Source organism: Lygodium microphyllum, chromosome 24, assembly GCF_053477565.2.
Source record: "Lygodium microphyllum isolate KBCC chromosome 24, Lygodium_microphyllum_v1.1.10, whole genome shotgun sequence".
Classification (NCBI taxonomy): domain Eukaryota; kingdom Viridiplantae; phylum Streptophyta; class Polypodiopsida; order Schizaeales; family Lygodiaceae; genus Lygodium; species Lygodium microphyllum.
Genome location: NC_141158.1, coordinates 51659042 through 51803220, shown reverse-complemented (window position 1 = coordinate 51803220; position 144179 = coordinate 51659042). Strand labels below are relative to the sequence as shown.

The 144179-nt window shown below is 41.4% G+C and overlaps 1 protein-coding gene and 2 pseudogenes across 5 annotated transcripts; 2 read left to right on the top strand and 1 right to left on the bottom strand.

The window, feature by feature from the left end:
• Window positions 1-26090: 26090 nt before the first annotated feature.
• On the bottom strand, window positions 26091-123643 carry LOC148015087 (ARM repeat superfamily protein). Of its 5 annotated transcripts, none has more exons than XM_087665967.1 (30): window positions 123486-123643; window positions 123276-123398; window positions 122638-122795; window positions 107521-107565; window positions 107322-107400; window positions 76870-76943; window positions 75233-75339; window positions 74945-75127; window positions 74441-74821; window positions 73432-73687; window positions 73272-73346; window positions 72853-73181; window positions 72528-72738; window positions 71731-71965; window positions 71318-71645; window positions 70697-70886; window positions 70391-70528; window positions 70059-70320; window positions 68854-69977; window positions 68613-68755; window positions 68347-68531; window positions 67806-68255; window positions 67537-67662; window positions 31134-31199; window positions 29075-30969; window positions 28555-28834; window positions 28244-28471; window positions 26924-27472; window positions 26580-26712; window positions 26091-26416 (listed from the first exon to the last, which is right to left on the bottom strand). In XM_087665967.1, the coding sequence occupies exons 1-30, from the start codon at window positions 123546-123548 to the stop codon at window positions 26166-26168; spliced, it is 8667 nt and encodes a 2888-aa protein (XP_087522093.1). In that variant the 5' UTR covers window positions 123549-123643; the 3' UTR covers window positions 26091-26165. The 5 variants fall into 5 exon arrangements, with proteins under 5 accessions (XP_087522093.1, XP_087522095.1, XP_087522094.1 ...); XM_087665969.1 differs by having other exon boundaries at window positions 68613-68749; XM_087665968.1 differs by having other exon boundaries at window positions 72528-72735.
• LOC148015089 (uncharacterized) lies at window positions 33268-33990 on the top strand (annotated as a pseudogene).
• Window positions 34963-36217, top strand: LOC148015088 (uncharacterized; annotated as a pseudogene).
• Window positions 123644-144179: the final 20536 nt, after the last annotated feature.

Here is a 144179-nt window from a genome sequence, read left to right as displayed (position 1 = left end):
AATATATGATATTTTCATTAGTAATATTTAGAGATCCAAATAGAAGTTCCCATCTTCTAATATAAGAGAATATAAGAATTGGGTGATTAATGAATCAATTGAATTTTTTATTTGATGTTTTGATTTAACATACATACACAAAGATAGACCAACTTATATCATCCTCATTGATGACAACTAGTAACCAAAATGGGAATGACAAACTGAAGCAAGTCAAAGGCAAACAAACACAAAGTCAAAGAAGGTTCAGTATACAAGTGCAATAACACCAAAGAAGACATGTTCAATAATTCAAATATGTCTTTCTAAAAAAATTGACATAACTGCCTCCAAATCAAGAAGTTGACTATGAAATAAAACTAACTCTTAGAGCTGAACCCAAAAAATTGTATAAGATGTTTGCACCACAATCTCTTAAGGTTAAGGAACAACTAAGGTTATTAATTGATTGATTCATTTCCCAAGTAATTTGCGTTGGGGTGCACTATTTGTTTTTAAGATGAAGAAAGATAGATCCCTTAGACATTTTACTAACTTTAGAGGACTAAACCAAGTAATTTTAGTACCACTCATCATCCACAAACTAGTGGCAAAATTGAGAAAGTGAATCAAAGCATTGAGGATATACTAATTCTTTCTGTGGGTAGAGAACCAAGGTGGTGGATCAAACATCTACCTCTTGAAAGGACAATACAAACCTTTAAGGAAGGGGACAAGGTTTTCCTAAAGGTGAAACCCAAAATGAATATAGAGGTTTAGTCCAAGGTACTATGGATCTTATGAAGTAATTAAGGGATAGGAAAGTAGGCTTAAAAACTCAAATTGTTGCCCCATCTCAAAGTTTTATGGATCTTATGAAGTAATCATGGTGATAGGGAAGCAATCCTAGAAACTCAAATTGCCACACCATCTCAAAATACATAATGTATGTCATGAAAGCCCACTCAAGCCCTAGTGTGGGAGCTTTTGCTCAACCGCCAAGACCCACGGACCACTTATTGCTTCAAACATTCCAAACCAAGCACTAATGGCTACCTCTCACATAGCCGATGCGCCATCCATATCTACCGGTGTAGTGAGCTTACCTCCATGCCAATCGAGTTACCTCCTCTCCCACGCACACCGGTAGCTCCACAATCCAAGTGCAAGCTTCAAGCAAGCTCCATCCTCAAGCTACAAGCTCCACTGCCGCGAGCAAGACAAGAGAAGAGAAGAGAAGAGAAGAAGAGAGAAGAATATGGAGAGCTTCTCCTCCCCGGTCCCTCACCCTCACAAACTCACTCTCTCACACTCTCACACTCCCTCTCTCAAGCACAAGCTCAAGCAAGCAAGAACAAGAAGAAGAAGAAGAGCAGGAGGAGAGCCACTTTTGGCCACACACAAGAATGAGCTTCTCATTCACTTTTCAACATTATATACAAAACCCTAAATCCCTTTTGGGCGATCATCCCCTTATCCCCTTTTTTACATGGCAAGCTGTGGCCTCGGCCCTTTTTTCCATTGTCCTCCTATCTTCCTAGCTTCCTTCCTACCGCCCATCTACCTTTACAAATTGCACGTGTGAGAGCTCGGTGCTCTTTAAATTAAATCATGATGCACTTGTGCTCTGCACCTTTTTCCTTTATTTAGGACTTTTTTGCACTTCTTGTGTTTCCATATTTTTCTTGGCGCGCCTTCGTCTTCCATTTCACTTTTGCCTTGGCCTTTGCCTTGTGCTTTAGATTTTCCAAATTTTCCACCTTGTTCATCTAAGGGTTAACACCTATGTACCGAATCCTAAACATGCACTTGATTATGCACAAATAATTATGTTTTCTTAAGGAATTTTGAAAATGCAACTAGAGAGGATTCTTGAGATGAGAAAAAAGACACTAAGGAGTCAAATCCTAAGAGAACACATTGTATAATAGAAAGATATCCTAAAAAGGATGAAAGAATATCCCCAATTTCTCTTTAGATGAGGATATCTAGATTTCTCTAAGTGGAGCGAGGGGAGGGGGGATGGAATGTCCCCATTATATAACTCATATCAATTAAAAAATATGAGTTTCAAAATAAATAAAGTAGTGTACAAAAGATACTGAATAAATGTTTTTGATGATGAAATGTGAGTCCTTGATATATTTGCACATTTTTGTATTATTTAACACAAGTGTACTTAAAAAATTATATTATACTATCTTTTAAATAAAAATCACACAATTTAAAATGGGCTATTTAACATTGAAATTGAAAAAAATAACTATGTAGATGCATTTGTCTCAAAAAAGTATTTACTCTATACTTTAACAACATCTTAATTCGATACAAAAGAGTATACTAGGTCTAACCCACAAGAAATAGGAAAGAAAAGTGCTTTTGGTGCAACAAGATAGTGGAAGAAGGGAAAAGAAATTAAGAATGAAAAAGAAAATTTGAATTTGGATTTTTAAATGAAAATAGAGGGGCCAAAAACTTTTGACTTTCTTGAGAGAAGGCACGCTCAACCAGCTAAAATCAATTCAGAATAATAATAAAAATAGGAAAAATGATAAAAGCATGGCATGCTATCTCTTTCCCTCTCTCTCTCCCAAATATCTATACAAGCCTTCTGCTTTAGGATAAAAACCATAGATCTCAAGCTTTATAAGAGACATCAAATCCCTAGAGGTGCTTAAGCTTGAGATTCTTCATGACAAAACAATATGTGCTCCTCACAATCTTCTCTAACATCTAAGTATCAGAGCAACCTCATTGCCGATGTTTGAGTTTCATATTAGTAGACATCTTATGTTCGACATTCTCTAAAGTTTGTTTACACCAAACCCCTAACTACTTACTCTACCCTTTATTTCTATGAATTGAACCCGAAAGATGAATTGAAGGCAAAAATGACTTTGAATTATTTGTGAGTGTTGCATACTTACTCTACCTTGAGCAACATTAGACTTGATTTTGGAGATTGTTCACATGTATTTGTGAAATTCACCTCTCACAGAGACTATTTCCAATGTCCTTGAAGAGGCATAAGGAGGGTGCTCGTGCTCCCACCATCAATGACCCATCGCAGTAAAGCAGCTAAGGTACATTTCAAAGTTGAGTTGAAGTATAATCCAACAACACCATGGAATCCATAAAACTTTAAATAGTCGTGATTGCATAAGCATGGGATGATGAATGGCTTAAGAAGATTATCAAGTTTGGATAGATTATAGTTCATTAATTTTTCTCAAAAATATTCTTTAATATTCTCACTATTTTAAATTAAATTGTACATATGGTTGTACACATAATAACAAAATAGATTCAAGATAAAAGAAAAAGGCATATAGAAACGATTATTTTGGCTTGTTAAAGGCTGTGATACTTAGTAGCCTCTAAAGCTAGGAGCCACAAGTGGTACATTAATGAGTCGACAGGTGCAAGAGCAATGAATATTATCTTCCATGACACATGGGTAGAGACAATGTGACAGCATGTAGTGGGCTATATAAGGAAGGGAGCAAAAGTGATCAAGGGTTGTGAATGAATGCATAGTCCAAGAGTTCAAGGGTCTAAGGGTTCTCATGCTTCATTGTTTGAGTCCATTTGGCCAGTCTCTCTTGATTGCCATCTTGAGTTCTCTCTATTAGTAAACCAGTCTTGTATTATTCATAGTCCCTACATCTTGCAGTAGTACTACTTTTGTCTTGTATCTTGCAATTGTCTTATATTCATGATGATTTTGTGATCAAGCACTAGTCGTTCCCAAATTATTGTGTTGCTACCACTTTCTATATTTGATAGATATATTGTTCTTATTTAAGCAATATATTTTGGGTTGATCTTTTGAGTACACGGTATTTGAACTCATTGTTGTGACTATGCATAGCTTTGCACCTCGGACATTAATTGTTGAGTGTGATATTAGTGTCCACCTATGTTAGTTCTAAGTATATATGCCCTCTATTCTATGGTAGTAGTGCTCAAACCCAAATACACATGATGGTGCCCACAATTATCGTTTCTTTACACATTAAGCTAAATCCATATGTGTTCACATGGTCCGCCTAATGCATTTCTGGCTCTAGGCCATGCACACTAGTCCAAGTCTAGAAGGCACCAAATGATACCACTTCTTGAGGCTTTTTTGATCCTCAATGAGACTATATCTACAGTGCAACTATCTTCTCTAGAATTTTGAAAACATGGTTTGCATTCCACTCCTCTGATTGGTAACATATCTGACCTTTCCATAATTTCTCCCACTATCCCACTAAACCTAACAAGTTGTTTATTGGCTTTACTAAACCTGGTTGGTGTCCCCTCAATAGCCCCAACCCCACCCTCTCTTCCAATCTCAATGGCTCACCCACCCAATATCTCCTTTTCAAAGTTCTTGGATATTCCAATGCGTATTTGAATGCCCTTATCTGCCAATTCGATCTACCAATGAAATATTTGGGCCAAAGGTCTAATTCACAGGCTAAACCCAAAAATCAAATCAATAGCTTGAAACAACCACAATGTAATCAACATATCGCACCCAATTAGGGAATGCAACATAGTGTGAAGGCACAATCACACCCAACATGGAGTCACTTAAACCCCAACTTGGTCCTTAAGCCAAGATTCTGCAAAGTTGAAATCGTAGCAAGAATCTACATGGGGAGCAACAAACCCGACACAAGAGTAAAACAAGCAAGTTGTGTGAGAAGATTCACAACCAAAAGGAGTAAATAATTTGGTAGGCTACCTTGGAATTGAAAAAGGGAAGTAGCCAAAAGCTCATCCTGGCAAGTAGAAGAGACAATTCTTGGATGAGAATTATAGAAAAGGTTCCAAGAGGAATCCAGAAGATCATCCAAGATGAAGCTAGAGTAGAATCCCATATGTTAATCTCAGAGGAAGTAGAATCCAACAAAGTGATGCTAAGACTACAACAATGAAAGGGAGCATGCTAAGCACTTTGATTGTTCCAAACTCATGACGGGAATCCATAAATACTATCGTACCACTAGGTGACCTCTTAAAGCTTGTCTTGGCTTTCAAGGATCACCTTTTGAAGATGATTCAACTAGAGTGCCCTTTCTTTCTAGAACCACAAGAAGCGGCCATGATGACCCATGCTCTAAAGGAAACAAGTAGAAAAATCTAGCAATAGCCCGAGCTAGCACAACACATTTCCCTATTTGATCCGACCATTCTAGTTATTCATGTTCGGTGGAAGGCATCCAAAATGTCCTACTTGAAAATGGATCATGTGTCAATATCATCACATTGGCTACTTGCCAAGAATTGCAATTGATGGATTGGAAACTAGTCCCCCTTCCTAATAACGATGGCCAATCAACAATGGGTAAGATATTTGGGTATCATCCGCTTTGTACTTCTAGAAATTACCATAATTTAATTTTTGGTTTTCTTAGTTGTGTTGAATATGGACCATGTTGGCGAAGATTACTACCTATTATTGGGTAGATCTTGGCTACACCAAGCAAGAATCAACCATTACTGGGATAAGAACAAGCTTACAATCTGCATGAAGCAACACAAAGTAATTGTCTTCTTGACTAATGTTGCCCCACGTGCCCTGCACACTATCGACCATAAAATAGTCAATATGGTCGAGAGCTTAAGTGATGATGAAGAAGAGTGGTTGAAGGCTAATATCGATTTACAACTGTGGTATCTCATTAGTATTCTACATATCACTGAACAGTACATGCAATCACATAGTCTACAACCTTAAGTCTTGGAAGAGCTAGAAAAGAACAATAGTCCAAATAGTTCCAAAACTCAAAATCTAGAGAGATTGCACAAAAGATAACACTAATGCTAATTAGATTGCTATTTGCTGACATTAGAGAAATGCTCAATCAAGAGCACGATTTTTAAGCCTAAATGCAAAAAGTCATAAGGATAAAGGAACATGAATTAGACACGGTCTATCTTGGCCCTGGAAATGACCAAACCACTCAAGATGAGTGCCAAGTTAGACTTTTGTTAGCAACTCATCACTTTATTGACTGAATTCAAATATGTTTTTACCTAGAAATACTCAGAGATGAAAGGGCTAGATCCTCACTTCTACCAGCATTGAATTCCTCTAAAATTGGATGTTATCCTAGTCCAAATGTAGAGTTATAGGATGAACCCTCACATGGCCAAACAGATTAAAGAGGAGTTAGATTGACTATTATGAGTTGGAAGATCGGGCAGATTGGATTTCCCTAATTGTCATAGTTCCAAAAAAGAATAAAAAGTTGCAACTATGTGTGGACTATCGAAAGCTTAATGCAACCACAATTTTGAATCCCTTCCCTATTCCTTATCTCTATACTATATTGGATAAAGTAATTGGCCATGAGATGTAGTCCTTCCTTGATGGTTTTAGCGAATACAACCAAGTTCACCTTACTCTAGAAGATCACTCTAAAATAGCCTTAATCACAACATGGGGGGGTGTATACCTGTACAGTGATGTGGTTCAATCTCAAGAATGCTCTGGCCTCTTTTCAAAGAGACATGCATGAGATTTTTGGACCTTGTCTAACTAAATTTATGAGATTTTTCTTGGATAATTTTAGTGTCTTTGGAAAGGCCACACTCCATCTGATGCACCTCTGGATTTTCCTCACATGTTCCTAAGAGGTAAATGTACATTTAAATCCTCTAAAATGTGTATTTGCTATTTGTGGCGGCATTTTACTAGGCCATATCATTTCTCAAAAAGGCATTATTGTCGACCCACCAAGGTGGCAGCAATCATGCAAGCCATAGTATTAGATTCATCATATACACTACTTAGATTCTTAGGCCAAATCGAGTGGCATGATCACTATTGGCAACTTTTGGCACACTTAGTTGTTCCCTTGAATAAATTGGTACATGTGGCCAAATATGTCTACCAATGGAATGAAGAAGCCAACTTGGTATTCCGTCACCTTTGGCTATTACTCTCAAGGACCCCCATCATGATCCCACCAAATTGGGCAAAAAATTTCCATGTACCTATTGATGCCTCTAACATTGCTATTGGAAGTGTGCTTATGTAGCAGGATGCCATTGGATGGTTTTGATCAATGTTTTATGCAAGTAGAAGATGTCCAATACAGAAAAACAATTCAATGGACTGAACAAGAATGTCTTGGTATGATCTACTCAATTAAGAAGATCTAACATTATTTGCTCAGGTACGCTTTTGTTTTTCATGTGGATTATGAAGCTACAAGAATGCATAGTAATACATTGCCTCAAAATAGAGCATGTCATTGCAGACTTTTTATCCCACCTTGATTTTAGAGAACTACCAACCAACATCGAAGATGACTTCTAGGATGCACAATTTTTTGCCTGCAAAAGTGGATGCACCAAAACATGAGCCACCAAACCCTCTGTGGTCATAGTATAACAAAATGATAGCTTTCTTAGAAATCGACATACCTCTACCCCCATCTCCAAAAGGACCAATGAAAATGATTGGCTCTTCAGAGCTCGACGTTTTAAGATTATCATGGGCCTTCCAAACCTCCTTCAAGGTCTCCTACTAGTATGACTCTATACAAATTGGCATTCAATCTGGAAGCCATTACACCCTTGGAGTTTGTAGTCCCAATTTTCCAACTCATGGTACACAATTGACTCATCCTGGAAGAATCACTTCCATTCTAGATGGAAGCCATCACCTAGTAGAAGAAGACCAGATTGGTAGCACTTACATCCTATCCTAAGTCCAAGCATGACAAAAACACCAACTCGACTGCCTGTCCAAGAAACCATTATTCCAAAAGGGCCAACTTGTCCTAGTCTTTAGAACACAAATGGGGAAACTTATGTGCAAGCTCGAGTTCTAGTGGAGCAGTCCTTTCTAGATATTTCATGATTTTGGCACTAACTCATTCTATTTGATTGATTTATAGGGTAAGATGTTGCCAAAGCTTGTTAATGGATTTCGGCTATGTCACTATCATATTGATAGCTTCTAGTGCCCATTTCTCGACAAACCAAATTCCCTTACTTTTCCTTTGCCATTGAATTCTAACAATCCTTCCCCACTAGTTGCCTACCTCTCAAGATTGAATGGTTGAAGTTACCACTCTTGATGATGTGGCATTCATTTATGAAACCCACTCATTAGCTTATACATCGGGCTGCACCATGGTATCTCAAAAAATCCATTACAATCATGTATGGTCGTGGCCTATTTTGCTAACATGGCATGCATGCATTTGAATTGTCCTTTCACATTAATCACACCATCTTTTTAGAAAGAGTCTCCTCATCAACACCCTTTTTTCTCACCCAACACTTGTGTGAAAACCTATTTTAAGGCTCTTGTAGATGCCAATCAACTCCCTAGAACAACTCATAAACAACCGAAATCCCATGGAGCACTACCTCAATCCACCCCCACATCCAAACCATCTTGGAGCAGCTCCTCTCAACCTCCACTATTTATATCCACAGCCACAAATTTAAGCTCTCTACAAAGAGAGTCCAAGAGAAGCTATGCTTTCCCACCCATGGTGAAGTCAACCCGCCAACACTCCCCACTACCAACATTAAAGACATCTTTGGCCCCATTCTCAACAAGGAGTACCGATTGAGCAACCTTGTCGATGACCATAAACAAAAACTTGACACCCTAAGGTTTTTGCTCGAGGCCCTCTACCTATAATCTAAGTGTTCAACATCTCTAAGAATGTAGCCTCTATTTTCTTCTCTCCTTCTAATACCCCTATCACTAGGATCCATGTACTTCTAGGACCACCTCTTTATCAAGGCAAAGTGCTATCCCACAAGCTATCCTCCATCAAAACCATCAAGGTGATGTGTGGACAGTGCTTCACCCTGCTCTTTCCCCCCACCTGCCCTTGTCGATGCTTCATGCCAAGCTTCATTGGCACTAAATGTTCCCTAGTCTCACCTTGAGATAAGATCGTCCACCTGTAACACCATTGAGGACACCATGGGCAAAAATAAGGATCCCCACCGCTAGCATCAATGCCCACTAGCAACCCCGCCTAACAAGACCCGCCACTCCAAGAGCCCTAATCTCCATGGTTCCCCAAGAAATCCACCTATGCCACTAGTCTCTCCACCAAAATTACTCTCCTCAAGTCAAAGGACCAAAAAATATCAAAGGAGGAGGAGATTGCCGATGACAACAAGGCCTCCACTCTCACTTCTACTATTATAAGATCCGAGATACATGCTCCGACCTTTTTATAAACTTAAAAGATATATTGTGAATATTATGCTGGCACAAAGAGAGAATATATGAGAGAAAAGAAAGATGTAGAGAGAAAGAGAGAGAGATAGAGAGATTGACAACACACTAGGGACTAAAAGATGGGCCAGTCCCCCCCTTGTGGAGTTATATTATTGACAAGGAGCAAGCTCCTCTGTTACATATAAACTAGTTCTTAACTTGAAGATCTTGAGAACAAGATCACGATTCCTTGCATAGTATACAAGTGGCTAACACTTGCACAACTTCGAAGTTGGCACCTTTTGATCCTTCTTGAGTCTCTCCTTCTCTCCTACACAATATGTGTAGGGATCTCCTCTTAGAGCTTGATTTCAGCACAGCTTTCGCAACACTTGCACCTTCTCTCCTACACAATATATGTAGGGATCTCCTCTTGGAACTTGATTTCAACAGAGCTTCCGCAGCACTTGCACCTTTCTCCTCCTCTTGGATGCAAGCAAAGTGATGCTTTATTTACCTCTTCCACACCCAAGGAGAGCCTCCCTTTTATAGGCTCCAAGAGCTTCTCTTCTTGGAGAGAGACTTGAGTGCAAGGATTGGAATGATTGATCTTCATGCAAGATGTGGTTGTTCCATGACCTACTTTGTAGCACCAATTTTGGAACATCTCTTTGTGCATTGCTTGGATGGAAAAACGTCCAACACAAATGTTGTAGATCTCGCCTTTTTTTATCACGTGTGAGGGCCATTTTTAGATATTGACTTTCTATCGCAAGATATTTTAAAAATGGATTCACCATGTCTATCTTAAGAAAATCAGCTTTTTAAACTCTATTCTTAACTTATGGTCCATGCAACCACCTTGAGCCATAGATAAGGAGAGTTCATTAGATTGCCTTGGGCCTCAACCTTAATATTGACTTTCACACAAAATCTTGTGTTATCTTAGACCTTAGAAAGAGAAAATTGCTTCTCTCCTCACTTCCAGAGGATCATGTCTCTCATATTTCTTAGTGAGAGAATTACTACTCTCGTCTTTCTTAGTGAAAGAACTACTTCTCTCCTTAATTCATTAAGAGAGAAAAGACCTTAAACCTTGAATTGTAAGGGAGAGGATGACCCCAAATGAATGCAATGTTCATTACACACAAGTAAACGTTCCCAGGCATCCTCGGATGCACACATAAATACATATATACAATGCTAATGCACTTCCTCTTATTAGAACTCAATCCATCTTCATTCATGTGTAACTCATTGGTTCTTGTGTACACTCTTACACTTGGCAAACACTTCCTTTCCCCTTCATAACTTGTACTACCTGTACCATATATCCTCATCACAGTGCTCTAATCACCCCATTAAGTGATGCACTAGGAATACTGGTCTCTAAATGGTCTCATGGCCATGCTAGATCATCATCAACACTTTAAAAAAAGTGAGTCGTTAATTTATTGATATAAATTTACTAAATAGAGAATGTTTAATAAGCAATCAATTTAGTGACATCCCTCTACCTTCTAAACAGTTGACCTCAACTGTAGAGAGGATACATAGTCCTTAAGAATATCTGGAAAGTCTTGTAGTTCTCTCTCAGGTAAGCATCCAATGGTGGATAATTCTTAAATTTAACCAGATACTTCTCTAATACCTTACCTGGCCTTAGAGTATTGTCATGATGGTGTAAAATTCTTTCAGGCACAAGGAACTCTTCTATTTCTTCTATGTCAGGTAAGCATTCCTTGATTGGTTCCATTGGAGGTTCTCCAATATAGGGACGTAGCAAACTTATATGGAAAGCATCATGAATATTCCAATGACTTGGTAGATCCAAACAAAAAGTCACTTCCTTTATCTTATTTGTGATCCTCAAAGGGCCATAATAGCGATTAGAAAGCTTAACCACTTTACCCTTTTGATCTTTCTGCTTCTTCAAGCAAGCCTTCTCAAACTTAAGAAGAACATATTGTCCCAACTTGAGATCTAACTTACATCGATGCTTATCAGCTTCACGTTTATGCTTCTCTTGTGTCCTTTGGATAACAGCTTTTACTTGAGTGAAAGTTGTATCAATGTCTCTAACAAACTCATCTGCTACAAAGATCTTATCCTTCGTAAGAATAATGGGTGGTAAATGAGGCTTACCATAGATGATCTCAAAGGGTGCCTTACCCCAGTACTAGAGTGCACCATGTTATTGTATGCAAAATCTACCAAAGGCAAATACTTTTCCCATTCTCTTTGATTATCAGATGTCAAGATTGTGGGAGAGAAGGAAGGAGTCTCACTTGTAGCTTTCTCACTTGCACAATGGGGGAATACACACAAAGGTGGAGGCTGAAAACAGTTTTCCTCTTCTTAGTTTTGTAAGCCAAAAAGAACTCTTGTACATAGAAATAGAAGAACCCTATATATGGGTCTCAAACCAAACTCAACTAACTAAGGTAGCATACTAACTGAGCCACGAACTAGAGTAGATAAGGATAGCTGTCATCTAGCTATTATTCATGGGCGGTGTACCAACCCTATCTGCAGCTAACAAGTCGGTGACATAAATGCACAACGGTCACCCTGGCATATCACGAGTGGAGCTCGATATCTCAATATCAGAGACATAGGATTTCAAAAGGTTCAAAACAATGGAATTAGCACTTTCACTCTGCCCATCCGTTTGAGGATGATAAGAGGATGAAAACTTTAACCGAGTCCCGAGGTTCTCGAAGAGAGCTTGCCAAAAGAGGCTGGTCATGCAAGGATCTCGATCACTTATAATGGACTTAGGCATGCCATGATGCTTGAAAATATGAGCAATGAATAGCTTAGCCATATGATTGGCTTTGATTGTCTTTCACACAGGTATCAAGTGTGCTTGCTTACTGAATCTATCAATGATAGTCCAAATTGCATTGTTACATGCTTGTGTGTGATGAAGATCCATGATAAAGTCCATGGCTATACTTTCCCGAGGCTCATTGGGAATAGGTAATGGCTTCAATAAACCAAGTGATTTATGTCTATCATACTTTACTTTTTGGCGTATCTTGCACTCGCAGACATATCTTTCAATGTCAGCTCTAAGATGGGCCCAAAAAAAATATTTCCAATGCTTGAGTAGTGAGTAGAATAACCCTATGTCTAGCATATGGAGATGCATACGCTTCATCCATTACCTTGTGTTGCAATGGTAATGCTACAAAAATTACTTGATGATGATACAAATAATCATCTCGAATAGAGTAAGGTGTAATCGACCGACGTGAGTTAAGTTGATCCCATATGGTTGAGAAGTCGAAATCGGTTGCATACATTTTGGGTAAATCCATGAACTCGTTATGGTAAATAGTTGTGATTGCATTCACTCGAGGTCACCGTGATAGAGCATCTGCTACCACATTCTTAGTTCCAAATGTGTGAAGGATTTGAAAATGAAACATAGATAAGAAATTTGCCCAATGTATCTGTTTCTCTAAGAGCTTCTTCTGAGTGAGGAAGTATCTTAGACTTTGGTGATTTGTTTTAATAACAAAATCTGCACCAATAAGTAAATAGTGTTTTCATACTTGAAGAGCATGTAGTACCGCCATAAGCTCTTTCTCATATACTGGAGCATGTAGCTCATGATCCTTGAGGCGTCGGCTCTCAAATGCTACTACATTATGCTCTTGGTTAAGCACAGCTCCAATGCAATCCCTAGAAGAATTGCAGTGAACTTCAAAAGGTTTTTGAAGATTCGGAACTATGAGAACTGGTTCTTGAGTCACAAGAAACTTAATACTTTCAAAGTCTTATAGTTGCCTTGATCCCCAGCGAAAAGGCATTCGCTTCTTAGTAAGGTCATGTAGAGGAGATGCAACATACGCAAAACCTCATATGAACCTCCTACCGTATGACAATAGGCCCAAGAAACTTCTAACTTCATGTACAGAAGTAGGTGTAGGTCATTCAACAATAGCTTAAATCTTCTCACGATCCATTCTCACCAAATTGTGAGAAACATTATGGCGCAAGTAATGAATTTTCAAAAGGAAAAATTCACTCTTCTTAGCATTGACCTGTAGTCTATGCTTGCAAAGCTCTTGAAAAAAAAATAGATAGATGTTTTCTATGCTCTTCTTCAGACCATGAAAATATTAGAATGTCATCAAAGAAGACACACGTGAGCTTTGAGTGAAGTTTGAAAATTCTCTCCATCATTTGATTAAATGTGGCAGGTACATTAGTCAAACCAAATTGCATGACTAAGAACTCATATAGTCCAAATGTTGTACGAAAAGCTATCTTATGAACATCTTCAGGTGCTATCTGTATCTGGTGATAGCCACTCTTGAGATCAATACAACTAAATATACTAGCCCCTTGCAACTTATCCAAGATATCATCTATCCTTGGGATAGGAAAATGATTCTTGATTGTGATCTTGTTCAAAGATCTGTAGTCTATGCACATACGAAAAAAACCGTCTCTCTTTTGAACAAGTAAGACTAGAGAGTAGTATGGAGAAGAGCTAGGTTGAACTAACCCTTTTTTCAACAGTTCATTTACTTTTTTTTTAAGATCTCCTATTGCTAACTTGCATTTACATGGTAATGAAGTTGGTTAGCTGGTGAACTGCTTGGGATAAGATCAATTGTGTGATCTTCTAGGTGCTTATGAGGTAACTCTCTTCAGAGTGAATCACCAAAACAATCTTCATATTATTTAACAAAATCAAGTCTGGCTTGATCAATTAAAGAGAGAGGTTCTTTTAAATTCTGAGACTTCGAAGCATTAGTTGGTATTGTGTGTTCATTAGAGGCATCAAGTACCCTTGAATTATTAGCTCCTTTTGACTCTCTCACACAAAAATCATATATGCAGAAATAGCTTTCTTCATTTCTTTAGAAATGCTAACATGACTAACCATTGGCATGGGCCAATCTCTAGCATCAGCAATGCATACTATGTTCTGACCCTTGAATTGAAATGCAAGGGTCTTCCTAACAAAATTGGGAAGAGGTCTAATCTTGTAATGCCAAGGGATACCTAAGATAACATCACAGTTACCAATGGGTGTAAGTAGAAAAGATTATTGGTCGCGGTAATCCCCAATTCTAAGATTCAACTTCCCTTGGATAGGAGTGGAATTGGTTGTAAGTCCTTCAAATGCTGAACCTGATCCAATTGGTGTTCCCAATCGATATGGTGGAATCTTTAGCCTTTCAATAGTATCCTTTCAACAGTATCTGCTGCTGACACAAAATTATCTGTGGGCCCTGGATCAAAGAGTATCAAAACTCATTGATTGTTGAGTGTCCCCCAACCCTTTAAGAGTTGTCTCTTTTTCCCATTTGAATGAGTGTTATCTTGCACATCCGGAATAGAATTCGAGGATGGTAGAGAAGGATATTTAATTACATTTGCTTCCTTCCTTTTAAGAGGAAAATCGGGCTTCATATGCCCTAACTCACCACAAAGAAAGCACCTTCCTTCCTCTTTGTACTTTTGTATCTCAGAGGGTGAGAGATACTTGCGCTTCTTCTTGTTGCCCTCTGGCTTTGAATATTGTTCATGGGTAGAAGTAGGTCTTGTTCGATTAGTCTTGTCTCTTGGTTGATCATAGAGGTACTCTTGACTAGCTCTATAAGAACTCATCTCCAACTTTCGAGATGTACCAAGTGTATGCAAACTTTCAACTATAATGGCAGACTCCATCATGCAAGATAAGGTTTCATGTGGATACACCTTCATGGTTCTGTGTAAATGAGGACGTAGGCCAGCTTCAAACTTCCTTTTCTTCTCTTCATCGCTGATCTCCATGAAAGGAGTAACCTTGAGAAGAGTAGACCAAAACTTGTCAACATAACTAGTGACCTTCTCATGCTCCTTTTGGCCTAGCCAATCCCACTCTTTCTTGATATCATTCTAAAAATGAAGAGGCAAGAACTGAGCATAAAACCTCTTCTTGAACTTCTCCCAAGTCATAGGTTTCCTTCCCTCCAGAATGAGAGTCAACCACCAATTGCTAGCGGTGTCTTTCAAGTGCATGCCTACATGTCTGAGCCTGTACTTTTCTAAGAAATTGCCATCAAAAAAAGAAACTTCAAATTTCCTAACCAAGGCTAATGTCTTAGCAAGATCTCTCTTACCGAAGTAAGAGTCAAAATTTATGTCCTTATCCCTAGACTTGAAAGTCTTAGTCTTCTTAAGATTGCTCCTCTTATGGTCCCTCTTTGCCCATTTGCGGATTACACGAGTCTTAGAACCAAGAGAGTAGGAACTAGAAGATGAGGAGGAGGAGAAACTTGAGTAATCAAGGGAGTAGCTGGTTGCTAAGGGAGATAACTTCCTTCTTATCCGCCTCACTCGAGGTGACATCTTTTTACTCTTCTTAACTCGAAATTCCTTCTTCCTTCTAGGAAGCTTCTTAGCAATTGGATGCTTTGCACCTTCACCATCAATTGATGCAATGGTGTTTCCTCCAATATCACCATTTTTTGGAGGATCCGATCCTTCACAAGTAGCTTCTTCCCTTGCCCTTAATCTGTCAATCAATTGACGTACTTTGGGAATCTCCAACAAGCTACAATACTCTGTCAATTGAGCTTGTAATTGCTCACTTGTAGGCACTTCATCAATTGCCATCTTTACCTTCTTCTTGCAAGGATCGCCTTTACTTTGAGAAAAGCAAAGAGACCTGCTCTGATACCACTATTATAAGATCCAAGATGCACGCTTGACCTTCTTATATACTTAAAAGATATATAAGAAAGAGAACATATGAGAGAAAAGAAACATGTAGAGAGAAAGAGAGAGAGAGATTGAGAGATTGACAACACACTAGGGACTGGAAGATGGGCCAGTCCCCCCCTTGTGGAGTTATATTATTGACAAGGAGCAAGCTCCTCCGTTACACATAAACCAGTTCTTAACTTGAAGATCTTGGGAGCAAGATCACAGTTCCTTGCATGGTATACAACCGGCTAAAACTTGCACAACTTGGAAGTTGGCACCTTTTGATCCTTCTTGAGTCTCTCCTACACAATATGTGTAGGGAGCTTGATTTCAGCAGAGCTTTTGCAGCACTTGCACCCTCTCTCCTACACAATATGTGTAGGGATCTCCTCTTGGAACTTGATTTCAACAAAGCTTCCGCAGCACTTGCACCTTATGTGTAAGGATCTCCTCTTGGAACTTGATTTCAGCACAGCTTCCACAGCACTTGCACCTTCTCTCCCCCTCTTGGAACTTGATTTCAGGAGAGCTTCTGCAACACTTGCACCTTTTCTCCTCCTCTTGGATGCATGCAAAGTGATGCTTCCTTTACCTCCTCCACACCCAAGGAGAGCCTCTCTTTTATAGGCTCCAAGAGCTTCTCTTCTTGGAGAGAGACTTGAGTGCCAAGATTGGAATACTGGTCTCTAAATGGTCTCATGGCCATGCTAGATCATCATCAACACTTAAAGAAAAGTGAGTCATTAATTTATTGACATAAATTTACTAAATCGAGAATGTGTAATAAGCAATCAATTTAGTGACATCTACCCTCATTCATCTAGACGACACCTCCTCTACAACCACACCCCGTCTTGCCAACTTGTCCTAGAAACTCATGCTGATTCCACCCAAGTTGAACTAGGAGAGGGATTACCAATCATTGAACTTCATCAATGAGTTCTTGACCAGGTAGCAACATCAACACCAGCTGCAGGACCTCACATCCCAAGTGGATCACCTCAAGTAGGCCAATAACTCCCTCTCCGAGCAATCTAAAGAAAAAGGATGCCACTCTCCAGGAGCATCGCCAAAGGCTTGAGGCATGCCAACATGCAAAACTAACCTTTTCCAATGATGTCAAGAGCAGAGCACACTCGCTAGAGCGGGAGGATGTTTTTCTCCAAACATGTGTGGCTAGAGTAGAGTTCTTAGATGGCCCGATCCCGCTCTCCCTAGAGGTCATTGAAGAACTCAAGCATAACTATGGAGCGGAGTGGCTTGATAGATGGCTCTGATGAGAACTCCAAGCGGCTATGACCAACTCCTACTCATAGCATCCGCCTCTCCTCCCCAACAAATCAAATGAGCCAAACTCCAACACCTAGACCACTCCCTGTGTTGCCCCACCCCCAGCCCATTGTGACTTCGTCCCATCCACCATAGCACGTTGACAATGCACCTTCTAGCTCTATTCCCTCCCACTCCCACTTGGCATTAGGCTCCCTAACCAAGTTCAAACATGTCACCCTGCCTTGGACCAAACTACCCACACTCTAGATCCTTGTAGACCGACCACCCAAGGAACAAGAAAACAAGTCCAAGTTTCCCCTACCAATAGTAAAGGAAAATAGGTTGGCATAGAGGAGCTCGAAAGACCCCCAAGTGACAATGACAAATCACCCCAACCCCTACTTGCTCTATACTTCTTTGACTTCTCAGTTGGCACCAATTTCACTGATCCAAAGTGACAACTCATAGTGGAGCACTACCAAGCATTGGATCCAGGTCTATCAACAAGTGATGTTATACTTAATCTAGGACTGGAAGGCATAATTCTACCTTCTTTGGCAATACATCCCAAAGGAATAGCGGGTTAGAGTAGCCCAAGAAATGAAGAAGGTTGGCATTTCCTATCCAACGGACCCATGCCCTGCATGAAAGTGTTGTTGGAGTGCTCAACTCCAGATCAACGAATCTAGATCAAGAGGAGGAATCCTCAAATCCTGATTATCTAGGCAAGGATCAAGGAGACAGTGATTCCAACCCTAATGATCCACTCTCTAAAGACCCCTCTGCTCCCATCTCCAACATCCTGAAGTTAGCCAGTATCACCCAACTCCAAGCCTACCTGACCTAGTTTGAAGCCCTCTCCCTCCAGCAAAATGGCATTGGATTCATGCCCTCCCAAGTGCCAAGTCCAGGCATAAACAGAAAGTGAAAGGAGTTCATGTCCGCATCGCCTAGATTACCTACCAATGGGACCAGTTACAGCAACAAATTCAGCTTGGAGCCATGTACCTAGAGAAGCTGGTTGTGGAGCTCATCTACCACAATGTCCTTTAGCCTTCCCTCTAGACTTGCGTGGATCTTTGGATATAGAAGCACCACCTCTAGTAGTATACCACCCCTTTGACACCCATCTCTTGGCCTTGTAGCACCCCACTGCTAGCCACCACTAAACCCCAACCCACCTCACCCCTCCTCCCTCTCCCATTCCACTCCCGGCTCTTATCGACCCACCTCTACCCCCTCGGACCAGATTGAGGATCACAATGCACTTGACACAGAGGATGACAGTAACATCAACAATTAAATTTTAAGGGTCTGAGTCCACTATCTATGCCAGTGTTAAAGGTGGCAGCAATTAGCCTTTAAAGCTAGGAGCTACCAACAGTGCATTAATGGGCCAATGGGTGCACGAGGAGTGCAGACTATTTGGCATGGCACATGGACAGAGAGAATGTCACAAGAAATAGTAGACTATATAAGGAAGGGAGTGAAAGTGATCAAGGGTTGCGAGCTCATGCATAGTCCAAGAGTTCAAGGGTCAAAGGGCTCTCATGCTTCATTGTTAGACCCATCGCGAGTCCCTTCAAATAGTCCCTCTTGACTGGCATCTTGAGTGCTCTCTATCAGCAAAACCATTCTCGTATTGTTCACAGTCCCCATATTTGGAAATAGTACTACCATTGTATTGTACCTTGCACTTATTTTATATTTATGATGATTCTATGATCCAACACTAGTCGTTCCCATAATCCTGTATTGCTACCACTTTCTATATCTGATAGATGTATTGTTTTTATTTTAGCAATATATTTTGGGTTGATATTTTGAGTGCACTTGGTATTTGATCTAATTGGTGTGACTATGCCTAGCTTTGCACCCCGAATGCTGACTGTCGAGTATGATAGATGTATTGTTTTTATTTTAGCAATATATTTTGGGTTGATCTTTTGAGTGCACTTGGTATTTGATCTCATTGGTGTGACTATGCCTAGCTTTGCACCCCGAATGCTGACTGTCGAGTGTGATGTCAATGTCCACTTGTGTCAGTTCTGAGTATGTCAATCCTCTAGTCTATGGCAGTAGTGCTCAGACCTAATTACATGGCTTTATAAATTGTATTGGCTAAGACTTGATTAAACAAAACTGTAAGAAACCTCAAGATATTTCTTTCTAGAAATGTGATAGGGGAGACAAAAGGATAGCTTCTATGCATAATATGATTAAAAACTATTTAAAAGCATTATTTTATCTATTTTTTATTTATATTTTGGATATGATGGTTAGCTTACCCTAAAAAGCTATGCTTGTGATAGCTAGAAGGAAAATAGATTATGGTGGTTTGGCATTGGGGTCCCCACACCAATGCACTTTTTTAATCTTGTAGGATGTTGAAAAACTTACCTTGTGGGGTGAGGGTCCTATAGTCTTGTGGGAGCTAAGTGTTTTTCTTTTTATTTATTAGTTGAGTGTCTAATAGGCTAAAGTATTGAGTGGCAAGTGCCCCCATTATGTAGGATGGGTTGGAGGCTCAGGAAATCTTAGTGAGGCTATCTTCTAAGTATAAGTATATGTAAGTGCACACATACACATATTAATCACACAATAACTTATGTATGGATTAGATACTCAAGTGTGGAACAACACTCTTGGCTTGGAGTTTGACACATCTCCTAATCTAACATATGTTTTGTATATGAAAATGGAAAACTAGTACTACCTTTAGGGACTAAATGTAGACAAGGTTTTCATCGCAAGCATAGATGTTCACAAAGAATCCTAAGCCATCACCTCTACTACACCAACAGATCTCCCATGTTCTACGTTGAGAAATAAAACATAGGGTAAGTTTGTATCCTATGTATGCACTAAATAAATAAGAGGCTATGTGTAAAATGACTTTTAAAGAGACAAAATGTATTTATCACTTTGAGAGATACTTTTTGTGTGTAGGCTATTGATAATGGAAGATAGAGAAGCATGAAGAAGAAGATGGACTGAGCCTCCATATCTTGTGCCATGTCCCTTTTGTTGCACATTTAAATCGAATCCTTTCAATTGGTATCAAAGCAAGAGTGTGAGAGAAAAAGTTTAGATTGAGGAGCTGACAAATTGAGGTCTATATCAAATTCAAAGCATGTGGCCCACCATTAAATTAGGTACAAATCCTTGTCTAATCCACCTAAAGCAAGTACAAGAATTCAAAGAGCTATTGTAGCATAGATTTGAGAGCTATTGAGCTCACTTTGGATGTTTTTCGAAAGCCAAAGGAGGCTGGAAATGATGTATGGCAACAAACCTTCAGTTTCTTATTTTTCAAAAACCGATTCATGGTTGAATGTCAAAAGCTCCAAGCTGCTTAAGCTCATGCCTAGCTTGAGCTAGGGCCGACTTGTAAGAAAGAAGCACATGTTCTTCCTTTGCCTAAAGTAGAGGGCTTTCTTCAACAATGAGATAGAGAAGAGAGGAACAATAATTAATGGGTTTGTTGGATGGAGCTTTGAGCTCCAAGCTAGATTTTAGAGAAGAGGAGGACGGCATAATTAGAATTGACTCTATTATCGCACATAGAAGACTCAGCTTGAATCTGTGCTATCATGGACAATACAAGCTAGCATGATTAGTCTTCCTTTATTCCAAAGTCCAATCCTTAATCCTAAGGCTAAAGTAGTCCCCCCCCCCCAAAAAACTAATCTCTTTTCACACTGGACATAGCTTTGAACTTGTTTACCTTGGGTGCTCACACTTGGAATTGAAGAAATGGATATTTGCGAAATTGCTTTCACAATGGGGATCCACTAAACTAGTTATTTTGCTAAATTGGTTCGCACCTTCTGTGTTCACACTTACGTGAGATTGACCTAGTTATTTCAAGGTTAAAAGGTCGTGTCTATGGAACTTTTAGGTGTTGATTTGAAGGGCAAAAGATATTGTAAACATTTCAAAAAAATACTATGGATTGAGCTTTTTTGGGAATTCATTCTTGGGATAAAAGATTTCAAAAAAAGTAGGAAAAATGGTCAACTTTAGATCCATATTTTAATGCTTTTTTGTGTCGTACGGGCATTGTTTGAGCTCCATTTTCAGTGTTTTTTGCTGGACAACTAATGTATGACATATGGCTTGATGTATGGATGTATGTGACAGTAGTTGGACACATGTATAATAGTCGTATCATTGGATATCAATTTATGTGTATTTTCTTGGGTATATTTAATGTTGTCTCGAATTTGAGCAATTGATGCTTGAATTTGTTCACATGCTTGAATAGTGGTTTGACACACTGCATAGTTTTGGTTTTTAACAAATTGCATCTATCATAATGCTAGAAATGACATAGATTACTCAAATTGTGGGTAACAAGTTAACTAAGAAAAACTACAGTATATGGTTCTATTGCATGGTAATTTTTATGATGGGGAAGGTCTATGGGACCTCATTACAAGTGAAGATGCATACCCTAAACTTCGTAAAGAGCCCATGGAGGAACAAAAGAAGGCCTACAAAGACTAGACATGTAAAAATAGAAAGGTTTTACATTGGATATCTATATGCATTTTAGAGACATTGATCCTGCACATAAAAAGGCTAGTACATGTAGAGATGCTTGGAAGATCATTGAGAAAATGCATGGCACTTGCAAAGAGGCAAGACAGTTACAATTAAAGTAGAGACTACATGGTGCATGGCATGGGAATCAAGGCATTAGTGGTTATGTTGCAAAGATAAAAGTAAATTGCGAAGGACCTTACTTCAGTAAAATATCAAAAAATCCACGTTTCAAGTGGGTGACACCGTGGCACATCATCAAATAAGAGAATAATCATGCGACCTTGGAGTTTGGAGATGTATAAGATAAAATTGAAGCACTACAATAATCAAAATGTTTCAAAGGAACCAAATTGTGGATTACAAATGAGCTCACGCCAGCACAACGAAAAACACAACCAGGTGAGTTCTCCAAAATGAAGGCAACTAGAAAAAAGGGAAAGTGGGCAATTTATCAATGTAGCAAAGCCATCATAAAAGAGGTTAAAAACCCTGAGCATTAAGCTACTTCATTATCATTAACTTATATACTAACTCTTTTAGCCTTGGTAGTTTTTGTTCATTCGTGCCAATGACAGCCTGAAGTGGATTGTGTATGAATCTTGAGTTTGTCGTTCTATCCTATGCACCTTTGAGGCATCTTAGAGGACGCGCGTGTGTGTGTGTGTGTTGGGGGGGGGGGGGGGGGGGGGGGAAAGGGAAGGGAGTGTGAGGCTTGGACAAACCCATGTCTCCCCCCCTCTTGCATGGTGGTCGTGCCACATGGAGCAACCATCATTTTTGCCTCTCAAAGTGCAAGATTCTCTATTTGATTGAGGCAGTCGAGCCCCTTGCTCCAAGTTCAAGTCGACACAATTCATTGGAGCTAAGACTCATGAGAGGTGGGATTGACCCGTGGCACCATGGTCCATTTGAGCCCAGAAATCTTCCATGGCACAATTTGGCAACTCCAAGCACCAAGTGTGAGTTAGACCAACGTGACATGCATGTTGTGAGCGAGCCACAACATGGGAGGGATATCTAAGTGATGGCCTTGTGATGCGACAGGACCTGGACGTTACATGATGTGACATAATGGGATCTTCTTGGCATACTTTTTGAGTTGGCTTCTGTTGTATGTTCTAGATGTGACGCGGTGCTATGTGCCCACAGACCATGTTACTTGTGCAAATTGCAACACTACGAACCCATGGGACCATGTAGGCACCATCAAAGTCTCTCTCTCTCTCTCTCTCTCTCTCTCTCTCTCTCTCTCTCTCTCTCTCTCTCTCTCTCTCTCTCTCTCTCTCTCTCTCTCTCTATATATATATATATATATATATATATATATATATATATATATATATATATATATATATATATATATATATATATATATATATATATATATGCACATGCATGTGCGTGTGCAATTGTGCATGTGGCACACGTGTTCATCATTTTCCATCTTATTAAACTATTTATTTGCGTACACGTATACATCATTCATCACATATATCTATTGCATTACATCAATGGCTTTTAAGCTTTTGCAACTAATAATTGTAATGTTTTGTTTTCTCTAGCATAGGTTTAGTGTAATAGAAAAAACTTCTTCGAAGTATCAAATAAGGAGGTTTAAATTTGATGGACATGGTTATTTACATTTTCTAAATGGACAACACACAAATTTAGAATAACATTTTATTGTATTTGTTGTATCCATTTGAGACATGTATTCCATCAATGATGAAGATAAGTCCTTATTTTGCTACATGAATGTTTGGGTGGCTTAGTAAAACCTATAAACGTTATCTTCCATAGCACAATGCCATGATGTGAGGAACAACTGAGATGGGTGTCTCAATTCTGGTGAAGAATGTGTAACACGTCATTGGTGTTTTTGGGTTTAAGGTAGTCAAAGGATGTGTTTGGGTTTGCCATGCAACCACCTACCACAATGGCATTTAACTAGCTTGGTTGAACTTCAATTTTGGATGATGACTAGTGGTGGTTGTAATATTGTAGCTAAAACTTGTGGGAGCTAGTTTCAAAGAAAAAATGAGATTCAACAATTAGGAGCTACAACACACTTACATGAAATGAAGACAAGCACTTTCAAGCCAATGTGCATATATTAAGCCCAATTACTTCTACACTATTTAGATTGTGATTTACAAATTGGATTTTTGTGCAACATATTTCATCGAAACATCTTATTAAATAGTCGTCCCAAGGCTTGATTTGCATTTTGAAACCATATGTACATATTATCTCAAAAATGCGAGTTTTTGGTAATCCTCCAAAAGCATTGATGGCCATCAAATCAAGTCATTCATAGAGCAAATAAACCCATATCCAATACACAACCTAGTTGGGCACATTGTCGAAGAGAAATCACAATTCAACATTAGTCTAATATATTATCATATTTTCTATGTTATAATACTTTTGTCAACCAATTTTACAAGCATAGCCAATTCAAGCACCTTGGGCATGGAATGATGTGCAATAAACTTAAGGCTTAAACTCACACCCACAATCCTCAAACCATTAGGCTTGGCCCCATTGGCAAGTAATCCTCAGGCAAGTGATGCCATGTCTATATAGATGTAACAATATTACAACCTAACTAGTTGCTACAACATATTGATTTCTATAACTACAATTCCATCCTTAACTTGTTGAATTAAAGAATACATGCCCTTTTTTGCCTTTAAATCTTCTGTATAAATCTTTGCAACCCACACTTCTAACGGCACTTAAAAGCTTCAAGGGAGATTCAAGATTTTATGATACACATTACTAACTTTGATCTTAACAGTTAAGGCTGACAAGAAAGTTGCCCACCCTAGACAAATCATTTGATAAGTGCATGCTTGTAGGGAACGATGCAGAAGCTACTCAAAAGAAAATTGGTGAGTGCATATGAATGAAGGAGACACATTTACAAATTGGTGCTGCAACAAATTTCATCCAAATTTATTATCAAAAATTTCTCCCAAGGCCTCATTGTATTTTGAAATGATATGTGCACGCCCACTCCAAAATGTAAGATGTGTACCCTAATCCTCCACTAACATCGACAACCATCAAATTAGAACATTCATGCAATACAGAGGTTAGCATGATGTTTAAGCCATATCAAGTATATGGCCTATTTGGGCAAGCCAACAAAAATTAATCACATTTCAATTATGTCGCCCTATATTCACACACTTCTGTATGCCAAAATACTTTTGCTAGCTGAAGTTTACAACAAATATAGCCCATTGGAGCAGTTAACAAAGCAATCTCATGTAATTGTTGCCTTGTTTATACCATGTGTTTATTTGTCAACGTTCTCATTAGCTGAGTTTAGCAGCTTTTTCTTTGAGTGATTCCATCCTCGCCTTGTTGAATCGACACATACCACCTCTCTCTACCTCTGGATAAATATAGATTTACAACCTTTGGCCTAACAAAGGTTGACGGAAGACTTGAGATTTTATAATTAATATCACGAACATTGATTTTAAACGAAATCTTTACGCAACCTTTGAAGGAAGACTTGAGATTTTATAATTAATATCACGAACATTGATTTTAAACGAAATCTTTACACAACCTTTGAAGGCTAAGTTGCATGCTTGCAAGGGAACAATTGAGATACTACCCAGAGAATTACTGACTGCATATGAATGAAGGTCTTTCTTCGCTGCTGCAAGCTTTGCACATCTTTAGTACTTTGTATTTCTTGATGTGAGAGCTGTCCTAGTAAAATATAGTGATAGCAGAAATGATGATTTGCTGATTTTACTATTCAGAGTTTTGAAAGCATCCTTGAATTCACGAAATTCCTCTATGATTTGATTTATATAAAACTAACATCATCCACCTATTAGAGACACACCTCAGAAAGCTGAACCCTCCTAATGCTTCAAGGATGCCAGTGGCATTCTGCTAAAATCTTTGGGAATTATGTGGATGCCCTACAGAGTAGTATAAACTGTTCCCTTAAATTCTGCTTCTAACCACCAGTACACTTATTAGCACCTGTAACACACATGGAAAGTCCTGTGACATTGGTCGTCTCCATGACATCCCATTTGTTGCAACCTAAACAGTACTTGCACCTGTGACACCCATGGAGAATCATATGTAGCATTCATCCTCTCCATGATATCTCATTTATTGCCACCTAAACAAAACTTACACATCTAAATCAGGTGCTCTACTAGTCAAGATTGATCCAAACCACCTAACCTGAAGGACTCCATTTACCACGCTAGGCCATGTAATGCAAGCCTCATCATTCCTTCTATTTGAGAAACCATAAAAAGTTATCGCGAAGAATCAAATGGCCATGCAATTGGAACACAATATGGAACCATCACACTCAAATGCCTTGTACATGACCATATTTGCGAGGTGGCATGAAGAAAATTACATTACTCAACACAGATTTACAAAATTGGCCGTGCAATTGCACCGGATAAGACAGCCATCATATCTCAAATTTCCTGGCCTTCATTCTTTTTTTCTTCTTTTGTAATTGACGCTTGGCGGTAAGCCTCAATTTTCTTTTAGCATTACCCTCAGGATCAACAAGAACTCTTATCTTTTTGGCATGTTTCCGTTCATCCCTAATACTTCTGGTGTTCTGCCTTACTTGATTGAAAACCTCTACAAATACAGTAGTTCCAGCTACTTCTCTGAGATGGTTTAACACATTTTCTGCACAAGTTTTCAGCTCACCTGTCATATTTCAACATGGTCACCATATTCAGTTTCTTTAAGGGGGGGTTTTGTTCGATGGTGATCAATGTCTACCCTAGATAATAGACAAAAAAATCAAGACAAACATGATACAGTGGTGTTACTCAGCAAATATGCATCGACAGATCTTGTATCTATATACCTGAGACATTTTTCGATGCAAACCCATCTGCGATCTTATGAAGCGGCAGCAACATGCTTGTTAAATAAGGTTGGACACCCTCTTTACCAAGAAAAGTGGAGATAGTCTCATACCAGTCGAAGATCACCTTCGTCTGTTTAATGGAAAGCTGTAATGTCAACTACTGAAACATAGGCAGCAATAATTGGTTTCTTACAAGTCAAACCTGTTTAATGTGAAACCTATGATTCCTACTGGATATTTTTTGAAAACTTACCAGCTAGAAAGACAGTCTCAAAGAAAAAAACCAATGAAAAATCCCAACTAATTTTGAAAATGCTAACACGAAAGGGTATGCTGCCCACCTGCACAAAATCTGCTCTCAATGATATTTTTTCCAAACGTTTGAAAACAGGACTAAGAAGGTGGTATTCGGCTTGATGGACAACTCTTTTGTTTTGCTTCAATGCTCCATTCATCCTCTTGGCTTGATTTTCAGCAGCATCTACCAAGATCCCAGAATCGACCTTGAGAATGCACGACGCTCTCAAGACTCTAGCATGGGCCACAACATCAACTTGACTGACCAAATCTACCCATTTAACTTTTTGCCTAGAATTGGGAAAATGGGAATACAAAGTGCATGTGACAACAAGTAGGACTCTCCGTATCTGTTCATTTAAGCTCTGGTCTACCAGATTTGAGTCTAGTTGTTGGCATAAAAATGCTGCCAGAAGCATAAGCCTACTCGGTTCAATAAGAAAGGCTTGTTGTTTGATCTCCAAAGGACAACTAATGGCATTGCTGTAGTTGAAGCCGCATGAAGTGAAGTTAATATCCAACAAACGACAACATGCCTTCTGAATCCAAACGTGCTGATGTGATAAAAAAGCACACATTATATCCCATAACTCCTGCCAAATACAACAGCACCGAGGCTATCAGACAAATTATTCATGATTTCTGAAAAGGCTTCTCATGAAAACACATGCTGGAGAAAAAGATTTGAGTTTACAGTGCAGACCTTGGTTTCACAAATGCAACAATATACCTACATGCTTAAACAGCAGAAGATTATTGATCATAAACACTCATCACCTTCATGTTTGAAAGAGAGAAGAAGCACACTCTGCTACAGATACAGGTGTATCTATTTCACTTTGCATTACAAAGGTTCCAGAAAGAAAAGTCCGGAACTTAAGCACAGTAGACACTAAGAGGACAACTATCTAGTGTAGAGTCAAGCATTTGAAGGTCTTACCCCTGCCTACTAATCCAAAGCACAAAGATGTGGCAACATACACTCAACAGTACATCACTTCCGTGATCCACCACATTATTGTAAAGATTATCAAAAAATACCACACTAAGCACCATGAAGATCCTAAAATCCCGGAAATAATTGGAATACCTCATGGGCTTGTTAAGGGTGAATAGGGGAAACTGCTCAGCTTTGCATATTTTTATTTTTTCTTCCTTAAGCATACTACACACTAAGAGGGCAGCTATGTAGGTGTAAAGCCAGGTATTCGAAGGTCTTACTGATCTAAAGCACAAAGATGTAGCAACATACTTGCAGTAATAGCAACTTTCACAATCCATGATGTTACAAAGGACTATTGATAGAAAACCACATGTTTGAAATAGCATGAAAATAATTAAATCTAGACAAATAAGTAGAGTACCTCATGGGCTCTTTGCATGCAAAGTTCTGGGAATTGGGTTAGTAGCTTTTCAAGCATGGTAAGCATGTAATATGCTTCTTGCCATAGAGCAGATCCTATACGATCATCTGAGCCTACTAAAACATTAGCATCCTTCACATGCCTGAGTACCTCTAGGCAGGCCAACAGTGTCTCCTGAATATAAGATGAATACTTTTCTTTCATGACCTCAATTAAGAACCCCAACACCTGCAAAGACAGACATAGTCATTGCTCAAGAGAGTAGCCACATAAACCCTCAGAGGAATCAGGGTGCATTACGGTAGACGTACTTGAGCCGCAGATCGCCAAAGCTGATGTTTGACCCCTCTCAGCCAAGCAAAACAAAAGTCCACCATCCTTTGGAGTGATCGCTGGCTGACTCTGGTCATTAAAACCTTCAAGACAGCACCTATCATCGCTCGAATCTGACTTGAATCATCATTGACTAACCTTGTCACAAGTGGTAAAAACAAACTTTCTGACTGCTCATCAACAGTTTGAGCAGGAAACTTGACAATGATAGAATGCAACATTTCAAGGGCAGCTTCTCTTCCACTTGCATGCTCGTAACTATCAGGTCAATAAAAAGTGTATCAAAATGGTAACATGAAACATAGCTATCAGGACCACCAAACTGTGTCAAAATGGTAAGAGAAGGCAGAACTAACAAATGTCACAAATACTTAGAAACACATCTAAACATTTGAAGAAACTTAAAAGTAGCGTCAGACATGTCTCATAGCTTATGCAAGATTGTTCAAGGTCAAAAAAATAAAAAGGTTTTTAACACCACTTGCAGACTTAAGCCACCTGAGATTTGTAACGAAGAAGTCTAGATGCTGTTGTAGCCTTTTGGGTCCAAGAGGATAGTCAAGTAAAAACTGCAGCATAATTTGGCTGCAAGAATGTTGGACTGAAACAGCCTGACTTGTGACCATGAGATTGGAAACTCTGTTGATCATATCATAGAGCTCAGGAATCAGGAGTTTCCGGGCAATGATTGCTTTAAGCAGAGCAAGCCCAGTGTTCTTTTCTGCCATTCCTAAATCAACAAAAACAGGAAGCTGCAGGATCAAACGAAGTTGCTCCTCAGTAACATGTGCACCCTTTGCATGTTTAAGAAGAGCAACAAGAACATTGAAGCATGACTGGGCAACTTGACTTTCACCCCTTCCAAAACCTTCCGCCATCAGGAGCACTGCGCTGATAAGATCTGCAGTTATCAAACCAACAGAAGGCAATGGTAGCCTTAACAGGTATGACAAACATCTGAGCGCTAAGCCAAGAACACCTGCATGCTTGGAATCAAGACAGGTTTGTAGTAGAGGCACAAAAGGATCCAACATTGACAGAACAGCATGATGTGACTTCTTCAACTTAGCTCGCTTCAAATGGAACTCCAGAAGATAAAGTGCAAACTCTACAATAAGATGGTGGTTTGCATTAGCTGAGAAACCCTTAGAATTTATTTTTTCTGTGGTGCCAGAGTCACTGGATCTAGACAATATTGCATTTTTAAAGCTAGGCATGGGCATCTTTCCACTTGTTGCAGCCTTCATGGCAGCTTTCTCCTCCAATATCCCATTTTCAACTAGCCCGTGCACAAATATTAAAAGCTCTTCCTGCTTCATCGATAAATTTGATTGAATACCCAAAGCAAGCTGCCTCAGCACACGCTCTATCTTACTCTTTATTTTTGGAATCACTGCATCTTTTAGCCTCATTCTCACTGGTTTGAGCAATGTAGCACCATGCACATGGAAAGTAACTGCTTGAGCCACCAGTCTAACACTTTCAAATGAGCCAGTTTTCTTTGTCTCTTTCATTTTGAAAGCTATTTTTTCAACTTCTCTTTCTTCTGCAACATCTTCAAAAATATCATTTCCTAGCAAATCCAGGATTTTCTCAGCACAATAGTCAATTTCGCCTACATTGAATGTAGGAAAAACTTTACTGATTATTGAGTTCAAAGTAAAGCCCAAAACATGCAACTCATAACCTCTTTTCAGTGTTTGTTGCAATTTTTCCATTATAAAACCAACATAGCCAGCCCCAAGTACACCCATGACCGCTAAAAGTCCTGTCCTTGCTTCATCCCTCACAGCTTGACTACGATTTCTTAACAGGTTGACAATGTTTTGCACAATGCGAGGCAATTCAACTTCCATAACTTCCTTTGGCATCAGCTGCAGTACTTTTACAATTGCAAGTGCAACGGATACATTAATGATGTTTGATTTGGACACCATAAATTTGCTGAACTCAGGAAGGACCCGTTTCTGTAACTGCCTTTGAATTTCTTCTGCAGTGTTAGAGTCCTCAGGTACAGTATCATCATCAGGATTGCCCTTCAAGCCAAATTCCTGATCAACCTCAATATAGGACTCTTTGATGGCCAACTTCTTCTCTACTCCATCGTCTTCCAGGACGTCTTTAATACTGTTGCTAGAATCTGGCAACATAGGAAAATGAAATTTGTCTAACACAGAACATAATAGCTTTATCCACAATTTCTCAGCTTCAGGATTTGACGAGATCCTATGTATGATCTGCATTAAAAGACTGTAGTATGGATCCCAGGATAGCTGGGAAGCAATGGAAGCTACTGTCTCTACAGCAGACTGTATAAGATTCCCATCCTTATCTCCTTTGCCTTCCAAAAGGGAGCTCATGAACAAAGGCACAAATACTCTGACAAGAGTTCCCTGCAATAAATATTCCATAGATATCAGTATCTGTGGAAATGCTACCTTTTTTTATTTTTTTGGACTTTCATTGGACGGGCACCTTGGGATGAAGTCACATAGCTCATCAAGTCGGGCATTTGAGGAAGTATAAAACAATAGCAAAATGGTATCAGCCATATTACCTGAGAGAATTTTTTGAGATTGCATGTCTCTTTGAACTTTGCCATAGCCCTGATCCTTCGGTGTGTCTACAAGAGGATTGCTATAATTAGCACACTATCACACTAAGTCACGAGACAGAACACAAGTTGTAAATAGATAATTGCAGAACACATATTGGAAGCATAAGATCAAAACAGCACAGTTTTAAAATTGTAAGTTTGAAGGTCCTACTTGAAATATTCCTCTGTATAAAAACATGGTAATACGTATGCAGGTACATGCACATGTGTACTTAAATATACAACGTATATTGATATCTATTTATACAAAACAAGACTTAGCATACATACATGTATCTATATTTATAAATGTGGCATCCTCACCTCCTCCGATGCTGACAATAGGGGGAGATTATGCCCAACTCTTTCTGAATTTTGATACCACACACATACTGCTACAGATAAAGTGAAGACTTCTTAATGAATCCAAACACATTGAATTTAATAATAAAGTCATAATCTAGACTCTGAGAAGTCCCTCAGAAGCCTTGAGACCTGCATGCAGTAGAAATCAAAATTTTCATTCTTTACCCAAACTTTGCTCTGTAGCAGCCACCTTCTGTGTGCATACTCGTGTGTGAATGTGTGTACACTCTTTTTTTTCTTTTCATTCCGTTCTTTTTGTCATTTATTATTTATAGAAAATTGGATATGCATGCATGGCAAATGAGGTCTTCTAGAAAAATAAATCAAGCAAGAGAAGCTTTAGACTATTGACTGTTATAAGTTGTGCTCCCCAAAAATGCATGGTGGGCTTGAAGTTTTGGATGTTCATTACCATACGTTGGCTAGAAAAGCTTCACCATTGGTTGAATTTGTCCAGCAAGGGAAACCTTAGTCTGCAATGTTAGCTACAATGTCACCTAATACGTTGTTGGGTCACCATGCCTTTTATAGGTGCATGGGTGTGAATGCACCCTTAGCACTTGTACTTATATATATATATATATATATATATATATATATATATATATATATATATATATATATATATATATATCAAAAACCTAAAATAGGTACACTCAATTGTACCCGCACATCATGCATCTCTCTTTTTTTTTTTTTCGTAAACATGCATCTCTCTCTCTCTCTCTCTCTCTCTCTCTCTCTCTCTCTCTCTCTCTCTCTCTCGTGACGGATGCTGGCGTGACGGATCTTTGACAGCTGCTGGCGTGACGGCTCTCTCCGACTGCTGGTATTACATTCATTGGTCGTGGTGAGCAGTCGTGGCGTGAGGGACCTAGCGTAAGGTGATGTACCTGGCGTGATGGAATGCAATCGTGAGCAGGTCTCTCTGACTCAGTCGTGATCAAAGAATGCAGTCGTTCTCTCTTGCATGCTGGTCTCAATGAATGAATGCAGTTGAGAGCAGGGTCCCTCGCATGCTGGTTAGCAGGGTCTCTCGCATGCTGGCCTGAATGAATGAATGCAGTCGTGAGGAGGGTCCCTCGCATGCTGGTTAGCAGGGAATGCAGTCGTGTGAGCAGTCTCTCACACACTGGTTTGAATGAATGTAGTCGTGAGCAGGAAATGCAGACGTGAGCAGTTGTGACCAGAGAATGCAGTCGTGAGCAGTAACTGAAAACAGTGTGAACGCATTTGGGCTCGTAAAAGATTACTGGGCTTGCAAAAATTTAGTGAGGGGTTGGGGAAACCCTGGAAATTTGCAGGAATTTGCAGGAAATCGCAGAAATTGCTCTGATCTGACAATACAAAGTGCAAGTTGAGTGGCTTTGCACACAGTGTATGAGAGATGGATAATGTAGACAAATGCAAGCATCAAACCGTGGAAAATGAATATCTGGGAGACGAATCTGATCAAGAACTAACACAACCGTCCATGGAAGCAACGTTCAACACCCCTTCTAAGAACACACGGTACAAGACGTATGGCCGTAGGGTCCGTGATTGGACCGTCTCCCCAGCATCTGACAGGCATGGAAAGACTTCACGCACCATGAATGAAAAGAAATACGAAGAAATTCATCTCATAATTCGCTCTGAACTACAAATTATGAGACAAGAATTAGAGAAAGAAATACGAGAGCACGTCAAAGCCGAACTGATAGTAAATCAGAGGGCATAAATGCAAGACATGCAGATAAAGATTAAGAATAACCTACAAGCACAAATGCTGTCCGAAATGCACACGCTGAAAACTGAAATGCTGAAAGTTGTAGATGCCTACAAAGCTGAAATCTTAGAATTGGGGGAAGAATTGAACACATTTAAGAAAAAAGAAATGAACGCGCAAGAAGAACTACAAAAAGAGAAAGAGGCTTTGAAGGCATGTGAAAGGGGGGTTCACTCATGGGCAGAAGTGGCAAAGACAACACAGAAGCAAATAGAAGAAGCCAACCCATGGATTGAGGCAATAAAAAAGAATAAGGGAACATCAGTGAACAAGACTGAAGTAATGAATGCTACCTTGGAAGAAGAGGCTAGGAGACAGACTAGGGTTTTACATGTACGGGTAGTAGGATGGGAGGAGAAGAGCAGCCCACAGGAAGATGCTAAGACACTTGCTGACAAAATTGGGGCTTTAGACGTACCTATCGTTAGTGCTTGGAGAGTGGGGAAAGACGACTCTAAGTCCAAGGCTCTAATTCTTCGCTTTGGAGACAAAGAGAAAAAAAAGGCCTTCCTCCCCAAGAGAGCCCTCATGGGTGAGAAGATTTATTTGGATGAGGACCTTACCCCAGCACAGATAGCGCATCGCAAAGAACACATGCCCAAGGTATTGGAGGCTCGCAAAGAGGAAAAGTGAGCTGTTTATAGGGATGGACGAGTCATCATCACTAACAAAAGGACTTCATGAAGGTACGAGGTCTATGAGACACTTCGGATGTCAATATGGAATTGTAATGGAGCGAGACAGCCCCCCATATAGATTACATCACCAGATGCTTGGCTTGACTATGGGAGACAATTGTATGACCTACCAGGACAGCCACCTATACAGCCCCCACAAGCTTGTAGGCCAACACAGTGGTCTTTCTTCACATGGAAAATGGTTAGGGATGCAATCTATAGATTACAAAATGGGAGGGCACAAGATGAAAATGGACTAGTAGCAGAACATTTCTCACATGCTGGTGACATATTATCACCCATATTAGCACATATGTTCAATAGAGCAATATGTGAAGGTTCCCCTACGAGCTGGTCAGACAATACTATAATTCCGCTATTTAAAAGTGGTGATCCCCTGATTCCTAGCAACTACATGACTCGTGATTGGTCATTCTTTGGCCAAGATATATGGATCTATATTGGAGCATGAACTCAGTGAGTGGGCTGAAATGCAAGGCAAGAGAGCACAAGGACAAGCAGGTTTCAAACGAGGACATACCACGTTGGACCATATTCTCACACTTAGAGCCATTATTGAGGAGGGTTGAGCCCGAGACAAGAGGATCTATTGTTGCTTTGTAGACTTTCATAAAGCTTTAGATACAGTGCCTTGTACACGCATCATGCAGAGATTGCAGGACATTGGAGTACCAGAGGGTATACGATGGGGTGTCTATGCATTATATGAGGTAATGACAAGTCATGTACGAGCACCTGGGGGGCTATCAGAGAGGATTGACAATACTATAGGAGTGAAACAAGGATGTCCACTTTCACCCACATTGTTTGGTCTATACGTAGATGTAATGTCTGATTACATAGACCGAGGAGGAGGAGCTGAAGCCAACCTGGCAGGGGTACTGATACCGATATTACTATATGCAGATGATATTGTTCTCATTTCAGATTCACCGGAGGGTTTACAGCGCCATTTAGATGCTTTGCACATCTTTTGTAGAGATAAAGACCTCACAGTGAACCTTGGGAAGACCAAAACCATGGTTTTCAATACTTCAACAGCATGGGTGACTAGATCTATGTACCAATTCACATTTGGGGGAGACATACTGGAGCATGTAAGAGAATATGTCTATTTGGGAGTCACTTTCTCTGACCCACGTTTTTCGTTGAGAGGGGCGTCAGAGGCACGTCTGGCACGTGGATACGCAGCACTAGGGGCACTTGAGAGTCAATGTGCTCACATACAGTTCTAGGAGCCCCGCATCAAACTTTTGTTGTTTGACACCCTAGTCACACCTACATTACTATATGGAGTAGAGGTATGGGGTTGCAGCTTGTACCGTAGGTGCCTTAGCCCACTCACTAATCAAATTGGAGTAGAGACGGATTATTATGATGGTTGGGATAGCATGGAAAGGCCATTGATCATGATGATAGCACGCATGATTAGAAGTAAGCCCTCCACCCCACACCCCATTGTCAGAGCAGAGCTAGGGGCAGCACCCATAGTCATGGAGGCACTCTTCAGGGCAGTGACCTTTTGGCACAGTCTATGGGAACTTCCACGCCATAGATACTCTAGATTGGCACTAACCTCATCTAGACAACTAGCAACAGGAGGCGAGAAGAACTGTTGGTTTTCACAGATGGCTATTTGGATGAGCCTACATGGTTTGGATATTGACCATCTTCCACCTTTGGATTATAGCCTTGACTGCCCTATACTTTCTCTCAGCCGATCAGAGTTGAACCAGGTGATCAAAGCTGATATCTTGAGGATTGAGACGGCAAGGACATGGATCCACCCACCACTCCCTCTAGGATCGAGGATGGAGTTCTACATGATTCATTTCTTGTGCCTCTCCGATGATGGTTTCACCATTCGGCCAGCATATATGGGCACCCATCTCTCCCATAGCATACAGGTTGCTATCGGACAGATTCGCACATCCTCACATAGGCTCCAGATGGAGACAGGCAGATGGACAAATACCCTAGCAGAAGATAGGACTTGCCAGCTTTGTGGTCGAGAGCCTGAGACGAAGGAGCACTACATATACAGATGCACAGTATACTATGGCATACGACAGTACCATTGCCTCTTCCGGGATGGATTTGGATCCCTTCGTTCCATCATGGAGTATGAGGACCAGAGATGCCTCGGTCTCTTCCTCCTGGAGCTCGAGAGGCGCCGAATTGCACTACTACGAAACAGGGGGCCAGCTCACTAAGAGGGACACACACAGAGAGCAGTGACAGACTTCTACAGAGCCGACCCTACTGACACTACCAGCCTAGCAGAGACAGAACCACCCCGTCAGACACCTTACATGCCACAACGTGGAGTCACATTGGATAGAGCCATTTCCCTTCGTCGAGCACGACGACCCTCTCTACCAAGACCACATCCGAGGAGGCCACACCACAGTCGGATTAGAGTCATTATCACGAGACACTGCAGACTCGCCACCAGGCATATCAGTGAAGCAACTAGGGATCACATCATAGCTGAGATCATGTGCAAATCTTGAGACCAATAGTCTCCACCACACTTTTGTAAATGGCTAAATCAGATCTGGTTCTCCTTTTCTTTCCTTTTCTTTTCTATCGATGGAACAACACTACACATGGTTCAACCCTAGTATAGCCCCATCGTATAGTTATTTTCAGTATTGTTTCATAGGCCACCCACTTACTTGTAATGTTATCTTTACCTTGCTGATGAGATGACATTAGACATGGATGTAATATGGATTTTGTCTCATAGGCAACATTGGCCTTATATAGACGTTAATATTTCTTTCTTTCTTTCTACTGCTACTCACGTTTTTCTCTATGTCTGCCATCACCATCGCTGACCATTGCAACTCAGCCCACGCAAAGAAACAGCAGGTCATCTTCAGTTCCAGTCAGTGGCAGCACTCCCGGGTTAGACGCAGTTGTCTCAGGCAATCACACAAGTCATGCAAGTCAGGTCACAGGTCAAGCACAGGTCACAGGTCAGGCACAAGTCGCCAGGAGCATGGTCCCAGGTCAGACACAGGTCGCAGGTCACAGCACAGGTCGGGTAACAACTTCCATGCCACGTTTCGGCCAGCCCAATGACAAGTATAATTTCTTGCAATTTTGACATATTGGACCCCGCGCAATTTGGAGCTTTTGCAAAATTTGCAAAAAATTGTGTCAAATTTGGTCTTTAAATGCACTTACGGTACAATTTCTATGCAAATTGAGCACATTGGGACCCTGGGCAAATTTGGGGCTTTTGCAAAATTTGTGAAATTTTGGCAAAATCAGCCTGTGAAATCTACTCAGGAGTTATGTCTCATGGAAAACCAAAAACCAAAGATCACAGAAATTTGCTGAAGATGAGATATAATTCTGATTTCCTTGCATAGCAAATGCCTTAGTAGTCACTAGCTGCAAATTAGGATTCTATTGCTGTACAACTACCTAGATTAGGATTTATCTGCTATCCTTGCTCTAGATTGTGAGTTAGCTCTTGTCAATTGCCCCAAAGTGGTCATCACAGCCTTCTCCAGGTGTGCATGGCCTAGAAGCCACTCTAGAGTGGGAGAGGAAGAACTCAACATGGAAGTCTCATGGAAAAAATGGAGTGCCATCATTATGGCAAGAAAGGACACTTCAAGCGGGATTGCTTTAAGTGGGGCGCAAGGGTAAAAGTACTAATGATAGCAAAGATGAGAAAAGGACAGCCAACATGCAAAGAAGAGCAATGTGCAAATAGATAAAGTCAATGTAGTCAATCACGAGAGTGACAGTGACAGTGATGTAGTCTCATTTACGAGTTATTTATGATATATTATGATTCATTCTATATCATAGTTGTCAGGTATGATATTAGTACGAAAAAAAAACTTGATTATTTTGAACTAAAGATAATAGAATAGATATTTCAAGTCTAAATAGCAATGCTATTAGAGTATATAAGATGAGTACTTGAGGGTAACATCCCAAAACCTAATGCTGCATGGACAACGTGCACTACTGCTACCTACAACTTATAACTACATAGATAGGAGTGGATACATCATACATGCATGATCATACAAATAAGAGAAGTGTGGGCTTGAGAGAGAGAAGGTTGAGAGAAATTGTTTGAATCTCAAATAACCTAATCTCATGGAAGAATCATATTAATATGAGGAGCATTTAGCTAGTCCCAAACTGCAGTTCAAATGGGAAAGGTGTACCATTAAGTTGGTACCTTATGGTACTAATACGTCAGGTACGGTACCTAAAGTATGGTATCGTATGAAACCTTTCGCAGTGCAACTATGGTTGAGATAGAGGAAGAGGCTAGAGAGAGAGAGAGAGAGAGAGAGAGAGAGAGAGAGAGAGAGAGGAAAGGCTTGAGAGAAAAAGAGGGTGTGAGAAGCTTGAGAGAGAGAGAGAGGCTTAGAGAAGAGAAATAAAAGGAAAGAAGAAAAAAAAAAGAAAGGAGAAAGAAAAAAAGAAAGTTGTAGACTTGAAGGAGAGTGGCCAAAAAGTGTCTATTTTACGTACGAATACATATTGTACCGTACCGTATGGATCGTACCGTAAGAATCAGTTCGTACTACGTACGAAGACAACCCTGTTCTAGATTTTGACATTTTGTCAATCTGTTTTGAGATGAGAATCATGATGTTGCAACTTGACTCAGTCCATATGGTACATGAGCTATTTACATGTTTATTTTAATTTTTTTTTGTGATATGTATAAATTATAATGTTTGAGGTCTAAATCATAGTATAGCTTGTCTAAAGACTAACTTTGACATAAGTCAATAAGGGATCATGGATATATAACGTATTATTCTCAATTGACTCTCACATACTATCACTCAAGCTTGATTGGCCTTTCTTTGTTTAAGAGAGAATTCCATAGAGGTTTAAAACTTATTTCCCTAGTTAAAACTATTAAAAAATCCCTATATAAAAAAACCTGCATTTCTTATTTTACCCCCTCTTGAAAGAAACTCACAAAACACCTTTCTAACATTTCGTTTCTAAACGTTTGTGATGTTTTTGGCTCCTATGATACTCAGGGACAAATCAAAAGCTCTTTTTATCTATCACAACAGGAGTATGTATCCAAGATTTTGTAATGTTTCAATATGGAGGAGGGAAAGCAATTGTTGTACCATTGCCTTCATATGTAAAACGCAGTGCATAGCACAACCCTACATTTGATGATGAAAAGGCTAAAATGGTCAAGGTTCCATATACTTCAGCTATGGGTAGCTTGATGTATGCTATGGTTGATACACATCCTAACATAGCACTAGCAAGTACATGCCACATCCTGGCAAAAAGCATTGGGAAGCAGTGAAAGGTATCATGAGATATCTCAAGGGCACACGGGATTTGTGCATTTGCTTTGAAAAACAGAAGGCATCTGTCATTGGCTTTACAGATGCAGACTATGTTAGTCATGCTGATTGCAGAAAGTCTACTTCAAGATATGTATTCACCTTCATAGGGGAACCAATTTTTTGGATCTCCACACTACAAAAGTATGTTGCATTGTCTACTACAGAGGCAAAGTATATGGCTGCCACTTTGGCATGCAAGGAGGCTTTATGGCTTTCACATCTGGTGGGAGAGATTACTAAAGATCCTTGTTCTCCATTGTGATAGTCAGAGTGCTATCATACTAGCACAGAGCCCCATCTTTTATGCAAAGACAAAGCACATACAGCTGAAGTATCACTTTATCAAGGATGTACTTGACAACAAAAGCATTGAGTTTATCAAGGTATATATAGATGATTACCCTATAGATCTTCTCACAAAGGATCAAAGCGGTTTGCCATTGCCGATAGATGATGGGAGTTGGATTGTATATGTATTTTCAGCTTTGTACATACTTAGACTTAGCTATTTCTTTTCCTCACCTTAAGGCATAGTGCCTTTAGGTGGGAGGTTGTTGGGAATAAAGGGCCACCATGCCTTTTAAATGTACACGAGTGTGAATGCACCCTTAGCACTTGTACTTTTACATATCTATCTTAAAAACCTCAAATAGGAACACTCAATTGTACCCACACATCGTGCATCTCTCTCCCTCTCTATTCCTCTACTGCTGCTCACGTTTTTCTCTCTATCGGCCATCGCCATCGTTGAACATTGCATCTCAGCTGTGTATTGCTCACTTCAAATGTCCGCGTTAGCCTTTGGAAATTGAATGGTATCTCATTGGGAGTTTGCTTTGCAGATTTTGATAGAATAATCAATCGTTGTCATTTAAGTTGGAAAAATGTTCTGGTAGATCTAGATTGGAAAAGCAAACAAACTCAAGAAGTAAAGTCTATGCACCTTGAAAGCATCAATTGGGGGTAGCTTATTTCACACATCTAGATTTTCAAATGCCATGGAAAGCTTACTCAATTTGTAAAACAAAAAATAGCTTGCATCCAAGATGTGGTAGATAATGATGGATATGTGATTTCATTTGTTATTGGATCTATTCATTAAGGTTTACCAATGCACTATAGACCTATTTGGAGGAAAGCTCAAGAGCTTATAAGACTATTTGGGCCAGTTCCACCTCTTGATTCAGATTTTAGGCTAGCTGAGTGGGGTTTGCAATGTATTTCACCAGGTAGCATGAGAATGTTGTTTGCTAAATTTGTCTACTAGCATCTTCTTTCTTCTCCTCATGAAAAGAAAATTATGTTGATAACACTGCAAAAGGTAAAATACAAAGTACAAAAAACCCGATAAGAAACTGCTAAGCATGTCACAAATACAATGGTTGTGTGAACAACCAATCTAGTGGGCTATAATGCCAAACCATGTATGGTGCTAAATGAAAGAAGGTGCTAGAATCCCATGTCCATATGAAAGCATCTCTCATGCTCATCCACTCAAAGTTGCCCTACAATCTCTTGTTAGTATGTATTTTGTTAGTCTGTCATCCCCTGATTGTGAGCTCCGTCATAGTCTGATGGAGTCTGATGGAGACATGGGACTTGTGAATGTTTCAGTCTATTCTTTTGTGTACATTTCTTTTTCAATGAGTTTTGGGTGTGTGTACACTAGCACAAGCGATTTCCCATCCCTTTGTACTTCTTTTTCAATACGACAATCAACTTGTGCAGGCTGCAATCAGCATTTCATTGGCTGCCATCATTATTCTATCCCTCCAAATCACGTCAGCCAGTATTTTCACATCATCCCTTACACAGTTGACCAATTTATCTCTTCTATTATTTATAGCAGGGCAATTGGCAGCAGCCATCATTCACAGTTCTTCTGCTGCAATTTGTCATCAGCCCAATCCCATGCCCTCACTAACCCCTTGGGCTACGTGTGGGGACTGATCCATCCACCTTTTTTATTGAACTTTCTTTTAGATTCAGTGCAGAATTATCACTTCATTCTCTTATTTTCATTGCAGACTTTCTCTTTCCGTATGTCTCCTTAGAGCCGCTATGCAATAGAGACATCCTAAAGGTCAATGGCATGAGTACACCTTGCAATTCAAATAAACCAAGCAATGATACTAGCAATCAATTCCCATATGTAAGTGTCCCTTGGCCATCCATATCTCCAAGTAACTTAGTATGAAACCCTACTCAATAATGGCCAAGCGTGAGAAGGGAATGGCACCCCTAAAGATCCTTATACTCACATGTTGGTCCTCTATCTATGACCTGAGCTGCTAACTCTAGGTTTCCTAGGTCTCAATTGTGCCATAAAATACCATCCTAAGGGCACTCCTCCACATCTCCTAAGGTTTTGAACAATCCCATAGATTTTTTTGGTCTCTTTTATCTCTCCACATCTCACACATGCTACAATAGCCCTACCATAATCAAGCCAACTACCAATTATCAAACTCTTATGCGCTAAAACCCACGAGAAGAGAGAAATCCTCCTGAGTTTAACGCTACCACCCAATCTCCTCCATGTTGGAAATGGAACTCGCAAAGATGGACCAGCAGACTATGGTAGACGGAACTCCATGGAGAGAGAGAGAGAGAGAGAGAGAACGTACACAAACATAAAGAAAAGATTGATAATAACAATAAGAAGTGAGCTGAAAGTACAAGTAATGGGGCCTAAATATACAAGCAAAGGTGTGTGCTAACCCTTTAACCCTTATTAAATGCTAAGTGGTGTAAAAGATATTCACATCTAAGCACACACTTTTACATAATAATGTATATTCACCACACAAAAGAATAAATAAATCTTACAAACCCCCTTCAAGCCATGGGCAATTGAGCTCATGACATGAAACATACCAAAAAAAAAAAATGGGAAGGTCTTACCTCAAAAAGGCAGTGTCTAATCTTATACAATGATTCTGGAGAGGAGATATATAAATGAGAGAGGTACAAGTTACAACATGAGGATGATCATCACATGGTCTACTGAGAAGCTCAGGGACCCAAAGTAAGGCATCATTCAGAGGTACATGCATACAGCTCAAAGGCTGATCAAAAAGCCACCATGGCTTAGAGGCACTCGACACATGACTAGGGGCCAAATATGTAGGTATAACTTTTGAACTCAACTTAGAGGTCATGCGTAAATTGGAAAGTGGGTACAATCCCTCGATAAGCATAACTTCTTTGAGAATTGGAAGGAAAGGAAATAAAAAACTATACGACTCATTTTGGATTAAAATTCGGGCAAAGGACCCCACACAATTATTTGACACATTTGTGGTGGAAAGGTCTTAGCACATGCATGGGCTGCTAGTGTCCAGTTCGAATCACCTAATATTTTACTGATTTTTTAATAATTTATTTTCGTTTTTTATTTTAAAATATCATTACTTTTATTTAAAAATTAATGGGATTAAGACCCCCCCTCGATGGATATCACAATCAATATCAATTGCTTGCGATGGCATTGCTAAGTACTAGATGCTTGGCAGCTCATTTTTTGACTAATGTCAAAGGTGAGCATCTCGAGCGGTTGCAATGTGTTATCAAACGCATTGATCGGATGCCGAAGGGTACTAGCGTGAAAAACCTCAAATTTTATTGGGGATTTGATAAAATTTTGGCACGAGTTGAAAGAGCCCTAAATTGTGTGTGAAATGCCATTTAAAGGGATTTAACCTTACGTAAGGTTTAGTAAAAAAACCTCATCTTCCTAGAAAAAGTGGTTTGAGACTAATTAGACAGTCAAATGATGATATGGATGGTTAATGGACTGGAGATGACAAGCACATGACTAAGAAACGACTCCATACGGGTAATTGGAAAGAGTCACTAGGCAAGGGTGATGCAATGGAGATGTGAGGCAGCAAATGCAAGTGGGCAGGCTCCACATATCTGCTGTCCAAGGATTGGCAGTAAATGCAAGGTCGATTGTTGTGGCAAGTGGTTGTGACATAAAGTAAAAGATTGACTAAGTGACCGAAAGACAGGTTGACACACAGCAATAGGGCAGAAACTATCAAGAAGGGACTGCAATGATTGGGGCAGGAACAAGTTGTCACCCTCTTTTTCTTCATCTTCTTCAACAATAGTCATGGGCCACACACCTTCATCTTGTGGCATAGGCATCAAAAAGCACAAAGGGCAGCAAGTAGAACAAAGGAGCTAATACAACAAGCTCAGGCAACAATCAAACCCGCTCACATACCATTGTTGGGTATGGAGCTCACGAAGATAGTGTTGGGTTCAACTCACACCTACACTCACAGAGGAGTGTTGGTGATCTTCACTGAGACACTGGGACACTTTTTACTCTCCGTACGAGAGGTTTTCCCCCTAGATTTATTTATTTTATTCTATGTGCCTATAGTACACAGTTTTAGGCACTTATCCCATTTCACACTCTTCGGGTGTAAACACCCTCTTACAAACCTAAGGTTTAAGGGTTGTACTTTGTACTTGCACCTTACACTTTAGATTTTTGCAAAGGGCAGCAAGTAGAACAAAGGAGCTAATACAACAAGCTCAGGCAACAATCAAACCCGCTCACATACCATTGTTGGGTATGGAGCTCACGAAGATAGTGTTGGGTTCAACTCACGCCTACACTCATAGAGGAGTGTTGGTAATCTTCAGTGAGACACTGGGACACTTTTTACTCTTCGTACGAGAGGTTTTTCCCCCTAGATTTATTTATTTTATTCTATGTGCCTATAGTACACAGTTTTAGGCACTTATCCCGTTTCACACTCTTCGGGTGTGAACACCCTCTTACAAACCTAAGGTTTAAGGGTTGTACTTTGTACTTGCACCTTACACTTCAGATTTTTGCATTGGGTGTCCTGCTCACACTCTACACTGTCAACTGTATTCTCAACTAAGCTTTGATCCGTCCTTCCTTCTCACAATTGGTATCAGAGCTGAGCCTCAACTCAACTCAACTAACCTCTTGGCCATCGTCTCCGGTTCCTCTCCCATTGTCAACAGCTCCACAACCACCACTAGGCCGCCAGTTGCAGTGCCTCGTCTACCTTGTCCACATACGACAACTGCAAAGCCTGCCAGCTGGGCAGCGTACTCCAACTATGCGCCGCCAGTACCTAGTCATCTGCGCCACCACCAAAAAAGTCTGCCTTCAGCACTGCCACAGCTCCCTGCAATCCAGCTCAGCACCACCGCCTTTAGTGCCAGTATTGACACCTCCTGTCCCAGCTGCCTACATTGTCGACGCCGCCAGAGACAACTGTCGCTGCCCATTAACTGCCCCAGCTGCGCCTCAAGCGCCGCCAGCTCTTGCGAAGCTAATTCAACCTGCCTCCAACCGCTCAGTGCGTTACCACAGCGCCACCCGTCTGCTCCAGGCAACGCGTCTGCCACAGTGCTGCCAGCCAGCTCGCCAAGTCAGCCAGCAGCTGCCCAACAATGCAGGTGGACTTTGAAAATCAAGGTAAAAAGAATTTTTTATTAATTTTTATTCAAATTTATTCCTCCCGAAGGGCTTGTTGCCCAGGCAAGCAATATCAATTCTAGCACGTATTTGGGACAAGATTACAACAAAGATTTTGTGCATTTTGGGCCAGACATTTGGGGCTTTTGCTATCAGCTGAGTGATTGACAAATGTACATCTGTGACAGTCTAAAATAGACTGATTTCCTGCATTTTGGGACAAGAAATTTTTGGGCTTTTGCTATCAACTGAGTGATTGACAAATGTACATCTGTGACGGTCTAAAATAGACTGATCTCGTGCATTTTGGGACAAGAAATTTTGGGGCTTTTGCATTTTCAGTACTGCTCAGCATTTATTGCACCTTGGACAGCATGCATTTCAGACAGTTTTGACAAAGTGTGATTAAATTTGCCAATTACAGCAAAGTACTTGCGTAATTTCTGGAAATTTTGAGATTTCCAAGTTAGTCCAGCTTGAGATATTGCTCTTTTGCTCTCTGATCAGCAACATTTATCATGGCAAATCAAGGAGGCGATGTATTTACGTATGTATCCAAGGAGGATAGGTTGGATAGCAACAGCTATTCTCTCTTGTCCTTCATGATGAAGAATGTGCTGATTGTGAAGAATCTTTGGGATTATGTCAACGGTGAAGAAGTTAGGCCTGGAGTAGTAGCTCCTGCTACTCCTCTTCCAGGAGAATGTGGACAACGGGCAACTCAACCTATTCAACCCGCTCCAGCTCAACCACTTCTCCAGAGATCAGCAACACAAAAGGCATGGGATACATGAGATGCACAAGCTTTGTCCCCAATTGCATTGGTAGTTCACCGGTCTATAATCCCTCACATTCAATCTGCAGCTTCTTCACGAGAAGCATGGCTAACCTTAGAGCAGTTGTTTGCTAGAAAGAATGAGACACGCATCTCTTTCTTGAAGAAAGAGCTTGAGACTGTGAAGATGGAAGAGGGTGATTCTATACAAGATTATCTAAATAAAATTCAAGACTTGTATGAGCAACTTATGAATGTAGATGAGTATTACTCAGATGCGCAGTTCATATCTACTACCTTGAATTCCTTTCTACCCTTGTACTTCGCTTTTCATACAGCCTTGAACCTCACCACGAGGATTTCCCCGCAGCAACTTACTTTCCTTCAGTTGGTCAATTTGCTCTTAGAAGAAGAGCAAACAAGAAAGAACAGTGGTGCGGATGTTATAGCCTCTAAGCAGGCTTTTATGGCAAGACAAAAGGGCAAGGGCAGCCAAGCAAATAATACTCTGCAGAGCTCTGGGACTTCAAGCACTTCACAAGGCAATAAGAAACAAAGGGGCACGCAAGCCAAGAAGGGAAAGTGCCACTATTGCAAGAAGCCAGGACACTACATCACTGAATGTAGAAAGCACATTGCCAAGGAGGAGGAGTCAAGGATGTTTGTTTCTGATACACCTTCTACTGCACTAAGTCCATGTCCTTTGTTGCAGACAAGGATTATTGTTTTTACACATGCAGTTATGACTCTTCTTGGACTGATAGAGCATTTAGCTCTACTAAGGATGGCGAGCACATGGTTTTTTATAGTGGTGCTTCCCGGTACATCACATCTCGCAAAGATTTGTTTGCTTCTCTTATTACATCCCCAGTTGGCAAGTCTATACAGTGTGCCAACAATGTATCATACCCTGCTAGAAGTGTTAGGAAGATTGTGTTGATAACCATTGATGGTTCTATTCTCTACTTGCAGGATGCCTTGTTTGTGCTAGGCATAAAGAAGAATTTGCTATCTATTTCTTCTTTGGCAAGGTGTGGTTTGCAAGTCACCTTTGATGATGACAGATGCATGGTGAGAGATAAGGAACACATGGCTTTGGTTTTGACTGGCACTCTATGTCATGGGTTATATGAATTGGATGCTTTTTCAGTTGATTAGTTGGTCTATCTAGCGTCCACTCTTACTCTTGCTATGTCATAGGCCAAGTTATGGCATACTTGCATGGGGCATGTAAACTATGGTAGCTTGATGCTTATACAGCGTACACAGATGCTTAATGGTTTACCTCTCTTGGAGAGACCTCTCGAGCACATATACGAGGGATGTATTTTGGAAAAAATGCATCATTTTTCATTTTCCCGTAATGTTGCTTTTAGAGCAACTGCCAAATTACAGATTGTGCACTCAAATGTATGTGGTCCTATGCAAACCAAGTCATTGGGTGGTTGTTACTATTTTGTCACTTTCATTGATGACTTTACTCGTTTTTGTTGGGTCTACTCTTTGGTGAAAAAGTCAAAAGTGTATGATGCATTTTTGGCTTTTGTAGCACTTGCTGAAAATCAATTTGCGTGTAGGTTAAAGAGTCTCCGTTCAGACCGAGGGGGGGGGGGATACATGTCCTCTATGTTGAATTCATTTTTGAAGCAGAAGGGCATTGTTCATCAGTACACTACTGCTTATACTCCACAGCAGAATGGGGTTGCAGAGAGGAAAATTTGGAACTCACGAAGATGGCCAGATGTATGTTAAAAGCAAAGAGCTTGCCAGCGTTTTTTTATGGAAGCAATTATGTATGCTTGCCATGTTTTGAATAGGTCCCCTACCAAGGCATTAAAGAATGTCATGCCTTTTGAGGCTTGGAACAACCGGAAACCTTCTGTTGGGCATTTTCGTACTTTTGGGTATCTTGCATATGCGCACATTCCCAAGGTACTCAAGAATGCATGCTAAAAGGCAAGAGATCACCAAACCATTCTTGGGCCGAAGCTGTAAATACTACAATCTACATTCTCAATCGGAGCTACACAGGCTCTCAAAGAAGAAACGTCTCACGAGACTTACATTGATAAAAAACCATCTGTCTCACATTTCAGAACTTTTGGATGTGAATGCTATGTACATGTTCTTGATGAGAAAATAAACAAGTTAAAACCAAAGAACCAAAGAATGTATCTTCTTGGATTATAGTGATGAGCAAAAGGCTTACAAATTGTAAGATCAAGAGGCGAAGAGGATCATCGTGAGCCATGATGTGGTGTTTAACGAGCAGCCACATACACTGGAGGAGAAGAAGACAAGTTCTTCCACTTTATTATCAAGCGAAGAAGTAGCCCACTATAAACCTATCCAAAGAGCTACCCCTATCCTTAAGGAGAAGGAAATATCTTCTTTGGATGATGAAGAGAAAGTTCACCAACCTGATATCATACCACCGGAAAAGCCATTGCCGTGATGGGTGAAGCAACTCTATGACCAAAATAATCCTCTGCCCACATCTGTTGAGGAGAAGACAAATGTACCAAGGAGATCTCAGAGAATAGAGGAGCAAAGAAGGGTGGAGCTTGGATAACAAGCCACTTAAATGCATTTTTGTGGGGTATAGCAATGAGAGCAAAGCATGTAGGTTATAAGACCCGCCTCTATAAAGGTATTTGTCAGTATAGAGATGTGGTTTTCAATGAAAATTTAGAATTATCCCTTGGTTTTGACACATATCAGGTTGACAATGATGTATTTGAAGGGTTGTTGCCCATTTCTTTCAGTGATACAATTGGAGCTTCAACAAGTGAACTTAATGTTCAGCCAGCTACTCCTTTGGGTAATGCAGAAAATCAGCCCATGGCTGATCTGAATATTCAGCAAGGTGCTGAATTTGAAATTTAGCGAGAGCTTGTACACGGTCAAGAGGCTAGGCAAATGCCTAGATGGTATTTACAGACTATGAAAGATAGTCATTTGGATGCTCCTATTGCTGGTCATACTAGAAGGCAAGCTCATATGCATGACGGTGCACATGCCATGCAGTTTGTTAAGGCAGCAGATACATTTGTTGATGAGAAGCTTGAATGTTTTGAGGATGCACAACAATGTGCATTGGATGGCAACAATGCAAGCTGAATTTCATTCCATCATAAAGAATCAACATAGTTGCCTCCGTACATGGTCCGAAACAGTCCGTACGGTATGATCCGTACAGTACGAATTCATATGATTTCGTATGTTAAAACATGTATGTTTGGGCCACCTGGCCTGCGCATCCTCATTCCGCATTTCCTATGCCGCTACGCTCTCGCGTCCCGCGTTTCGTGCACTGTTGCGCTTTTTTGGGGGGGTGGGAAGCCTTGAATACCTCACCCCACCCCCTTTTCCAAATTCCAGCCATGCAAAAGGTGCTTCTCTTTGGATTCCTTCTAGCTTGCAGGCTGCAGCCCTCTCTTTGGATTCCTTCTCTCTTTGACTGTTTGAACTTTGAACTTTGACCCTTCTCTCATCTACAAAAGGTACTCCTCTCCTCCAAGGTTCCATGCTTCCACACCAATTCAGCAAGCACTTACAAGTTCCCATTCTCATCTTCCTCTCTTGGATCTTGATTCTTGAATGGACTTGTGATTTGTCATTCTCAAATCTCACCTCCCATCCCCTCTTTCTCGCACCCTATTAAAGCGTTTGCCATTCTCAAATCTCATCTCCCATCCCCTCTATCCCGCACCCTATCAAAGCATTTGCCATTCTCATCTCTCATTCCCTCTCTCTCACTCTTGCTCTTTCAACTTTACCCCAACCCTCGGGCCTCTCGAGTCTCCCTTCCTTTCGATTTTCAAGACTCAAGTCTCTCCCACAGAGACCACCTCCTACAAACCACAGAGCGAAGACAAGGAGCCACCAACCAACGCACACACAACGAATTCTACCAAATACCAGCTACCCTCCCCACCACCGAGCCCCCACCAGCCCAACCAGCCTCCTGACCCCGGGGGACCACCTTAGAAATAGCCACAGCGAGAGGCAAAGCTCAGCGCCCACGCCCCGCCGGTCCCCCGTCCCCGCAGAAGACACATGTCAAAGATACAAGGGATACTACGCCGCCATCGGAGGGCCCTGTCCCGCCGCTTTAGTCTCTCCGTGTTAGACCGACCCATGCGGGACATTCTAGGATGAACACTCCAGGAGCAGTTCCACACCGCACTGGGAGTACCTCTAGATTGTATCTAGTCTAGATATCATTTTGTACCTACTCAATTCAGTTCAACATAGCATAAACGTTAGCTTCACTGGGACTTTTGAAATCTCCCAGACATTTTGTATGCAACATTTTGGTCTCATAGGCCAACTTGGCCTGTTGTAGATGTTAATATAACTCTCTCTCTCTCTCTCTCTCTCTCTCTCTCTCTCTCTCTCTCTCTCTCTCTCTCTCTCTCTCTCTCTCTCTCTCTCTCTCTCTCTCTCTCTCTCTCTCTCTCTCTCTCTCTCTCTCTCTCTCTCGCGCGCGCGCGCTCCCCGTCGGCGCCCCATCATCGCCTGTCTCTCCTCGCCGTCCGTCCCTCGTTTGAGTCCCGTCCTCGTCCAAAATCAGCGCCCACCCTCGTCCGAGATCAGCGCCTGCCCTCGTCCGAGATCAGCCCCCGTCCGAGTCCCCCCCCCCCCCAATCTCGTCCGAAGTTCCCCCCACATTCGGACGTCTCTCCAAATGGATTGAGGTAGCCAAGAAGTCGCCAACAAAGAAGGAGGAGTTTGTGAATGCAGCACTGGAGGAGGAGAAAAAGAGAAAGCTTAGAGCGCTCCACATCCGGGTGGTCTGATGGAAGGAAGGGGATAGCCCCCTGGCAGATGCCCAACAGATATGTGGAAAGCTGGGAGTAGAGGACCCTCAAATAGTGGAGAATGCATGGCATGTAGGGAAAGACCTCACCAAGGGAAGGCCTCTTATCCTCAAATTTGCCAACTTAGAATCCAGACGAGCCTTCCTCTCTAAAAGGACAGCTCTAAAAGGGGAAAAAGTCTACCTGGAGGATGACCTCACACCCGCACAGGTGGCACACCGTAAAGAATGCATGCCACAGATCCTGGAGGCTCGCAAAGCGGGAAAATGGGCAGTATACAAAGATAGTCGGGTCATCATCACAGATAAGCGCCAATGACGGGGCGCGGCCTATGAGACCCACCTGAGTTTTGCAGTGTGGAACTGCAACGGAGCTATGAAGACACATGCAGGATTATTCCAGGAGACCTTCACCGGCAAGGACATCGTCCTCTACACAGAAACCCACCAAAGCCGAGGCACCTACTTACCAAAAGTGAGGGGATATAGATGGGAGACGGCATGCCGCCCTAGAGCCCGAACAAAAGCAGGGACCCGAGGGTCCGGAGGGGTGGCTGTGTTGTACAGGGAGGAGCTACAGCCCATGGTGCAGGTCATGCGGAAAGATGAGGAAGCCCGGTTCATGTGGATCCGGATACACACAGATCGCCCCCGAGACATATACATGGCGGTGTGCTATTTCCCACCAGCACACTCCCCATACGCACCACAAAAGGCCAATCACCATACCTACCACTGTACGAAGATATCATGCACTACTCCAGCTTGGGGGATGTCATGTTGGCTGGAAACTTCAACGCACGCACAGCACAAAGGCAGACCCCCTTCTTCGAGAGCGAAGACCACATGTACAAAGAGATTGCACCGGAGGAGATAGGACTCAACCGGGCGTCACAGGACACAGCTGAGTGCACCGAATATGGTGAACACCTACTGGCGTTAGGGGGGGCACACGGACTAGCCATCCTCAACGGCCTCGACAGATGGCCCGGGTCGGATGCCCTCACATGCTTCCCACACAAGCATGCGGCCAATTGCATCGGACGGGGGGCACATGGAGCACCCACACAGAAACTGGGAGCAAGCACAGTGGACTATATCCTCGGTCCTCTATCACTTATCCCCGACGTCTAGTCCCTTAAAATATCACCTCGCCCACTCGCAGTGGCTGCCGACCATGCATACCTACAATTTGACATAACCTGCAGGTATGACCTAACCCCCCCAGCAAGCAACCCCCCAAGATTCCCCAGGTACCACTTTACCAGGCTAACTGCGAGCGCATACTCCGACCATCTCTATTGGAGCTTGCAAGAAATGAACCCCCACGCACCCCTGGAGGAGGTCACAACACAGTTGGCGGGCACACTACACACCTCAGCTGCCGAATACTTCCCCCACACATGCCCCTCCCCCCACCCCACCCCTCCGAACAAGAATGTCCCACAGAATAGCTGGTACGACGCAGAGTGCAGGGAAACCCGGCTCCGTCTTCAACAAGACGAAGCACAGGGAGTACACATGCATAAACAGGCACGCTTGATCTTCCGTCACCTAGTGCGACAGAAGAAACGAGCCTACCTCTCCAAAGTGGAACACGAATTCTACCAGCTATTCTTAGGACAGGACAGCAAAGAGGCATGGAAGGCATTTCAGGAACCCCGAGCCCAGACGCCCATCACCTCCCCGGACACTTGGCACGCATATGCAACCTCACTATACCAAGTACCCAAGCAGCCCCAGCTACCCCGGCCCCCAGGGAGCAGACCCGGATCATCCACATTCTTCAGCACGGGGCGGGTTCGGGACACCATTGACAGACTCCAAAATGGCCGTGCCCAAGACCATGAAGGCTTGGTAGCAGAGCATTTGACCCATGCTAGAGACATACTGACACCTCTCCTAGAACACATGTTCAACAGAGCCCTATGCGAAGGCTTCCCAGCCAGTTGGTCAGTCAACACCATAATACCTATCCTGAAGGCCGGAGACCCCATGGTTCCCACGAACTACCGAACAGTCATGGTTGGCCATGTACTAGCCAAGCTCTATGGATCCATACTGGACCACGAGCTGAGCAAGTGGGCAGAGCAACACCAACACCGAGTAGCAGGACAAGCAGGGTTTAGGAGGGGGTTCTGCACCCTTGACCATATCCTCACACTGAGAGCCATCATAGAGGAGGGCAGAGCGCATGGAAGACGGGTGTACTGCTGCTTCGTGGACTTCCGCAAGGCCTTTGACACAGTCCCACGAGCGAGGCTCACGCAGAGACTACAGGAACTGGAGGTACCAACCGAAATACGATAGGGGATACTGGCACTATACGAATCGGTAACGGGCCGAGTTCGGGCACCGGGAGGGCTGTCAAAGGAGATCACCAGCACCATCAGAGTCAAGCAGGGATGCCCACTCTCGCCCACCCTATTTGGCCTCTACATTGATGAGATCTCAGAGTACATAGATAGATTGGGCGAGGTGGGATCGAGCCTGGGAGGGACACTGATACCTATCTTACTATATGTGGATGACATAGTCCTCATCTCCAGCACACCCGAAGGGCTGCAGCGCCAACTGGACGCACTACAAGCCTTCTGCCAAGACAAAGACCTAACTGTGAACCTGGGGAAAACCAAGGTCATGGTGTTCAACACGTCAACCCAATGGCTCCGTCGGTCGGTACCCCCCTTCACATATGGTGGAGAAACCGTGGACGTGGTCCAAAGATACGTCTATCTGGGGATTACATTCTCTGGACCGAGATTTACCCTGAGAAAAGCCACGGAAGATAGACTAACCCGAGGCTATGCAGCCCTCGGGTCAATGGAGAACCAATGTGCCCGCATACAGTTCCAGGAACCCCGAACAAAACTCTGGCTTTTTGACACCTTGGTCACACCAACCCTCTTGTACGGGGCTCCCATATGGGGGTCCAATCTCTACCACACGCGGAGGGCCCCACAGGATCAGCCACTGCTTGAGGAGGAGGCCACCTATGAGGGATGGGACCAGATGGAGAGACCCCTAGTACTTATGATCTCACGGATGATCCGAAGCAAGCCCTCCGTACCACACGAGATCATCCGCCCAGAGCTGGGGACACCGCCCCTCGTGGCTGAGGCCCTCTTCCAGACCGTGACCTTGCGCCGAATATGGGACCTGCCCCGGCACCGGTACCCCAGACTCGCCCTGAAGTCATCCAAACAGCTAGCAACACAAGGGGACACTGAGTGCTGGTACGCTCGACGAACAGAGACCTGGCTACGGCTCCATGGCCTGCACATGGACCACCTCCCCCCACTACAATACAGCCTAGACTGCCACACCTGGAGCTCAGCCGAGAGGAGGTAAATCGCATCACCAGAATGGATATCATCCAGACAGACACCGCCAGGACATGGGTGACCCCCACATCGGAACTAGGAACCAAGAAGGCTTTCTACCGAGAACACTTCCTGCATATCTCCCCGGACAGCTTCATCACCCGCCCAAGCTACATGGACATGCACTTGTCTCACGGGGTCAGAAGTGCCATCGGACAGATCCGCACGTCCTCATACCAACTACGGGTCGAAATGGGCAGATACGGGGCCAACCCCCTCCCCCAGAAGACCAAATCTGTCAGCTCTGCCACCTCGAGCCAAAGACTGAGGAACACTATATCTGTAGATGCCCAGTGTACTACGAAATCCGGGGACGCTTCCACTGCCTATTCAGCGAAGGATTCGGACCACTCTCCAAGGTGATGGAATTCAAAGACCAGAGATGCCTGGGGCTCTTTCTACTGGAAATACGGCGCCACAGAGACCACCTCCTACGAACCACGGAGCAAAGACAAGGAGCCACCAATCAACGCACACTCAACGACTTCTACCAAATACCAGCTACGCTCCCCACCACCGAGGCCCCACCAGCCCAACCGGCCTCCCGGCCCCCGGGGACCACCTTAGAAATAGCCACAACGAGAGGTAAAGCCCGGCGACCACACCCCGCCGGCCCCCGTCCCCGCAGAAGACACTGGTCGAAGATACAAGGGATACTATGTTGCCATCGGAGGGCCCTGCCCCGCCGCTTTAGCCTCTCCATGCTAGACCGACCCATGCGGGACATCTTAGGATGAACACCCCAGGAGCAGTTCCACACCGCACTGGGAGTACCTCTAGATTGTATCTAGTCCAGATATCATTTTGTACCTACTCAATTTAGTTCAACATAGCATAAATGTTAGCTTCACTGGGACTTTTGAAATCTCCCAGACATTTGTATGCAACATTTTGGTCTCATAGGCCAACTTGGCCTGTTGTAGACGTTAATATAACTCTCTCTCTCTCTCTCTCTCTCTCTCTCTCTCTCTCTCTCTCTCTGTGGTCTCTTTATTCATCATCCGCACCATGACTCGTGAGAAGCACGAGGCCTTCAATTTGCAGCGATCCATGTGGAGAGGGACACAAAGAAGTCCAACTCCCACCATTGAACATGCAAGTATTGTGGGAAGCGTTATACAAGTGGTGCAACTCGGCTTCTCCAACATCTTTCCAAGACAGGGGGGTTAAGTTGCTCCATGCAAGGAGATCCCTCAAAACATTGCGGAGGAGATTCTCGCCAAGACGAGAGGGGGATATCGGCAACAACTCCTATGCCTTCTAATAAGGAAGCATCCAATGTGGGCGTATCTTCAACCGATGCGGGAGAGGCCGCTACCATTGGTAGTGGGGGTTCCACATCTATATCCCGCTCCGATAAAAGACAAAGAGTGGAGGCTCATGCGGTGCCAGAGAGACAATCATCTCTCTCTCAAGCTCCCGGTCATGTGCGTGGATCGGTTGCCTTTCTTAGAGAAATGCAACGACTTGTGGACATTGAAATTGCATGCACGGTGATTGAGTGCAATCTTGCATTCAATGTCCTGAAGCAAGAGCAATGGAAGAAGATGGTAAAAGCCATTGCCAATGTGGATCCATGTGAAGGATGGACTAGTATCACATACAACGACATGAGGATGAGAAAGATTGATGAAGAGAAGGAGAGGATTCATAGAGCCCTTGACCATATTCGGGCCGCATAGATAAAACATGGTTGCTACATTCTCACCGATGGATGGAATGATCGTAAGAAACGGGGCATCATCAACATACTCATCTCGTGTCCACTCGGCACTTACTTTTTGCGGGCTGTAAATACCGATAAAAGGGGGAGAAAAACGATGGCCGCATTCATCTACCGCCACATTCGACAAGCTATCGTTGAGGTATACATTGCAATTTGTGTTTTAAATTTGTTTCACTTTCATTCATTATGATAATATTGTGATTCATAATTAAATTTTGATTTATACATAACTTGTAATTTGTAAATTGTGTTTGTAGGTGGGCCCCTCAAATGTGGTGCAAGTTGTTACCAACAATCCATCGAATTGTCAGTGCATAGGCCATTTGCTTGAGGCCAAGTTTCCTACGATTGTGTGGACTCCATGTTAAAGTCATTGTTTGGACTTGATCATGGAGGACATTGGGAAGCTCAAGTGGGTGAAGAGGGTGGTCCGCAAAGCTACATCAATTGTCACATTCTTCACAGTAAGGTAAAGATGCTTGCAATGTATCGTGAGCATAGCACACTGGAGTTGAAGAAGCCTTCTTCAACTCGGTTTGCTTACATGCGGTTATTGCTAGAGTGCCTTTATGAGGTGCGGTTGCGCCAGACAATGGTGTCCACTCTATGCAATGAGTGGGAGGAGCATGAGGCAAAGGAAGCCAAAGCCATGCAGCGCTTGTGCCTTAATGAGTAGTTTTGGCAAAAAGTCAGTGCCGTTGTCATTGTCCAGACTCCCTTTTATAGGGTGTTATGTATGAGTGATTGCGAGGGGTCCACCATAGACCTTCTCGTTCACTTCTTTAGGACGGCATTGACGGAGGCACGTGCTTGTACAGTGATCACAGAGACACAACGTACACATGTTTTAGAGATAGTAGAGAGGAGATGAACGTGGATGCATGTCACGAGGTGGTGATACTTTTTACAGTTGCTTTTCTTATTTACTTATATAAATATTTTATTTTTCTTTTCCTTTGTTGCTGTTGCTTTTTACCCCCAGAGTTCTCTTGGAATAAGCAAGATCTTTGCATGGCCAGAAGAGGCAGTCATTGGGACAAATTGGACTAATGGTTTGTCTGAGTCTTAGGCCTAGTTCCATATTGAATGGGCATTGAAGAATGGAATGCCAGTGGTCTGTGTGCTTAGCCACTGGAGATGGTGCAAGACAATGACCCTGGCCAAGATAGAAGATGCGTATGTGAGAATGCTCACGGAATAAAAGTCACTGTAACTAAGCCACATTACACTTTTGATGTGATCGCAATGATAAAAGTTGCACAGAACAACTTGAGGAATGCAGGGGTCACCATCCCTAAAATTTAGGGAGTTACTATTTTTGGATCCCAGAATTTGTTCGCATCATTGTCTTCGTTTTAACACAAGGATTAATTCTCTGGTCTGTGCCAACTTCAAATTTTGCACCGATCATGGAGAATTTTAGACCGGAAGGTTTAAACGGGAAAATTGTTACATGTATGCCATATGGCACAAATTCCCAAGAGACAGAGAGAGAGAGAGAGCGAGAGAGAGAGAGAGCATTTTTTTTAAAAACGTAATAGGCATAAGGGGCAGTCACATACAACTCTCAATGGCTTCCCTCATTGCTTCCGTGGATGCTTCCAAAGAAGCCCACTCCACAAGAAGAAACCATAAGCTTTCCTTCTGACTTTCATGAAGTCTACATCAGTCCATCTATCATGTCTAAACATGGTACTCAAATAAAGGCCAATTCGCACAGAAGAAATGCTTTGCATGATGGATTGATTCCATCGAAGGTACAATTCTGTGTTTTCTCTGCACATGCTGAATAAGAACAGTGAACTCTGCACATGTTGCATCATAAGAACAGTGAACTTTGCTCATGCTGAATAAGAACAGTGAACTCTGCACATGCTGAATAGTAAGAACAGTGTGCTAGTCAGTAAAAACAGTGAATTCTGCACATGCTGGACAGTAAGAACAGTGAATTCTGCACATGCTGGACAGCAAGGAATGTTGATCTGGACATACTGTACTGTTTCTATGCAACTGGGATTTACTTAGAAGAGATGAAAACCAACTGTTCATAGGTTATGTATTTTGGAACATTACCATTTTTGTAATTTTCTATCTTTTAATTGATAAAAAAATACCGAGAGGGGCGCCGGTCTTTGGGGCCAATCTGGTGTTGAGCGAGGGAGACAGGTCTCTGTTTATGTGTGTGTATGTAAAGTCCAAGTGTTAATTGAAGAAACTGCCGCTTTATGTGAGTCATAGACCGGTTCCAATGCATAAGCTCATCCATGGTTTTGCTGCATTGATACATCCGACCTACAAGTCACCGGCAGTCATGGATGATAGAGAGTTCCGTTCAGACCAGCTTGCTTATTTGACTCGTGTGGTCCCTATTGATGACCACAATGCATTGCTAGAGAAGCTAGGATGCTATGCAGATCAAAGAGGGCATGTGGCTTTTGCTTCTCCCACTTGTTGGAGGAGAGAGTCACTTGTAAAGCCTTTATTTTGGTGGCAAAACTTTGGATACGCACTGGAGACCCTTCAGCCCTTAGCCATGAGGATCCTTGCCCAGGATTGCTCTTCGGGTGCATGTGAGAGAAACTAGACTGCCTATTCTCTCATTCACACAAAGATTCGCAATCGGCTTAGCACACGACAATTAGAGCGGCTAGTCTATTGCCACACTGACTTACGCATGATGAGAGCTATGATGAGCATGGGTGGTCCAAAGTAGGTAAAGTTTAAACACTTAACCATAACATTCATAATTTGTTGTTTTAACTTTTAAACTTTAAACTTTGAAGTTTAAACTTTATACTTCACAATTTAGACTTGAGCATTTACAATGATCAATCTTGTGTGCATCACTGCATTGTGTAGGTGAATGTTGATACATTCAAGTTTACGGGGGCGACATTCTTCGGAGTATACATAAGGAGGTGGACGAGGAGGAGGATATGATTCTTGCAGAGCTCTATAGAGAGCTTATAGCAGCAGATACTTGTAACATTCGCAGTCAGTGTTGTCGCAGCGCGTAGGGTTGAAGGTCACCACAGAGGTTTGGCAAGAGAAGAATGTATGGGGATTCAAGAGCTTTGACTTTGAAGATGGTAGAGATAAGAGAAGGAGTGAAGGTTTCAAGCCAAGTTCTTGAAGATAAGAGACAGCAAGGTGTAGATAGATTCAAGGAGAGGAGTAGACGGAAGAGAAGGGGTTCGAAGAGATTGAAGATGTAGAAGAATACTCCCAAAAAGAATTAGAAAATATAGAAGAACACTAACAGAGATGAAGCCTGTCAGTTTCTTTCAGCATTATGAGAAAATATAACTCTAATAGACAAAAACGTGTACAAAATAATACCTTCCTCTATGCTACTCAGATCGCCAATCTGATGCTTCCAGTGGCTTCGAAGGGGGGTTAAATACCAAGACACGTGGCCAAAATCCTGCTAGATCACTCCTTCTTCATCTCCCGCTTTCGGAGTGTTGTTCATTGCCTGAAAATAACGATCGCGCGTCGCGTGATTTCGCTAATCTCTTTTTTTACATAAAATCCTCTCAAATTGGCTGAAAGCTACATACTTTCTTTTACATATCCTCCTAATCTAGAAGTTACTATAGTTTTATGGATTTTTACAAGAGATAATATCTAGAATATCAAAAATTGACTAAAAACTTATCCAAAAAAATCTAATATTTTGAACCATGGACACTAATACTAATGTCTAAAGTGGCATTGGCTCTCTAAATCTAAAAGGAAGCCACACTCTAGATTTTTTTTACACGGTGTGCACGTAGCGGCACGATAGCATGCTCGTGGGCGAGGAGTTCGAGTAGATGGTAGCAGGGGCATGATCATTCGACACCCTCCATCATCGAGGAGGGGTGGTTCGAGTGGCTTGTAGACATATGTAAGGCGGGGCTCTAATAGCTCACATCTTGTACCTCATGATAACATCCCCCCCTTGCTTACACAGCCGTCACCTAGGGAGCCACCATTTGATAATGATGGTAACCTCATCAGTGAGGATGAGTATGAGCGTGTCTCATCATCGGATGCCCAGGAGTCATCTTTAGACTCTCTTGATAAGCACTCAGATGGTTCTGATGATGATGATGATGATGATGATAGCGATGCCTCATCATAGATTCATCATTCATATGACATAGGTCTCTCTTTTTTTTTGTATCAAATATACTAGATTGTAGTTGTATTGCATGTTTTGCGTAGCCCATGCGACCGCGATGGTCACCCTCATGTATTTATATTATTCTGTAATGAAATGGCTATTTCTACTTTAAACATATATTCTATGATCTATCATTTAATGATTTATGGTTTTTGTTATTTTAAAAATCATCTTAATTTTTTTTCGTACTAATATCATACCGTATCTTATAAAATCATAAGATACCAATTAGTATTGTATTTTATCGTATCGTGCTGTATCGTACCTTTCATACCTGACAACTATGAGAATCAAACATGGGACTTAATGTCTTTGCCTATTGGGAAGAAAGCCATGGGTACAAAGTGGGTCTATAAGCTAAAAAAGAATGCAAATGGATCCATAGACAAATATAAGGCCACGCTTGTGGCCAAGGACTACACATAGAAGAAAGACATTGACTATAAGGAGAAATTTGCTCCTACCTCCCGCATGACTACCATTAGGTCTACGGTTGCTTTGACTGCCCATTATGGATGTATTGTGCATCAGCTTGATATAAAGGCTAAATTTTTACATGGGAAACGTCAAGAAGAAGCGTACAGCAGCCCATTGGTTTTGCAATTGAGAGATCCAAACACTTGGTCTGTAAGCTGAAAAAAGACTTTATATGGTTTGAAACAAGCTCCTCAAGCTTGGTATGCAAAAATTGATGCTTTTTTACTCAACCAAGGGTTCATAAACAGCTCATCAAAGTCTACCCTTTACGTATGTAAAGAGGGGGGATCCTTGCTGGTCATGTGTCTATATGTTGATGATCTATTGCTTACAGGGACACATACTGATCAGAATTCAGCATTCAAACAAAATTTGCAACAAAAATTTGAGATGTTAAATTCGGGGCCTTTGCAATATTATTTGGGTATCCAATTCATTTTGTCAAGATACATTGGTAAATTTTTTGAGAGGTTTGTCTTACAGGATTGCAAGCCGCTTTGTACACCAATGGAACTTGGACTAAAGTTGTCATTGCATGATGGCAGTGACTTGTTTGATATTCATACATATACTCCAGCAATTAGATGCCTTATCTACCTATGCAACACAAGGTTGGACATACAATTTGCAGTTTCAGCCCTAACCAGATATATGCATCAGCCACGCATGTCACATTGGCAAGCTGTCAAGTGTGTTTTCTATTACTTGCATAGTACTAGGACTCTTGGATTGCTTTATGCGAAGGGGAGACCACTGCACTTACATGCTTACAGTGATTCTAATTGGACTGGTGACTATGATTCTCGTCACTCCACTAGTACCAATTGTTTCTTTCTTAGCTCACCTTGCATCTCTTGGCTTAGCAAGAAACACTAGCCATTTACTGTTGCTGCCTTGTCTCAACAGCCTGTAGATGCTGTCACATGCTATTGATTGGTCAGGCCCTTGGCTATCTCAAAAGGTCCTCCAATATCTACAAATCAGACCAGTAGCATCTCCTCCCTCTCTCTTTCAAGCTGAATACACTAAAAATGCCTCTCTCCAACTTCTAAAGACGTTTTTCAGTCTTGCATGGGCATTTTTGACAAGTGGTAACCTTGCCAAATGGTTTTTCAAGCATTATACATAATTAAATATTACTTTCAATCTTTAAATACTAAAAATTAATCTATAATGATTTCGGTGCCCTGAAAAATAATCTGACAAGCCAATAATTAAATTGACTAGGCAACTTCTATTCTCGAGTGTCTCTACGTCTTGCGGTATTTCTTTAGCTTTCATACAATTGGAAGGAGTACAACTTGAGATTCTTCAATCTCCTCCTACTAACCAATTGCTCTTGCTGTCATAAATGACCAACAAGCCTTTTGGATCATTTGCCCCTTGATTCACCCAAGACTTCCTTCTCCAATTTGACCATTGGTTGGCCAAATGCTACCCCAAATCAATTCGGGATGGGTTGGCTCTTGAAATCCCTTGATAATCTTCAATTATCAGCTGCTGATTTCAGTCCCTTGAGCCTTCAATCTCTGGCATGGATCCCAAGGTGGCTGCTAAACCCTAATTTCTGCTGTAAATTAGGGTTTACTACAGAAATTACAGATCAGCCTACCAAAAAGGGCTGAGATCTCCTCTGAATGGCTGAGAATTACTGAGAATGGCTGAGGATAGGCTGAAGGAGATAAGAGAATGCTGTAAAGAGAGAGAATTTTGAGATTTGTTGCGAAGAATTGATCAAAATCAGTTGTTGCCCTACTATACCAACCCCAAACGGATGCACCAACAACAATAGGAGCATCAAAGACTGATCTTTAGGAGAAAGTGCATCAGCAGCAATTGTCAGCTTCCCAAGGTCAAGAATATGCAATCTCCATCACCAAAATGGTCTCCAATGGCTGGGAATTGGCACCAAAAGTTGGCAGCAACAGTCCAACACCTCTTTCCAACAGCTCCAAAATGAAAAAACGAGATTCCCCTCTCCCTTCAGCCCTATTTAGCCTTTCCCCCACTTGCATGGGAAAGTTTTGCCAAGTGGCAGCTTTCTTAATCCATTTTCAGCAATTTCCAGCCATTTAATTAATTCTGAAAATTAATTAATTCTGAAAATTAATTCAGCCCTTAATCCATGCCCAGAAAATTGGCCCCATCCAAAAATTAATTGGCTAGGCCATTTGCAACCCAAAGTGGTCCCATGCATTAATTGACCCTTGGACAAGCATTAACCCATTAATTAATGCCTAGTCCCTAGTGTCACCACTGACACTTAATGGCCAATTAATGGTCCTAGGGGCAAACTGACACCAAAATTCACCTAGAACCTAACAAGTGTAACTTGTTACAACTTTTGCCTTTGACACCCAACTTTTTCACAGGGTCCTTGGGCCTTCAACTGTAAAAAAGTAGCTTGCACCTCACATGTACAACACTTGTGCATCTTTTAATTGCACATTTGATTAATCCTTAAATCAAATGTCAATTAAACATAAACAAAGCATCAAATTTTCACATCCTCGTGACACCAAAGCTCTTTCTCGTAACAAATTTAAAGCATTTCCCAATGCTTTAAATTTGATCTCCTTTGGTGTATGACCCTTGTATCTTGATCACTCTTCACTCCAAGGGGGTTTATTAGGTTCGACTCACGCCTACGCTCACAAAGAAGTGTTGATGATCTTCAATAGGACGCCAGGCCAATTCTTACTCTCCGTACGAGAGATTTTTCCCCCTAGATTTATTTCTTTTATTCTATGTGCCTATATTACACAGTTTTAGCTACTTATCAGGTTTCACACTCTTCGGGTGTGAACATCCTTCTACAACCCTAAGGTCTAAGGGTTGTACTTTGTACTTATACCTTACACTTCAGATTATTGCCTTGGGTGTCGTGCTCTCACACTCTACGTTGTCAACTATACTCTCAGTTGAGCTTCGATCCATCCTTCCTTCTCACAGATAGACCAGCAAGCTACAATGGATGCAACTCAATTGGCTAGTTGGGTTGGGGGGAGAGAGAGAGAGAGAGAACACAAACTAAAAGGAAAGATTAATAATAATAATAATAATAGTTGCAAGTACAAGTGATGGGGCCTAAATATGCAAGCAAAGGTATGTACCTAACCCTTTGACCCTTATTTAAATGCAGAGTGGTGTGAAGGGTGGTCATACATAAATATACACTTACGTGCTCTTCTTGTTCTTTCTATAGTTCTTTAAGGGACTCTCTAATAGCCCAATCAAGGATTTCTTTGTACTTCCAATATTTCTTCTTCTTGTGGTTCCTTTCCTCTTCATCCGTATCCTTGGGGTTGTTATAGGCCTCTTGATCTATCTTCCTCTTATTACCTTGTTCATATCCTTCATTAGAGGTAGCTTGATTTGATCTTTCCTAATGTTCTTCTCTCTAGTTTCCTTTATCAATTTGGTCCTTTGTGTTGGCTCCACCAATTTAATAGAACTCAATCGTGATTGAGCTAGTAAGATTAATGAATGCACCACTCTACTCTAATGCTACTCCCTAGACTTATTACCTAGTCAAGGAAAGCCACATTCCCATGCCCAATGTCTCCATTTCTCAAACAAATATATGAATTTAAATCAATCTCCTATCACAATGCACCACTACTTTCATTCTCTACCAAGAGCAACCTATAAACTCTGTTTAAATCAAGCTCTCATACATTAGTTGGCTATCATCCTCCACCATAAAAGTAAAGCCATGTCTCTACTAGTTGCAATCAATCCCAAGAGTGTGCCCCCTAAAACCAGCCTTCCTCCTCAGGGAGAGTGGTAATAACTTGACCTAACAATAATTATAGCAAGTAAATAAATCACATAAACTAAAATGCACACTTTATCACTTTAATCTTGGACAATGGATAGCCTATTTGCCCCAAAACTGGCACCCCTTGCAGTGTTTCTTTATCTTCAATTGCACATGAATGGAGTACAACTGAGATCCTCTTATCTCCTCCACTGATCCAAGTGCTACTTGGTGTCATAAATGACCAGCAAGTCTTAAAATAAATATACCCCTTGGTTTGTTCAAGAATTGGCCTTCATCCTGCTCCTTGTGAGACAAATTAAGCCCCAAACCTGAGATTAGTTGGCTGGTCTCTTGAATCTCCATGAAATTCTTCAATTTTAGCCTTTAGATGCTGGAATTCAAGTCCTAACCGTCAATTCTCAGCACACATCCTGAAGAGATGTCAAACCCCTATTTCTGTTGTAAATTAGGGTTTACAGCAAAGATTTTCCAATATCTCCACCTCTAATGGCTCAAATGGCTGGAATATATTGCGAGAAGTTGAGAAATGGTTGGAGAATGAAAGAGATTGCTGTAGAGAGAGAAATTTCTGATTTTCTTCGCGAAAAACTTTTCCAATCTGCTACTGCCCTGATTAAGAGGACTCAACTTGCTGTCCCCTACAGCCTAGAAGCCCAAAAAAGGCTCTCCCCAGCCACCAACTGCTGTCGCCTGCTGTTAGTGACCCTTTTGGGACTTTCACCTGCTGCTGTGGGCCTCCAAACTGCTGTTGGCTCTTGGGCAGGTCTCCAATCACTGCCAATCAGTTCAGCAGCCTCTCCTCTCTATCCAATGGCCTCTTCCTCTCTCAAAATGGCTGGAATACTTGTCTTATGCCAGTGCCCATCTAGATATTTAGTTGCCATTCGCAAACTCTATAATAGTAAGGAGATAATCACAACTCTTAAGATAGGCAACCTGATCCCTCTATTATACCTGGATCTATTTTTCAAGAAAGAACTCGGTGTCTCTTCTACAAATAAGAACAAGAGAGCAACGAGCAGAGGATAAAACTGGCATTTGGGCACCAAAAGGGCAGTAAACCACTGGGCCAGACCCATCGTGATCCGATTGCCAGCCGTCAAACCTTGGTGAGTCCTACTATTCTTGGACTCTCTTTAGTTCTAGGCTCCCCTTAACCCCGTTCGGGCGCCCAAGAGCCCGGACGGTCATCCTCGTGCATGTTCCCCTTGATTTACCTTAATGTCACATTAAACGTCACTTTAATGTCACATTCAATGTTTGTGACCTTAATGTCACATTAAATATCACTTTAATATCACATTAATGTCACAACCACATTTCAGCAAAAACATAATTCAGCAAGACAATGAATTTGGCAACTTTAAAACACGATCAATTGGAGCTAGAATGTTCTTGCAGCACAGATGACACCTGCTGACCCCAAAGCTTAGCTTCCCCTACGGTGTTTCTTTATGACTACAATAGAAAACTCTGAATAAAGTACATAACGCTGGATTTCCAGCAACTTCTCTCCCTGCTCAACAAGTGCTCAATGACTTTGTCACCTTCATTGTCAGATTATCACCAACTCAGGTACTCACATGCTAGGCTTGTACTACAGTTCTGGGCTAAACTTACAGGAATCCAACAATTCTAACTAGGCTAAAGATACTGATTTTGGACTCACCCAAGGTGACTGTTCAGCCTCCTTTTCTTGGACACCAGCATGAAGCAGAGGCTGTTGCCCTCTGCCCCAAGGCTGAGCTTTGAGCACTCTTGTTGCCACTATTATCCCACTTTTTCCTAACAAAAAAAACATACATACAAGAAGAGCTTTGCCATCATTTCCTCTTTCACTCCCTTTTGACCTCGAGAGGGGTGTTACGAAACTTTTAAAAAAATTCTTAATTAACTACTAATTATTGGCAATTCATTCAGCTCTCGTACAAATCAGCCTCACCAGAAAGAGCAATAGTCTCCACTCCATGCTGGTACATCATACATGAGGGATGTATAAGTAGCAAAAAATTAGGTCTTAATTGACTACAATTTATTGGCAATTTATTCAGGTCTCATGCATTCCATATTAATTCAAAATTACAATCCAAAATTAACCCAAATAATTGGCTCAAAAAATCCTGTAAACAGGGGACCGGGGGACAAGCCACTTTTGCCCAACTTTCATAGCCAGATCCATCACCACCATCATCCAACCTTCAGCGTCATCTCCATTGCTATCAAAAGTGTTATCATCTTTCACAATCTTCCCTAAAGAAAGGTACTGCAGTTGCTGCCCAGGTGTATGCCTCCAACTGCTGCAGGCTGCTGCGCTGCCGCAAAGGCAAGAGTTTGCTGCTGTTTGACTGCTCTAGACGAGGCCAAGTTGCTGTTCCAGCTGCCTAGGCTACTGGCATATCATCAAATGCAGTTTTCCAGACCTGCCCTGTATCGAAATGCATTTGGTGCTGCCTCTACAACTGCTTTCACTGCTATGTTTGCTGTGTGGAGAGGCTCACACTGCTGATTCTGCACCAAACATAAGTGTTTCCAGCCTGGCACATCATCCTTCCTCTGCCAAATTGCTACATTTCCAGTCCTCCACTGTTGCACAGCTCTTTGGCATCAAAGACTCATATTGCTGATTCTGCACCAAACATAAGTGTTTCCAGCCTGGCACATCATCCTTCCTCTGACAAATTGCTACATTTCCAGTCCTCCACTGTTGCACAGCTCTTTGGCATCAAAGACTCACATTTCCAATTCTGACAACCAACTTCTGCTCCCTTCTCGGGATTCGTTTAAGTGTTTCCAGTGTCATCGACTCCACCTTCAGCACCCCACAGCCCTGGACTCTCAGTCATGGAGGCATGTGTGAGCTTCCTTCACCTTCTGCAGCAAGCCCTCACTCCCACTCTGTCTGCATTGCAATTGGCCCTTCATCTTCCCTTGGACATTCCTTGTACCTTACTTGTGGATTCATTCCATTTATACAAGCATACATTTGTTAGTTGTGTTGCTCGTACTCTTCCATGCACTTTGCTAGCCTTGTTGTCTTTTCATTTTCTTCCTTGCTTTCCAGACTTAAACCCTTAAAGCAAAGTTCGTAGACAAAAACAAAAGTTTCAATGGCTCAAATACAATATCCCCCAGATAAAAGATTGTCAACTCATGTCTCAATCCGACCACTAAAAAGAGATGATGGTTACAAGTGCAACCAACAAAAGGTCCCTGAAGTTAACTCCTATGCTGAGGGTTTATTAAGAGTATCAGTTGCTAACTAGAAGAATTGCAAATCTACTTTGTATCCATTTGAACTATCTGCTCATTTATCTGATTTCTGCATTGCAAGGATACCACGCTTTAAATTTACTTGGCAGACTTTATAAAAGCCATTTGACAATTTCATTACTGATCAAAGCTCGCCATATGGTTTTGACAAGCAGATTGTATGAACATACTGCTAGGTTAGACACTAATGGCTGAATACCGAAGTTGTTTGCAATAGGCAAATGCATCTGTTGAAGGTACCAAAAACTGTGTGACAAGAATATCTATATAGTAAAGAGTTTATGACAACAAGCATACCTGTATATGTGTGATGTTATTGAAAAAATCCACTTCAGCATCAGCACTTGCAAGTGGAAAGAACTCATCCAACGGAGAAACATTGTGTAGATTCATTGACATGTCTCTGAGCAGTGATACCCATTCCTGTTATGAAAAGTACCACCTGTCAATATCTCTAATTAGCGGGAACATCCAGGCTTGCACACTCCAAGAGAGAGCAATCTGATCAAGAATCAGCTCAGTATAAGCAAGCAGAGAAACCCAGAGGTTGCAGATTGTGTACATACCCTTCGCACAGTAAAGGAATCTGAACCCATCCACTTTCTTACATTTGGAAACAGCACCTTTTTAACAAATACTTTTACTGACCCTGCATTCCATAGAGTGGGTAATCTGATGTTTTGGATAGAACTATCAGACACACACTTGAAGACAGCAGATGAAATCGCATTGTCGCTCTTACTATCAGGATGCATGCCCAGTTGCTGATCGACAGAACATACTGATCCCAGAAATTGAATAAAGACAGAAAGAAAATTAGAAGAGCTATGTCGGATCGAGATGTCATCAGATTTGACATCATAAACGGCTTGGCCAACAACCATTAAAGCCTGATTATATGTCAAGCTACAGAAGGAAGAGGCAGAAAGATTTGCATAAGCCTGTGAGCGTCGGTCAAAATCATACTCCCCCACAGAAGACATTGACATTGCATTAAGTTCTGATAAGATATGTGCCTGCATAAGCATGTAGAAAATGTAAATAAAAAATAAATTTGCAGAATTGCACAATCTCAACTCATTCAACTTACAACGAATGCTAACTTACTATGGATGCTAAAGAAGACTCCTTGGTAGAAAGAGCTGACAAAACTTCACATATGCCCAGCCGCACATCCTGGTGAGGATTTGATGCCAACTGAGGCCCCAAAAATGGTAATAACTTTTCACAGCTTTCATGGCCCAAACAGGGGACCAGTTCTTTCAAAATAAGTAATATTTCCAGGCACCCTTCTGCATCATGGTACATGTCAACTTACAACAAGCACCAATATAAAAAATTACATGAGTCAACATAAGGAGCGTGGCACCCACCTTGTCCATCTTTCTTTTGAACAGACAGAAAAGGTAGTAAAACATCAAGGAGTTGAGCAGCCTCAACAGGTCTTCTTATATACTTGCTAAGCCGAATAAGGATGCCCAGCCCACGTTTAACAAGCACAGAAAACTTTCTGTTACTGAAGCAAAATGACAAGATATCTATCAGAAGTCAAGTCTCAAAGACCATTTGTCACTTACTTGCACACCAAACCCAGATAATTGTTCAGAATGTCACCTGGAAAGCTTTCGCTGAGATGATAGAAAAGCTTGAATGTTTGACAACAATTGAGGCAAATGGGGCAAAAGACTCTTTGAAACAATCTCTGCCTCTTCACTTTCTAACTCAATGATATTCTCTACAAAGCTGAGAGCTGCACCAACTATTGATGTTGACGAATTCTTGTGTGATAGAAGTGACACAAGATTTGGGACCAATTGATGTTCTTGCTGGAGCACTAAAACAAGTTTAAAGCTTCTGCTCATTGCCAAGAAACAAGAGAACAAGGCACTCGGAGAGCCACTGCTAGCACCTTCCTGGCCGAACTTACTGATGAGAGGCCTGACTATGTCAAAGAATATGTCCCAATAAACAGGACCAAACTCCAAACAATCATATTTGTTAAAAGCCACCATCAAAATTCGAAAAACAAGGGTTCTCAAATCCCTAGCTCCATTGGCTGTCATGTCTTTGGCTGCAAAACTTGATGTAGCTGTCTCATTGACAATTTCTAAATCTGTCTTACCATCAACACCAGAGAGTGACTGTTTCTGGACATGCATCTCCTGTTGTATTTTTTCTTTATGCAATTTAGGTTTTCCCATAGATGGCTTCTTCTCTTTACAATGCACACCATTGGAACCATTTCCAACACAGCTGCCATTGGGTGCATGCACTAACTTATCTGCCTCATTTACTTCAAGATTATGTTCCTCTGGAGCATTTGAACTTTCAAGAGACCCATTTTCCAAGATTGTATCACAGCAGGGTTTAGTAGTTCTGGGAAACTGGCAAGTCTGGAGTATCCTAAAAACAAAGGCCATTAATGCATTGAGGTATGGGCCAATGTGACCATCCTCAAAAGTTTCCAATACATCTTTCACCATATGCAAAAAGCCAGCTTTTCTTTTGAATGCTAAATTTGCTACTTTGATCACATCTAACCATTCAATGTACCCTGGATCAACACCTCTTTCAATTGCTAATTCCCATGCATGCCTTCCGTGTATAAGTTCCCTGCCCTCCTTTGTAAAGGCTGTCTCTAAGGGCTTCAACAGAAGAACAAAAAAATAAGCTAGTTCTTCAACATCAAGATGACCAAGAAATGAAAGAACCACCTTCCTTTGAACACCTCCTGTAGTCTAAACAAGGAAAAGGCAGGTTAGCATATTGGTTCTATTGTTTTTGCCTCCACATTTGAAACAAAAGATTTCCCGACCCACCTTATTATGAAGCCTTGACTTGGTCTTTAAGATCTTTGGAAACAATAAACGCAACAGTACAGGAACCAGCCCTTCTCTGTGACAAGTCTCGATCACTTCACTATCTCTTGCAATGTTCCAGGTGGTCATTTCTTCCCGTGATGTCTTTGCAGAGATCAAGTTTCTTAAATGTTCCTCGTATGGTAACAAATACTTGTCTTTCCAATTGAGAACGCATTCCAATGCTTTTAGTTGGATATGAGGATCACCATCCATCAAAAATCTGAAGCTAACAAAACATCAGAAGAAGCACTGGGATATAGAACATACCCATCAGAAGAGTAAACTCTAACCTGTCAAATATAACTTCTTTCACTGTGGCACCTTGGAAATAGGACTGCGCATTCTTCATCATGCTAAAAAGGTTTAACCACTCCTTAAGAACTATTTTCCAATCTTTGCCCCTATAAAGAGAATTCTGCTCTGAAGATCTGTAGAATCTAAAACTTGTCAGTCCAAGAGCACTTAAAAGGAGAAACCGGAAGACAAATAAGATTCTGTTTTAGAATCCTCTTGTTAAGAAAAAAAAAATTCAAAAGCACTGAACAAAAAATATTGAATTTGACAAAACCATCTTCTTTCGCCAAGCAAGGACATACTTTTCCGTGACAGATCTGTTATGTCCCACAAATGTAAGGAATAAGGGGATAAGCTGCCGTGTTCGAGCCTCTGATGTCTTAGGAATCTTTTGGAGTGCTCTCAACAGCAGTGTAACCAGAGTTCCAGCATCAGTACTGTCATGAGAGTCATGCTTTGCACGCTCCATTCGAGATTGGAGGTCATCTGATACTGAAAGAATCAACAGAATTTCTCTAAATCTTTCTATCCCCATGACTGCCCCACACACATATACATATGGATAAAAGCTTTATATTACTGGTGAGAAATCCCAAACAAGTATGAAACTACACATAAAATTACATACACAAAGTTTAAAAGTTTAAAAACAATGGCCAGCACTTTTGAGGGGGAGACTCTGCCTCAGATACACATACAAGCAAACACAAGTGTGCCCTCATTCTCACATGTGCATGTATAAGAGTGTGTATACAGTGTCTATAGCCATGAGTGCACATGCATACTTGTGCTCAAGCTCAAAAATGGAAGCACACATGCTCACACATGGCCCCACAATCATGCATACACACCTGCACACATGCAGACAATAAATCCAGTAATTTGAACTCCAAAAACAAATACTAGGCTGTCATTGAAACTACCTTCAGCAAAATTTGCAGTTGTTTGTGGATTACTTTTGTTTAATAGAAACAACTTCTGGTATGATTCTAGATGATGCACAAAAGTTTCCCACACTGCCACCAGTTGCATGTCTAAAAGACCAGCAAGGCAATCGATGGAAGCATCCCAAAAAAGTTTGAAACGATTATGCAGAATCCCAATCACAGCATGTGTTATAGGAACAATGTACTGTTCAGGTATATGCCCTGCACATGCTTTGACTTTCAATCCAGTGAGTAACAAGCTGCTTTGCCGACCACTATCCAAATTAAGTGAAGCAGCTTCAAGAGATTTGAGCTGCCCAAAAATCTGAAATAATAAGAAGACATTCAGATGTTTAAAAATGAGAATTTGTGACTGCACAATGAAACATCACTTTAATTAACTGCCATACACTGGAAAAAGAGTTGTCAATCTCCTTGGATGGCCTTCCATCAGTGCCCTTTCTCCGTTTTGATGCCACTTGTTCCAAACAAAAGAAAGGTTGAAAACAAACCAAAAGTCGCAAAGTAGAAAGTCTCAGCAATTTGTTGTTTGACCCCAGATTAGTCTCAAACAAACTGAGGTCCAGCTTTTCCTGTAACTCTGCTGACACATCACTGTAGTTGATAGCATCCTCTGAAGCAGACCTGTCATAAAACTCAAACAGCTAAGGAAATCTCTCATCTTTAAAAAGTATGTTATTTGCTCTCATGAAGTTGGTGATCTGCTCTGAGAACCCGTCTATCTCATTAGCCAGTCATAAGATTACAACTTCACTCTGGCAAGTTAAGATAATTAATTGATTGCACTTATCTGGTCAATTTAAAGGACATGCTTCCATTCTATATAATGTCTGTTCCTCTGACACCAGGATATACATAGGCCTACATGTCAACAAAATTCATAGATGTGGTCTATGTTCCAGAAGGGCTAACAGCTGATGTGCACTAAGCCACAGTGAATTGAAGTGTCAAGTTACTAAATTTGAGTAAGACAATTCAGCAAGTTACAGTCATGATAGATGCAAAAGCATTCTTGGCTGCTGCAGTGTCCATTGATATTTATATCTACCTGAGGAGCCACACCTGGAAGTTTCCTTACAATCATGAGAACTCCAAAGCTACAGCCTCTATCAATCTTATTGGCCCCAGGACACCACCTCCGAAACAGAAAATAAGCAAAACCTACTATTCCACTCTGAAATCTCACCTCAAACAGAGATCAAAATACTCGGCAACATTCTCTAGTATTTGTGGAGAATGCCTGTAATCTATAGCCAAACTAACAAACTCATTGAGACGTGTCGATAGCTTGATCTCAAAAAGAGAGAATATTTTCAAATCACACGCAAGTGCTGATGCCAACATAAACTCCATCACTTCCTGATTATACACCTCTTCTTCAGTGGCTTTCCTGCCTGCTTCAAGGTTTCAAAAAGGACATAACCGTCAAAAAAGATTTGCATGAAACATCTGAGATAAACCACTGCCACCAAGATGAAGCAGAGAAACCATGAAGTTAAGAAGGTTCTCACCTTTAGCTGCCAAGAGCAACTGTTTCAGAGCAATGCAATAGTTCCAAGACAAAGAGCTTTCGCAGTTGGTTAGCAAAACCAAATGAGGATAGCAATTTAATGCACCCCACACAAGAGCAGGTTTGCTTTCAGTAAACTGCTCACCAGATACATTTCTCTGAATCCTTTCTGTGGCACGTATAATTAAGGACTGAACGAAAGCAACAAGATTGTTGAGCTTTATTTCTTGGCATATCAGGTGCTGTTTTGTCACCCCTAACTTGTCAAAGAAGTCCATCATCATGAGTAGGACTTCCGCTGAATGAGAACCTATGTGGTCATTAAAAAATCTGCAAACAAGTAAAGCAATTGAAGAAGACAAAATCTTAGAAAACTGCATAAGAAGAACAATTGATTAAATCAGTCAAGGACCCACATACCTCAACAAGTAAGGCATGAATGATTGAAGAACTATGGAGCCCTCATCCAGTAACCCCTGGATAAAATAAACTAAACTAAAAAGTAAAACACCTTTGTAAGTACATGTGATTAGTGTTCTTCTTACTTAGCAGATCCAATTCACTTTTGTAACATCTATACCTTGAATATTGCTGGCAGTTCCAAAGAGGTGACCATAACTGAGCCTGAGTTGTGATAGTAAAAGGCACAGTTCTTGATCTCACAGGATCAGAGACACTTTTCACTAGTCCAAGTATAAACCTTAGCACTTGCAGAAGCGGCTGAGACATACTGGCCTCAAAAGGTCTGGATGCATTAACGAGGTTTGCCTCTCCTTTAGATGCAAACAAACCTAGCTTCAAGAGTCTGTGGGAAAGATGTAAAAGAACCTCAAAGTCTGCAAAGCCATTTTTAAACATTAGAAAACCAAATTGATCAGTAATATCCTATTTTTAGAAGCCATTTTGCAACCTGCATGTTTTCAGAAGGACAGCCCTAAGATCAACAAACCAAAACAATTGTTCAGGATAAAATATTCAAAAGCTAGCCTGGACACAGGCCAGAACGAGAGAGTAAAGAGTTTAAATATTCATTAACTCAATTTTGAAGCCAATAACACATAAGCTGCATTTGTTTTAGTCTTAATTATAGTTATGTCAGCAACTTTGGCTTACATCTTGCCCTTTTGGCAGGACCAATAATGTAAAACATGCTGGCTGAATGCCTTAAGCCAAACTCATCTTTTGGATCATCAAAAGTACACACACATGGCATATCAGCACACATGCACGCACTTTTGTTTTGGTAAATAAACATTCTGGTTAAGTTAATTCACAAGAGCCAAGAGGGTCAGGACCACAAAAAATGTATCAGGAACCTCAGCCAGGAAAAATACACACAACATGGAAATATCAACAGGTGCACACATGCATGTGTATAGTATGTGAACAAACCTGCTCAAGTGTGCATGCATCACAGATCCTGGCTTATTTTGTAAAGGACATTACTTCCTTTATAGAAGCTGAATATTATAAAGTCACTTTTCTTCTACGTATTTTGTGTAAACAAACCTACCAATTTTATAACTTAATACTTTTTTCTTATGCTTCCAAATAAACTGCAACAAGTAAGAAACTAATCAAAAGCTTACCAGAAACTTGGCTGCCCCTTTTATATTCGAGGACATCATTTAGAAGACATAGTAAGTTGATCAAATGCAACCTACTTGCCTCTTCTTCAGAGCTTTCACTTTCCTCTTCAAGTATTTCACTTCCCTCTTCAAGTACACCATTGTCTTCTGACTGTTTTGCATTCATCAGAGCATGATGGTTTTCACAAACCAACTTCTTGTCAAGTAATTTAGACTGGCCAAAAGAGAAAGCAACAGACATTTTGCCCTTTTCGTGCTCATCCAAGCAAGAATCAATTTCATCCAGGAGGCAATTCCACAGCAATGTCAACTTTTTACGTTCAAGCTCTTCACAAAGGCGAATGAATGTCTTTGAGAGAACTCTTACAATAACCTCCCCCCCTGTAACATACACAGAACTTTACCAATTAAGGAAAGCCATTGATAACGAATCTGTTTTCTCAACTGCTTTCTTGCATCATCCTTATTCACCTCAAAATATAAGATGCTGTAAAAAACGCATACCAGGATCTTTCTTTGTAGAAGTTCTGAATGTTGATTTATCTAATAATAAACGCAAAAGCGGCTCTGCTCGAGAATGCATCATTACACCAGGACCCTTTATTGTATACCACAATAAAGAACTGCAGCTAGTGATGTAATGGTTCAAAGGTTTACAAACTACTTCAGCAATTATTCTTCTCATGCCTGCATGGACATCCATTGCAAATCAGTATTGGAAACAAAGGGCTTGCTTCTCACAGTGAACCCTCCAGCAATCTGAAAAGAACAAGTTTGGGCATTGCTACAAACCTTTCACCAACTGTTCTAATGAAGTATTTCTTAATATGTATGAGACAGCTTCAGCTGCAAACTCTTGAATGTAGCTTTGTTGATAGTACCGGAGACGTGTTGTTGCCCTTCAAAATACACATGCATAATACTGAGTCAAGCATGCATGTCAAAGCATGCAAATAGTGCATAAACGCCCCATACATGCATGCTCCAGGCCCACACCTTCCTAACCTATTGTAACTTCAAGTGAGAAGAGAGGAAAGGTACACTCTCCTCCACTTTCCCTCATTTCAACTCTTTCTCACTGTTCTTTCGTTTATTATCGCATCTCATCTGTCATGATGCTTTTTCCCCATTACAAAACCTCCCTTCCCTTCTCTGTGACTGGTTCACACACCAAGGAAATAAAACAAATTAAAGCAACAAACAACCACCAACAGAAATCCAGACTTGGCACCCACAAAATGTCCAAGTGGAGACCTCCCTCCCTTGTTCACACTTCCTGCCTTCTTTTCTCTGTGCCAGTTCCTGATCAGTCAGTAGGATGTAGAAAAACTTAAAGCAAGGCTTGACAGCTGCAAGAATGACACAACAAATAAATGGAAGGACAGTGATATGAAGCAAGCTTCAGGCCACAAAACAAGTTATAGAGGAAGGCTGGCAGCATAGTCACAGGCAAGAGCAATTGCTGGGTTGAGGAGCAAAATGAATGGTAGACTCTTCCTGTCCAAAGTGACTGTGTAGTCACAGGACTCGCAATCCGTGCCTGGCCCCTGACCCCATGTTGCATTCCATGACACCATTTCTGGGACTACATAAAGAAGTGATAGAAGCTAAAGAGTAGGAAGTAACAGAGACAGTGGCATACAAGATGTCAGAACAAAACATAGGTGGATTTGTTACCATGTTGGAACTCCAAATATGATGAACAAAAGTGAAGATGTAAAGAAGAGCTATGGAGGGTGAAAAATGAAGGATTGCAACTGATTGGACACAATAAGTTGACCAAGAAAGGAACCAAGGCATACACATTCTTCATTACACAGGCAAAGGGTTAATTTGAATCATTGACCATGTCATGGCTTTCACAGATGCCTGTATCTGTCATGGCTGCCAGGCATGCGTGCACACCCCCGTGCGTAGAAAACTTCCATACTTAAATCGTTGGCCATGTAAAGGCTTTCATGCTTGCAGGCACACATGCACATGCATACATGTATCCCCCCTTCACACGCTCTTAGGTTCACACTGGCAACAGCCTCTCAACGGATCTCTTCTTCAAACCATCAAGGTAACTGTTCATTTCTGCAAGAATTTTTACAAGTCCAAGCTCTAAGCATAACTCTATATTGAGCGAGGGTCCTGATAAAATAGATATTGCCTCTGACAATAAAAGCATTTGGTATACTGCACCAAAACATAGCCCTAGAGCTGTTTTTAAGCCTGCTAAACCTTAACCTGAAATCCATGGATTTAGAATCTAATTTAGCATTAAGTACATAACATCCTGTACCCTGCATCTCCTCCCACTTTCCAACCCTCTCCTCCCCAAAAAACACCAAAAAAACAAAAACAAAACCCTTTCAACATGTACACATTAAACTAGAGACAATAACCTTTAGAATCTACTCTCAGTTCATCTGCTCTACACTTACTTTAGCAAGAGGGTTGTATCCTTTGCAAGAAGCTTCTGCAAGTACTTGAAAATATATGACATGCATGTAAAGACCTGTAAATAACAAATCTTAAGTAAGAATTATAAGAACTTCCAACATACTGCAGGAATGAGCAAAATCAAGCAGCATATTCTTGATTGCACATGGCACTTTATTGTGGGCCAGAAGTCAACATCTTGAATTAGCAATATACATATATTTCATCATCCACATCAAACAGCTCGCCCAAATGGAACTACCATATTTACAATAATGTGACTTATTGTGGGCCAGAAATCAGCATCTTGAATTAGTTGTCTCCATATGTTGTCTCATACTGCAACTTTATGGAAGCCGGACAATACCATGCTTGGGAAGTTCTTGTAATTGTTATTGTTTTTTGGCTTTCCTTTTGAAAGGGGAAAAAGAGGAGGAAGCAGTATAAAACAGCAACTAGGTTCTTAAATCAACATAGAAATAAGATTTGCAGGAGCACTAAGAAAGAAAACTACCAATTCCTCCAGGATAGTATGTCTGGCATTATAGACAAGGTGCGACTTTTCAACATTCTCAACTATGATCTGTTGCTCGGGTAAAATAATTGCTAATTGTTAAGCAGTGCATTGACACAGATCATGAAAGAAGGCCTAAAGGATGTTTACTTGAAAAGCTCCAATACAAACAAACACTCAAAAAACTTTCAACATCAGTAAATCACCATTTCCTTAGTAGTGTCCCTAATCAATGGAATAGCATATATTAACACTCACATGCAAGAATTATTTTTGTGGTAAAAAATGTGGCTAATTATATTATTCAAAAGATTTTTACAATGAAGTACGTGTGTTCAACAGTCTAGCTGGAGCTGAAACAAAATCAGAAAAAAATCAGATGTACAATCCTCTCAAGAAGGTCAGGGGGTACGGGGGAAAGAAGCCATGGAGGATTATACCGCCACCTGGGTTTATCAGCCTGCATTGTGAGAAACAGGTCATGGCCACCCTAAGTGAGCAAGAAATGATGTTAGAGCTCTTGACGGGCTGCTTTCAGGAGCCGTGGTGGAAGTGGATTATGGAAGTCCAAAGCTCAGTCGAGTCGCGTATATGGAGAGGCATTCCCTGTCAAAAATCAGCTAACAGCGTACCTTCCAAATGTGGCACCTTATAAGGCTCCCAATAATCTCTCATGCCTCTAAGCATGACACTGTGAGCTCCAATACTTGGCGGATGGGCAATGCATCGAGGCCAACCAAAGCGCAAAAGTCTCCCTCAATGATGAAGATCGTGTCATGCATCTCAACCTCCTACAGTAGGGCGGCATTGCCTAATTTTCTACCAACAAAAGGCCCCGCAAGATATGCATGCTAGGCTACGTGTCAAACACTGTGAGCTCCAATACTTGGCGGATGGGCAATGCATCCAGGCCAACCAAAGTGCAAAAGTCTGCCTCAATGATGAAGATCGTGCCATGCATCTCAACCTCCTATAGTAGGGCGGCATTGCCTAATTGCCTACCAACAAAAGGCCCCACAAGATATGCACCCCAGGCTATGCGTCAAACACTGGAGAATACGACAAAATTCCTCTCCACACCAACTAAGCTACCTCGCAAGAACAAAGGCGCAGCCATGGGCAAGGCTTGCACACCCCATCCTACTGCATCTCGGCCAACTAGCTTCCAACTACCAAGTGTGAGAAGCCAAGTGGAGTAGGATACCCTCCACGGCCTTCACCTATCCCACAGCCATCACCATAAAGACCAACAAAAGGCATCCGTGATGATGTTGTGCTATGCTCAATGCCTTTTGCGCAAGGGTTACCAATGTGAGTCCTACATCAGAACACATCTACCGATCCTAGATATGTAAGCCAAGAAGCTCTATGGCTTCTTGGCAATTACCATGGTCAGCCATAGGCACTCTACGAGGTCCCACTCTGGCTCATCTAAAGGCCAAATCTCCCATATCCAAAGGCACCACTCTTGAAACTCAATCCAAGATACGTATAAGTCTAGCACCCAAGTCTTCTCTTGGAGGCTGATGATGTGGATCCTGCTCCAAGAGATGGCTAAGAGATCCTTATCCTGCAAACCTCTATCAATGACTAGCCAACCACTAGCCTAGACTGCAAAGAAAATCTCATGGGGAGGCGCAGCCACTCTGCCTACCACCTGCAAGGGGATGCTCTTGGGTGACAACCTAGCAGCCCACACCTCTCCAAGCTACAAAGGCTCTCCCATGGGGGGTCCAACCACTCCTACGGGATCACTACTTCAATCTCCCTTTTCCTAGCCTTAGCTCCCCTCAAACATTCAGTTGCTTGTTGCTGAACTTCCCAATCCACCATCCTATAAACCTCTCGCCACACCCTAACAATGCAAGTAGGGCCAGCCTTCCAACCAGCCCACTGGATGAAGCGTCTCCAATCTCTATCCTATCACACGATATCAAACCTAAAGTTTCCAAACCACAAATTGGAGGTCAATCTCCTCCTAGCAAACTAGGGATCTTTATACAAGGGCCTTACACAAGCCCTACCAAACTGTAGCAAGTTGTGAAGGGAAGAGGATCTTGGCAGCATGATCTGTGCTATAGTGAAGATTGGTCCTACACCCATTATTTCTTACGGTCAAAGTGCTATTGCAATGGCATGAAATCTTGTGTTTCATGCTCGCACGAAGCATATTGAGGTGCATTACCATTATGTTAGAGAGAGATGCTATGCAGGAGAGATGAGCTTGATGTATGTTCCTACACAAGAAAATGTTGCAGGCATTTTCACCAAGACACTACCTTGTGGGAAGTTTGAGGCTTTTCACAAGTCCTTAAACTTGCTACCCTTTGGTAATTGATCATTCCTATACTTTACCACGTTGGCACTGCAAGGGGGCGTTAGAATTTGCCAATTCTATGGGAACTGCCCAGTGTTTTAGTCTTTAGTTCTTTTTCAATTCTTAGTGTGAACACAACTAAAGTTATAAGTTGTGTCATCACTCTTAAGAGTTAGAGTTAAGAGTCAATTAGCTCTAGTTGAGTTAGAGCTAGGTCTATCTTAGAACTATCTTGTACCTTTCATTCTCGTTCTTTCAGTTCAGCAAGTACACTCTACTCTTTTGCTTCAGCACAATCTCATTGTCTCTCTTTTCTCTCCTCCATAGTAGCTGGCTGTCATTTTCCAACAATGTTGTGCCCCATTCGACATTTGGACAATGCTCACATGTCTTGGTGCCTCCACCTCCACCAACACCCTATGGAAACATTAATATTCTAGTGCATCTGCATCAATCAACACCCATTGAACATTTTATGCTTATTTTTGCCTACCCATGTCCTCCTCTTTCTCCTACTTCTCCACCTCCACCACCTCCTTGTCCATCTTAAGATTTTAGCCCTACTTCTCTGTGTGCTGAAGTCCCATTGTCTGTTGTACTCATGGTTGCTTCACCTCTCTCCCATTGTGTGTTTATAGTAACTAACCAGATACAATCACCGATGAGTCAATGGCCACATGATTGATGATTGTAATGACCACTGACATCCTAAGTATAGATGTGCAGACATCATCAATGTCCACAAGTTTATTCCACTTATCAGACACCTCATGGTTCTGCATCCTCATTAGTCAAACATGCCTTTAATGACAAGACTCATTTTAACGGGTTGAACTTTACTACTTAGTACAATCTCGTGAAACATATCCTTGACTCCCAAAACCTATGAGATATTCTGCAAGGGTTGGAACCCCAATCTGATCCCACATTTTTTCCATATGAGGTCATCCACTCATGGAAGGCTAAGAATGCCTCTATTATTGTCGAGCTAATGCAAGGCTTATCGCCTAAGTTTCATTCTCAACTTCAGCATTTTAATTTAGCATACGACTGTTGGGCACACTTGACTAACCGTTGTGCAGCTCGAGATAAGACCTATCGTATATATCTAGAACGTGAGCTTCAAAACTTTAAAATCACTAACCACCTTGATGAATCACAGTCCAATGATCAATCGAGCAGTGTGGACTATCCAATCGGGAACAACTCTTCGATCAAGATTCAAGCTCACAGTCGCGTCAATTTTACTAATGACTAGAACCCAAATCTCGTTGAGCTAGATGATGTATACTACCCCCAACTTGGGATGAACTTGTTATCCGTCCAACAACTTTGCTTATTGGAACAATGATGACAGTCCAAATCCTTGACTCTCAGATTGCTTCAGCGATTGCTCGCAGTGAGGCATAGCCTGTTTGAATGAGCCACGTCTGCTGGTTTCTTCTCATTTGAAGAGACAATGATCAATAGCTTCAAACAAGGCTATGACAAGATCCTTATAGCCATATTGAAGGTTCTTCTACCATTGGAGCATCAGTGAATCTCTTTGCTGAAATAACCAGGGTAGCCACAGTCTACTCCAGATTTTGTCAAGGATTTGAGCCTTTCGACAAGGACTTGAGCTCTACATTCATCCTATCAAGAGTGGTAGTGCATTGGAACTTATATACTAAAGATTGAAGACTATTCTTCTTCCATTGAAGCCACATTGAGTCTCTTTTGCTGAATAAAACAAGCCAGCATCAAATACTCTTCTCTCCTACAACATTTGGAGTATTAAGAGGCCATTTCTAGTGTTACATGTCAGCTCAAACCGTGGCTATAGTTTCAACACTCCGCTACTCTAAGGCAAGTAAACTCTCCATTTTGAAGCTTGTATAAACCCTAGATATGGTGGATTTTGGCCAGCACTGAGACATTTCTTCAATTTCAGCGATTCAAAGTTCTTCTTCATCTTAAATGTCTCTCAGGATCATTTGCATCCTTCATCCTATTCATTCAACTCAAGATTTGACTAAATACTACATCTCTTGAGCTTCAATATTCTATAATCAAGTATGAACAACAGGGACCATTGATCTTTCACCAAGAATTACCTGAAAGTAGAGGGTTTTTGCTTCTCTCATGGGCACCAATTTAGAAGCAACATTTTGAGGCTTTTGATGGCAACAAGCTGGAAAGTCGTTACTCTTTTCTGAGCTCTTGGATGATAGAGCATTGCTTGATACATGGGTTATACTGATGACATATTTGAGGTGGCATGGGATCTTCAATTAGACACTTCAATGCTAATGCTGATATAGAGCTCAAAGGGCGCAGAGATCAAGACACACAGTGATTGCTAGCAGCAAAGAGATAGAGAGTGAGAGTGCAGAGTTGTGGGAAAGAGAGTGAGTACGACTTGTGAGTACAATCGAGAGTATACCTCTTTAGGTTTTTAGATAGATATATATATGAAAGTACAAGTGCTAAGGGTGTGTTCACACCCAAGAGCACATTTAAAGGCCTTTATTCCCAACAACCTTCCACCTAAAGGCAATGTGTCTTAAGAGGAGAAAAGAATCAGCTAAGTCTAGGTATGTACAAAGCTGAAATACATATATCTATCCAACTCCCATCATCTGTCGACAATGAGCAAACCGCTTTGCTGAAAGACCCTTCGTGAGAAGGTCTACAAGATTATCATTTGTATGCACTTTGACAAGCTCAATGCTTTTGTTGTCAAGTACATCTCTAATGAAGTGGTACTTCACCTATATATGCTTCGTCTTTGCATGAAAGATGGGATTCCGTGCTAGCATGATAGCACTCTGACTATCACAATGGAGAGCACGTAACTCTCTAATGCAAAGCTCTCCCACCAAGCGTGAAAGCCATAAAGCCTCCTTGCATGCCTCAGTGGCAGCCACATACTCTGCCTCTGTAGTAGACAATGAAACACACTTTTGTAGCCTCGAGATCCAAGAGATGGCTCCTCCTGTGAAAGTAAACACATACCCAAAAGTGGACTTTCCGCAATCCAAATGACCTACATAGTCTGTATCTGTAAAGCCAACAACAGATGCCTTCTGCTTTCCAAAGCAGATGCACAACTCCTTTGTGCCTTTGAGGTATCTCATAATACCTTTCACTGCTTCCCAATGCTTTTTGCCAGGGGTTGCCATGTATTTACTAACCACTCCCAGTGCAAAGGCAATGCCAAGTCGTATAGCAACCATAGCATATATGAAACTGCCAACAACTGAAGCATATGGTATCTTGGCCATTTCAGCCTTCTCATCATCAAATGTAGGGCTGTCCTCTGCACTGAGTTTCACATATGGAGGCAATGGAACCCCAATTGTTTTTCCCCCCTTCATATTGAAAAGCTGCAAAACCTTGAAGATATACTCCTACTGAGATAGGTAGAGTAAGCCTTTCGATCTATCTCTGAGTATTCGTATGCCAAGAATGTGATTTGCATCACCAAGATCCTTCATGTCAACGCTGCCATGAAGACTTTGCTTCAGTGAGTCCAAGGCATGAGTATCCCTACCAGCAATCAGCATGTCATTAACATACAAAACCAAGATAATCAAGCTGCAACTGCTGCCTTCTTGATGTACAAGCACTGATCCACTTGACTTCTATGAAAGCCTTGGGACTGCATGAATGTATCAAACTTATAATACGATTCTCTTGGTGCTTGTTTTCACTCATACAAACTCCTTTTGAGTTTGCATGCCATCTTTTATTTCCCTTGTTCAACAAATCCTTCAAGCTACTGCATATATATATATTCATGCAGATCACCATGTAAAAATGCAATCTTTACATCCATCTGTATGAATTAGATATCCTCAACTGCAACGAAGCCCAAAATGGTTCTTAATGTAGTCATCTTGACTACAAGAGAGAAAATCTCATCAAAGTCAATTCCATGCTTCTGCTTGTACCCCTTTGCAACCAATCTTGCTTTGTACTTTGGTGAGGAACCAGAAGTGACATTCATCTTGTAAACCCATTTGCATGGAAGGGTTTTCTGCCCTTTAGGCAACTGCACCAAGTCCCAAGTGCCATTTTTTTCAAGAGATTCCATCTCTGACAACATGGTTTTATACCATTTTTTGTTGTCCTGTCTGTCCATTGCTTCCTTGAAGCAAGACGGTTCACCACAGTCTGTCAACATGACATAATCAACCACATTATTTGCACCAGGAACAAATCTACCAGGTTGTCTAGTATCCCTAGACAATCTACTAACCCAATGATCATTGTTTGCTGGTTGTTCCTGCAAATTTCCATTTTCAGCATGCTGTCCTGGCATTTCAGCTTGCAAATCAGCATTAACAGCTTGTTGTCCTAGCTGTTCCTGCACATGTGGTGACTTATTATCATGGGCAATAGCTGTCTGATCATTTCCAACATCATTTCCTGCATTTACAGATTCATTTACAGCAAGTATTTGCTGCTGCACAGAGGGCACATTTTATTGTTCAAAAGGTATTTCTTCCCGGAAGACAACCCTACGGACCTCCTCAATCTTTTTGGGCTGTTTGTGCATGCGATCTTCCCGGAAGATAACATCATTGCTGCGTACTACTTTCCTTTTTTTGGGATCCCACAATTTATACTCCATTTCACCCTTGTCACCATATCCTAGGAAAATGTATTTACAGGACTTTGGCTCAAGTTTGCTGCGTTTTTCTTTACGAATGTGCACAAAAGCCTCACAGTCAAACACTTTCAAGTAAGCATATGAAGGTGGCTTGCTCGACCACGCTTCTTGGGAAACTACCCCCCCCCCCCCCCTCCCAAAGACCTATTTGGTGACCGATTAATTTGTTGAAAGAGAGGGAGAGAGATAGAGTGGAGCGTAAATAAACCTGAGCTCATTGTTGTTCTTCTTCCATTATCCTTCCATCATACTAACTAAAAGAGACTTACACACATAAGTATGACTAACCAAGACTAACTGTGATTGAGTCACTCACTACACCGACTTATTGAATGTCACATACGTGTACAGCTAGATCCAGCTAATGTCAGTCAAACACATAAAGATAGACTGACTGAAGAGTAACGGGAGCTTGATATTCTAACACTCCCCCTCAAGCTCAAACCATCTGATAAAGTCCAAGTAGTTGTCTAAAATATATGAACTTTTCTTTACCAAGAGAATTGGTAAATATATCTACTACGTGGTCTTCAGTCTTCATATGAATCAAGTCAATCTGCCTTGTAAGAACCATTTCTCTGATGAAATGGTAGTGAACCTCAATATGTTTGGACCTAGCATGGTAAACAGGATTGCTAGCCAACATAACACTGCTGAGGTCATCACAATGCAATCTCACTCTGCTTTCCAACTGTATTCCCAAGTCTTTCAACAGTTTCATCAACCAAACTGCTTCGCAAGCCGCTAAGGCAGCTGCTCTGTACTTATGTACTTGACAATGCAACAGTAGGCTATTTCTTACTCTGCCAACTGATCATACTACTGCCCAATCCAAATGCATAAGCACTAGTTGACCTCCTGTCATAAGCACAACCAACCCAATTAGCATCAATAAACCCTGTCAAGTCAAGAGATTTTCCATATGCATAACACAGCCCATAATCTGTAGTACCCTTTACATATCTCATGATCCTCCTGACTGCATCTAAATGTGGTTTGCGAGGCTTCTGCATGAACTGACTAATCAGTCCCACTGCATAACATAAGTCAGGACGGGTAATAGTCAAGTATATCAAGCTACCCACCATCTATCGATACATGGTCACATTCTCTATGTCATTCCCAACATCAATCTGCACCTTGACATTCTGATCAAGAGGTGTCTCCATAAGCTTGCATTCAACCATACCATACTCCTGTAACATGTCATGAGCATACTGCTTTTGTAGCAACCATATACCTTAAGGCGTAGAGACTATCTCAATCCCAAGAAAATACTTTTAGTTCACCCAAGGTCTTTGACTCTGAATTCAGCCTGTAAACATAATTTAATTTTAGCAAAGTCATCTTCATCATCTCCAGTGATGATAATATCATCTACATAAACCACTAAAAACACATATCCATGATCTGTCTTCTTCGTGAAGAGACTGTGATCTGCATCACCCAATCTAAATCCATGTTGCTGTAAATAATTGTTGATCCAAGCATTTCATGCTCTAGGTGCTTGTTTCATTCTATATAAAGCCTTTTTCAGCTTACATACATGATAGATGACGGAGAGTCAGAAAACTCAAAACGATGAAAGCACGAGTGTCCTTCACCTCCCAGCCACGCCTAGATAAGTGCTGGCCCTCCAAGCTAATCCCTTTGCCAGCCGTCAACTTCCTGGAGTCCTACTATTCCTGGACTCCCTTACTCTCTAGGCTCCCCTTAACCCCGTTCGGGCGCCCAAGAGCCCGGACGGTCATTCTCGTGCATGTTCCCCTAAATTTACCTTAATGTGACATTAAATATCACTTTTAATGTCACATTCCACATTTATGACCTTAATGTGACATTAAATATCACTTTTAATGTCACATTAATGTCACATTTCCTTCCCCTTAAGAATCGGTTTCGTCCTCGAAAACGATACTTGGAAGGTCTAACTGTAAATCGGGAAACCTTTTCTTTAAAGTACTTACTTGCTCCCATGTAGAGCTTTCTTCTGAACAATCTTTCCACTTAACCAAACATTCTTGATAAATAGTATTCCTCGTTCGCCTATTACGAACATTTAATATTTTTTCTGGTTCATGTGGATTAGATTGGTCATAGAATAACTCCTCAATATCATCATTTAAGATTATATTATCCAAATCACCCAGCTTCTTCCTTAATTTGCTTACATGAAAAACTGGATGCATTTTACTACCAGCAGGTAGTTGGAGCTTGTAAGCCAATTCTCCCACCCTTTTAAGTATTATGAAAGGACCACAATACCTTGGTGAAAGCTTTGGACAATGTCCCTTTTTCATAGTTTTGGTTTGTTCAGGCACCTTAAGATAGACCAATTCTCCTTCTTCAAAGGAGATGTCTCTTCGGTGAGGATCTGCATATGCTCTAGCTCGATTTTGAGCTTTTTTAATATTTTCTTGAGCAAATTTTAACATACTATTCATATCCTCCAAAAAGTCTTTAGCTGCCTGAACCTTTTCCTTATGCAGTCCTACTGCAAAAGGAGCTCTTGGCTGAAACCCATACATTAACATAAATGGACTATATCCAGTGGAAGAGTGCTTGGCACTGTTATATGCAAACTCTGCTATCGGTAAATACTCTTCCCAATTAGTTTGCCTTTTACTTACATATGCCCTAAGCATATCTTCAAGAATTTGGTTAACCCTTTCAGTTTGCCCATCTGTTTGCGGATGATCCGCCGTACTCATGCTAAGTTTAGTATCCAATTTCCTAAATACCGCACGCCAAAAATGGCTATCAAATTTTCTATCCCGATCAGAAACTATATTTGCCGGAAGGCCATACAATCGGTATATGTTCTCTTCGAACAATCTAGCCAATTCTGGTGTTTTAACATCAGTTGAAGTTGGAATAAACCTAGCCATTTTGATTAACCTATCCACAATCACCCACACAGAGTCGTGCCCCCTCTATGTTCTGGGTAAAGCAACAATAAAGTCCATGGAGATACTCTCCCATTTTCCCGAAGGAATTTCTAATGGATGGAGAAGTCCTCCCATTTTTAATTTTTCAGCTTTATTAACCTGGCATTTATTACATTTGACCACATAGTCAAGGACGTCCTTATTCATTCCAGGCCAATAGAACTGCCTTTTAATAAGACTATAAGTCTTATTAACTCCTGGATGTCCCGCACTAGGGGTATCATGACACTCAAAGAGTATCTGGCGCCTTATTTCTATATCTTTCGGGACACATACCCTACCCTTGTGTAGAGTAAATAACCATTATCAATGGTAAAATTCTTCCACTTGAATCCAGTTTGAGCAACCCCTGATGCTCCATTTCCTTGTTGAACATCCTCAGATATTCCTTCCTCAGTAGAAGCACTTTCAGTTGGATCCCCATTTTTTATTGCTTCCCATATGTTGGAATATGCCGAATCAACCTGGCATTTCCCTTTTAAAGATTCAAGTAAGTTGGAAGTGAACTGAGTAAAACTCAATTCATTAATGATGGGCATTCTGCTGAGTGCATCAGCTACTATATTATATTTTCCCTTTCTATATCTTATCTCATAGTCGAACTCTTGGAGGAGTTCGGCCCATCTGGCTTTACGCCCGTGTAAATCTGGTTGATCATTAAGCCACTTAATGCTTTCATGATCCGATAAAATCAAAAGTTTGGCACCATACAAATAGTGCCTCCATTTCTTCATTGCATGTACTATTGCATACAGCTCCCTCTCATAAACAGAATAATTCTGTTTTGCACGATCTAATTTCTTGCTTTCAAAAGCAACTGGTCGACCTTCTTGTAATAAGACCGCGCCTATTGCCTTATCACTGGCATCAGCTTCAACCACAAATGGTTTATTGGGATCCATTATTAATAATACTGGAGCTGTAGCAATAGCTACCGAGTAAGTACTTTAAAGAAAAGGTTTCCCGATTTACAGTTAGACCTTCCAAGTATCGTTTTCGAGGACGAAACCGATTCTTAAGGGGAAGGAAATGTGACATTAATGTGACATTAAAAATCACTTTTAATGTCACATTTCCTTCCCCTTAAGAATCGGTTTCGTCCTCGAAAACGATACTTGGAAGGTCTAACTGTAAATCGGGAAACCTTTTCTTTCCCTTTTTCTGCCATTAATACACTGGAATTGGAAAGCAAAAATAAGAAATTTGCATACAAGATAAAGTACTTCCCTGATTTTTAATGGCAGACTGTAGCTTCAGTCGTGTATGATATTTTTCTGTCTGTCTCACAACAATTGTCTCACGCACAGCAATCGTGACACATTTTGCCTCCGTTGAGCACCATCAGATCACGTTTTGCCTCACGGCTGATGCCTCACGACTGATGCAGCTGACCCACGATCAACTTTCGATGGTCCACGATCAGTTTTCGATGGTCCACGATCCAGAAAAAAAAACGTAAAGTAGAACGGCTGCCCCTTTCGATATGGTCCGTGGCCAGAATGACACGTCACGTTAACTTTCGTGACGTGTCACGTCACTTTTAACCAGTAACTTACGGGTCGTTACAGATCCGTCGATTATCATCGACGTCTCGAACAATGACTTACGACTCCAGCGATTGCTTTTCGTGACGAGTCACGTCACGTCTGGTCCTCCAGCGATTGCTTTTCGTGACGAGTCACGTCACGTCTGGTCCATCGAACTTTCGCCTGAACAGATTACGGGCAAATTCGTCACTGCCCTTCCGTTGAAGACTTCCAGGAATCCTCACGGCTCTGATACCAATGATAGATGACGGAGAGTCAGAAAACTCAAAACGATGAAAGCACGAGTGTCCTTCACCTCCCAGCCACGCCTAGATAAGTGCTGGCCCTCCAAGCTAATCCCTTTGCCAGCCGTCAACTTCCTGGAGTCCTACTATTCCCGGACTCCCTTACTCTCTAGGCTCCCCTTGACCCCGTTCGGGCGCCCAAGAGCCCGGACGGTCATTCTCGTGCATGTTCCCCTAAATTTACCTTAATGTGACATTAAACATCACTTTTAATGTCACATTCCACATTTATGACCTTAATGTGACATTAAATATCACTTTTAATGTCACATTAATGTCACAATACATGTGTAGGAAAGTCCGGGAGAGCATAGCCTTCAAGCTGCTCCATATATACTTAACCAAATCACCGTTCAAGAAAGCATTCTTAACGTCCATTTGCCATAATTTCCAGCCTTTGCATGCTGCCAAAGCAATGACAATTCTGACTGTTGCCATTTTAGCCACCGGACTGAAAGTCTCCTCATAGTCAAGGCCATATTGTTGTGCATACCCTTTTGCAACCAGCCTGGCCTTAGAGCATTCTAACAAACCATCTAACTTACACTTAACCTTGTACGCCCATCTGCAGCCAATGGGAACTTTGCCTTTAGGCAACTCAACCAATTCCCATGTCTCATTTTCAGCCAGGGCTGCATACTCCTCATCCATGGCAGCACACCAGTTATCATCTATAACTGCATCATCAAACTTTGTAGATTCTTTATAACCTGTCACACTAGCCATATATGCATAATGGCGGGCTGAATAACCAGTGTATGTAAACCTATCAACTGGTTTTCTGACTCTCTCAGATCTCTGTAACTGTGATTCACTCTGAGCTTGCCTCTCATGAGGCGGTACATAACGACTCTGCCTTGCTCTAGGCGTCATAATAGATGGAATGTTCAACTCACTATCCAAACTGTCGTTGTTAGATGACTCATAACCTGCTGTAAGTGGACCTGTCACATCCTCAAGCATCTTTTCTTTTCCCTTATCCAATCTCCCCCTCACTGACACATCCGTGTCAGTGGACGTAGAAATACGACTCCACAAGCGTCCTGACCAAGGACTTACTGTAGGTGACCCATCACCTATAGGACCACTCATAGATGTACTCACTATAGGTGTATTTTCAGCATTACTAGTGCTAGCTGATCCATCAGTAGCCACTGCAACAGGATTACCATACCACGATGCCAACTCATCAAAAACATCTCTGCTAATCAATGTCTCATGTGTAGATGGTACATAACACTTGTAAGCTTTCCGGTCTTGTGCATAACCAAGGAATACACTCTTGACAGCTTTAGGATCCGATTTCTTCCTCTTTTCATCAGGAACATGCACATATGCAATGTTGCCAAATACCTTCAAGTGTGAAATGTCATACTTATGACCATACAACCTCTCATATGGAGTTACATCATGAATCCCTGCCGTAGGGGTTCTATTCAACACATAGACAGCAGTCACTACTTCTTCAGTCTAATAACCATTTGGCAAACTCTTCTCATTCAGCATAGCTCTTGCCAATTCCATCAGTACATTTTTCCTTTCTACTACACCATTTTGCTGCGGTGTATAGCTGCAAGTTATCTATCTTCTGATTCCATATTTAGCAAGGTAACTGTCAAAGTAATTAGAGATATATTATCCACCTCCATCCCATCTAAAACATGAAATTTTACAGCTCAACTCATTTTCAGCATGCTTTTTGAAGTCCTTGAATACATCAAACACATCATCCATATGTTTCACTATGTAAAGCCAAGTATACCTGCTGAAATCATCAATGAAGGATACATAGTAACAAGCATCACCAAACGAAGCATTATGAAATGGATCCCATACATCTGAATGTACCAACAGGAAGGGTCGTAAGCTATTCCATACATGTCTCATAAATGGAAACCATGCCTGCTTTCCAAACTGACATACATCACATACATATCCAAAGTCATGATACTTGAACTTAGGCAGTCCAAGCACAATCTCCTTCTGCTCCATAGATTTCAGCTTTTGTACATTCACATGGCCAATCCGCTTATGCCGTATCTCAACATCCTATATAGCACCACCATCATATGTGTAAACATGGCTGCTTTCAATTTTAGAATTGACGCATCAAGAGTAAACATTCTACCATCTCTTTAGCCTCTAGCAATCAATTTGCAGCCATTACCATATTCTTTAAGCAACCTCCAGATTCTGTTCTGCCATCTATCCAACTAACAAAAGATTCTTGGTTATTGTAGATACATGTAGTACATCATGTAGGGTCTTTTTATTGCCATCAGGCATCAACAAAGGTATAACTCATTTATGTTGAATAGTATGATGGGTGTCATCCCCAGTACAAACATATCCATGCGAACTTGCAACCATCTCATCAAGCCATTCTCCATGGGGTGTCATGGTTTGAAGCCCCTAAATCAATGTACCATCTCTCATCTCTGTTCTACCTAGATACATTCTTAGAAACATGCTCCATGGCAAACAACCTGTCACCCTGATCATCAAGAACTCGGCTAGATGAAGCATAATTGCCATGTTGTCTACCCTTGGATTTCATGTCAGCGTGCTTCTTACGACAATCTTTGGCTATATGCCCATATCTACCACAATAATGACAGTCCTTGTCCTTGTTGGATTAATCATTTGACTGTCAGGATCCTCCTCTGCCTCTAGGGAATCTCCCCATGCCTCGAAAACCGTCAGATCCACGCTGGCCTGGTGTATTCGTGCCATGCCAGGCATTCTACCGTTGCTGTCCATAAGCATTTCGAGTGTCTCCTCGACCTCGAAAAGAGCCACGGCCTCTGTCGCCTCTACCACGCTGGCTAGAGTAAAGAACAATGTCTCTGCTTTGAGACGTACTAGAACCTGTATTCAGCCCAAGCTTAACTTCCTCATGCAGCAGCAAAGCAATCAGCTCATCCCAATCAGGGGATTCAACTCTCACAGAAATAGACGTATCAAATGCATTATACTCTTTACCAATTCCATTCAATGTCACTGCAATCATATCATCCTCAAACACTGAAGATCCAATGGTGGCAAGCTGATTCGCTATGTTCTTGATCTTTGTAGTGTAGGCCTGAATGCTTCTATCATTCCTAGACATGTTATTGAACTGTTACTTTAGCTGAATCTTTCTTGCATGTGTTACATTTCCATAATTCTTCATGAGTATGTCCCATGCATCCTTTGGGAAACTACATCCAGTAATCTGTATAACCATAGCATCTGATATACATAAGGAAAACCAATGTAACACCTTGCAAGCTCTCTCAGTCCATAGCTTATGAGCCCTTTTCTCATCATTTATCATTCCTTTCATGTATTTCAAGTTCAACCTCATCACCTGTACATAAGTCCCAATAACCTCTGTCAACCAAAAAATTCTTCATACGAAACTTCCATAAAGCCAAAAAAAATTTGTCCATCTTTTCTCCCACAATTTGAGTGATATTGTCAGTGCCTTGAGCATTTGTCATAGTTACAGCTTAGGTATTCAATGATGTATACAACACGCAAGTATCTGACTCCTTTTCCTACAGTCCAGGACCAGTTTCCTGCTATTCAAAATAGTTTTCTACAATTCATGACAGTTTTCTTGACAACCTTATTGCTATAAACTGTATTCCAACAATGAAAAAACACAATCAACTAACCATAAACCAAGCTCAAATCTGTTCAAAACATTCTATGGTAGTGGCAAAACATCCCAGCAACAAACTATGTGTTAGAGATCACAGCCTGATTAGGGGCAGCAGGGCAGGTACGGTGGCAGAGTGCAGTCGGATAGGTGTGCAGTCGGACTGCACAGTCGAACTGCCACGTGGCAGTCCGACCAGTGCAGTCAGTCGGCTGCATTTAATGCAGCCGACAGGCTATTTTCTGGCGCCCTGTTTTGTCCAGATTTTGGCTATAAATGGCCGACATTCCCAGCAGTCTCCTACACTTCTCTGCTCGCAGATTACAGACCGGTGACGCGCAGATTCCGTCTCTGTTCGCAGATTTCAGACAGGAGACAGTGCAGACTGCAGCGGACTTCGAGGTGAACAGCAGGTTGCATCGTCGAGGTGGAGACACGCAGTCCAGCGCACTGCGCCCGTGTATATATCTGCATATCTTTGTATTCAGCACACTTTATACAGCAGATCTTCATCTTCCACTGTCTCTTTCTCTCTCTTCTCTCTCTGCGTTCTCCCTCTCTCAGTCCTACGCTTCCGCACCGCTGCACTCTGACATGGTATCAGAGCAGTGTTAGAGGGCTGACTGATCGCAGAATCAACCTGAAGAGGAGTTTCCATCGCGACACAAATTTGCGTTTTTTGCGTTTGAGGGCAGACAGGAGGGCTGCGCCTTGGAACAAGGCTGAGATGACCCTTATGAAGCGGGTTTCTTTGGAGGTACAGATGCGGACCTTGTCCGTAAACAAGTCTTCTTCGCTGCGGGAGCACATTAACAAGCTAAGGCAGCTTCAGATGCAGGTTCAGAATGCGGGGAAGCCGATTTCCTCCGAAGACATGGCGATCATACTTTTGTCCCAGTTGCCGCCACGATTCGGTACATTTTACTCTGCCCTTATTGCTTCGGGGCGAGAGTCTACTCTTTGGTGGGAAGAGTTGGTTCCTATGGTCTTGGACCAAGAGGAACAGTTAAAGGGACAAAATGCTTCCAAGTCGAAGACGCTGACAAGTCAAGCCTCTCAGAAGAAGGGGAAGGACCAAAAGAAGAAGAAGGGGGATAACAAGTCCAAGAAGGACAAGGAGAAGGACAAGGACAAAGACTCCACATGCCATATTTGTGGAAAGACTGGCCATTGGAAGAAGGATTGCCCTGACAAAGACAAGAAGGACACCAACAAGAAGGACACCAAGGATTCTGGAGCGGTGGCTGCACCCTCATCAACTGCATTTCTTCATCTAGCTGTCATTGAGGACGCTTCACCGAATGCTTCTGATGCTGCGATGACGGCTCCCCAGGCTCGAGAGTGGATCGTTGATAGTGGTGCCTCACGACACATGACTCCTTCATCAGATGGTGTTGCCCAGTTGCGACCCTCGCGTGGGCAGATTCTCATTGGAGACAGCTCTTCAGTATCTATTGCAGGTCGGGGTAAGATGCAGCTTATTCCCGATGGACGAGGTGGTACCCATACCTCAGAGGTTTTGCATGTACCAGGTTTAGGGTACCATCTCCTTTCAGTTCATAAGATTTGCTCTCTTGGCCTTTTGGTGGAGTTTGACAGTACTACAGTGCGAGTCCTTGATCGTGGATCGAGGAAGGTTCTCTCATCCGGATATGAGGAGAACGGCATTTATAAACTGAAGTCTTCCACCGCCCTCTCTACTCTTCTTCTTACCTCTCAGTCACAGTCAGAGTTATGGCATGCTCAGTTTGGTCACCTAAACTATGATTATCTTCGGAGGGCGTCATGTGGACAGCTTGTTCGAGGGCTGCCGGATATAGTGGTGAGCCAGCAGCCATGTGTCTCCTGCATTCGGGGGAAGCAGCATAGGGATGCCATTCCCCACACAGCTTCGCGGCGGTCTACTTCACCGATGGAGCTTGTATCTACGGATCTATATGGCCCTATGAGGAATGAGTCCTTGCGTGGGAGCTCGTACTTCATGCTGATCGTGGATGACTACAGCAGGATGACATGGGCCTACTTTTTGGAATTAAAGTCAGAAGCTTTCTCACACTTTAAGGATTGGCTTCTCTTTGAGGAGAACCGATCGGGCCGGAAGTTGAAGACCTTGCGATCCGACAAGGGCGGTGAATTTGTTTCTAATGAGTTTGCTCGGTTTTGTGCAGATAAAGGAATTCACCAAGAGTTTGCCAATACCAATACTCCTCAAGAAAATGGCATTCTTGAACGGAAGAACCGCAGTGTGATCGAGATGGCGCGCACCATGATGGAGCATCGACAGACCCCTCAGGTTCTGTGGGCCGAGACTGTGGCTACTGCAGTCCACATCCTTAATCGATCCCCTACTTCGGTCGTGGAAGGGATGACCCCGTTTGAGGGACGAAGCCAGATGTTTCTTACTTCAGGGTCTTTGGATGTGATGCCTATGTTCACATTCCCAAGGCTCACCGTGATAAATTTGAAGCAGCTTCCCGAAGACAGGTATTTGTTGGCTATAGCTCCCAGTCCCAAGGCTATCGATTGCATGATCCCGTCAAGCGGGATGTGTACACTAGCCGCGATGTGCGGTTTGTGGAGGTTCCGGCTACCTCAACGGGTGAGAAGCATCCCGTTCTTGGAGATCCAGGGGAGAGTTGGGCTCCTTCTACAGTTCCACTGGAGCCCATGCCTTTTGATTATGATTCTGTTTCTGACACAGAGTCTACTGCACCACCGATCACCTCAGAGGAGTTACCACCGGTGGATATTCCAGAGTCCTCTGCTGATGAAGAGAGACGAGGGGAGGTTCGGCCTCCTCCTCGTTGGGCCCGTGACACACACTGTGATTCAGGGATCGAGGGGGTTCCTGAGGAGTGGGGACCGCAGGATGGTCCACGGCGGTCACGGCGACACCAGGCACATTCTACGGAGCTTGTTTGCTCTAACTATTGTTTGATGACCCGTGTTATGCAGGATCGAGAGCCCACCTCCGTGAAGGAGGCTTTACAGTCTGCACCATGGAAGAAAGCTATGGAAGCCGAATTGGAGGCTATTGAGAGGAATGGCACTTGGTCACTCGTGCCCCGCCCCCCGAATAAGAAGGTGATTGGCGTCAAGTGGGTCTTCAAGACCAAATACCTTAGCGACGGTTCTTTGAATAAGCACCAGGCTCGCCTTGTTGCTAAAGGTTTTGCACAGCGCCCAAGGATTGACTGTCATGATACTTTTGCCCCCACAGCTCGTATGGCGACCATTAGAGCTATTCTTGCTTTGGCTGGCCATAGGAGATGGTCTATTTACCAGTTGGATGTGAAGTCGGCCTTCCTCAATGGTGATTTGAAGGAGGAGATCTATGTTGAGCAGCCTCCTGGCTTTGGATCTTCAGATGGGAAAGTCTACAGGTTGAAGAAGGCCTTGTATGGCCTCAAGCAGGCTCCGCGTGCATGGAACGAGAAGATTGATTCGTTCCTCCAGTCTCAGTTGGGATATCGGCGTTCCAAGGCCGATCCGCAGCTTTATGTTCACACTTCCGAGGATGGTTATATGTTTTTTGTCTTATATGTTGATGATTTGATTGTCACAGGTGATGATGCACAGCAAGTCCAAGAGACGAAGTCAGCTTTACATCGGACGTTCGAGATGACGGACTTGGGTCTACTCCATTTCTTTTTGGGCCATGAGATTTATCAGTCTCACAGGGGGATCTTCATCTCTCAATAGAGATATGTCCAGGAGCTCTTAGTGTCTTTTGAGATGGAGGATTGCCGGGCCCTTTCTACTCCTATGGATCCGAACTGGAAGGCCACTTCCCATTCAGCTTCTCCTTTGGCGGATGCTTCTCGCTATCGTCAGTTGATTGGGTCCTTGATTTGGCTTCTCAACACTAGGGTTGATCTATGTTTTGCTGTTGGGCTCTTGGCAGGGTTCATGAGTGAACCTAAGACGGTGCATTGGCAAGCTACTCGGAGGATACTTCGGTATTTGAGGGGGACGTCTGATTTAGGGATTCATTACCCCGCAGGGACAGATGGTTCAGATCTTGTACTTGCAGGTTGGAGCGACTCGGATTGGGCCAGTGATGTGGACCACAGGCGGTCTACTACACGTTACTGTTTTACCTTGGGTGCCGGTGTTATTTCATGGAGTAGCAAGAAGCAGCCCACGGTAGCCCTTTCCTCTACTAAGGCGGAGTATCGGGCCGCGTCGTCCACCACATGTGAGGCTGTGTGGCTTCGGAGATTATTGGAGGAGCTTGGGTGCCCCCAGACTCGTCCTACTTTGCTGCAATGTGACAATGAGAGTTGCATTGCCTTGGCACGAAACCCTGTTTTTCATGCCCGGACGAAGCACATAGAGATCCAGTACCACTTCATCAGAGAAAAGCTTCTGGATGAGACCATCACTGTGGAGTACTGCAAGACGGAGGACAATCTTGCGGATTTGTTTACGAAGGCACTTCCCCAGGCTCTACTTCGAAGACATTCCAGATCCCTCAGGCTTCTGCCCTGTCCAGGCTCTGAGAGGGGGTGTTAGAGATCACAGCCTGATCAGGGGCAGCAGGGCAGGTACGGTAGCAGAGTGCAGTCGGACAGGTGTGCAGTCGGACTGCCACGTGGCAGTCCGACCAGTGCAGTCAATCGGCTGCATGACAGGCTATTTTCTGGCGCCCTATTTTGTCCAGATTTTGGCTATAAATAGCCGACATTCCCAGCAGTCTCCTACACTTCTCTGCTCGCAGATTACAGACCGGTGACACGCGCAAATTCTGTCTCTGTTCGGAGATTTCAGACAGGAGACAGTGCAGACTACAGCGGACTTCGAGGTGAACAGCAGGTTGCATCGTCGAGGTGGAGACACGCAGTCCAGCGCACTGCGCCCGTGTATATATCTGCATATCTTTGTATTCAGCACACTTTATACAGCAGATCTTCGTCTTCCACTGTCTCTTTCTCTCTCTTCTCTCTCTGCGTTCTCTCTCTCTCAGTCCTACGCTTCCGCACCGCTGCACTCTGACACTATATCCATACAAGTATCAATGTTTGTACTATATGCAAGTAGCAGTACCAAATACAGTCAACCCACTGCTATAACCAGTAGTATTTTCTCTATTAAAACAAGAGTATCCATACCTCAAAACAGCCCAAAAACATCTCATTCAGTTGTCACTCTATGTAAGAGTTGATACATATCCAACCGATCAGAATATATTGCATGTATACCAAGTGAAGATGATAGGTATCCTTCCTGCAGACAATAACCAGTCAATACCTTGGTATAACCAACAACAAATCAGTCCAAACTTGGGACTTTCAACACTCACAATATCCCAAAAAACATCTACCACTCAAGTGGTATGATCCAAGCGTATGTCACTAGCAAATAACCATCACAGATACTTCAACCCTGTAGGTACATTGTTTCCAAATTCAGGACAACAACCAATTCACTGTTTCCAACCTGCAAATATGCTCCAAAACTGAGTGTTTAATACTCCAATATTATGCTCAAATGCATGATAATAAGAGCATATACATTGTTAGGATGAAAGCCATCAATGCCTCGGAATCACCTGCTGTTTACTGCAGTAAACAGCCAGTCTGCACAAGTCTATGCTGAATATCTCAAAATCTGTGAGGAATTTGAAAAAACTTTCTTTTACAAAGTTGTAGACCACATCAAAATGGTTAGGAAGATCAGGACATTTCTCCAAAAACCATTTCTGTAGCAAGATATAGGTTCTGCAAAAAATGGGCTAGAGGCACAGTCTCCTTTGATGATGTTTCTTCATATCTGATGTCTTGATGTCAAATGGCCACTGCCAAGCCTTCAGGCTTCAAGCGTTCAAGCTCTGATACCATGTTGAAAGAGAGAGAGAGAGAGAGAGAGAGAGAGACAAAGTGGAGCGGAAGATGAGCCTCACCTCATTGTTGTTCTTCTTCCATTATTCTTCCATCATACTAACTCAAAGAGACTTACACGCATAGGTATGACCAACCAAGACTAACTATGGTTAAGTCACTGACTACACCGACTTATTGAATGTCACACACATGTACAGTTGTATCTAGCTAATGTCGGTCACACACATAAAGATAGACTGACTGAAGAGTAATGGGAGCTTGATATTCTAACATAATTAAGTGAACAGCTGTCATAACAGCCTCTGCCCAAAAACCATGGGATAATGAAGCATGAGACAGCATCATACGGACCTTATCCTGTATGGTCCAATTCATACGCTCTGCAACTCCATTTTGGAGTGGATTATGAGAGGCAGTGAGCTCTCTCTTTATCCCTTTGCTATCACAAAATGCCTGAAAGGCCTTGGACACATATTCTCCACCATTGTCAGAGCGAAGACACTTAAGTGTCTTATCAGTTTGATTTTCCGCCAATGCCAAGAATTTTTTGAGCTTGTCAAGCACTTCATCCTTGCTACAAATAGGATAAACCCATACCTTTCGTGTAGCATCGTCGACAAAGGTGACAAAATACTTCTTTCCCCCTAAAGATAATCCTGGCATATGACATACATCTGAATGTACTAACTCTAGAGGAGAAGATTTCAAAAAAAGAGACTTTTTGTGAGACGTCTGTGCATGTTTGCCATAAATACAATGATCACAATGCTCAAAATCAGCATAACGAAGACAAGGCAAGTAACCCAAACAAGAAAGCACTTTCATTCCTATTTGACTCATGTGTCCCAACCGGCCATGCCACAAAGAAACACTTGGCTGCTCAGTCATGACAACAACATGGTCACACACACTAGATATATCAAGTGGATACAAAGTATCACTCTTGCAACCTCTGGCAATAACCCTAGATCCCTTAAATCTTCCATTTTCCATCACCAAAGGTGGTATGAAAACCATCATCATCTAGCTAACCTATGCTAATCAAGCTCTTCTTGAGCTGAGGTACATGCCGTACATGCTGAAGTATAAAGACAGAGCCATGTTGAAACTGTAATTGCACACTGCTAATTCCTGCAATCTCACATGCATAGTTGTTCCCAAGATGGACAACACCATGTCCACCTCTTGTATAAGCGGAGAACCACTCACGATGAGGGGTGACATGAAAGAAAGTACTTAAATCGAGAATCCAAGTATGCATATCATCATCTGTATTTGCAAGTAAAGCATGTGCACCAAAGTATGAAGAGACAAAGAGACAAAGAGTACGTTACTCCCACTGTCATTGTCATGAGTGACTACATTCACCTCTTCAGTTTTTACACTGCGCTTCTTAGGCTGACCGTCCTTCTCTTCCTTGCTATCATTTGTCTTCTTGCCCTTTCTTTCTCTTTCTTCCATTTGTAGCAATCATGTTTAAAATGAGCCTTCTTGCCACAATGATGACATTCAACATCTTTGCCACGTGATTTACTACGCCCCTTGCTATCATATTTGCCCTTTCGCTGTGATCTATCTCTAGTATGCAAAGCACTAGAAGACTTACTGGATGCATTGTTTCGTCAATTCATCTCTTCCATAAGTAAAGCACTCTCTACATCAGCATACAAAAGGATCACATTAGAATTGCTCATTGCAGTTTTGAATGTATCCCAACTCTCTGGTAGAGTGCAAAGCAAGAACGTAGCCTTAAATTCTTCATCAATCATGAACTTCAAGGCAACCAGCTGGCTGAAAATGGGGTCAAACTCACTCAAGTGAGTAGACATTGCTATACTCTCTTTCATACACAAATCCATAAGCTTTTTCAACCAATACACTTTGCTTGCAAGACTCTTCTGTGCATACAAATCTTTCAGTCTAGTACAAATAGCATATGCAGAATCCAAACCTTCAATGTTGAACAGCAAGGCATCAGAAATCGATAGCTCTATGGTTGAGCGTACAAGCTCATTTAACTCATCCCAATCTTCCTATTCCAGGTCTACCGGCTTTACCCCTTTGGTTTTGATCGGCTTTGCTTGCTTCTTTTGCAATAGGATATTGTAGCACTGCTTTTGCCAAACTGCAAAGTTATGTGCGCCTTCAAGCTTCTTTATGTGCATCAGATTGCTGCTGTCATTGCTGCCAGCCATGATTTTCAGCCCAAAAGTGACAGAAAAATCAGCAAATGCAGGCCCAAACTGTCACCCAAGTGACCAAGGTACAAACAAGTACCAACCAGCAATAAATGACCACGTAGAAGCACAGATTTCAGATCTGTAAATAAATTTTCAGAAGCACCAAACCATGCGCTACAGCATTCCACAACTGATTACAGTTGTTCCAAGGGCATATGCATCACATTACATGATAAATCCCAAATTTTAGCTGCAATTTTCTGTTGCACATGTACCCACGGGCATAAAACTTGACATGAACGGTCAAAAACCCCAAAAATTTTTGTGCTCAAAGCATCAACCACACATCTGCATTTTCTCTGTCATGCATAGAACAGGTCAATTTTGCCAAAATAGAGCAATTTCAGCAAAAACCCCAAATTTTACCAAATGTTGATGTCCAAATTGCGTGGAATTCAACTTGCATGTAAATATTATAACCAAATGATGCACAAATTTTGCCCAAACTGCAAAAGCCCCAAATTGCACAAGGTCCAATGTGCATCAATGTCGAGAAATTGGGTAAATTTCAGCCCAATTTGTGCATGTACATGAAAAGCCCCAAATGTTGGGAACAAAATGTCACAAATTCCTGCAATTTCTAAGACAGATTTGCTTGTCCTGCATCAAATTCCCCAAATCTGGGAAAAGCCCCAAATTTATGGGTCTAATATTGAGAAATTTCACTTAGATGAGCAAAATTTCAATAATTGTGGCAAAATTCCCAATTCATTGTGCACAATGTCTGCAATTTCTGACGCAGATGCCTCAATTTTGCAAGAACAGTACTCAGTCTGGAGAAGCCCCAAATTTCTAGGCCTAAACCTGCACAGATTTGCACACTGTGCTTGCGCGCATGAACCCCTGTCGAGTCAAGGGGAAATTCCAAGAGAATTTTGAAGAAGAAAAAAAACAAATTTGTGGCCCAAAAAATAGATGACGTGACGAGGTCCGTTGACCTGCCAATCACGACCTGTCCTTCGGCCCGTCAGTCACGCAGGACTGTCGCCAGCCACACACGCCATGCAATCCTGTCGCCCAGGTCGTCGTGCAGCCCCGTCGCGTAGCAGTGTCACATCGCCTACTCCGTCTGACGCCTGGCTGCCGTCTCGTCAGCTACCATCTCGTCGGCAGCTTAAACCTGTCGACTGCCTCTTCTACACCTATCGACTATGAATTGGATGAGTTGGATGACAGTTTTCCTCCTCTTGATCATTATCATGATGGTATATCTTTTGATCCAAGAGGTTATGGGCAGGATTTTGCACCTTTATTAGGCCAACATCCATATTTGGGTTCAGATCTTTATTTATCTCTTGTTCTGCTGCAAATAGTTTGTAGACAGCTTACTGTTTTGGCTCAGTTTCAATTCTACTTTGATTACAGAGGAGCAACACCTGCACAAGTTGGAAGTATATCCAATGAGCTTTCTTTTGACTCCTTGCATACTTGCTTTGGATATGCCCATCAAAAGATATCTCAATTTTACTACAGCACAGTTTGTAGTAGACAGCAACCTGCCTATTGTGTACACGTGTCTTTTCTTGGAGCTATGGTGGTCTAGTTCTCAATTTTATCATGTCAAATGGATGTCCATATGATCTATTTGGTTTTCCACTTCTACTTCTATCCATTACTTAGTATATATTACTGATTTTCCTATTTTTGTAACCACTTGAAACAGAGTAGTACTCTAATTCCCTTATATTCAGCCATTGTAAACAGTCTGCCAATGTTTTTGAGGACAAAAACTTCTTTTGAGTGGGGATGGATTGTAACGAGCGGGATATATGGGAAAACAAGGAAAGAATGGATAAATGGAAAAATAAGGGAAAAATATGAGTCATCCTGACGGTATTTAAGGTGTAAGAGGGTTAGGTCAATTATCATGCATTAATCAAGAAACTCTCTCTTCATATTCATAGCTTCCATGCCTTCCTTCCTCTTCTTTCCCTCTTTCTCTCTCTCAATCTGTCCTTCTCTCTCTTCTTCTAGTATTTCTCTCTCCTTGTCACTCTCTTTCTCTCTCTTTTGCTCTCTTTCTTCTCTCTCTTAGGTCCTGTTGGATTCACTTTACATTTCCACAACCAAGGCTAAGTATAAGGCCCTCTTTGATGGTGCCACGGAGGTCATCTACCTAAGGAGCTTACTAGCAACGCTTCAATTCCCATGTGTAACACTGACTGTCCTCTATTGCAACAACCAAAGTACAATTGCACCAACTGGTAACCCTATTATTGCACCTCAAATACAGCATGTCAGAGTCCATTTCCATTTTACCAAAGGAAAGTTGCGCTAAGCACCATACACCTAGAGTTTATACCTTTATCTAACAATTTTGCAAACATATTAACCAAGGTTGTCAATCAGCCGATGCCATAGTATTTATTACCCAAGATCAGCTTGGGTGCTCCTCCCCCTACTTCAAATTGACAAGGAGAGTGTGCTTCCCTCCAACTTTCCCTTCCAATTTAAGAGTGGTGGCTTTCTTCTCTTAGTAGCAACAAGATGTCATTTACAATTTCCTTTGATTCAAACATTATGTAGTTGTACTTTATATCTCCATCTGCAACATCAAGATGACTATGATTGTAAAAGGCTGCTTGGACAAGTGAACAATTCGCCTATGAGAACACTGTCCAAGTGGCACCGTTGCATTGCATTTTGCATGAACATGATCACACCTACATTGCTTCTTGCATAACTCCAATGCATTGGCATTCTGTTATGTAAACATACATCTGTATCCATTTATCCCTTTTCAGTCTTCGGAGTGGTCGCCTCTGGATCCACCATATTCGTAACATTACACGTGGCAGTCTCCGAGGTCATCTACCTTGCTTGCTTAGCTTATTATCTAGCTTGCTATCCAAACATCTTCTTTGCCTCTATACATACCGACCATATCTGCTTCATTCACGCTTAGCCTCTTTCCTTCATCATCGATACCCATTAGTGGTTGGGATAGATTTGTTTGTTTTATAAAGGTCTTGGGACTAACCATCCCTTTATCTCCCCTTGGGGCACTATTACTCAATAAACCGAAAACTTATTTTGATACCCTCACTCAATGATAAATCTTTTGAAAAACAAAACAAAGCCCTCCAAATTATAAATAAACAAATATAGTCCATTGTGTTTCCATCAGCCTTTACAAGACTTAGTAGGCCAGTAGGCAGCCAACGGACACCCTTTGTCTAATGCTCTGTCCTCTCTGGGTTGAGCACTTGGGCTCACTTGGTAAGATAGCCATCGCCTCTATAGTCTTGGTAGGTCACTGGGCAACCACTTTGTACCCTTTTACCCGATGCCTTGGCCGCTTTCGGGTGAGATGCCTTTGGAAACGAAAAAGCAAAAAGGCTTGGGCTTGTTTACAATCACTTTCTAGTTCTAGTTTTGGGCCTAAGAGGGGGTGTTGAGCTTAAATGACCATTAGCTTTCATTAAACAGCCCAATACTTAAGTTAACTAATGAATTTTAACCATTCTTTTAAACCAGGAGTGGTTAGAGAGAGTTTCACTCTCCCACATGTAAACCCTAATTTGGGAGGCCCCAAACTTTCTATACATAGACAGCTTGCCCTCCCATTCAGTTAATCTCATTTTTGCAAGTTTCAAACGCTCTAGCTTTGCAACCCACACCTTGTTCACAAAAGACATCTCAATTGAGGCTGTGTCATTGTCTCCTTCCATCCGGCACCTCCACCCTGCAGTCCACACCATCTACTGCTGCTGTCCAGCCTTGATGAGTGCTGTTGTTCACTTTCCCTGCTGTCGACAACAGTCAACTGCCACATAGCAAAATTTGCTGTGATTGAACTTTGCACCTGTTGGCTGCCACCCTACCCTCAAAGACTGCAGCAACTACTGGCTGCCACCCTACCCTCAGAGACTGCAGCAGCTGCTGCATTTTGATCGGCTGGCTGCCCTACAAGCTGCCATGTCATCACCAACTATTGACAGTTTTCTCTCTCCTTTACGTGTTTGACATTCTAGCATCATCCTTTGTTGTGTTTGCTACTATCCAACATCTAGGAGGCTGCCTTGCTACGATTCAGGATCCGTCAGGAGTGCGACACACTCTCTAGCTCATTATCTTTGCCTCAGTCCCTCGAGACACAAGAGTTTGGTGGGGCACAATATTCCTTCATTGCATAGTGTGCACGCTACATGAGCGTTGTATTATTGAGATTCATTCATTTATAATCTTCATTGTGTTCATTGTCTCTGAGTCACCCCAATCCTAACTGTGTTCTATTAAGTCTACGCTTTGTCATACATTTTCATTTATGTTTCTACATTTGTGTATTTCTTTACAGGATCAACATGGACCACCTCTCCTCCTCCTAGTATGACCCAAACTCCCCCTCCATACACCTCTCTCATGCTAAGAGGAACCTACCCACGACATAACCTCAATCAATTACACATGTAGCATATATGGATTTAACCCTAACAACCTCTCTGCCCTAAAGATGTCATACTACAAGGATTACTTCCTAAGAACCACAAAAGATGATTTCATTGAGAGACTAGTGTACCTAGACATATGCATGCCACATGAGATCCATGGGCATTGGCCAGCTCAAGGTTCCTTCTCACCAATTGGAAATCAAAACATGAGCAATATTCTCGATTCATAGTCACAAGTCATGAGCAAGATGGGGCCTTGGGATGCAGATACACTATCCCTCTAATAAAATCCAAATAGAGACATGTTCCAAAAAAGGGGACGTCCCCTTTCCAACCCCTTGCAATCCTTCCCCCATTCCTTTTTTTGGGATGGGCAAGGAATATTCCCCCTCTAAGAACAATTTGATTTATTTTTGGAGTTTTTGGGCAGTTTCAATGTGCAATTTTTTCACATCCTTTTGCACATGGGCTTTCACACAAACTCAACCAGAATTTCAAAACAGCCCAAATCACACATGTATGCACATGCACACACGAGCACACACGAGCACCGTCTCAATTGTCAAACAATTATGTGACAATGGAGTCATGGAGACACACACACACACACACGCACACCCTGCCCTTGCCCCCGTACCCCCCCAAACACACATTTGATTACATCAATCCACATTCTTAAGTTTGGAGTTGTTTGGTGTCTTATGCATATTATCTGTTTTTCAATGCTGACGCCATCCTTGCTTTTGGTCATACCACGTCATGTCCATGTTCTCATCACCATCACCATCCCTATCCCCCATAACGTGTGACTATGTCTTGATTGTTCCCAATGAAAATGCATTCGATTGCCTTGTCTTGAGGTTTACAGTGCTAGAGTCTATGAACATGTATATAAGCTAGACATCCAAAAGTGTTGTACAGCCTTATGCCCATTCCATGCTTCATAAGGAGTAATGGCTTGTGTACATGTTTGTTTCAGCACATAGCGAATCATCAAATAGCATCCAGCTAATATCTGTCAAGCAAAGATTTTCCTTCAAGAATACACGTAGCCATTCTAAGGTTGACATGGACCCCCCCCCCCCCCCCAAAACAAAAGGCCGGCCACGGGCCCCCTCCACAAATCACTATAAAGTGTGATGAACTCGGAACCACTGGTATTCTCTGCCATAACAAGAAGATTCTGAAACAAAAACAATGGTCCCACACCACAAATAGCAAGTGAATGCATTGTGAAACAGAAACTCGCTGTCAAAAGAAACTCAAATGTAGTAAGAATATCAATGAAGTGTTGAGGTGTCTACATCTCCAATGGTGTAGAGTTCAAATAAGAACTCTATACTATCAAGATGCTCGAGCAACTTAGTCACAAAGTGGACAACCCAAGATAGGGAAAAGACCAATATAATGATAGAGTGCACAAGATAATAGATGAACCAACTGTATAAGGACTTCCAAAATGATTATAGATGCCTCTTTGAAAACAGATCACTGACCTGTTATCATAAACCCAAATAAGAATCTACATAAGGCCAAACATGGGTGCACCTTTGACATTTACCCCTGCCTTATAATCACCAAGAGAAAATCATTGCTCTCAAAGTGGCATAGGAAGTTTCATTCCAATAATGAATCAGTACATACCATTGCAAAAGAAGTCCTCGGTAGACTGATTGATGTATGAAGCCAACAGGGCACTCGGGCATCACTTACTCGTTAACAATTGTTTTGTGTAAGTATTCATACAATCGAAGAGTTTGGCCTGATAAACTCAGTCTTTCAATTGCAAATGACCTAATTTTTTAATAATATTCGCACCATAATACAAAGTATCTAATCAAATACATGCTTGCACTTCAGAAAACATCATGGCTTTTTTACATTCCCAATCTACTACTGGTTGGACTCTCTCATCCTTACAGCTGTTCAAACAAGGCAAGAAAACCACACTTCAGTACCTAAGGGGAAATCCCCAATCGGCTGGAATGCACTAATAAAATGATATTCGATCTTGCTACTGCTTCCACTAAAAAGTCCATGAAGAAATCTCATCAAACTATGATCATTTACCTGCTCAATTAAGGCAGGTTCTCGATCACCGCCTGATTGAAACAAGCCTACACAAGTACTCAGAAACCTAGGCATGAACCTATTCAAAGTACGAACAACAGAAAACTTCTATGTTAGAGAGTGGATTATGTTCATATTCAATACATATAGAAGAGATTGTACAACGTCACAAAGAACAGAAGTCAAAAAAACTACTTACGGGATAAAGTCTTCTCGAAGGTCACGGGCCAAGGTAGCAACAAGGCTGCAAACAAGAAGCAAGATGCAAAACCCAAAAGTCAGCAATGAATCTTTGAACAAACAAAAGCAAAATTACCAAAGCATTTTGCCAATATCTCAAAAGAAGTGATTGGCTTTATGTAAATTGCCAAAACAGTGCTAATTCTTACCAAACCTTTTAAAAATCTCTCGATTCAACATGTCATTCATGAAATATATTCACCCTCTTTCTTTTAAAGCAAAAGGTAACAAGATCAACACTTGGATATGTTTAAGCCTCACAAATCATGATTGTTACCATGGAAAGATGGCACAAGAACATGAAGGTAAAGGAAAATATAGATGTTAGTGAAACTCGATGAATGTAAGACAAGATAGTAATGCTATTGTTAAAGTGTGAGGATGCTCAAATGATCAGTGATTTAATGTCAAGATGCACATGGAAGCTGGATTAGACTTTCAAAACAAAACCCAATCACCCTCTACAAATGCCAAAGCTCTACGTTGACGGTTAGCTGCCTTATTTTGCTTTTCTTGAGTCTTTTGGAGAGCTATTTTTCCTTTAGCATAAACTTCATCCATACTCTACCATTAGCTTTAATTTAACAGCCCCAAAACTCAAGTTAATCAATGAATTTAAACCATTCTTAGACCGGGAGCTGTTCGAGAGAGTTTCAGTGTCCCACATGTAAAACCCTAATTTTGGAGGTCCCGTACTTTCTATAAATAGACAGCCTACTCTCCATTCAACCAATCTCGTTTTTGCAGGTTTCAAGCACACCGTTCCCGAAGGACATCTCAGCCAAGGCTGTCTAACATTGTCTACATCCATACGGCACATGTTTCCAGCCTTTAGGTGCAGTCTACACCATCTACTGCTGCTGCCCAGCCTCATCGACAGCTGCTGATCACTCACCTTGCTGTCGCTAGCTTCCACATAGTAGCAACTGCTGCATTTGCACCTGCTGGCTGCAGCCCTGCCAGTCGCCTGCAGCAATTGCTGTGTTTTGACCAGCTGACTATCGTATAGCCTGCCACATCATCACCAACTGCTGCATTGACTGTTTTCTCTCTCCTTTGCGTATCCAACATTGTATCTGCTGGCATCATCATCTACTGCGTTTGCTACTACCTAAATCTTGGAGGCTGCTTTGCTGTGATCGAGGATCCATCAAAAGTACAACACACTCTCCAGCTCATTACCTCTACCTTGGTCCTCAAGACACGAGAGTTCAAGGTACAGTATTCCTTCACTACAGATTGTGTTTGTTGCATGAGCATTGTATTATTCAGATTCATTCATTTATGATATTCACTATGTTAATTCTCTAAGTTACCCTAACACTAATTGTGTTCTATTGAGTTTATGCTTTGTTGTACGCTTTCATTTTTGTTTCTGCGTCAAGGTATTTCTTTACACTTTTTCCCAATGATAGGGGTAATTGGCTCTGCATCTCCAAGGCAAACCAAACTAGTCTCACCCATGGGATCCATCTCATCATCTCTAATGCCCAGCTTGGCTGCCAATTCTGGGAAATGAAGTTGGCATGTGCACCTACCATCAAAGAAAACTAAAGCATGTTGATTCCTCACTTTGCCCCATACACAGCATGGCTCTACAACATCTATGTTTGGTTGCTCACCGACAAGATCAAATGCCAATCCAGCTGAAGTTTTATACTTCTTGCCTTTCTAATTCCTTATTGTCATATGCATGGTTTTTATACTTACATTCTAGGCACTCACATGCTATATGCCTCTCTTGTTCACAAACATAGCATTTTTTTGCATCATACAATGCCTTCTTTTCAACAGATTTCTTAGCACTAGCAAATAACGTTTTGCCTTGTTTGTCTTTTTGAAAGCATGACTTAGACTAATTTTCAGCTTGTTTTTTTTTAGGATTTAAACATGCTACCCAAAAATTCAGTCTTGATATCCTTATTTTCACCATTGCCCTTCGAAGCATCTTTGCTATCGCTAAATCCTCTGGCATGGTCTTTCATCAATGTATAAGCTATATTTGTATTTTCCAATCAATTGTGCAATGTTGTTCACCTTTTGTCTTAGTGCAATAGTCACAATTTTCTTTGGGCAAACTAGAACAGAAGGTCTTAGCCATTGTGACCTCTCAAAACAAAAAAAAAACAACCGCCAACAAAGTTGCCTACATTTTGTTTGTATACTCTTTCAAATCAGCACAAAATATTGCATCCATGTGCAAAGTTGTTGTCACATCCACTTCTAAAGTGTTTGTGCACCATTGGGAAGAGAAAACCCATTTAAAATGCATCCAAGTTGCTGATGCCTTACTTTGCATCAAAAGGGTTGTCCACAGTGAAGTGCATTCCCTTTTAAGAAAGTGGCTGCCTTGCCCACTTTCGAATCTCAAAAAAATTGGCCCTAGAGCAAGCCACATCAAATTGTTGAATGAATGTCAAAGCCTTCAATCTATCATGCTTACCATTAAAGGTCTCAAATTTGATTGTTGCCCCACCTTCTTTTTGGTCTTCAACTTTACCCAAAGGTGTCAAGTTATCATACAATGGTGGCCTGGGTGATGACATTCTTGCATTTGCATTATATGCCCAGTAGGACCTCACAATTGACCAAACATTCCAGTTTGCATTCCTAGTTGCATACCAATGTTATCATACATGCTAATGTGCATTTCGGGTTGCAATGCCCCATGAAAATTCCCTTGAACACCTAACATAGGTGGCTGAAAAGCAGCAGCATTTTGCATGTCAACATTGGCGGCTTTAGTGGCATCCATAGCCTGAAACACCAATCCACCCCCAAAATAACCTAGATGCATAGATGGTTGAGGAATTGTCTGTTGTCCATGAGGAATATGCTGCACACTATTCCCTAAAGGACGACCATGCTGCTGAACTGGAGTTCTCTACACATTCAACATTACATGTGCCAGTGTATGCAATACTTTTGGCTGAACAGCTTAGCCATGAGCCTCACTTGGCTGTTTAGAATGCGACGCAACCTTTTTTCCTTTAACATTGAGAACTGACCGCATAGATTCAGCAAATTGGGGTTGCTGAATTAACTATTGCAAGTTGGTAACAGCACTTGCCAACTATGCCCTGAACATTGCATTTGCTTCCTGAGCACCTTGGACTTGTGGAGTTACATGTGATTGAGCTGCATGCTCACCAATCACTGAAGCATTTTCAACATTCATGCATGTGATTGCTCCTCGAGAGTAGAGATTGCATTTGCTTCTTGAGCACCTTAGACTTGTGGAGTTACATGTGATTGAGCCGCATGCTCACAAATCACTGAAGCATTTTCAACATTCATGCATGTGATTGCTCCTCGAGAGTAGAGATGACCACAAGCTCACCTCCTTCAAAAAGATGGTGATGTCCCGGCAATGGAACCATGAAAGCAATCTTCGGAAGCCCAAAGGGCAATAGACCATAATTTCGCAAACACTTAATTTAGGTTGGCAATAAGCTCACCAAGAAAATTTCACACATAGTCGGAGCTAGAGTACTCATGCACCACATGACACGTGTTGGCCCCAAAGCTTGACACCCCTTTTGGTATTTCTTTAGATTACTCGTGTATACTCAAAGTTAGTTGAAAATGGTTGTATTTCAGCAATTTCCTGAGATAAAACCGATCCATGGGTGCACAATGACCTTGTCAACTTCAATGTTGGCTCCAACCAACTGTAGAGTATTCAAAAATGTGAATGAACACTTCAGTCTACCAAACCGTTAGAGATTTATTCATCCCTTGGACAAGCATTGTCAAGTTACCATTGTACAATTAGCACTCTCGAGCACAATTATGCATTTCCTATTTGAGGTTGGACAGTTATGCAATCAATAGGTTGTTTCCAGCATTCCCGAGCAATGGGGCAAGCAGACACACCATGAAGGATGCCACATTGCAATCTCATTTTTTATCGGCACATTATTGATTATTTTATTCAATGATTTCATCAGTGCTACAATCGGCCAACCTAATCAATTTTTATATTTGTAAGTCCTTTATTGCTTGGCATGTCCCAATCATTCCACTTGTCTATTTTAGGTGGAGAGAACGAGAGAGAGAGAGAGAGAGAGAGAGAGAGATTGACTCGCAAAGATGCTTTGACAACCCGTTTGTACAGCTCCTTTCTTCATTTCAGCATTCATATACTACAGATTTCTACCTTCTACTATCTCTTCTCTCTCTCCCTCTTCTCTTTGTTCATTGTCTTTCAGTCTTGTCCACACGCTTCCACATTCACTGCAATCTAACATGGTTTAAACACGTTTGGAATGAGCAGAGCAAGCCCTAGTACGCACCATTTCAAAAAGACAGAGGGATCTGCCCTTGTTATTGTGTAAGTCATTCACTTCACAATGTCTTCCTGATCGACACAGAGTTTTAGGCTATTATGGTTCCTAAGGTACCCGTGTTACCAGCTCTTCCTTCAAATCATAAGCTCAATGTGGAGAATTACCGCATCTAGTGGGTAATGATGCTTGCCATCCTGGAGTTCTATGATTTGGCAAAACTCGTGACCAAGGCTATAGACCATCCTACAGCTCGTGATCCCTCAAAGCTTTCTCCTGATGAGAAAGTAAGTTGCTCAAGCACATTGGGATAAACTAAATATCCACATCGGTTCTTCTCTCTTTCTGCCAGGACAGGGACCTCACAGTGAACTTGGGGAAAACCAAGATCATGGTATTCAACACATCCACGCAATGGATCCGCTGGTCAGTGCCCCACTTCAAATACGGAGAGGATATTGTCGAGGTGGTCCAAAAATATGTTTACCTGGGGATCACATTCTCAGGGCCGAGATTCACCCTGAGGAAGGCCGCGGCGAACAGACTGACATGCAGCTACACTACCCTGGGATCCATGAAAAGCCAATGTGCACATCTACAATTTCATGAACCTCGGACAAAGCTATGGCTCTTTGATACCTTGGTCACACCAGCACTTCTGTATGGGGTCCCGATATGGGGGTCTAGCCTCTACCATACGCGGCGAACCACACAATATCAACCACTGCCTGAAGGGGAGGAGAGATACGAAGGATGGGAGCAAATGGAACGCCCCCTGGTGTTGATGATCTCCCAGCTGATCAGGAGTAAACCATCAGTACCACACGAGATCGTGAGGGCAGAATTGGGAGCACCACCTATAGTGGCAAAGGCCCTATCCCAGACAGTGACCTTCCTGCACAGGCTTCGGAGCCTACCGTGACACAGATACTTCGGCCTCCCACTAGAATCATCCAAACAACTCACATCGCAAGGGGACACTGAATGCTTGTACGCCCGTACTCAAGCCTCGCTGCAGCTACATGGGCTATACATGGACCACCTCCCGCCCCTACAATATAGTCTGGACTGCCTCCACCTGAAGATTAGCCGGGAGGAGCTGAACCGCGTCATCAGGATGGATATTATTCAGCTACACACAGCCACGACATGGGTGTTACCGGTCGAGGATCTAGGGAAGAAGATGGCCTTCTACCGAGAGCACCTCCTACGCCTCACACATGACGGCTTCATTATACGCCCGAGATACATGGATGTGCACCTGTCCCATGGGGTCCGAAGTGCCATCGGGCAACTCCATACATCATCACACCAGGTAGGGATCGAGACAGACAAATACAGAGCGGACTCTCTCTCCCCAGAGGACAGGATATGCCAACTCTGTCAATTGGAGCCAGAGACAGAAGAACATTACATATGCAGATGCCCGATGTACTACGAGATCAAAGGCCACTTCCACTGTCTCTTCAAGGAGGGATTCGGGCCACTCTCCCAAATACTAGACTTTCCCAACCAGAAATGCCTCGGGCTCTTCCTCCTAGAGCTACACCGACATAGATACCACCTTCTACAGGTCTGGGACCAAACAGCCGAGAACACACAACAACACACCCTCTAAGAGTTCTACAGACCCTGGGCCACCCCCTCTACAGCGAGGACTGCAGCCAACCGACCAATGGCCCCACCCCAAGGAGTCACCTTGGATAGATCTACAGAGAGAGGCAAAGCTCGCCACCCACATCCAGCAAGGCCATGCCCCTGCAGGAGACATCACCTACAAATACAGTGGATACCACATCGCCACCGGGGAGCCATACCCCGCCGCTTCAGCCTCTCCATGCTAGATAGGCCCATACAGGACATCTTAAGATGACCACACTCCATGAGCAGTTCCACACTGCACTTGAAACGCATCTAGATTGTATCGAGTCTGTATACCATTTTGTACCTACTCACCTAGTTCACCATAACACTAGATAGTAACTTTACTAGGACTTGGAAAACTTCCCAGACATTTTGTATGTAACTTTTTGGTCTCATAGACCAAACTTAGCCTTTTGTAGACGTTAATATAACTAACTCTCTCTCTCTCTCTCTCTCTCTCTCTCTCTCTCTCTCTCTCTCTCTCTCTCTCTCTCTCTGTGCAGCCATTATTGCTCACATCAAGCACTTAACAGTGGCTTGGGAGATAGGCTTGGAGTCGAATCAAATGTACAATCAAATGAATGTCATGAAGGAAATGTCTTTCGAGGTTCAAATGTGGACTTTGAGTCCCAACAATTCTTCCTCTGCGCGAAAGCATGTCAATTAGCTTTGGCAACTGTAAATGGAAGCCCAAAATGCAAGGAAGGTGATTACCTTGGAGGACATGGCGATACCTCTATTAGCCTACCCATGTTACTTATGTAAGTTTGTCATCTCCTGGTTGTGAGCTCCTATCAGAGTTTGACGGAGACATAGGAGCTCTGGCAATTTTGGTGCATTTTCTTTATTTGTCAACTTCTTATGTGCATTCCTAGGCCAATTTTTGCTTTCCATAATCTGCCTATACCTGCCAAACATTGTCATTGTCATCTGGGATTTTTTCAAGGGTCCCCCCCTACTTTTTTGGCATTTTTCTTTAGTGACCAGCATTAAATGTTGGTCAGCCAGCTTTTTTGGCACCTACTGGTGTAGGTCAACCAGCTTTTTTGGCACCTATTGGTGCAAGTCGACTAGACTTGGGCATTTATGGCTATTTATAGCCAACCCCCCACTTGGGCAAACACACACACATGCTTCAATCTTCCCTTTGCATGTGCACACTCCAACACTCCGACTCTTCGTGCTTGGTGCTGCCATTATCGACAGCTTGATCTGGTGCCCTCACTGACACCTCTGGGCTGCATGTAGGGATTGATCAATCCATCATCATTGTGTCAGCATTCTTCTTCAATCAGTGTAGTATTCTTCCTTCATCTTTTGCGCTCTCTCTCTCTCTCTCTCTCTCTCTCTCTCTCTCTCTCTCTCTCTCTCTCTCTCTCTCTCTCTCATCCGCTCCCAAGTGTATGGGGCCATCAACCTAGCATCAGAGGCCTTCAAGGTCGATGCCTCAACCACCTATAAGTGGAGGAAAGCAGTTGATGAGAGAGCAGCCACTGCTCTAGAATCCTTTGAAGATTTCTCCTTCTCCTTTTCCAGTATAGAAATGCAGTAGTTAATAGATAAGAATACAATGTCTATTGCCTTGATTAAAAGGTGAACAATGAGCATCGGACTAAATGTTTGGCATAAATGGAAACTTTCATGGAAATGTACGTAAAGCTACAAGTGGAGCGTAAATTGGTGTTAGAGAGATTCCAACCTCTTGTTGTTGGTAGTGTCTCTAATGCAATGGGTGTAATGCAAAAAGTGATAACTTATTTTTAACTAGCAAAAGAAATCAAAGGATTTGTCTAAACACTTGCAAATAAAATAGGTTGAATATGATTCATTGGAATTACGACATGTTCAGAAAATTGTAGAAATGCAACACTTGATAGATAAGAATAAAATGTCTATTGCCTTGTTTGAAGGATGAAAAAATGAACTTCAGAGTGAATGTTGGTCAGCTACATTAAATGCAGCCAGCTGTACACCTGCTGTCCGACCTACACTAACTGACCTGCGAAAAAACTGTAGGACCTGTCCTGTTGTGCCACATGGCCCCTGCACTCCCTATCGCCTGTTGTACGGACTGTCTGCCATGTGGCTTGCCTGGTACAACTGCAGAAAACAGCTTGGATCTGAAACTGCTTGTTTAAGGAATGCCAATCTCTAACATCCTCACATAGCCCTATAGGAGTTTACAGCATAGTTCGGCAAAGCATTTCACACCTCAGCTGCCATGTATTTTTCCCATGCACATCCCCATTCCACGCCATTTGCTATAAATAGCAAAAAAACTGGAAAACTAGCTGACTGCCGATCTGGCTGACCTATACAGTCAGTCCAACTACAATAAATGCAGTATGACTACATTTAACGATGAAATGATGACGTGGTAGGTCCTGAAGAAAATCACATCAGTTTGAACTTTGAAAGTTGGACAGCCTCTAGCAAGGCAATATAGGCTATGAAATGCCTGTCAAACACTGAAATGTACACTAAAATGAATGAAGGCATGGTCAAAGCTCCTATGTCCCTGTTAGACTCTATATAGGGCTCAGAACCAAGAGATGACAAACTAACAGACTAAATAAGGCAAGCTGACACTAACAACCTTCTTCGTCACCTTCATCTCTGAAAAACAACAGAAGAGATATGGGATGAACTTCAAGTCACATTCGAGGGAGAGAGAGATGATTTTTGAAGATGCAGTTATTTGGTATCTCCTACAATTCTTCACAAACTCTTAAACAACATCTTGACCATTTAAGTTTCCTTTACCAACAATTGACCACTCTCAATACTCGTCTAGATAACAACGACAAAAAGGTTGTACTTCTTAACAGCTTGATGAAAGAAGGAAATTTCAATGAAACTGTGACCGTCCTCAAGGCGGCTCGAGAGATTGAAGTATGAGGAGATGGTCGCCATTGTTTTGGATGACGAGAAATGCAACAAAGATGCCAACATAGCACAACTTTCTACACTAAGAATCAACCACCTAAGTGCCAATATTGCAAGCATATTGGTCACACCGATGACTAGTGCTACAATCAACAAGACAAGCAACACAGCCAATATGTCATTGCCAATACCTTATCTCATAATGTTTATTCAATCGTTAACTTTAGGCAATGACTAATCCTATCAATGTGCATTTTGAATTAAATCATAAATAAATAAATAAACTATGTATTTGGAATTAGACACTAACCATGCTACTACATACCTTAAGACCTTTCCAACCCATCTATCTCTTATGTGGGGTACTCTATCTTGGATTTTCCTCTAAAAAAATTTGTATTTTTCTTTTTATGATTCTATTAGGAGTTTTGTTTCAGGGGTTTCTGTAACCACTTTACACATGACCTATGAGAGTTGCACTCATGTATTCGGCATCTGATCATGTGCCCAACACCTCTGAGCCACGCTAGCTTTTGATCAACCTCTAAGCTATGCACACGCACCTCTACACCATGCCTTATCTTGGATCCCTAAGCTTCTCAATAGACCTCATCATGACCATCCTCATGATACACCTCTCCCATTTATGTATCTCCTCATCCAGAATCATTGTTTGTCAAATTTCAACCAGACCCAATCTCCTTCTTGTAAAATCAAATGCTTTGAATGCTTATCTATTGCTTTCTTTTGTTTTTCTTGAGATCTTTAGATAGCTTATCTAACTTGGGCGAATGTTGTATCCATATCATGCATAAACTCATCGGCATGAAATATCTCCTCCTTGGTTTTGCAAATAAATAATAAGAGTGGTTTTCCATATATCATCTCAAATGGTGTTTTACCTATAGAAGTATGAATTGTGTTGTTATAGATATATTCTACCAAAGGCAACTACTTGTCCCATTCTTGGTTGACTTCATGGCAATAGCACTTCAGCATAGGATGATAACAAGAAGAAAATGCAAGATTTATATCCAAATTTTCAAAAAAAGCTCGCCAAAAAAAACTAGTGGTTCATGGATCTCTATCATCCACAATGGATTGTGATAACCCATAATACTTAAAAGATTTGTTGAATAAATATTCTAGTTGTATATTGAGACTTGATAGTCTTTTTGACTAAAATAAAATGAGCCTGTTTACTAAACCTATCAATAATAGTCCATATGCCATCATTGCCATGTGTCCTTTTTTCCCACAAGAGAAGCATCATCATTCTCTTGTATATTCTACTAACTACCGATATGTTAGCTTCTTTTTGGATAGCAAAGATGATCTACCTACATTCTTATGCTTTGGTTCTTGTTTGTCTACCTTCTTTTGGTCAAACATCTTGATCTTCTTCCTTTGTGGTTCTTCTTTTGAGGCTTTACCAAGCATCCACGGCATATGCAATCCTTCAGCTTCTAAGGCTGCATCTTGGGCTACTTCCAAAGTATTAGGCTTTGTCATCTTGACAACTCGCCGTACCGTCAGATGTAATCCATGGATAAACTTTCTCATCTCCATATTGGAAGGAACTTCATTAAGAGGTGTAAACTTAAGAGAAACGGTTGCAAACCTGTTGATATATATTTCAACATTGTCTCCATGGGTTTGCTTCAGCTCATCCCATTCTTGTTGCACATCAGCTTCAAAGAATAAAGGCAAAAACTTATTCTTGAGCATCTCCTTAAACTCTTTCCAAGACTTGGGTTCCTTTTCCTCTTTAACAACTTTGAGCCACCAATTCAAAGCGACATCGTTTAGATGCATTTTAACCATTCTAATTTTTTATTTTTCTATATTATCTTCACCACCAAGATCAGCATCAAACTGTCTAGTAAAAGACACAACTTTCTAAGAATCTCTCAACGTCAAACTTGATGCTTTTGTCTCCAAGCTTGAAGTCTCTTTTAACATCGTTTTCCTTTGCTAAAAGCATCTTTGGAGATTCAGCTACCATGGAAATAGCTAGTTCTTTGACTTTCTCCATGCCCTTTTCCATGGAGGGATTCTTCGAACAAGAGGAGACAACTTGTGTATGATGAGACTTTGAAGTCACCACTTGGGTGGATCCTCCAACAATAGGTCATATATTACCTCTCATAGACTTAGTTGCATCAATAATATTGATACCTTTCATATTGAGGTAGACATTCGCAACCGTAATACCATCTGCCTCAAGAGCCTTCTCGATAAGAAAATCTTTAAAAACCTTCACTTCAACCTATGCTTTAGCCCTTCTCTCCATCAAAGCTTAAATTTCTCGATCAACTTCTGGGTCCTTATATCTTTGTATCTTCTCATAATCAAAGAAGCATACAGATATAGAGTGTTAGGAGCCTTCCAATTGTTCACCAAAATTCTTCTCTTCACCTATTGACATGGTGAGAAAATTGGGTCCAAAGATCTTGTCATCCAAAAAAGTTATTGCAAAAAAAAAGTCCTTGCTCTGATACCAATGCAAGTGCAAGGAAGAACGTGAGAATAACAATGCTTTGAACTTAACCAACTTGATCAATTATCATAATGAAAATTAAAAGTGAGAGAGAGAGAGAGAGAGAGAACAGAGTTGACACCACATTGGAAGGGGAATCCGCCCTTTCCCTTTTCAAAAATTTATTGAAACAAAACCACGGGAACCAAATGTCCGAACCATATACAAAAGGGTTGATTTGCTACAATTCTGAAAACTAGGATTTTGAGACCCTAATTTCTGTAAACTCCAGGTAGCAAGTTGATTCTCTTTAGTGCTTGGATTAAACCAAGGTAAATAAAAAGTCTCTCTTCAATGAGAGAGATAGGAGAATACAAAGCATGCGACGAAAATTTCAGCATGAGAGCTTGTCCCAAATGAAGAGAGAGACCTCCAATATATAGGTGTGGGACTTGGGTGCTCAAAAGTGAAAGGTAGAGGCTACAAATAACAAGTGTTTGCTAAAAATGACAAGTGTGGAGACACTTGTCTCTTCAAAATGGCACGTCCTCTTTTAGATGTTACATATCAATTTTCTAGAAAAAAAAGCTTTCAAACCTTCTACTCTAAAAATCTCTCAAACGATTAAAAATTTGAGATAGCTACTGAAGACAAAATTATTTCTTACAAAATTTCGAAGCCTTTGATGTGAACAGAATTTCCATTTCAACAACTTCTAAAAATAATAACCTCCTAAATTTTAGAAGTTGGCAAATTTGGCTTTTGGAGAGCTTCATTGTATCGGTTCACCAATTCATGGTTTATTTCTTCGATCATAAGCATCTGGTTTCACTTTCTAAAACCACTCATTATATAAGCTTCTAGTCAATGTGACTATGTGAGCATAAAAGTCTTAGTCATCTGAGCTTTCTAGTCAATCTAACCACCCGACTAAACTTTTAATATATCTTGGGCATCTCGTCAATGACGATCCAAGTATATTACAGGGCATTCTCGACATTGGCCACCCTTAAATAGAAATATGAGCATTTAATCATATTTTCAAATAGTTAAATAATACAAATCACCTTTCAAAGTACATAAGCATCAAATTAATTTGAAATCATTGAGCCAATATATCTTGGTAATAATAGATATACAAAAGGTTTGTTACAGTCTCTTTGAGGTGAAACCTTTTCACTTCTTTGTGTGTTTTATATCACAGGTTTAGCCACCCATGGCTCAAAGGAGGATTTGCTAGTTTTAAACACACCTCTATGTATGAAAAGTGTGTGTCAAATATATGAACATCTTTTACACCTCCTAGCATTAAATAAGGGTCAAAGGTTTGGCCCTAAGCATCGTACTTTCATCAACATCTATACATCAATCTATTCAATTTGATGTATACATACACAACTTCTCTCGCACACACTTTCTCTCTATTTCTTCTCTCTCCGTCATGGAGCTTTACCCTCCATAGCTTGTTGGCTACACACGTGCGATCACAGAAGCAAAAGTGGATAAAACAAAAAGGGTGTTGATTCTCAACGAGTCCTCATCATCCATAGGTCCAAGTTCCACCTCCAAACATGCCACCATCACTAGCCTCCTTTCTAGTTTGCTAGTTCAAGTGATGCAAGTCATTCCACGCAACTCTCCAACACCTAACAGGGGGTGTGAGAGAGTGATATAGGTGGGGTAATCAAGTCCCATCTATACTCTCATACAAATACGCACGATCTAGAGAGGAATTTTCCCTGACACATTGACCAAAGTTTGGCAATTTAACATCCAAGTTTATGATGAGGTCTCTGATAGAGCAAGATTGGCTCCTACTCTAAGCTTATATGAGAGGAAACTTTCCTACTTTGGCCAAAGGTGGGGAATACATGGTCATTTATGCACTATGGCATTGGTGATAGGATAGTCACGTGCTCTATATTAGAGGCATCATTGACAAACATACAAAGCTACTATGACTATTGTCTGTTTTCAAAAACTAATATGACAACATCAATATCAGATTCTTCATTATCATCATATATTCTATTGTACCAAATCACCCATGACCTAAGAGAAGATGTCAAAGGGATATTGTAGGTTCATATGTGAGTCTATGCGTGTCCCAATGGACTCGACATACTGCGATGTGGTCGCCCATCTGTTAGGCACCTATTTGTGGCTGCCTGTTTATTTTATGGCGGCCAACTTTATATGTTGGCCTCAAATTATGGCCAACTGCATTTATGATACCAATTGACTTTATTACAATCGGTTAACCTATTCACATATTTTGCCTTACTATAGGCTGGACTCACTCCTACTCCTTTCATTTTAAGTCATACTCCTACATGCAAGTTCTCTTGAAGAGGGAGAGCTAGTGCCAATGCCCACAAAGCCAGTGACTCGATATTGTTTTTGTATGGTCCCTTGTTTCATTTCCTGAGCATCTCTTTTTTTCTAAGTTCTCTTTGTACTATTCTTCTTTCTCTTTTCTTTTTCCTCTTGTGTTGTGTAATCCATTATAGCACACTTAGCGCTTCCATCATTGCACCCACTTCTGACACTGTCCACCACAATTTCCATTGTTGCACCCACTTCTAACACTAGCCACCACAACTTCTACCAATGTACCCCATAGCTAAGACTCTTTGTTGACATGACTCGCATTCAACTTAATCTCACATCTACACGACTTAAGTGAGTGTCCAAAGAGTATCAAGTTAAAAATTCACAATCCCGTGACAGACCTAAGCCTACACTAGAATTTTACTGTTAGGATCACCCAAATCCTTGGAGGTTAGAACAATAAAAATGGTACATTTGTTACAATTCCACCTTGACTAGGCTTAGTCAGAAGCGATGGTCGTTTTTGGACTTGAGGATCACATGGACAGTAGCTTCTTCCGTCCCACGTCCCATTGGATGCCAAAGAAGGGAATTTGCATCTGACTGTAGCCAGTCTGCGTTTTGACGGCAGGATGCTGCATTTTTTAAGGTTTAGGGAGAAGGCTTTGTGGCAGATCTATGTCAGGAGTGGGAGCAGTTAAAGCAGTTAAAGCAGTTAAAGCAGTTAAAACAGCAGCACATGATGATAAGAAAGCAGTTTGGGAGATAGGGAGCAGCCCAACAAAAAAAATTTGTGTCTTGCTTTTTCGGGCAATAATTTCTATTTTTTTGGTCTTGAGGATCACATGGATGGTAGCTTCTTCCGTCCCACGTCCCATTGGATGCCAAAGAAGGGAATTTGTATCTGACTGTAACATGTCTGTGTTTTGATGGCAGGACACTGCATTTTTTGAGGTTTAGAAAGAAATCTTTGTGGCAGGTCTATGTCAGGAGTGGGAGCAGTTGAAGCAATCGCCAAGCAGCTGAGGTGCTCTGCTTTGCATGAAAACAGCAGCACATGATGACAAGAAAGCAGTTTGGGACATAGGGAGCAGCCCAACAAAAAAAAATTGTGTCTTGCTTTTAGGGGCAATAATTTGTATTTAATTAATTAGGGCCTAAGCTTTGATGCCTTAACACCCCCTCTCAGGCCAAAAAAGACAATGCAAGAGGAAATGACAGCAAGGTTTTTTTCTCTCTCCTCTTTCTTTTTGCGAGCCCCTTCTTTTTGGAGTTAAAAGAAACCAGGGAAATTCATCTAAAGAAAACTGCATTGGGAAGAATTAAAAATTTGCATTCAAGAAAAATGGTAAAATGTATTAGTATGTGTGCTCATGTAGCTTTGGATGAGACACACTTCAAAAAAACTCATAAGCTACTAACAGAGTGCAAATTTCCATTGTAAAATTACTTGAGTATTGGCTCTGAAGAGAGGATTGCATTTAAATGGAGCCGGGATAGAAGTGAGTCCATGATCAACTCCTTATGCAGAACCAACTGGGGCATTGTCTGCACCAATGGCAAAAGCTCTTCATACACAGCAGTGAATTCTGCAGCACTATTAAGCTCCTGCAATGACACAATGCAAACAAAGAAAAAAGGGATGAGTAAACATAAATGGGCATATGGTAAGCGCTCTGTGCAATGGCATGATAGTTTAGTGATATGTGACTCTCGGGAGGATTATCTTCAAATAAGAAATGCATGTTTAGTGATTTATTCACTATGATCTGTTCATAACCAATTGACACTTCAACGATCTGTTTATGAACTACAAATTTATAGCTCGGGTGTGAGCAATTGGTGCGCTATTGTACTACGATTTGTTTGTAATTAGCCATCAGAACATGTAACCAATGGACACTTTTAAGATCTGTTCATGAACTATCGAATTTTGAGCGCAGCTATGAGCAGTTGATACGCTATTCTGCCATGATGTGCTTGTAATTAGCAAACAGAACAAGTGTAATTGTTACTTTATTCCACTACAATTTGGTTCAAACAAGCCAACAGCACAAATATACAGATGGAATAGGCTGTAGTGCATACCCGCCAGGCAATGAGAGACTCGTGAAAGAATGATGAGCCTGAGGTGGGCTCTGGCTTGATAGGGGCCAAACTACGGAAAACGTCGACATCGACCTCCTCGATCCTTTGCGAGAAGCTCTTAAACTGCGGGGATGTAATGTGGATGTCAGGCAGACAGACGAAGGATGGTAAGAGGGACAGAGAACCGAATAAGGCGAGCAAGAAGGATACCACAAAACGCTTTCTGCCTTCTCCTTTGTTGAGGCCCTTGACGGCCTGAGCGGGGGGCGACATGGCGACGATACTTCAGCGTCGCGTCCTGCTGGGCTATGCCGATACTTCGTCCTTAGTCGCGTCTCTAGCCTAGTTGTCAAAACCCCGTGCAGCAAAACCCTTTCATCCTCGTTACTAATCCCATTTATACGTCTCAAATTTGGGTCTAGTCGGTTTTAACCAGGCCTCCTTTCTTATTCATGGTTTTTATTCATCCAAATTCAATCTCATCACACTCCTCACCCTTTACATTATGGTCTTAATCCATCCAAATCTATATCCATATCTGTATCTATACTCTTATTATTTTGGTTGTGGCTTCGATAATCACCGAACCACCAAAATGATTTCGAACCTAGAAAAACTTGTAAAATATTACACCGCGCAGCGAACAGAATCTGAGAAAGAGAGAGAGAGTACACAACAGATAAGAGGAGAATCAGTAAATTCTTTAACTCCAAACAACTGATACAAAGATGGCTCTGTCCACCCGTGCGCTTCCATTATGTGAAGCTTAGATGGCAATCTAGACAGAAGATAGGTGAAGAGCTTAAGGCTAGTTGGAACAACAACTCTGACTGGGTGAAAGATGAGTGATGGATGGCTGTGAAGGGGTTTAGCTTTTATAGCCCGCGAAGGCTGTTAGGTCGGCCTAACCGACCTACCATATGAGCCTCCACTACTTGGCCAGGGAATATTCCAGGGAATATTCTCTTTATCATCGAGCTGGGGGTGCTGCCCCCGGGCCCCCGCCAGGGGGGCTGCTGGCCCCCCTGGGACCCCCCCAGCCAGGGGCCGCTTTTGCGGCCTCCGGACCCCAAAATAGGGGCCCCTTTTAACTCCCTTACCCCGCAACTCAATGCAATGCGCCTCGAGTTGCTACCAGCTTAATCACTCCGTCTAACCCAAAGATTAGACCCACAACAATCACCTTTTTTCCATCCGGTCACATAGACCTCATCTGATATACAAGTCAGGACTCAACCAATGTCCGAGCTCACATTTGGCTTCTCCTCATAATGGGGGCCTTACAACTTTGAGCACCATGGATCATTGGTAATACCTAATGAGGGTGGGGCATTGATCATATCTAACACCCCCCCCCCCCTCAATGTCTACCCATAGGTGAACTATCTCCTCGGCCCAATGCCGAGTCTCTGAAGATGAACTTGAAGCAGATCCTTCGTAAGTGCTTTGGTGAAGATATTTGCTCCATTCTCCTTTGTTGGACAGTAGACCAGTTCCACTATCCCATCCTCCATCAAATCACGCACATACTGATACTGGATCTCTATATGTTTGGTGCGTGCATGAAACACTGGATTTTTGGCAATGGCGATGCAACTCTGATTGTCACATCTCAGCACAGTTGGTTCTTCATCCTGCACTCCCATATGCCATAGAATCCTTCTCAACCATACTGCTTCACATGTAGCAAAACAAGCTGCCTTGTACTCTGCTTCGGTAGAAGACAATGCCACTGTTGGCTGCTTCTTACTAATCCAAGAGAAAATTCCTGAACCCAAAGAGAAACAATAACCAGAAACTGACTTCCTGGAATCACTGTCTTCTGCCCAATCTGAGTCACAATTCCCCACAAGAGAAGTTCCGAAACTGTATGTGATACCATAGTCAAGAGTTTCCTTCAAGTATACGAGCACCCGCATCCCAGCCTTCCAATGACTCTCATAAGGTTTGTTTGAGAACCTGCTCAAAACACCAACAGCAAAACTGATATCTGGTCTGGTGTTACACAAGTAGATCAGACTGCCGACCAACCTCCTATGCCTCCCAATGTCTGCTAGTGCTGATGTATCCTCGACGGATAACTTTGCATTCACCTCCATATGTATAGCTATCTCCTTGCACTCGGTCATTCCAAATGCCTTCAAGATCTCCCATACATACTTCTTTTGAGAGATGAAGATCTTTCCTAGCTCTTACCAGACTTCAATCCCAAACAATAGTGCAGCAAGCCCAAGTCTGTCATTTCAAACTCATAACTCAAAGTCTTTCAAGTTTGGTTGATCATATCTTCATAGTCACTTGTAATAATAAGGTCGTCCACATATAGGACAATCATTACATACTTATTACCATCCCTGTAAACATACAAGTTAGCATCTGAGGCACATCTTTTGAAGTTTAGGTTTAAAAAGAACTTATCTATCCCCGCTGATACCATGCTCTGGGGGCTTGTTTCAGCCCATACAATGCCTTCTTCAGCTTACACACTTTGTTCTCAGAATGGGGGGCCTCAAACCCTGGTGGCTGAGCCACGTACACCTCCTCCTTGAGGTCACTATTTAAGAACGCTGACTTAACATCCATTTGATACACTTGCCACTTCTTGTGGGTAGCCACTGTAAGTACCGTGCGAATAGTGGTCATTCTGGCAGTTGGGGCAAATGACTCTTGACCCTTCAACTTGTGAAAATCCTTGGGCAATCAGTCTAGCTTTGTACTTTTCTAAGGTACCATCAGTCTTGTACTTTACCTTCCAGATCCACTTGGTGCCAATAACCTTTCGCTTTGCTGGTCGATCCACTAGCTCCCAAGTGTCATTCTTCATTATGATGTCATACTCCACTTGCGTAGCAGCCTTCCATGATGGATCTGCAAGTGCTTCTTCTAAGTCAGTTGGCTCCTTTACTTCTCTCATAATCTCAACCATCAAGGCCATATTGACTATGTGAGCATAAGCCCTCCTTTGCTCCTCTATTCTCTGAGACCTCCTTGGTTCGTAGATGCAGGCATAGGATTATTGTGGTCATAGAGCTGCTTCACTCAGTGCGGCAATGGCTTTTCCTGTGGGGTGATGTCAGGTTGGTGAACTTTTTCCTCATCATCTGAAGATGATGCTTTCTCCTCCTTAAGGATAGGGACAGCTCTCGGGACAGGTTCATAGTGAGCTACTTCTTCGCTTGATGATAAAGTGAAAGAACTTGCCTTCTCCTCCTCCACTGTATGTGGCTCCTCCTTGAACACCACATCACGGCTCACGATGATCTTCTTTGCCTCTTGGTCATATAATTTGTAAGCCTTCTGCTCATCACTATAACCCAAGAAGATACATTTTCTGCTTTTTGGTTTTAACTTGTTTCTCTTCTCATCTAGAACATGTGCATAACATTCACATCCAAAAATTCTGAAATGTGAGACAGATGGTTTCTTACCAGTGTAAGCCTCATGAGGTGTTTTTTCCTTGAGAGCCTTTGTGTAGCTCCGATTTAGAATGTAGACTGCAGTATTAACAGCTTCAGCCCAAAAATGGTTAGGCAATCCCTTGCCCTTTAGCATGCATCTTGCCATCTCCACAATGGTGCGATTCCTGCGTTCCACAACACCGTTCTGCTGAGGTGTGTGAGGCGTCATCAATTGACGCTTGATCCCTTTGCTCTTGCAAAAGCCTTCAAACTCCTTTGAGTTGAACTCACCAGCACCGTCTGTTCTAAATTTCTTCACACTTTTCCCTGTTTCATTCTCAATAAGTTTTAGCCATTCTTTAAACTTACCAAAAGCTTGAGCCTTATCACGAAGGAAGTACACCCACATCTTCCTACTGTAGTCGTCGACAATCAACATAAAATAAGAAGATCCCCCCAAGGCTTGTGTAGGCGTCTTACCACACAAGTCAGCATGCACCAACTCTAGAGGAGCCTGTGCTCTATTCTTGCTTTCTTGTGGAAATGCCTTTCTCTGTTGCTTGCCCATCATACAAGCTTCACATGGTTCCTTCAATTCAGTTATTGTAGGTAGGTGAGCAACCATACCTTGCTTTTGCATCTCCTTCAACACTGCAAATCCGATGTGTCCAAACCTTTTATGCCAAAGCTTACTTGTGCCCACTCCAGCGGTGGTTGTAAGAGCACTGAGCTCATACAGGTTGTTCCTTCTTTCCCCTTTGTCAACAATTGTGCCAGCACTATCAAGAATTTCTGCACCTGTCTTCTTGAACCTCACTTCATGACCAAGATCAGTTATGGCGCAACTGATAAGAGATTTCTCATGATTTCAGGAACATACAACACATTTGAAAGATTTTTTACTTCACCATTTGCAGCAACAAAAGAAATAGTACATGTGCCCGCAGCAGGGCATTTAGCATCATTTCCAACTGTCATAGTGATGTATTCTTGTAGAGCCTGCATAGAACTGTATAGACCTTTCTTGTTGGTCATGTGACGGGAGGCCCCACTTGATGCCAAGAGGCATATTTTCACGGTGGATTTTGTGCCACGGTGGATTCCGTGAGGTTTTACGGTGGATTCCATAAACTTTGATGACCGGGGCTCATACACAAAGTGGATTCTTTGTGCGAGAAGTTGATGGGGACGCCTGTCCTTTTCAGGCGTTTCATTAATTTAGTGTATACATGGGTGATTCCATAGCGGGTGATTTCGTAAAATGCATTTTTGTCATGCCTATTTATTGAGGCATCGATTATTTATTATTATTTTGTATGCCCATGGGCGCACGGTTATGTTATTTCTATTTGGACATTGTATTGGGCGTGTCAGATTCTTTGGGCACCGTCCATTAGCTTTATTCCTATTTTTGTGTTAAAGCAAACTCAAAAGCTAAAAGCTTGCTATTTTGTAAATTGGGCTATTATTTGAGCTTGAAGATGAAATATACATAAAATACATGCTTTGTGGAGCGCTCACACAAGGCATGGGGGGAGATTGCACCCAATTGGTATCTTGCTCTTGTCGTTCATGCTTTTTACCTTGTAATTTGTGCAAAAAGTAGAGTTCCATTGTTCTTGGGGACCTTCCGGCATTCACTACGCGAGCATACAACGTCCGATCTGCGCACCAGTGGTATCAGAGCGGAGTTGAGATCAAGAGCTTCCAATCGCTACCCATCTCGTGCAAAGGCGGAGCTCCTAGAACGATCGGGCTCTACGGTCAATCTCGTCGCGAACCGTCGATACAGGCAGACTTCTGGCGATCAAGAACCCCTGTTTCCATCATTGGATCGCGAAGGACCGGTCTGCAGAGGCGGAGGACCACTCCTACATCTTCTTCATCAAGTCGTGGTTACACAGAGATAAGTCATAAGCCTCCATATCTTTAAGCTTCAAACTTTAAAGCTTAAGAAGCTTATCTTAAGCTTTAAGAAGCTTAGCTTAAGCTTTAAGAAGCTTAAAGCTTCCTAAAAAATATTTCGTAGCCTTAGAAGACGTCCGAATTTTTCGCCGCGTTCAGAAAAACGGCCCCCCCCCTCCACGAATTTCTTCGTTGGCTGTATTAAGCCATCAAGCTTAATCATTTAGGCAATAGTCACACAAGCTCTTCAATCTGGCAAGTCATAACTAACTTTAGGTCACACCCAACCAGTCAAGTTCAGCAAGTCTCTCAAGTCTAAATCCTGCAAGTCAGATAAATCGACTAAGTTCTGCAAGTCTCCAACTTTGCAAGTCACATAAGTCTGCAACTCTGCAAGTCAGACAAGTCAACTGGAGTCAAAACTGACTTGTGCTCAAAACTCCTAGAAGGGCTGTTCCTGCGCAGAAACTCCGAATTGCAAAGTTATTCATTGGAAGGTACTCTACTCATACGCAGGTTTGCTGAAGCATTTTCAGCATACGAAGAAGGATAAAACACAGATTTTTCGAAGATTGTGAAAGCCATACCTAAAAACACATAAGCCTTGTATTCCCGAACTTGAGCTACGCTCATCCCACTAACTTGATTTTGAGTGAGAAAGGTCTTTTGAGTTTTGCAGGATGACGGAACCACATATGGATGATCTTATGGCTGAAGGCGACCTACCTGAGCCTACGATGGAGCAAAAGCTGGACTTAATCATGATGCAATTGGAAGAAGAACGAAGGGTTAGGCAAGCATTGCAAGTTCAATTGGCAAATTTACAAAGAGCGTCTACCGACAAAGAAGAACCTCAATCTGAAGATCTTATTCGACGTACCATCGACGCAACTCTCGAAGCTCAAACCATCCGGAAGGAATCAAAGATAAGTAAAAGAAGTTTCAAATTCCGTACTTTCAATGGCATACGAGAAGGAAAAACTGTTCTAGCATTCATTAGTCAGTTTGACGACTATTTTCATGAGGAAACCTATACGGAAAAAGATAAAATCAAGTGTATCACTAATCATTTGTGGATAGAGCATCTCTTTGGTGGACTGTAGTACGCAAGAGTATAGATTGTCCCGCTACTTGGAAGAATTTCAATAAGAAGTTCATACAGAATTTCCTTCCTCCACAATTTCATGAGAAAGCTATTAAGCAATGGGATCTTCTTCAGCAACGAGATCGTGAGCCTATTCCTCAGTATACAGAGCGTTTTTGGAATGCATTACTCCAGCTACGCATGCTTGAAGACGTACCTGAAGCGATGCACAAGCACAAGTATTTGTCTGGACTTCTTGGACATTACTACGCTGAAGTTAACATGTTCAAGCCTGCTACTCTTGAAGACGCCATTTCACTAGCTCATGGCACTGAAGACAAGCTACGAGGTAGAGACAGACGTCCATAGCAATTTCAAGCCAATGGTAATTATGGATCTAAGCAATTCAATTCCAATTTTAGAAGATTTAATCCAAGTCGTTTCTCTTCATCATCTTTCCGTAAAAATTGGGCAAAATCACCTGCATTACCATCCAATGTCAATCAAACCCTAATGTCCCTAGACTTCCCGCCATTGCAAGCAATGTAACCAAAGCCAAGCCAATAGTATGCTATAAATGCCACCAGCCTGGACATCTAGTAGCAAATTGCCATTCAAAGAAGCCACCTGCCCATATTAACTACCTTGGAGCAATGGACGAAGATGAACATGAAGATATGCCTGATTTCACAGAAGATGAGGACGACACTACTACTACTTCGGATACTTTACCAGGTATGCTAACTCCACATTCTTTATTGACTATGAAATGTATGGTGCATGGAAAGGAAAAGATTATTTTGCATGATGACGGTAGCACTTATGATTTTATTTCAGCAAAATTAGTAAAAGAATTGAAATTACAGACTGTACCTACGCATTATCGCATCAAAGCAGCATTCTTAGGTACTAGGTATAATGGTACACAGGAAGTGCATGACTTAGAGATTCAAATTGGTCAATACACTGAAAGAAGAAATTTCCTAGTTGTTCCATTACAGTCGAGTGACATTATTTTAGGTATGCCTTGGCGTCACCAGCATAACCCAAATATAGACTATTCCACACATTCAATGAATATTAATTTTCAAGGAAAATCTATTACATTATATGGTATGCATGCATCTAATGTTTTTCCACTGCTTTCGCATACTCAAGCTAAACGTGCATTACGCAAGAGTAGTAAATCTTATCTCATTTGGGTGAATGAATTGCAAGTAAAAGAAAATCATATGCATCCTAGGCATAAAGAATTTCTTGCACATTTTAAAGATTGTTTTGCCGAAGACCTACCACCTGGTTTACCTCCTTCACGTCCAGAAGACCATAAGATAGATTTAATTCCTGGGACACAACCACCTTGCAAAGCACCATATAGGCATAACTAGATAGAGCAAAAAGAAATTCAGAGTCAAGTTGAGGAATTACTAAATAGAGGATTGATTAGACCTAGTAGTTCTCCATTCGGTGCACCTGTACTGTTAGTCAAGAAAAAGAATAATACCTATCGTATGTGCATTGACTATCGAGCTTTAAATAAGATCACTGTAAAGAATAAGTATCCCATTCCTAGAGTTGATGACCTTATGGACAAACTACAAGGATCTGCTATATTTAGTAAAATAGACCTTAAGTCTGGTTATCATCAGGTGAGACTAGATAAGTCAGACATATTCAAGACTACATTTAGGACACAGTTTGGTCATTACGAATTTTTAGTGATGCCATTTGGATTGACTAATGCACCTGCTACGTTTAATAGAATGATGAACCGTATATTTTTGAAATATCAGTATTGTGTAATTGTCTTCTTTGATGATATTTTGGTGTTTAGTCAAAATGAGAAAGAACATTATGAGCATTTGTCATTGGTTTTTCAGTTATTAAAAGATAATCAACTATATGCAAATCCTGAAAAGAGCGAATTCTTTAAAATAGAAATTGAGTATTTAGGTCATATTGTATCATCTGATGGAATTAAAGTTGATCCTAAGAAAATAGATGCAATATTGAATTGGCCTGTACCTAAAAACGTGCATGAGTTACGCTCATTCCTTGGTCTTGCTAGTTTCTATAGGAAGTTTGTACGTAATTTTTCCTTACTTGCTTTACCATTAATCAAACTTCTGAAGAAAGGAATTGTCTATCATTGGTCCGAAAATCAACAGAAATCCTTTGACTTATTGAAACATGCATTAACCCATGCCCCTGTCCTACAATTGCCTGATTTTAATAGATCATTCTTTCTAGTAGTGACCGATGCTAGTGGATCAGGAATAGGAGCTGTACTTATGCAAGACAACCATCCCACAGCCTATTCTAGTTATAAGTTGAAATCCTCTGAACTGAAATATTTCACATATGACAAAGAACTATTAGCAGTTGTACAAGCATTAAGACAGTGGAAACACTACTTAATGGGTTCAGAATTTATGATTAAGACCGATCAGCAAAGTATTAGACATTTACTTAGCCAACCCCAAATCTCTGACCGACATATCAAATGGGCATCTTTTATCCAGAGTTTTCATCCTATCATTCAATACCAACCCGGAAAAGAAAATGTAGTGCCTGATGCATTAAGTAGAAGACCTGCCATTCATAATATTTCTGTTATATCTTTTGATTCTTTGATTGCTATGAAAGATACTTATCATCAGGATATTACTTTTCATGCTGATTGGAATAAATTAGTTCAAAATAACTTGATTCCTATTGATTCATTGTCATATAATGATGGATTTATGTTTTATGAAAAGAGATTGTGTGTTACAATTCCATTCCGATCTTTTTTTTTTGAATGAGATTCATTGTCCCCCATATCAAGGTCATAGAGGTATCATATCTACTTTACGCATATTAACTGAAGATTTTTATTGGCCGCATATGGACACTGATGTATCTAACTTTGTTTCTGAATGTTTGATTTGTCAAAGAGTTAAGAGACATCATGGTAAACAGTATGGATTACTTATGCCTTTGTCTATTCCATCTAAACCTTGGGAACAAATTTCTATGGATTTCATTACTGGTTTACCTAATACTAAATCTAACCATGATATGATTTGGACAGTCGTAGATAGATTTAGTAAACAAGCATATTTCATTCCATGTAAGAAAACTTTAACAGCATCACAAGCAGCACAATTGTTTTTGAAAACTGTTTTCACTAACCATGGATTGCAAAAATTTATTATTTCATATCGTGATTCTAGATTTTGTAACAACTTTTGGATTACTCTGTTTGCTAACCTAGGCACAAAGATTGATTTCTCATCTGCATTTCATCCTGAAACTAATGGACAAACAGAAGCCATTAATAGCACTATTTTAGATCTCTTACGTGCATATACTATTTCTAAACCTCAGAGATAGAACACACATTTACATTTATTACAGTTTGCATATAACAATACACCACACACATCTACAAAGAAAGCACCGTTTGAAGTGATTTATGGATATAGATTATCTACACCTGTTGCATCTTTGTCAAATAGAATTCAAAGTGCTGATGATATTGCTAGTATGCATAATACTATTTTTTATGAGGTTAAAGATATGATTGCTAAAGCCCAGCAATAATATACCAAACAAGCGAATAAGAAAAGACAAATAATGAATTTCAAAGTTGATGACTATGTTTGGTTGAGAATAGAAAAACGTAGACTGCAAAGTGTAGATAGACACCCAGTTGTGAAATTAGCCCCTAGATTCTATGGACCATTTAAGATCATTCATAAAATAAATGACAATGCATTCAAGTTAGAATTACCACCTCACTGGAAAATTCCCACACATGTCACATTAGTTTGTTAAGACCATTTAGAGGCCAATTACCTGTACACCCTATTTATGAAAACCCACCTTTATTAGAGGAAGAGACTGAAATACTTGAACCAGAAGCTATCATAGATACTGATTTTATGACCACTAGAACTGGCTGAAGATATTCTAGATATCTAGTTAAATTTAAGAACCATCCTGTAGAGGAAGCACAATGGATGCACACTAGAGACTTAAATGCTTTCCCCACTCTGTTAGCTCTACATTGAACTAATAGCAATTGAGGTCAATTGCTATCCCACCCCAGGGATATGATGCCAGGAGGCATATTTCACGGTGGATTTCGTGCCACGGTGGATTCCGTGAGGTTTTAAGGTGGATTCTGTAAACTTTGATGACCGAGGCTCATACACAAAGTGGATTCTTTGTGCGAGAAGTTGATGGGGACGCCTGTCCTTTTCGGGCGTTTCATTAATTTAGTATGTACATGGGTGATTCCATAGTGGGTGATTCCACAAAATGCATATTAAATTAATAAACGTTTATGAGTTTAGAGTGCGCACTCGTAATAAATTAAGGTTAGGATTTATTTCTAACCAGTTGATTTATTTATGTAGCTGAAGACTGCTAGGTATTTACTTTTGTCGGTTTAATTGTATTATTTTACTAACGATTGTGAATGCTTCAGTTGATGTGTAGAGATAGCAGTAGTGGCGGAGGAAAGCATTGGAGGATAGCGAGTATTCGATTTATGGATTATATTTTGATAGGCGCCACACCTATATTTTGTCATGCCTATTTATTGAGGCATCGATTATTTATTATTATTTTGTATGCGCATGGATGCACGGTTATGTTATTTCTATTTGGACATTGTATTGGACGTGCCAGATTCTTTGGGCACCGTCCATTAGCTTTATTCCTATTTTTGTGTTAAAGCAAACTCAAAAGCTAAAAGCTTGCTATTTTGTAAATTGGGCTATTATTTGAGCTTGAAGATGAAATATACATAAAATACATGCTTTGTGGAGCGCTCACACATGGCATGGGGGGAGATTGCACCCAATTGGTCTCTTGCTCTTGTCGTTCATGCTTTTTACCTTGTAATTTGTGCAAAAAGTAGAGTTCCATTGTTCTTGGGGACCTTCCGACATTCACTACGCGAGCATACAGCGTCCGATCTGTGCACCACCACTATCCAACACCCATGAGTCAGTGGTAGATTCTTCTTGCGCCGAGGAGCACACTTCCTCAATGGTCGCCATGAATAATTCCAGCTCTGCTTCAGCCGTATTGGCTGTCTCTTTTCCTTTACTTTTAAGGGTACCATCCTTTTTATCTGCCTTCTTGACACGACAATCTGCAATTGCATGTCCTTTCTTTTTGCAGTAAAAGCACCTTCCTTGAAACTTCTTCTTTCCGCCCTTCTTCTTTTTGTCACCATCATTTTTGGTGGAGGAACCACCTTTGCCTTTTGCATTGGCAGAGAATGCAGCATCTCCATTGTTGCTTCCTTCTCGAGCTTTCAGCCTCAACTCCTCCTCCATTAATAATGCACAAAACTCCTCAAAAGTCAAAGCTTGAGGTCTCACCTAAGTATTAAGGGGAGTTACTAGTCCATCAAACTTTTATGGACAAATCCGAAGACACCTCCGAGCTAGCTCTTCACTAGTCTTTTGTATCCCAGCGCCAGCCATCTGATTGCGCAGATTCTTAATCCAAGTGATGAATGCTTCAACCGTCTCTCCTTCAGCAAACTTCTCCGCTACTAGTTGATTCTCCAAGTTTTGAATCCTTGTTTGGTTTTGTGTTTCATACTGACTCCTTAGTACATTCCAAGCCTCTGACGCTTTGGTTGTATGCTGAATCAAAGTCAGAACACTGTCAAAACAGCTTGTAACTAAGGCACACAATGCATCTGCATTCCTTCGTTTCCAAGCTCGTAGAAGATCTGCATTCAGAGGAATCATCACACTAGGATTTGATGGGTCGGGGGTAGGCTGTGGTTTTGCGTCAGTCCCTAGCACAGTCTCCAGAAGCTCATAAGAATCAAGGATAGTTGTAATTTTGAACTTTCACAAGGTGTAGTTTGTACCATCTAACTTGCATTCGCTGAAGGTTGGTGGACGAATCCTCAGTGTTTGAATAGCCGGTACAACAACACCACCTCCTTCACCGCTTCCTGATGCGCCAGAACCGCTTCTGGAAGTCGACATAGTTTCTCTTTGCTGTTGAAGCCTTTGCCTCTTGCACACTCTCCGATCTCTAGAGCCCCCTGGGCTCTGATACCATGTAAAATATTACACGGCGCAACGAATAGAATCTGAGAAAGAGATAGAGAGTACACAACAAATAAGAGGAGAATCAGTAAATTCTTTAACTCCAAACAACTGATACAAAGATGGCTCTGTCTACCCGTGTGCTTCCACTATGTAAAGCTTAGATGGTGATCTAGACAGAAGATAGGTAAAGAGCTTAAGGCTAGCTGGAACAATAACTCTGACTGGGTGAAAGATGAGTGATGGATGGCTGTCAAGGGGTTTAGCTTTTATAGCCCGCGAAGGCTGTTAGGTCGGCCTAACCGACCTACCATATGAGCCTCCACTAGTCGGCCAGGGAATATTCCCTTTACCATCGGGCCGGGGGTGCTGCCCCCGGACCCTCGCCAGGGGGGCTGCTGGCCCCCCTGGGACCCCCCAGCCAGGGGCCGCTTCCGCGGCCCCTGGACCCCAAAATAGGGGCCCCTTTTAACTCCCTTACCCCGCAACTCGATGCAATGCGCCTCAAGTTGCTACCAGCTTAACCACTCCGTCTAACCCAAAGATTAGACCCACAATGGTCACCTTTTTGCCATCCGGTCACATAGACCTCATCTGATATACAAGTCAGGACTCAACCAATGTCTGGGCTCACATTTGGCTTCTCCTCATAATGGGGGCCTTACAACTTTGAGCACCATGGATCATTGGTAACACCTAATGAGGGTGGGGCATTGATCATATCTAACAAAACTTACAAAGCCTAATTTCGAAATTCCTTGTAAAACCAAACACTTCAATGGTTTTCAATGCATCCTTTTTGTTTGGGAGAGACTGTTCTCTCTCTCTCTCTCTCTCTCTCTCTCTCTCTCTCTCTCTCTCTTTCTCTCTCTCTCCACATGAGGATAAGCGGCCATGATAGCATCCTTCAATGGTTTTCAATGCATCTTTTTGTTTGGGAGAGACTGTTCTCTCTCTCTCTCTCTACACATGAGGATAAGCGGCCATGATAGCAGCCTTAGCTACTAATGCAAGTTGCCATGGTGGCGACACTGGTGGAGGCACACGAGACGGCAAGCTAACAGATGGTTGCAGTTGAGCCAGGCAAGCATCACCATAGAGAGAGACAAAGAGAGTACATAACTATTAGGGTTTTTTTGTGAAGAGAGAGATTTTATTTCCTTATTTATTTAGTTAAAGTGAATTTAAAAATGTGGAGAGTGAAATAAAGAAAGTTGAGAGAGAGAGAGAGAATTAAAAAAAAGTGAAAATTTTAGGTTGGGGAGATAGAGAGAGAAATTTGAAAGAAAACTTTATTGACAAAAATAAAATAATTTAAAAATTGGAGATAAATATTTTAAAACAATTTTAAAGATTGGAGAGAAAAAAGTTTAAAATTTCGAGAGATGGAGAGAGAGAATAAAAATTTTAGGGAGAGATACCAAATTGGGGAGAGAGAATTAGAAAAAAGTAAACATTTTAAAGAGGGAGAGAGAATAAAAACTTTGAAGGGAGAGGAAATGAGAGAGAGAGAGAGAGAGAGAGAGAGAGAGAGAGAGAGAGAGAGAGAGAGAGAGAGAGAATTAAATCACTAAACCAACAAAATGATTCCGGACACCTAGGAAAAGTTACTGAGTCTAATTTTGAACTTCCCTCCAAAACCAAACATTTTAATGGTCTTTAATGCATCTTTTTTTTCTGGGAGAGCCCGTTTCTCCTCCCTCCTGCCTCGCTCTCTCTCTCTCTCTCTCTCTCTCTCTCTCGTGTGAGAGGGTAGGTGGCCATGGCAGCAGCCGTCATACTATTGACTCACAAGGAGCGAACGGCCATGGCAGCGACACTAGTGAAGGCATGTGGGATGGCAAGCAATTGTTAATTGAGAGATAGTGGCAATCGACCCAGGCAAGCATCACCATAGAAAAAGAGATAGAGAGAAAGCACATAACTACTAGTGTTGTTTTTGTGAAGAGAGAGAGAGAGAGAGAGATTTTATTCTCTTATTTATTAAAATGTACAGAGTGAAATAAAGAAAGATGAGAGAGAAAATGAGAAAAAAGTGAAAAATTTCGAGAGAGAGAGAGAGAGAGAGAGAGAGAGAGAGAGAGAGAGAGAGAGAGAGGAAAATGTTTGGAGGGAAAGGGAGAGAAAATCAGAGAGAGAAAAATTTGAGAGAGAAAATTTTTTGCATAGAAATAAAAGAATTTCAAAACATAGAAAGAGAAAAATTTAAAAGGAATTTTAAAATTTGGAGAGAAAAAAGTCAAAATTAGAGAGATAGAGAGACAAAGAGAGAAATACAATAAAAATTTTAGAGAGAGATACCAAATTAGGGAGAGAGAATTAGAAAAAAAGAAAATTTTAGAGAGAGAGAGAAAGAGAGATAGAAGGGAATCTTTCAAGGGAAACGGAGCGGAAAAGAGAGAGAGAGAGAGAGAGAGAGAGAGAATTGAAAATTTTAGAGAGAGAGAGAGAGAGCACATTGAGCCTCGAGCAGCTGTCAAGTGACATGATGAAAGCTAAGTATTTCCTTTTGGATTGCATGTATTTACCTTGAGTTGAGTGCTCTTCATCATCCTTTGCTTCCATCTCGCGAAGGGTCCCTGTGGCGAGCGACTTCACGAACTCCCACGCGAATTCCGTGAGACATAAAGATTGTTGCGAGGGCAGAAATAACTAGATGTCATCAAACAATAGTCCTGGAATCCACAACAAAGCTACTAGAAGAAGACTTAAGGGAAATAGAATTAAGCGACACCATAGACTCTCTCTCAAAAGGAAATACTGATAATTTCAGGGTTGTCGAGTATTTCATAGCTATTTTTGCTTCAACATCCTCGATATTTTAGGTAAGGTTTTCTCGTTGATTCATATGTGGGTTGACTCATGATATTGACACTCTCACTAATATAACCATTAATATTAACATTGTGTGTATTTTCAATAAGAAAATAATTTTTATTTTATTCTACTCGTATTCTATGGTTTAATTGACAATGTCCGACCATTTGTCGAACTTTCAACATTATCTAGGAAGATCAAATTTCATTTAGCTATGCCATAAATGCAATGCCAATTATTTTTCTGAAAACTTTATTCTAAGCAATGTAAAAATCATAAGTGTAATTTTTCTTTCATCTTCCAGCCATTGAATTATATTACTATGCACCTAATTTATGGGCATCTAGTATATATTTTCCTATACAATTTTCTGTTGATTTAATGCATTGATTATTTCATGATATTATCTAAATGATTTTCTATAAATTATTATAAGACTCATATGCGTATGTTTATCATTAGCAAAATGAAATAGAGATAGTCATTTTCAGGGAAAAATTATAAAATATTCCCTTCCCTAACATCGTCTATCTTTTTTTAGTTATTATAATCACACACGTCATTAATGAAATAACAATAAATATCATGAAATAAACCACAATTACGATATTTTCTTCATGATAAGCATATAATCCTTTTTCAAGTGAAAGAGTCTTTTCACTAAATAGTTTATTATTATATTACTTAGGCCATTTTCCTAAGTGGGAGTTCATATGCATCTTCTTTAAAATGTGTTTATAATCATTTAAAGCTAAATATAGCGATAAGCTTATAAAATATTATTTTTTTCCAAACCGACGAGATATTACCTCTATCAAGTTTGTAGTGACGAGGGTTTCGCCAATTCCTAACACGTCATTTTCTCCATCGACTATGTTTCTTGTTTCTTTTGCTTCAAATGGGCTTCTTGAATTTTTGCGACCTCATGGAGCCATGGATGTCATGCGAAATTAACGTGGTAGCTCAGGGAGAGTTGTTGGTCGTCTAGAACAAATTTGCCATCGTTTTGCTTAGCGATATGGCTGTATGGAAGAAAGGCATAACAAGGGGTAGAGAAAATGGAAATGAGGTAGAAGAGAGGTATTTCCTTCTTCAAGGCTCAAGCTATAATGGAAAAGAGATATAGATAAATTTTTCCATCATCAAGAGGTCTTCCTTCTTGCTTTCTTTGTGAAGGAGAGGGGTTGTATTTATAGCCATGAGGGAGACGCATGCAGTCACTCATTCTTTTGGCTACTTGCCAAGAGCTAAGTAAGCTTGATAAAAAATGCTTTTTGATTGTCTACCTATTGGATGGTGGCATGGGGATGATTTTAAAATGCTTTCTCTCCCTCCATGCGTAAAAAAGTCATGATTTTTTGCCTATTTTTTCAAAAACGTCTTTTTTTCATCAAAACGACTACATTTGGTAGTTTTTGGCCAAGTTACCTCATGACTTATCTAGTTTATAAAGTCATGCCATACGCTTTGATACTTAACTTACTCAATATCATGCTTGTTCTTGTGCGTTCTTTATCTACTGATTAAGGCTTTTGCGATTTGTCTTGCCGTTGCAAAATCAATGCGATCTTTGATGCTAAATCAAATATAATGCGGAAAATATTACGATCAAGCCGTAGTAATATTATTTACGAGGCATATTTGCTTTTTTGTTGGCTGGGTTCATTGAGACATCTTCTCCTGTCGAATTGCAAAATTGATTTAATGAAAAATTTGATATTACATGCGATCACTTATGTGATAACTCAAAGAGTAAATTTTAAAACATTTCAAGCCGAAATTTATTTTATGAAGTGCTATGGCGGGAATCTTACAATGGGTTACACTGACTCTGCGACTATGCAAGACATGTAGATAGTAAAAACTGCCTCTCTAGATATAACTTCACTTTTTGTTGGACCTACTATTTCTTAGATATCCAGATGCAAAAATGCATAGCCTTATCTACTATTGAGGCAAAGTACATTGTCGTAGTGCGTAGGATTAAAGGTCACCACAGGGGTTTGGCAAGAAAACTGGACCAGGTAGATGGAGATGTGTCTTTAAGAGATAAAGTAGATTACAATGAATATTTAAAGGTTCAAGAGGTAGTTCAGGGTCAATCACACGGGTTTGAGAGAGAAGAATGTATGGGGTCTCAATAGCTTAGACTCCGGAGATGGTAGAGATAAGAGGAGGATTGAAGGTTTCAAGCCAAGTCCTCGAAGATGTTAATAGAGCTTCCAACATCATTGATCTTAGCAAAGATCACAAGAGTATTACCTCATAAGATCTATCTCAAATCAAGCTTGTTTTCTTGACTGTAATCACAAGTTATGTATTCAAGTACAATATGCTATCATGTATCATAAACAACACAACATCCCTTCATTCATACATGATGCCATAGCATGAATCAACTTTGCATGATTACATTCAATGTAGACTGCTAGGGACAAAGCTTATGAGTCAATTACAAGGCTTGTAGGGCAAAAGTTTCAGCCCACAAAATGCGGCGAAAAAAACAAATTGCTCCTCCTCTTCTACAGGCTTAATGCTCAAAAGGTTCCAAGTGTCATAAGTCATGGTAAGTCATTTACACAATGTCTTGTGTGTACTGGGTTGATCAAATCCACTTCTGAGACTTAGAAGAAGGTTAAGAGGGTGGTTTTTCCATTCGGGTTTAGTGACAAAGAAGCTTACTAGGCAAAGTTAAAGGGCTAGAGATCCAACAACCCAATCTTCCATTATATATTAGGCTTGATGATTTACATGACTTATTACAACTTGTGGTCAAAGAAACAAAGTTGAATGGGTTGTAACTTTAAGGTTGTCTTGGCATTGTCTTTATTCAAGGTGGGAACTTTTGACTTAAGGGAGAAAACCAAAGGATGGAACATTATGTATGGAAATAGAAGTGAAGGGCAAGGGTAATTGAAGCAAGGAGAACAACTTGTTTTGTGAATTCTCTAGAAAGTTCTAGAGTGGTTAAGAAACAACAGAATGTGTTATTTCTCATCCATGGGCAAACATTCTCATGACATTAACCCCCTCCTAACCTACACATCCTTTGGCATGTGCCACTTCTTTGGATTTGCAGTGTTAAGAGAGATCCTAATTTTCCATGTCTTCATCTTCATCTTCTAATCCTTCTTCTTCTTCTATGTCTTCATGCTCTTGGATTTTATCCAAGTCTTCTAACTCATATGTTGAGCTTTCTCTTCGTTTGAAGAGCTTGATTCTTTTTCCAGCTATGGGTATCTTCATTCTTGTTCCATCCAATTTGCCAATGAATATGTGGCATTGCCATGAACAATGTTTACCACATATACGGACCAAATCAACGCTTTACCATCTTCCTAGACGTACTGTATTGATTGTCTAGGCTCCTGTGATAGACAAGAACCTAGTCATTTTCTTGGATAGCTCTTGGCCGAAGTGGATATTGCCTATCAAATCTTCTTTTGTTCTTTAGTCTTGCTATTTTTAGCTTCTCAATAGCTGCTTGAACATCTTCAGGTCTTCTTTCTAGCTGTCATATGCGCAAAGTCAGCAACTCTTCTCTACTGATGCCTTTCTCCCAAGGTAGAAGACTCCATGTAAGAATAGATTCTTCAATTGGCATAATTGGTTGTTGTCCTTGCGTAAGTTCAGCTAGCATATAGCTAGTTACAATACTCTGAGTAGTCCGGTCAACCCATAATGCAAAAGATAGCATTTTAGGCCATTCTTTGATCTTTCCTCTACAAGACTTTGCTAGAGCTTTGAGAATAGGCTGATGCCCTCTCTCACTTTTCCCATTTCCTTTAGGATTGTAGGCTAATGTCAAAGCCAACTTAATACCCAATTGAGCAAAAAATTTGCGTGCCTCATTGGCATCCAACTCTCCTCTGTCTGCGGTTACTTTGCCGACACAACCATATCTACAAAATACTTCTTCAAGCAAAAAGCGACAAACAACTTGAGTGGTCTTAGTTGTTAAAGCTTTACCTTCCACTTGATTAGTTAGATCCTCTCTTGCAAGCACTAAATATCAATATATTCCATATCCCTGTAAGCATGGTTACAAGATCAATAACCCATCTATAATGTATAGACAAGGGATAAGTTAGTTGTAACCCATCTCGATGCTTAACCATAGAATACATCTGACACACATAAAAAGTTAACAAAATGCTCTATGTTCTGAAACATGTTCGTCCACCAATATTTTTCTTTGAATTTAATAAAGGTTCCCAATATGCCTCTATGGTCAGCCCACAAAATTTCATGAGATTCCTTCATTACCTATTGTTGCAAACTTTTGTTACCTAAAACTCGACAGACACTCCTTTCTTCTTCTTTGTGTGCTTCCATAGATGCCCATCTTTAAGGAAAAAGCCATAAGCTTTCCTCTTAATATGCTTGAACTCCTCATCAGTCCAAATCTCCTTCTTCTTCATTGTGCATTGGCTGATCTTCAGCCAATCTTCTTCATAATCTTCTTCAAGGAAATGAACTAGAACTTGAGCATTGCAATGAGCATGCTAGCTTCTAGTTGACCACCCTTCTTTCATAGACAAAACTTTCATCTTTGTTGCTATTTGCTGATTTATAGCAGTACCTTTCGTTGTTCTTGCTGCACATAAGGTTGTACCATTAAAAAGAGTAGCTACACTTGTTGTTTTCAGCATTGGTTCTGTATATGTAGCAATTGAAAATGTATTTTCAACAGTTATGGAATGTAATTCAACAAGAGTAGACTCTTGATCTTCATCTTCTTGTCATATCTTGCACGTGACAACATGTCAACAACTCGATTCTCCTTTTCTACAATATGCTTTAATTCGGGGTTGAGAGATTTAATATATGCAATCCATCTTAGCATAGCAATGTCGAGTGTAGTGCAGTTGGCAATCATGCCCAAGAGCGGAAGATAATCGGTTTCAACCACTACGGAAGCACTTGTTGCCTTCAAGATATTCTTGGCCAACAACCCATCCTATCCCAATGGGACTTGTATCCACAATAAGGATGATGGGTTGTCCATTTGAATAATTAGCCCTTTTAAGAGTGGGAGCTGAAATTAACAGCTTCTTTAATTTGCATATAGTGAGCGTATGATTTTTACCCCAAAATAAAATTTGGCCTTTCCTTAATGACTGATAAAAATTTTTGGCTACATAAGCAAAATGTGATATCCATATACGATAGAATACACATGCACCAAGAGATCTTCTCACCTCTGATATATTTGTGAAGGTTACATATTTGTGACATATTTCCGGCTACATAAGCAAAATGTGGTATCCATATAAGTTAGAATACACATGCGCCGAGAAAGCTTCTCACCTCTGATATATTTGTGATATATTTGTAGCATCTATCTTGATTGGTGAAGGTTTACATCCATAGGAGCCACACAAATGTCCGACCACTAGGACTTCTTCAACTCCAAAAATCGATTTAGCTCCAAAAAGGGTAAGATGAACCTCTTCTAACCTTGTCAAAATCCTGTCACAATCATGAATATGGTTAACTACAAATGTCATGCAGCCATGTTTGTCAAGCTCCTCATTCCTTTCATAGACTTCACATCCTTGATAGGTACATCATCAAGAAAAGGAAGAGTAGGCTGTGGAATAAAGTCCCTTAAGACTTTGTGCATGGCATTTAT

Excerpts from the sequence above, each read along its gene's own strand:
- LOC148015087 (XM_087665967.1), bottom strand. The coding sequence starts at position 123,548 with ATGTCGCCCCCCGCTCAGGCCGTCAAGGGCCTCAACAAAGGAGAAGGC. Across the intron at positions 74,822-74,944 it reads TTCTACAAAGAAAGATCCTG|GGGGGGAGGTTATTGTAAGA; the intron begins GTATGCGTTTTT and ends TGTATGTTACAG. Across the intron at positions 30,970-31,133 it reads ATCTCAAAAAATTCTCTCAG|GGAACTCTTGTCAGAGTATT; the intron begins GTAATATGGCTG and ends TATTTATTGCAG.